Raw genomic sequence first — 144,179 nt, 5'->3', positions numbered from 1 at the left:
GCTCGAGGAAGAGCTGGCCTTGTGTCAAGCAGCCGTGGGGAAAGGAGTGACAAATGCAGCACTCAGTAACGAGAATGTCCCGAAGCTGAAAGAGTTTGTGGGGACAAGGTCTGCATGTGATGTGGACAATTTCTTATGGAGGATGGAAAACTACTTCCGTGCCAAAGGCATCATGGAGGATGCGGTTAAGGTAAATACTGCTTCAATGTTTCTTACTAACATTGCGCTTTTATGGTGGCGAGGTAGGACCACAGATAAAAGGCAAAGTGAGATTGGAACGTGGCAAGAGTTCCAATGCGAATTGAAGGGACAGTTTTACCCAGAGTTTACCAAGGAAGAAGCTCGGGCAAAGTTGCAAGGGATATTGCAACGGGGCACATTGGGGGAGTATGTTCGAGAGTTCAAGGAACTCATGCTCCAAGTTTCAAATGTGACCGATGAAGAAGCATTGCTTGCTTTTCAAAGGGGATTGAAGCCGTGGGTCAGACAGGAGGTGGAACAAAGAGGTGTCCAAAAGCTGTCGGAAGCCATGACGGTAGTTCAGTCCGTGATTAAGCTTGGTCTAGCGAAAGACAAGCTTGGGTCTTCCAAGTCCGATGGAAGGGGCGTATGTAAAATGGATCACAAAGAAGATAGAGTTAATGGCAATGGCAACGGCGACAATGCTGGTAATGGGAAACCACGAGTTGGGAAGAAGAAACCCAAGAGGAAAAGGGACAAGCTAAAATGCTTTCTCTGCGACGGTCCACACATGTTGAAGAAATGTCCGAGGAAATCCGTGCTTAAGGAGAAGCCGGTGGGTAAGGCCTTGGTACTTGGTTCGAGCGCAAGGAGTGTCGAAGCCAAGGAGGCTGAAAGCGAGAAGAAATTAGTGGAGTGCTTCTTATGTCATGGTCCGCATAGGTTGCGGAAGTGTCTGAGGAAGTCTGTCATCGAGGGGAACGACGGAGCAGACAAGGAGCCCAAGAAGCTTGGTTCGAGCAAGGGAAAAGCCGAAGCCAAGAGAGCAAAGAGGAGCAAAAAGAAGCGAGTTAAGTGCTTCTTGTGCTGTGGTCCGCATGAGTTGTGGAACTGTCCAAAGCAAGCCGGAGTCAAAAGAAAGGCAACGTCTGAGCTTGGTGAGTCGTCGAAGGGGCTTCCACCTAAGGAAGAGGTGAGTTTGTCATCGAACTTAGAGGAAAGAGTTGCGATGAAAACAGTGAAGCTGAGACCAATGAGGCTCAAGTTGAGTGAAGCATCGGAATTGGCCGAGTCATCGACAAGGCTTCCACCTATGGAAGAGGTGGGTGGTGCATCAGACTTCAAGAAAAAGGAAGCAATGCATGTGGGACAGTTGACCAGAGTAAATGCAGCGAGTAGGACGGCTCGAGTTAAGAAGCGACGTAAGTCGAGGCAAAAGTCCCGAAGGAAGGGAAAGGCTGAGGCGTCGAGACGAGACCGAGGCGAATCAAGTCAGTGCCATTCGGAAGTCGCAACGAGGCCGTTGCGAGAACGGGTGGGGGAGAATGTCACGGGCCGCAGTTCAAAGCCCGTGACCAGCGTACCAAATGCATCCAATGGAGGTCTGTTGCTCAGATAGGGATCATTTGGCCCACAAGAACTGGCCCGATTCAAAGAGATATTGGACAAGCCTGTCAGATTGAAGCCTGGTTGGCCCGATAATGAAGAGATGGCAACTTGGCTAATATGGTAACTAATCTTAGAAGATAGAGGGAATCATATCTTGTAAAGATTAGATTAGATTTGATAAGGCTTATCTTGTAACTCATCCGTCGATGTAATTGCATCTTGACCGTCGATTTTGGGGGAGCTCAACTATAAATAGAGAGCCTCCCCCTCATTTGTACTCTCTCCTGAATTGTTTCATTATTCTTTGTGAATAAGAATTGAGAGCATTTACTCAAACACTTTGCGAGCGCTCTTTCTTTTGTTCTTTTGTAGCTTCTTTTGGCACAATCGCTTTTGCTATACAAATTGGTGCCTTGGAGGAGTTCTAAAGAATCCTCACTTTTGGGTGTAAAGGCTGACTTAGGCGAGTTTGGAGCAAACGGATCGCTTAAGGCCGCACGGTTTGCGAGACGAAAGGTCTAGCCCCGTGACACTTTCACATTCAAGGATATGGTGGAATCAGCACTTAGCAACCACCAAAGAGTCGGGGAATCAACACTTAGCAACCCCCTTGTTATTCAATATAATCCGGCTTATTCCGAGTTTTCAACCAAAAACTGTATTTTTCAACACTTTACCACTTTTCCCAATTTAATCACATTTTTAGGATCTTTGCCAAATATTTATTCTATGTTCAAATAAATCTCAACAGATATAAAATAATATCAAAATAATACATTATTTCACATGTTTACTTACCTTGGTGCAAAATATCGTAATTTTACAATTTACTCCACTACTTTCTCTTTTCCCCGTTTGAGGTATTCTTCTCGTCTTTCTTGATCTATAATAACAAATTTAACTCATTTAATGTTCACATTTATTAAAATAATCCTCCACCCAAATTTTTGAAAAATTACAATTTTGCCCCCAAACTTTTGCATATTTACATTTTCGTCCCTAAGCTCGGAAATTAAACTTCATCTCTTATTCTTATGTTTTATGACATGCTGAACATTTTTCCCTTCTATGACAACATCAAATTCTCACTCTAACACACACTTTTGAACATTAGGTATTTTACCGATTATGTCTATTTACCCGTTTTCGTTTAAAATCGCTTAGCAAAAGTTGTTTAACATAATTTATAGCTTCATATTCCACCATAAAACAGCAAAATAAACACATTTCACCTATGGGTATTTTTCCAAATATGAACCCTAGCACAAATTATTGCTAGAATAAGCTAAATTAAGCTATCGAGACTCCAAAAACGTAAAGAACATTAAAAACAGGGCTTGGGATCACTTACTATGGAGCTTGGAAGCTTGAAAACCCTAACTATGGCTTCCCCCTTGCTGATTTCGTTCACCATGAAGAAGATGAGCATATTTTGCCATCTTTTTTCCCATTTAATTCCATTTAATTACCAAATGACTAAAATGCCCTTACTTCAAAAAAAATCTATTTCACTAATTCTATGCCCATTTTTGTCCATCAACTAACTAATGGTCTAATTACCACATAAAGACCTCCAATTTAAAATTTCATAACAATTAGATACCTCTAAGATGTAGAACTCAACTTTTGCACTTTTTTACAATTTAGTCCTTTTGACTAAATTGAGTGCCCAAATGTCGAAATTTTCGAACGAAATTTTTACAAAAATTTTCCGTGAAATTGTAGACCATGAAAATATAATAATAACAATATTTTCCCTCGTCGGATTTGTGGTCCCGAAACCACTGTTCCGACTAGGCCTAGAGTCGGGCTGTTACAATAATATTCAGGTCGATACCGATCCCACCCATAGTTGGTTGAATATCAACGTATGATATTGGAGCCACCATCCATGGTTCTTCAACCCCGTCTTCTTCATCAGATGCATTAACATCTTCATTTTGCTCCATACCGACTAACTCAGCAAATAAGTGAATCGGTGCGTTCTTCTCACTCCCATTCCCACAGTACAGATCGACCATTGTCTCCACGTCTTCGTCGTCTACAAGTTCCATTTCCACGAATTTGATCGGATTTGTCGAAACTAGAAACTTGTAGAAAATTTTTGATATCCTTCTCCCACAACGTCTATGAATTTTTGCATTAATCCTTGCCTTCATTTCATCAAACGATACATTTCTATTAAATCTCATTGCTATTTGTTACCGACATTCAAATACACATCCAACACTTGTTGTCAAGATCACTCCATCGAATTAAACGCATGCAAGAAACTTAGCATCCATCTTCAATATATAATCTGTAAAAAAAAATCTCATAAAAATTCTCGAACGGCAACGAAATTACTTAAATAAAATTTAATGTTTAAATATGCAATTTTGTACATGAAAAATGTTTAACCACTAATCCTTATAACTAACACACTAATAATATTAATAATTTTATACTCAAAATAATACACAATAAAATTATTAATTTTACTAAAAATAATAACTAACTAACTAACTATAATAATAATACTAGTTTTTTACTAACTAGTTTATTTTGGTAAATAAAAAAAATAAGTAACCATAATAATAATACTAGTTTTTTGCTAACAATAATATTATTAAGTTACATCTTAATACATTAATAACATCTTAATACTAACAACAACAACAACAACAACAACAACAACAACAACAATAATAATAATACTAACTATTACTATTATTTTGAGTTTTATTAATCTTAATAACTAAACTAAAACAAAAAATATTACAAAATTTACAAAATAATAACAACAATATAATCAATTATTTTTTTAAAAATACCTTCTTTTTCTCTCTTTTTCTCTTCTTTTCCGCAGCACATCTTCTTCTTCTTTTTTTTTCTTTTGATTTTTCTCCCTTCAGCTGGACAGAGCTAGATTATATAATACGAGTAGTGCCGCCACCAATGGTGCCACCAATGGCATTGGCACCATTGGTGCCGCTAATGGTTTTGGCACCTTTGGTGCTGCCAATGGCTTTGGCATGACCAAGGTGCCCCGTCACATCGGTCAGATTTTTTTTTGCAGGTTTTTTTGATATATTTTGATAAATAAAAAAATTTATATATATTTTGCTAAATAAAAAAAAGTTATAACATTTTGGTTATTTTTTATTTTTTTATAATATTATTGTAAAAAACCCATCATGATGGAGTGAAAGAGTGTAAATTTTTTAAACTTTAAATTTAAATTTATTCTTTTAATTTAAAAGTGTCATGTGACATAAAATGATTGGTTATGAGATTTTTTGTATGGTTGGGGTAATTTAGGTAATAAAGTATAATTTAGGTACCACTTGTGACAAAAAAATTTAAATATTGTTGATGCATGTGATCAACGAGGAGGAGATACAAGGCGGGAATTGTGGAGCTGATGAAGGTCGGTTCACCCTATTTGGGCGAAGAGTTGAAAAATACTGAGAGTGAAGGTGGTGGTGGTGAGGACAGATTGAGAGCAAGGTGGCAGAGTGTAGATTAGAATGTAGGAGAGTCAATCCCTTCATCATCATCTTGGGAGGTATTTACACGCGAGGTCCGTGTTAGGTAGCATTAACATGGCAAGTTCACCATCAGGCCATCATCATGGGTCACATAAAGAGAATATTTGCAGTGAGATGCATTCTGCCATTTCTTTTGAATCATGGTATGGAGTGATTGGACCTATATGGGGTTTGGTGGCCAAAAGAATCACATTCTCAACAACAAATCAGATGCCTGGAGGAACGAGCAGTGGCATCCTTCTGAGGGACGGGTGGCTAGCTTCTTTAAACAACTACTCCCTATCTGGTTAGATGGCCAAATCGAGAGGTAAAGCTTTTGACAAACACTTGGTATGTATTCTGTAACAAGTGAGAGAAGTTTCTTAGAAAGCATATTATGTTGCCATGTGCCTTAAGTTGGTGGGGTATAATAGATACGAGATTAAAAAAAATAGACATAATGTAAGTCCCATGTGTGGTTTAAGCCATAAATTTTAAGTATTTTTATTGCTTATTATTATTATGATTAAAAATTTAATTCATCTTCTGAAAAGTCAAAGTCAAATCATATGTCCTGGACAGAACGATAACAACAGAATTCAATAATGCCCATGTGCTTCTCAAAACGAAGCAACACATGCGCCCCAATAACTTCATTTATCACTAATGGGGATCAACTTAACAACTGAATTTGATTTTAAACTTTTAAGCCCACTAATCCCTTATTTTTGTTGTATTTACTATATTCTCTATCTTCAATATTTTATTTTAAATCTACTGATATGAATGAAATAAAAACAAAAATCGTATATACTATTTTGAGTTTTGACTTGTATACAGTCAAAATGACAAACACCTGTTTAATAAAGATTGAAACTGTATAATTTTCATCCCTTATTCCAATATATATATAAAAGCGTATCTATTCTATTTTATACATTTTTTGGTATACTTAATTTAAAAAAATGATAATTTTTTAAAAGAAAAATGTAGAAAAGAGTTTGCAAGCCATTATTCATAAGATTTGAGCAAGTAATGAAAGTTCTCTTTTTATATTCAATTTCAATTTAGCAGGATACTTATAATAGTTATTCAAATATAGTACATATGTATAATTACAAATAATTAAACTTAAATTCAATTATCAAATGGGTTTTCAAATATATCTTAATAGTTTTCTTTAAATATTTATGTTTGTTTATTGATGTTTTTGAGCATTCTTTATTTTAATTTTATATAAATGTATCCACTAAAAAATAGAGTTTTAAGGTACAATTATAGGTTAGCTTTTATTAGCAAAATTATTTTAGATAATATTAATAACAAAATATGTTGTGTTATGGACTAAGCTGGAACGTAAACATTGTAAAAGGATAAAATGATAACTTGGGAAGTGTCGTATTTTGTGCTTCGAGGTGCTCTTAAGTACAAAAATCAATAAATGATATATTGCCATTATGAAAGTAAAAACCCTAAGTTAATAGAGAAAGAAGAGATGAAGATAAATGAAGAACTTTTGTGTATTTATGGAGTTTTTTTATTTAAATAATAAAAAAGTTAATTGCAAAAATGCTATAGGTTATACATTAAAAAATGTTATTTAATAAAAATTAATAAATTAATAAATTAAAAAAATATCTTAATGTAAAAAGGGGTAAAGTCAAATGGTTTGGCGATGCCCATTTTTCCTCTCCCTGACTTTTAGATTTTTTTTATTTAGGGGTTGTGGTATAATTTTAAATTTCATACCTTTATTATACCACAACCCCTCAAATTAAAAAAAAAGTTAAAAATCAAAAGGAGAAAAAGGATACTGACAAATTCACATCACCCTTTTTTATATTAAAATATTATTATTTTTTAATTTATTGATTTTCATTAAAATATTATTTTTTATAGTTGGCACCACTTGACACATTGGCGGTACCCAATTTTACTATAGAAAATATACCATTCTCGTAATTATTCTTTTTTTTTGTATTATTTAGATAAAAAAACTTGTATTTATGCTTTATGTTTGTTCTAAGACTATAAGGAGGATTGTCTAATTATTTATTATTGGTATTCGTCATACTAAAGAGGAAAATTGTATATAGTTCATGGGCCAAATTGTTAAATAAGCCATAAAAACAACGCAATAAATGTTATATAATATATTTAAATGTTTTTTTACTTAGATATTGTGGTTTTTTATATTATTTATTATATTATGTATTTTGAAATTTTAATTTTAAAATATGGTCTTTAGGGCTACCTCAACACATATAGGAGTCGAGTTCAAGGAGGTTTATTGTGCCATAATTTCTTGTGCATAGTTGGAATTATTTTAAAATGATTACAGCACACTAACACTCTTTGGTGTATAGTTATTGTAAAACTATTTAAAATTCTAAAATTGTAACCATGTAATTTAATTATCTAATGGATGAAGATGAGATTTAAACAAAACTCAACATTGTTATATGTGAAAGATGATATGTGTATCAAGTTTGGTTACTTGTATATGATTTATAAGCATGGAATAGTTATATGTTTCAATTGTGAAGGAACTAACCTTATGAGATTTTTGATTTGCATAGGCTATCAACGAACACATATTCTTGATTGTATAATTGTATGTTCAATATTTAAGTTACATTAAACTTGATAAGTTAATTTTTGAATGAACTTACTAAGCACCATGGTGCTTATGTTCATTTTGTTTGGTTTCTTGTAGATTATCGGAAGTTGTTGTCAGTTGGAAGTCAAGTCGGAGCTCACTCTATCCATTTAATGAATTGGTAGATTTTTTTTTATCATTTTGTAATAGGTTATAAGTGGCATGTAAATAGGTATTTTGGTTACAATGTGTAAGTATAAGTTTGTATTTGAAATGGCATTTAATGTTAAGCTCTAGTTGTGTTATGTTTTGAGATGAATTGGTAACTATATTTAGGTCATGTGGTGAACTTTGCTTATTGATGTTTTGGTATTTGGTGGTGATTATATGGAAATGATTATGGTATGAGAATGGTGATATGATTGGTGATGAATGTTAGCTTGCAAATGTTTGAATTGAGGTGTCAATTGTGGCATATTGGTTAGGCACTTAGGATGAATGAGATAAGTTTCATTTTGAGTATGTTTTGATGATTTTTGAACAAGTTTGAGTGATGGCACCATGTTTCTTGTGGTTTAAGTGAGCCTAGGGCACTTTACTTGTTTGATAAGGTTTTTTTAGGTGCACACAGGCTGATACACGGCTTGACACATAGTCGTGTGCCATACATAGGTATATGGCATGGTCGTGCAGTCTGTGTGATTTAGGTGTCAATTGGTATACCCAACATCAGTGAGTTACATGGCCCAACCACACGGCTATGAAAGTTTGCATAGTTTTATAATTTCGTCCCCACACGACCACAGATTATTATACAATCTGGAGACACCATCGTGTGACTCCACCTACACAGTTTTAGCCCTCGCACTGTAACAACTCGTTTTCAGTGAAATCGAAACAGTGGTTTCAAGACCACAAATCCGAGTCTGTAAAAAATTATTTTATGGTCTACCATATGATAGGAATATCGTATAAAAAACTTTTTAACAAATTTTTACCGATTACATGTCCAATTTGATAAAGGACCAAATTGCATAAAATGTAAAAGTTGATTTCTAGTAGCTATAGGTATCAAATTGCTATGGAAATCAAAATTAGAGGTCCTTATATGACAAATAGACCATTACGAGGAGTTATTAGATAAGTATGTTTAGTCATCCACGGAAAATTAAATAAAGAAAATGATTAGATTGGAAAGTAAAAGATGAAAAGATGATAAATAATAAAATAACATAAAATATCATCATTTTCATCATCTTTCCCAAAATTAAATCCATGGTAATCCTAGCTAAGAGAAAAGAGTTCAAGCAAACTTTGTTGGCTTAATTAGGTATGTATCCTTGCCCGTTTTTAATGATTTTTACATTTCTGAGATCGTAATAGCTTAATCTAACTATCTCAGGGATTAATTTGTAAAGTTATCAAAGTACTAGGGTTTTTCCATGGATGAATATAGATGAATTATGAAATTTATGGTAGAAAATGAAAGGTTGTTGATAGATAAACAACTTTTGTAAAGAAAATTTTGATGAAATTGCGATTTAGGGACTAAAATGAAAATATGTAAAATTTATGGAAAAATTCTAAATTTTGTGAAATGCATGAGCTGTAAATGTTATATGTAAAAATTGGTTAGGCTTGGAACAATGATTAAATTGCATGAATTTCATTTTTCCGAGCCTAGGGTCAAAATCGTAATTAATTAAAAGTATAGGGGCAAAATGGTAATTTTGCCTAAGATGTGAAATGAATGGAATTGAATGTGAATTGCATTAAACTGATGTTAAATTTATTCGTATTGATTCGGATAACTCAAATACGAAGTTAGATCGAGGAAAACAAAAAGTGTCGGATTAGTAGATTAAAATTCAAGAACACTTGTCAAGATAAGTTCGTGTAACTAAATTAGGAATTTATGTGCTTGAATTGAATGCTCTGTATGTGAAATGTGTAATTGTCTTGTATGAAATTGACTACATATCCGACAAATCCCGATAAATGTCAAGTCTCATTTGAATAAATAAAATTCAATAGATACAGGGTTCCCGTATTAGTTGTGGTCCTGCATATGTTGCGGACACACCATAGTTAAAAAGAGTGTCTGGATATTAGCCCTCTCGAGCTTACTGTTATATGGTTCTTGCGAGCTTCCCGTTAATAGCTATTCGGAGTATCCCATCCTGTTATATGGCTCTTCGTGAGCTTCTCGATTAAAGGCTCTTTGTGAGCTTCCTATTAATGGCTCTTCAGAGCTACTCGATATGGCTTGCTTGAACTTCCCGATATATGGCTATCCAGAGCTTCCCGTTAGTGGTTCATATGAGCTTCCTGATTATGGCTCTTATGAGCTTCCCGTTACATAGCTCGGATAAGCTTCCCATTACATGGCTCACATGAGCTTCCCGCTATATGGCTCAAGAGAAGGCTCTCCGATTATATACTCTAATGAGCACTCCCAAATATGAATTGAAGGATTACAGTTTGTACACTTCAAGTGTACTACTTGTGTATCCATTGATATTTCTAATAAATTCAACGGGTAAAGTTCCGACATGGAATAATCTGAACTTTATATGAATTATTATGAAAATGTACATGTTATATGGATATATGATGTGGAAAGCTTATGTATATGAAAATTGTTACATGATGAGCTCATCATTTTTTCTTGATGTTCACATGAAATACATGACTAAAATGTTTCTTAAGGTTTTATGTGTTTAGGCAAATTGCCAAATTTCTTTGGATGAATTTTGCATGCTTACTTTAAAGTTAAATAAATGATAAGTTAATTTCCCGTTATAGGAACTTACTAAGCATAATATGCTTACTCTGTATTATTTATTTTTCTGATTTATAGTAATTCGAACTTGAAGTGGTTGGAAGTTGGTCGGAGCATCATCACACTATTCTTCGCCTCATTTCGGTATATGTAACGAAGTAAATTTTGATATAACAACATGTATAGGTTCAATTAGGCCATTGATGGAAAATATGTGTTTTGGTTTAAATAACCATTGGAATGGCTTAAGTTGGACATACTTTTGTTAAGTATATATATGTGACTCCTCATGTTTGTTGTGTTTGATGTGGTTGAGTGATGGATAAGTTATAGACATATTGATGTAAGAGATAAGGATATATGACATGTTTATGACTTGATTTTGGTTAGTTTAAATGTCTTGGATTAGATTTTGAATGTGTTAGAATGTTAGTGTAGGTGGAAGACCAAATGGCTAAGAAATATGGCTTGGAAATGACCTTGTTTCTAACGCATACATTGAGACTCGAGGGTCCATTTGATGGACAATATAATTGAATATGTTGATTTCGAATATGAATAGTAAATGATATGAATTAATTAAATTTGATCTATAAATTTCGGTAATGCTCTGTAACCTTGTTCCAGCAATGGATAGGGGTTAGGGGTGTTACATTTATTGGTATCAGAGTTACGATTCAGCCAATTCTCGAACTAACGTAGCATTTACGAGTCTAGCTATACATGCCATTATATAACCTGTGATAGTGTGATATCTTTTGACTATTTTAAAAATGTTTTTCATATAGTAATGTCATCCAACCGAGTTGAATCCGAAGAAGCCGAGAGCAATGCTCAAGCTTCAGTACAAAGAGCATCCTCGAGTAGTAAAAGACTCGTATCTAAGGGCCGAGGAGAAAAGGCTAAAGAAGCCTTCTTTCAAATGATGAATGAATGGTTTGTAGAATTTCTAAGAACAAATCCGGCAGTACAACGACCTCCACCCCCTCCTATTTCTCAACCATTTCCCGATATGCCACAAGGTACAAAACTTGTTAAAATTGGTAAGCCTCCTATAGATAAAATCTGTAAATATAAGGTAGAAGAATTTAGAGCAACAGCTGAAGATGATCCCGAAAGGGCTGAATTCTGGTTGGAAAACACTATCAAAGTTCTTGATGAACTATCCTATACACCAGCTGAATGCTTGAAATGTGTTGTATCACTGCTAAAGGACTCAACCTACTAGTGGTGGAACACCTTAAATTCTATTGTACCGAATGAGAGGGTCATATGGGAATTTTTCCAAACTGAGTTAAAAAAGAAATATATCAATTAGAGATTTCTTGATCAGAAAAGAAAAGAATTTCTAGAGCTTAAATAGGGTCGCATGACTGTATCTAAATACGAATGAGAATTTGTCAGATTGAGTAAATATGGCAGAGAATGTATTCCGACTGAAATTGCCATGTGTAAACGGTTTGAAGAAGGTCTGAATGAAGACATAAAATTATTGGTTGGGATTCTTGAATTAAAAATTTTTTTTGTGCTTGTTGACCGGGCCTATAAAGCTGAAGAGCTTAGCAAAGAGAAATGACAAGCTGAAATTGAATCCCGAACTTCAAGTAAAAGATTTACGGGAAAGTCACAACAGTCGGCCTCAAAGAAATCAAAGAAAAAATTTGATCATTCTACTACCTCAGGCTACATCTATAGCAAGTGCGGACAGTATTAGAAATATCAAACCTAAATGCAAGCATTGTAATAAACTACATTTTGGAGAGTGCCGCATGAAAGGCGGAGCTTGTTTTAGATATGGTTCTTATGACCACTATCTCAGAGATTGCCCGGAGAAAGTTGAAAGAAATATTGCTCAAACTTCATAGCCGAGCAATATAGTTACCAGAGGTAGACCACCTCAAAACCTCAACAATGTGAGTGGAAGCTGAGGTACGGTAAAAGATTTAATTGTCAAATCTAAAGCACGAGCACTGGCAAGGACATACGCTATTCGTGCACGTGAGGATGCCTTTGCACCCGATGTTATTATTGGTACTTTTTCTCTTCTTGATACTGATATTACTGCTTTGATTGACCCTAATTCAACACATTCATACATTTGCACGAATTTAGAGTTTATTAAAAATTTATATGTTGAATCACTAAATTTGTGGTTAAAGTTTCAAACCCTCTAGGCCAGTATGTGATGGTAGACAAAATTTGTAAAAATTGTCCGTTAATGGTATGGGGTTATTATTTCTCGGGTGATTCGATGTTGTTGCCATTTGATGAATTTGATGTAATATTGGGTATAGACTGGCTAACTCAGCATGATGCAGTGGTAAATTGTAAACAAAAGTATATTGTGTTAAAATGTCAGAATGGTGAGTTACTCCATATTGTTGAATCCACTAAATTTGTGGTTAAAGTTTCAAACCCTCTGGGCCAGTATGTGATGGTAGACAAAATTTGTAAAAATTGTCTGTTAATGGTACGGGGTTATTGTTTCTCGGTTGATTTGATGTTGTTGCCATTTGATGAATTTGATGTAATATTGGGTATAGACTGGCTAACTCAGCATGATGTAGTGGTAAATTGTAAACAAAAGTATATTGTGTTAAAATGTCAGAATGGTGAGTTACTCCATATTGAATCTGATGAACTAGATGGGTTATCTAATGTGATATCAGCCATGACAGCACAGAAGTATATCAGAAAGGGGTACAATACTTACCTTACTTATGTGTTGGACACTAAAGTATCCAAGTCTAAGATTAAGTCAGTGCCTATTGTTTGTGAGTATCCTGATGTGTTTCTAGAGGAATTACTCAGGTTACCGTTGGTCAGAGAGGTTGAATTCTCTATAGATCTTGTACCGGGAACAACAATGATATCTATAGCACCCTACAGAATGGCTCCTACTGAATTAAAAAAGTTAAAGGTGCAGATGTAAGAACTGACTGACAGAGGCTTTGCTCAACCTATTTTCTCACCTTGGGGTGCATCGATTCTATTTGTCAAGAAAAAGGATGGATCATTGAGATTATGTATTGACTACCATCAACTCATCAAAGTCACAATCAAGAATAAGTATCCACTGCCCCGTATTGATGACCTATTTGATTAGTTGAAAGGTGCCACTGTGTTTTCAAAGATTGATCTCCGTTCTGGTTATTATCAGTTACGAGTGAAAGACTGAGATGTACTAAAAATAGCCTTCAGAACTAGGTACGAACATTATGAATTTCTTGTGATGCCATTTGGTTTGACAAATGCACCTATAGTGTTTATGGAATTAATGAATAGAATTTTTAGACCGTATCTAGATAGATTTGTTGTAGTATTCATTGATGATATTCTGGTATACTCCTGAGATGAAAATGAACATGCTGATCATTTGAGAATTGTACTGCAAACTCTGCGTGAGAAACAACAGTATGCCAAATTCAATAAATGTGAATTTTGGCTTCGGAATGTTGGTTTTCTTGGACATATAGTATCTGCTAAAGGCATCAGAGTGGACCTGAACAAAATTTCAACAATTGTTAATTGGAAACCATCGAAAAATGTGTCTGAAATCAGAAGTTTTATGGGATTAGCCAGTTACTATCGGAGGTTTGTAAAAGGATTTTCGATGATAGCTTCTTCGGTGACACGATTATTACAGAAAGATGTGAAGTTTGAATATATTGATAAATGTCAGCAGAGTTTTGACAGATTGAAAACCTTGTTGACTGAAGCACCAGTACTAGTTCAGCCTGAATCGGGTAAGGAATTTTTAATTTATAGTGATGCGTCATTGAATGGTTTAGGTTGTGTCTTGACGCAACAAAGTAAAGTAATAGCCTATGCTTCTAGACAGCTAAAACCACATGAAAAGAATTACCCGATACATGATTTAGAATTGGCAGCCATTGTTTTTGCACTGAAAATTTGGCGACATTACTTGTTCAGTGAAAAGTGTCATATATTCACCGATCATAAATGCTTAAAGTATCTGATGTTGCAAAAGGATTTGAATCTGAAGCATCGCAAATGGCTTGAATTATTGAAAGATTATGATCTAATTATCGACTATCATCCGAGAAAAGCTAATGTGGTTACAGATTCTCTGAGCAGAAATCCCTATTTGCTTTGCGAGCAATACATACCCGATTGTATTTGTCTGATGATGGTTTAATCATAGCTGAGCTAAAAGCTAAACCGACATTTTTACAGCAGAGCTGCGAAGCTCAGAAAAATGATGATGAATTACAAGCTAAACGGGTACAGTATGAAACAATTTCTGATTCAGAATTTTAGATTGGACCTGATGATTGTCTGTTAATCAAAGGCAGAATATGTGTATCAAAGAATTTGGAGCTTGTATAGAAGATTTTGCACGAAGCTCATAGTGGTACTATGTCTGTTCATCTAGGGAGTAATAAAATGTACAATGATTTGAAACAAATGTACTAGTGACCGAGAATGAAACGTGACATTTTTGAATTTGTATCTAAATACTTAATATGTCAGTAAGCTAAAGTTGAACATCAGGTACCTTCAGGATTATTATAGCTAGTCACGATACCAGAATGGAAATGGGAAAGAGTTACCATGGATTTTGTGTCAGGATTACCCCTATCACCGAAAAAGAAAGATGCCATTTGGGTAATTGTCGACCGTTTAACAAAGTCTGCACACTTTATTCTGGTACATATGGATTTCTCCCTGGATAGATTAGCAGAGTTATATGTTTCTGAGATTGTAAGATTACATGAAATTTCGGTCTCCATTATTTTCGATAGAGATTCTCGGTTCACATCCTGATTCTGGGACAAGTTACAAGAGGCCCTAGGTACACAATTGCATTTTAGCACTACATTTCACCCACGGACTGATGGTCAGTCAGAACGAGTAATTCAGATTCTTGAAGATATGCTTCGGTGCTATATTTTGGAATTTGAAGGCAATTGGGAAAAAATACTTGCCTTTAGTTGAATTCGTATATAATAATAGCTATCAATCAAGCATTAAAATGGCACCATACGAGGCTCTGTACGGTCGTAAATGTAGAACTCTATTGTATTAAACTGAGCTTAGTGAGAAAAAGATACATTGAGTTGATTTGATTCGAGAAACTAAAGAAAAGGTGAAAGCAATCCAAAATGGCTTGAAAACAGCTTCTGATCGTCAAAAATCCTTTGCGGATCTTAAACGAAAAGAAATACAATTCCAAGTGGGCGATAAGGTATTCTTGAAAGTATTGCCTTGGAAGAAAGTTCTTCGATTTGGCCATAAAGGCAAATTGAATCCACGGTTTATTGGGCCATATAAGGTTGAAAGAATCGGACCCATTGCATACCAATTGGCACTACCACCAAAACTTGACAAGATTCATAATGTTTTTCGCGATATCAGTCAGATCCTTCACATGTTATCTCCCCGACAGAGGTTGAGATTCAGCCTAATATGACTTACAGGGAGGAACCGATCAGAATTCTAACACGTGAGACGAAAGAACTAATAAGTAAAAAGGTAGCTCTAGTAAAAGTTCTCTGGCAACGACATGGAATAGAAGAATATACTTGGGAACCGGAGGAAACAATGAGAAAACAATATCTAAATCTCTTTACTGGTAAGATTTTCGTGGACGAAAATTCTTTAAGGGGGAGAGTTGTAACAGCTCGTTTTCAGTGAAATCGGAATAGTGGTTTCGGGAGCACAAATTCGAGCTCGTAAAAAAATTTATTATAAAATTATTTTATGGTCTACCATATGATAGGAATATCATATAAAAATTTTGTTAACAAAATTTTACCGATTACATGTCCAATTTGATAAATGACCAAATTGCATAAAATGTAAAAGTTGAGTTCTAGTAGCTATAGGTATCAAATAGCTATAGAAATCAAAATTAGAGGTCCTTATATGAAAAATAATCCATTAACAGGATTTAGTAAATAACTATGCTTAGTCATCCATGGAAAATTAAATAAAGAAAAGGATTAAATTGGAAAGTAAAAGATGAAAAGATGATAAATAATATAATAACATAAAATATCACCATTTTCATCATCTTTCTCAAAATTAAATCCATGGAAACCCTAGGTAAGATAAAAGAGTTCAAGCAAACTTTGTTGGCTTAATTAGGTATGTATCCTTTCTAGTTTTTAATGATTTTCATATTTCCGAGATCGTAATAGCTTAATCTAACTATCTTGGGGATTAATTTGTAAATTTATCAAAGTAATAAGGTTTTTCCATGGATGAATATAGATGAATTATGAAATTTATGGTAGAAAATGAAAGGTTTTTTTTATAGATAAACAACTTTTGTAAAGGAAATTTTGATGAAATTGCGATTTAGAACTAAATTGAAAAGATGTAAAATTTATAGAAAAAATTCTAGATTTTGTGAAATGCATGAGCTGTAAATGTTATATGTAAAAATTGGTTAGGCTTGCAACAATGATTAAATTGCATGAATTTCATTTTTCCAAGCCTAGGGTCGAAATCGTAATTAATTAAAAGTATAGGGAAAAATTATAGTTTTTCCTACGATGTGAAATGAATTGAATTGAATGTGACTTGCATTAAATTTATGTTAAATTTATTCATATAGATTCGGATAACTCAAATACAAAGTTAGATCGAGGAAAAGAAAAAGTGTCGGATTAGTAGATTACAATTCACGAACACTTGTTAAGGTAAGTTCGTGTAACTAAATTGAGAATTTATATGTTTGAATTGAATGTTATGTATATGAAATGAGTAATTTTCTTGTATGAAATTGACTACATATCTGACAAAGCTCGATAAATGTGAAGTCCGATTTGAATAAATGAAATTCGATGAGTACATGGTTCCCGTATTAGTTATGGTCCTGCATATGTTGCAGACACATCATAGCTCAAACGAGCGTCTGGATATTAGCCCTCTCGAGCTTCTTGTTATATGGTTCTTGCGAGCTTCCCGTTAATAGCTCTTCGGAGTATCCTGATTGGTTGTGATTCTGCATGTATTGTAGACACACTACAGCTCTTATGAGCGTCCCGTTATATGGCTCTTCGTGAGCTTCCTGATTAAAGGCTCTTTGTGAGCTTCCTGTTAATGGTTCTCCAGAGCTACCCGATATGGCTATCTTGAACTTTCCGATATATGACTATTCGGAGTTTTCCGTTAATGGCTCTTCAGTGCTACCCGATATTGGCTCGCATGAGCTTTCCGATTATGGCTCTTTTGAGCTTCCCATTACATATCCCGGATAAGCTTCCTGTTACATAGCTCACATGAGCTTCCCGCTATATGGCTCGAGAGAAGGCTCCCCGATTATGTGCTCTAATGAGCACTCCCGAATATGAATTGACGGATAACAGTTTGTACACTTCAAGTGTACTACTTGTGTATAGATCGATATTTCTAATAAATTCAATGGGTAAAGTTCCGACATGGAATAATTTGAACTTGAGATGGATTACTATGAAAATGTACATGTTATATGGATATATGATGTGGAAAGCTTATATATATGAAAATTGTTACATGATGAGCTCATCCTTATTTCTTGATGCTCAAATGAAATACATGACTAATTTGTTTCTGAGGTTTTATGTGTTTAGGCAAATTTCCAAATTTCTTTGGATGAATTTTGCATGCTTACTTTAAATTTAAATAAATGGTAAGTTAATTTCCCCTTATACAACTTACTAAGCATAATATGCTTACTCTGTATTTTTTTCTATTTTATAGTAATTCGAAAACTCGAAGTGGTTAGGAGTTGGTCAGAGCATCCTTACACTATCCTTCGGCTCATTTCGGTATATGTAACGAACCAAATTTTGGTATAATGGCATGTATAGGTTCAATTGGGCCATTGATGGCAAATATGTGTTTCGGTTATAAATAGCTATCGGAATGGCTTAAGTTGGACATACTTTTGTTAAGTATATATATATGACTTCTCATGTTTGTTGTGTTTGATATGGTTGAGTAATGGATAAGTTATAGGCATATTGATGTATGAGATAAGGATATATGACATGTTTATGACTTGATTTTGGTTAGTTTAAATGTCTTGGATTAGCTTTTGAATATGTTAGAATGTTAGTGTAGGTGGAAGACCAAATGGGTGAGAAATATGGCTTGGGAATGGCCTTATTTTCATCCACACGGACAGAGACACGGATGTGTGTCTCGGCCATGTATGACACACGGCCATGCGCATGGGCGTGTGGTTTGGCCGTGTGTCCCTTGCATCTTAAAAATTAAGAAACAGAATGCTTCAAATTACTCACATGGGCAGAGACACGGGTGTGTGTCACACGGCCTAGCACACTGGCGTGTGGCTTGGGCGTGTGGTCAAGTTAGTATACCCCCTAAATTAGACACAGACAAGGACACGACCATGTGCCTCACATCGAATGCCTACACGGCCTGGCCACATGGGCGTGTGTCCCCTGCACCTAAGGAAAATTTTAAAATTTTGCGAAAAATTCTCTAAGTTTCTGATTTAGTCCCTACTTGTTTCTAACGCATACATTGGGCCTCGAGGGTCCATTTGAGGGACAATATGATTGAATGTGTTTTATTTCGGATATGAATAGTAAATTATATGAATTAATTAAATTTGATCTACAAATTTTGGTAATGCTTCGTAACCCTGTTCCTGCAACGGATAGGGGTTAGGGGTGTTACATGCACACAGTCGGACAACACAACCATGTCTCATAACTCCACTTGGCCTCAACCTATCTCATGGTCGTGTGACCCCTGTTTCGTATTTTTGCTTTCTTTTACTGAAATGGTTCAAATGAGTCTCTGTTTCGTTTTAAATTGTTTTAAAGCTTTTGTAAGTTTGATTTAAACCCGATAATATATGAATAATATGTTTTTGATTATAAGTTTGATGAATACTGATCATTTTGAGGAATTTTACATTTATATAGCATGATACTGTTCGATTACGCGTGGCAGCATCCTGTAACCCTAATCCGACGATGAAGACGGGTAAGAGGTGTTACAATTGTTACCCATATAAAAAAAACAAACCATCTAACTTCTTTGTTTACACTTAGTTGATCTAGTCATCCCCAAAATAGTAAAAACTGATACTTCTAAGATAGGGTATGGTGGGATTTTGAAACTAATCAATGGAGGAAATGAACAAATAGTCCAGTTTACATCTAGAGACTGGAATCCAACTCATTAAAATTATAGTACAATCAAAAAAGAAATTTTATCAATTAGAAAATTTCAAAGTGATTTACCTTTTACGAGCCGATTGCAAATCATCAAAAGAAATTTTACAAAAAGATGTTAAAAATATTGCTTCAAAATAAATTTTTTGAATGGAAAGCAATTTTAAGTATATTTGATTTTGAAATTAAATATATCAAAGAAGAAAATAATTCTTTATCTGATTTCTTCACCAGAGAATTCCTTCAAAAAATGCCCCCCAAACTCAAAGAAAAAGGAAAAGGAAAAATAGAAGAACCCTCTTTTTACAAAAGAAGTTGCATCTTCATGGACTACTACACAAAAATCCTCACAATATTTTTTAAACAAATATTTTGAAAAAAATTTTGTGATGGAGGAATAATTTTATTAAAAAACTCATCATATTGTTATCAAAGAACTTTTCCAAAAGATGACATTTTAAGCCATTAGATTCCCAAAAACCCCAATAATATTATGAAAACATATTGGTTCAGACTGGATCAGTATTGTTCAAACATTATATAGACCCAAATGATCCATATATGAAAATCCCATTGCTAGTTCGAAATTTCAAAACGAAATGGTAAGAAAATTTTAATGATGAAAAATATGATTCTAAGTATGTGGATGATTTCTTCAACAAAAACTCAAGATTATGCAAGTTTGTTGCCTCGGATCAAATTGCTACAAAATTCTTTTAAGCCAAGTCAAATACCAACGCATTGTTGGCTTAAGCCAAAAACCAAAAAGAAATGCCAGTGTATTATTGGCTCTAGCAGTCCTAAAGTTCGTCCTATGTGTTTTAGGATTTGATTCTTCTTTTAAATTTAGCCTTCTAAAGGTTGTATCGATACTTCCTATTTCAAAGGAATATCATGGGGGCATTCTAGGAGACCTATTGAATGTTAATTCAACTAAGCTATCTTGGTGTGAAGAAATTTCACTTAAAGAAGTGTTTCTAATTGGGGTTAGTGCAACAGGGTCTAAGCACCTTCTAGTTTTCATTTGGTAAGGAGATTGATTTCATGTTGTTGTATTGTTCTTGGGATGTCATGTTTTGGGTGGCCTATTGAATATTAATTCAATTAAGCTAACTTGGTGTGGAGAAATTTCACTTAAAGAAGTGTTTCTAATTGGGGTAGTGTAACATGGTCTATATCACATTCTAGTTTTCATTTGGTAGGGAGATTGATTTCATGTCATTGTATTGCTCTTGGAATTATGGTATGAGATCTTGAGGTGTCTATTTCTATTAAAAGAGTTTCTCCTTTTGGGCTTTGGAGTAAAGCCTTGGTGTTGACTATGGAATACATAGCTTTGAGATGAAATCGATAGACTAAAGTTAGTACTTCAGATCCAAGGTGCATTTTGTAATTATGAGTATGTATTTAAAGGGTTAATGATTTTAATATGTTTTTATCAGTTAATGAACCCATAAAATTTATGCAACACTTAAAATGTATTATGCCAATATATAGGCTTGTTTCTATTGTTCTTAGTAAAGAGTCATTAAACGTAATGTGTCTTTGGTTTCTTAAGATGATTAAAATTGAGGTATTTTTTGTGGCTTCAACACTAAGTGGTTTGACACTGACTTGAAGTAATCCAAAATGGATCTATTTATAATTTTGTTCTTTAAGCTTATTAATTACGAATCTATCTAATAACTGGATAGTTTCATATTCTTTTTGGATAGATAAACTTTTTTATTTTGTTTTTATAACATAACTACAAAAGGCATTTAAAGTTTCAAAAGTTGTTTTCTTATAAATTTGGTTTGTTGGAATTCTCAGAAGAGTCCAATTATCAAATCTTTAGGGAACGTTTGCATAATGTTCTTCTTGTTCATTAATAGTATTATTTGAGGTTTGGTCAAACTCTTGGGATTGGTTGGAAGTAAAGCTTGTAAAAGAATTGGTTCTTCTAAGGAAATGAAACATCTCTTTGTTTTTGTATTTCCTACAGGAGTTCTACCATTAGAATTTCTAGATTATTAAAATTGCTTACAGGGATACTTTGTCCTTAACATGCCTAACCCATGGCTAACCGGATTGTGTATCAATACTCAACAAAATAATAATATATTAATAAAGACAATTAAATCAGAATTGAGAAATAATGGAAAAAAAATTGAAAATTTCCAAAACTTAGATTTACTTGCTCCTCCTTAGCTCAGATACTAGACAAGTCTTGAGAATATGAGGATAGGATGGAAATGTATGGAAATAATAATTTGAAAATTAAATTTTTAATTGACCTCCAGCAAATGATTTATTCTTCAACATTGAGGCCAAAAAAAATCTAATAAGACGATGGAAAAAGTTAAAGAAAACCTTGAAATTAAGCCTAAAATGGAGGAAACTCTTGAATTATCATTGATGCTCAATCTCTAGCATGGAGATCGCCTAAAGATTATGATCATAAGCAGGATCAATATCCATATATATATATTTTATGGTTCTTTGACCTCCAGCAAATGATTTATTCTTCAACATTGAGACGAAAAACAATCTAATAAGAAGATGGAAAAAAGTTGAAGAAAACCTTAAAAGTAAGCCTAAAATGGAGGAAACTCATGAGATTATCATTGATGCTCAACCTCTAGCATGGAGACCACTTGAATATTATGATCATAAACGGGATCAGTACCCACTGTTTATGCCTTCATACAAAGATGGCCAATGTTATGGGTTGCCTATGGGATAGCTCGTGGAGCTAAGGCCTAGAACCAACCCTAAGTACTTCAGAAAAGTTGAAATTTTATAATTTTTATTTTTATTTTTTTACAATTTTTTTTATAATTTTTAGTAAATTTTAATAACTTTTATAATTGTTAAACTTTTGTACTCATCTTGAATGAATATGGACAATAATTTGTCTAGATTCAAACCAGGTTCATTATATGTATATATTTTTATTAATTTTAAAATATATTTTATGATTTTAATTTTTTTTAAATGCTGGCATGACATGGTTAACGCACTTAACGATCAAATAAGTCAACTAACAGTTTTCGTTAACGAAATGACATAATTAATTGTTTTTCTCATCATTGAGGGTTCAATAGAGTGAACTTTCAAGGGCTTAATTGATTTTTTATTTTTTATTAAGGACTTTTTTTTTACTATTAAACCTTAGATAAATTAATAACTTAACTCCCTACAAATAACTAAAATTTAATTTAATTTAAAAATAAATACTAATACTATTATTAAAAAAAGTTAAGTATTTTCAATCTTGATATTCTTTTGCAATCACCTGATTAATCAAAATTGTTTCTTGTTTGTTAATTTTTATCACATTTGTTTTATTTTTTATATAATCACATAGCAATTAGTAATATACTAATAAATTATTTTTAATGCTAATTTAGTAATATAATATGTAATAAAGGGTATTTTTTTCAATTTAATTTTTTTTCCAAATTTATATTTATTTATATAATAAATTAAAGATTAACGAAACCAAACATATTTTGAAATGTATTTACTAAATGACTGAATTTGATCTCTCGAGTAAATCAGACATCCAACCAATGAAATTACAATAAATCACAATCATAAAACAATATATATTATTATAAGCACATTTATATCTTTTATTAAAATTATTTCTTTAAAAAATTCCACCTTTATTCATTATAAAAATTAAATTTATGATAATTTTATAAATAAATAAAATTTTAAATTAACATCAATAATTTTAAATGCATCTATTAAATAATAAAATTAAAAATTAAAAAGAATTTATATAATACTAAATTTACTTGTGAGTAATCTACAAATAAACTCCTTTAATTAAATGCATCATTTGAAAAATTAAAAATAAAAATATGCACAACATTTTAAAATTGAACCACTATAATAAACATGTTTTGAATTAAGACACCATATAAATATAACACAAAAGGAAACATTTTAAAAGAAATTAAATTATGCTATTAAATAATAGAAATTAATATATCACATAAACATAAAAAAATTTTAAAATATGAAAAACACTACAAACATGAAAAGGATAAATTTTATATGAATTCTTTTTAAAGTTTAACTTGATGTAAATATATGAAAATTTCAAAGTATATCATAATAATAAAATTTTAATACCCCAATGAAATTTAAAAAAAAAAAATCAATTTCATTTTCTTCTCTTTCCTTCTATTCCATTTATTTCCCTTTCTCTTTTTTCCAGTCTTTTTCCTTTCCCTTTCCCTTTCCCTCTTTCTCTTCCACTCCTTTTCCATCCGTTCCCACTTTGAATAGGATCGAAATAACTAGTTAGATATAGAATCGGTTGGAGTATTGGTTTGGATAAAAATATTGAACTAGTTAAATCAAACAAAAAATCGGTTGAATTGATTTTTTTTAATAATGTTCTTATTTTTATAAATTTTTAATTATATATTTAATTGAAACAATCAGACCCATTAAAATTATCAAACCAGTTAAATCAACAAATCGATAACTTAATTTATTCCACATCAAATCTTGATTTCCACACAAAACATTGAAAAATAAATAAATAAAAAGCAAAAGCAGATGTCCATAAAAGAGCCAATAACATCTACATAGTTTGAGTGTGTTCCCTTTATATATGTTTAACAACCAATAATTTTTAGAATCTTTGTGTATTATTATAGTTTTTTAAATTTTTGTATTATCATTTATTTATATGAGAAGATTGTATGAAACTGTAATTTCACGTTATCCTTATCCCTTTTCAATAGGAGAATAACAAATCAGATTTTTCTACTTGAGTTTTAGCATTTTTAGTTGAATTTAAATTTGTTCAGGAAGAAAAATCTAATTTGTTATTCTCCTATTGGAAAAAGGATATGGATAAGGATGACGTGGAGTCGTTCATACAATCCCTTCTCTATTTATGTTGAAGTGAAAAAGTTAAAAGATTATAAGTAATTCGTATTTTATATGGGTGGAATAATTTTTTTTTTTTGACAATATCTTCATTCATGAATGAATTTGTAGAAAAAGAAGATAAAAGAAGATTGAAGAAAAGAAAAGAAAACTTAAGTTGGGATAAAATATATATGGAAAAGAAATTAAAGTTAGCAAGTAAATATATAAATATACATACACATTCAACTTTGCAATTATATTATTTTCTTTCCCTCAAAGAAAATCATCACATCACCAATCCTCTCAAAGTTTCTATTCCTGTCATGGGTGGCCTTGGCCTATAAATTAGGGGCCTTCCCATTTATTTTAAGCAACCCAAGTTTGAAGCTCTCATTAAAAAGACAGAATCAAATCAAACTGATTTTCATTGATTAGATTTCCTTTCCAAAAATCCTGTTATTGCTCTATATATAATCAACCTTTGTTTTCTCTCTTACTATGCAAAAACAGCACCCTTTTCGTTCATTATCAATGGCTCCAAGCTTAAGCAAAGTTAGTGTTTCAGGCCTTGGTGATGGCCATAACCAGTCTCTACTTTCCCTTGAAGGCTCAAACTTCATTGCCAATGGTCATGTTTTTCTCTCAGATGTCCCTCAAAACATCATAGTAACTCCTTCCCCTTATGGTTCATCCACTGACAAAAAAATACCAAGTAGTGTTGGATCCTTTGTCGGATTTGAAGCTGTTAAATCCAACAGCCGCCATGTTGTCCCCATTGGAAAGCTCAATAACATCAAGTTCATGAGCATTTTCAGGTTCAAAGTTTGGTGGACGACTCATTGGGTTGGTTCCAACGGAAAAGACCTAGAAAACGAAACTCAAATGGTTATTCTTGAGAAATCAGCTTCTGGGAGGCCTTATATTCTTCTCCTTCCCCTCCTCGAAGGCCCTTTCAGGGCATCCCTTCAGCCTGGAACCAACGACAACATCGATATTTGTGTCGAAAGCGGGTCGACGAAGGTCACCTCGGCCAGATTCCAGAGCGTTCTTTATATTCATGTAGGTGAAGATCCATTCAACTTGGTCAAGGAAGCCATGGAAGTGATGAGGGTTCACCTTGGAACCTTCAAGCTGTTAGATGAAAAGACCCCACCAGGAATCTTAGACAAATTTGGATGGTGCACTTGGGATGCATTTTACCTTACTGTGCACCCTCAAGGTGATTGGGAAGGTGTCAAGGGCCTAGCCGACGGTGGGTGCCCACCGGGGATGGTGTTAATCGATGATGGATGGCAATCCATCAGCCGTGATGAGGATCCCATCACTAAAGAAGGCATGAATTGTACTGTTGCCGGTGAGCAAATGCCATGCAGATTATTGAAGTTTCAAGAGAATTACAAGTTTAGAAACTATGAAAGTCCTAAAACTTTAGCCACTGGTGAACCTAATAAGGGCATGGGTGCCTTCATTAAAGATCTTAAGGATGAATTCAACACTGTGGAGTTTGTTTATGTATGGCATGCTTTATGTGGATACTGGGGTGGTTTAATGCCTAATGTACCCGGATTACCGGAATCCGAGGTTATCAAGCCAGAACTGTCGCCTGGATTGAAGAACACGATGGAAGATCTCGCTGTTGATAAGATTGTTAACACCGGCATCGGATTGGTACCACCGGAAAAGGCTGATCAACTTTATGAAGGAATTCATTCGCACTTGAAAAATGTTGGTATTGATGGAGTCAAGTTGGATGTTATCCATGTAAGCTATTAATCCCTATGCTTTCTTTCTTTTCGAGTTTTAGGATATAAACATGAATGCTCATTGGGTTCTTTTTGGTAACAGTTGCTGGAAATGTTGTGTGAAAACTATGGTGGAAGAGTTGATCTTGCCAAATGTTAAGAAATGGCTTAAAATTGGTAGTGGATTGTTGTTGTTGGTAGTGGGTTGTTGGTGGTAGTGGATTAGTGGATGGTTGTTGGTGTCCATTTTCAACCACAAATCTTTGCCAAAGTTTTGGACAATTATGTCCTTGAACTCTCTTATAAATAGAGAGGTTCATTAGCCATATTCATCATCCCAAACCAAGAGAGAGCAAAGCTTGTTCTTTGAAAGCTAGGATTTTAGCTTTCGGGTTTTCTATAGGGGTTGAGAGTTGTGAGGTTCTCGGGTTGTGTCTTGAGTGTAAAACACTTGTAATCTTCATCTTGTTATAGTGAAATTTCTTTTCGCCTCTGCCCGTGGACGTAGGCATTAAAGCCGAACCACGTAAATCCTTGTGTTCACTTTATTTTTCGTTCCGGTCAATTTACTTGTAGTCATATCGGAGTTCTCGAATCGATCCTTTCCGCAACAAATTGGTATCAGAGCGTAGTTGAAGGAGTGATAATATTTTCTGAATTGCCCTGTGACTGCAGCTTTGTCTGATCTTTCACATCAGGAAGAAAATATTATCATTCATTCAAAGGTTCCAAATTATGGCTACAAGTGTTTCATCGACTAAGTATGATGTCGAGAAATTTACCGGGAAAAATAGTTTCAGTTTATGGCGCATCAAGATGCGGGCAGTGCTGGTTCAACAAGGATTGCTAAAAGCATTGTCTGGTAAAGATAAATTACCAAGCACGCTTTCGGAAGAGCAAAAGGATGACATGCTAGAAAGAGCACATAGTGCTATTCTGCTATGTCTAGGAGATGAAGTGCTACGAGAAGTAGCGGATGAGAAAACCGCGTCCGGTTTGTGGCTCCGGTTAGAGAGCAAGTACATGACGAAGTCATTGACGAACCGGCTCTACCTCAAGCAAAGACTCTATGCCCTGAAGATGGAGGAAGGTACACCTGTTTCCCAGCACCTGGATAAATTCAATTCCATTATCATGGATTTGAATAATATCGATAACAAAATCGATGATGAGGACCAAGCAATAATTGTTTTGTGTTCTTTGCCTCCCTCGTATGAGAATTTTGTTGATACAATGATGTACGGTCGTGATGACCTGACTCTAGAGGAGGTGAAAAATGCCTTAAGTTCCAGTGAGTTGAGGAAGAAAAATCACTGGTAAGGTGGTCGAAAACAATGAAGGCGAAGGCTTGGTTGCTCGAGGAAGATCCAAGGCAAAGGGTGGAAGTTCAAGTAAAAGCCATCCTAGATCGCAGTCCAAGAAGAGAATACAGTGCTACTACTGTAAGAAGTACGGGCACATGAAGGTAGATTGTCCGAAAAGGAAGGAGAAATCAGAATCACAGGAGCAACAAAATGATCGTGCGAATGTAGCTGATGCAGATTCTTCAAGTGATGCCGAGATCGTTCTTGCAGTATCCGACTCTTACGCTGGTGGGAGATGGATTCTTGATACGGGAGCTACATTTCATATAAGTACTTCGAAAGATGCATTCTCAACATACGAGAAGCATTCTGGTTCAGTACTAATGGGAAATGACCACGCATGTCAAGTCATGGGGATTGGCACAGTTCGTATAAAGATGTTTGACGGTATTGTTAGAACTCTAACTGATGTTCGGCACATTCCAGAAATGAAGAAAAATTTGATCTCTTTGAGTACGTTGGACAAGAAAGGCTTTCGGTACTCTGCTGAAGGTGGAGTTCTCAAGGTATTCTCGGGTGCTTTGACTGTGATACGTGGTAATTTGGAGCGGGGCCTTTACTTCCTCGATGGTTCCTCGGTTACAGGTGTTGCGGGAGTGTCATCATCAGATGATCTAGATTCTGACACCACGAAGTTATGGCATATGCGGCTCGGGCATATGAGCGAGAGAGGCTTATCGGTGCTAAGCAAACGATGATTATTGTCTGGGCAGTGTACAGGAAAGTTGAATTTCTGTGAGCACTGCGTCTTCGGTAAGCAGACTCGGGTAAAGTTCAGCACTGGGATTCACAAGACAAAAGGCACAGTGGATTACTTCCATTCTGACCTTTGGGGGCCTTCTCCGACAATTTCTAAAGGTGGTTACAGATATCTGCTTACCTTTATCGATGATTACTCGAGAAAGGTTTGGGTGTATTTTCTGAAGAGCAAGTATGAGGTTCTCATCAACTTCAAGCAATTTAAAGCTTTGATCGAAAATCAAACAGGAAAGAAGATCAAGCGATTCCGGACGGATAATGGCTTGGAGTTTTGCTCAGGTGAATTCAATGAGTTCTGCAAAAATGAAGGAATAGTGAGACACCGCACTGTTCGTCGAACACCACAACAAAATGGAGTTGCAGAACGCATGAATAGAACTCTCTTGGAGCGAGCTCGTTGCATGCGATCAAATGCTGGGCTCGGTGAAGAATTTTGGGCTGAAGCTGTTAATACTGCTTGTTATTTGGTTAACAGATCTCCGTCAACAGCTATTGAGCTGAAGACTCCTGAGGAAGTATGGTCTGGTTCTCCTGCTGATTACTCTGGTTTAAGAGTGTTTGGCTGCCCTGCGTATGCTCATGTAAATGAGGGAAAACTCAAACCGAGGGCGAAGAAATGCATATTTCTTGGATACGGCCAAGGGGTGAAAGGATACAGGTTGTGGTGTCCTGATCCGGTTTCGTCCAAGTTCATCATCAGCAGAGATGTGACTTTTGATGAGTCATCCATGCTTCGATCCACCACAAATTCCCGGGAAAAGGAGGAGTCAGATAGAATGGGAGATCACGGTGTTGAGAAGCAGGTGGAGTGTCAGGTGGACGCTCCAATTCCTACGGAAGGTACTTCAGTCCAGGATGATCAAGTTGAGGTGCAAGATTCCGATGAAGATGAGTCACCTCAAGAAAAACCATATAGCATTGCCACTGGAAGAACGAAGAGACAAATCAAACCAAATCCGCGTTACGCTAATCTGGTGTCTTTCGCGCTCAGTGTGGCGGAGTCCATTGGTATAGAACCTTCCAGTTATAATGAGGCTGTCACGTGTGATGAGTCGGCACAGTGGGCAATTGCTATGAGTGAGGAGATAGAATCTCTTCACAAGAACCATACTTGGGAGTTGGTTAAGCCGCCAAGTAACCAGAAGATAGTTGGTTGCAAATGGGTCTTCAAGAAAAAGGAAGGCATCCTAGGGGTTGAAGCAACTAGATTCAAGGCACGATTGGTTGCTAAAGGCTTCACTCAGAAAGAGGGGATTGACTACAATGAAGTTTTCTCCCCAGTCGTAAAGCATTCTTCCATTCGTGTATTACTTGCCATGGTGGCCAAGTCTGATCTAGAACTTGAGCAGCTTGACGTAAAAACGGCGTTCTTGCATGGTGAGCTCGAGGAAACAATCTACATGCGTCAACCAGAGGGTTTTACAGTTCCTGGTAAAGAAGACCATGTCTGTCTATTAAAGAAGTCTTTATATGGATTGAAACAATCCCCAAGGCAGTGGTACAAGCGGTTTGATAGCTTCATGATTCAGCATGGTTACACAAGATGTGACTATGATGCTTGTGTCTATCATCGGAAGCTCTCAGATGGTTCGCACATTTATTTGTTGCTGTATGTTGATGACATGTTAATTGCTTCCAAAAACATGTCGGAAATCAACAAGTTAAAGTCGCAGTTGAGTGGTGAGTTCGAGATGAAGGATCTGGGTGCTGCCAAGAAAATTTTGGGCATGGATATTCACAGAGATCGCAAGGCGGGCAAGCTTCGTGTGTCGCAGAAGAACTACATTGAAAAGGTTCTTCAACGCTTCGGCATGGATAAAGCGAAAACTGTGAGTACTCCGTTGGCACCACATTTCAAACTCTCTGCAGAGTTGTCACCACAATCTGATGAAGAAAAGCAGCAAATGTCTCACATTCCATACTCGAGTGCAGTTGGAAGCGTGATGTATGCAATGGTTTGCACTCGTCCAGACATTTCACATGCAGTTAGTGTGGTCAGCAGATACATGAGTTGTCCTGGCAAGGAACACTGGCAGGCCGTGAAATGGATTCTCAGGTACTTGAGAGGTTCTGCAGATTTATGCTTGGTATATGATCAGAGTGACTGCACTAGCAGTGTCACGGGCTATGTGGACTCTGATTATGCTGGAGATCTGGACAAAAGAAGATCTCTGACGGGTTATGTTTTCACTTATTCTGGAGGAGCCATTAGTTGGAAAGCTGTGTTACAGTCTACCGTAGCCTTATCTACGACTGAGGCGGAATATATGGCGTTAGCAGAAGCAGTGAAAGAAGCATTGTGGATGAAAGGTCTAGTAAGCAGTTTGGGTTTACAACAGGATTTCACTGTTGTATTTTGCGATAGCCAGAGTGCCATACATCTGACTAAAAATCAGATGTTTCATGAACGGACCAAACACATTGATGTCAGATATCATTTTGTTCGGGAACATGTTACGCAAGGTGACATTGTTATCAGCAAGGTTGCTACCGAGAAGAATCCTGCAGATATGTTAACTAAGGTGATCCCTGCATATAAGTTCAAGCATTGCTTGGACTTGATAGGTATTCGGGATTGATTAGCGCCAGAGAGGCGTTTGGAAGAGGTGATCCAGTTCGAGGAATTCACTATGATGTTCAGCTTGGTAAATTTCAAGCCAAGGTGGAGATTTGTTAAGAAATGGCTTAAAATTGGTAGTGGATTGTTGTTGTTGGTAGTGGGTTGTTGGTGGTAGTGGATTAGTGGATGGTTGTTGGTGTCCATTTTCAACCACAAATCTTTGCCAAAGTTTTGGACAATTATGTCCTTGAACTCTCTTATAAATAGAGAGGTTCATTAGCCATATTCATCATCCCAAACCAAGAGAGAGCAAAGCTTGTTCTTTGAAAGCTAGGATTTTAGCTTTCGGGTTTTCTATAGGGGTTGAGAGTTGTGAGGTTCTCGGGTTGTGTCTTGAGTGTAAAACACTTGTAATCTTCATCTTGTTATAGTGAAATTTCTTTTCGCCTCTGCCCGTGGACGTAGGCATTAAAGCCGAACCACGTAAATCCTTGTGTTCACTTTATTTTTCGTTCCGGTCAATTTACTTGTAGTCATATCGGAGTTCTCGAATCGATCCTTTCCGCAACACCAAAGCTTATTACAGAGCACTAACAGATTCAATAAGGAAGCATTTCAATGGCAATGGTGTTATTGCTAGCATGGAGCACTGCAATGATTTCATGTTTCTTGGAACAGAAGCCATTTGCCTTGGCCGTGTTGGTATGCTATTTTATCTATTAAAAGTATATATATATATATATGATGATGATGATGATGATGATGATGATGATGTGAAATATATTTTCAATTATGGTTTTGGTCCTGTCTAACAGGTGATGATTTTTGGGGTACTGATCCATCTGGTGACCCTAGTGGCACATTTTGGCTCCAAGGCTGTCACATGGTTCATTGTGCCTACAACAGTTTGCGGATGGGAAACTTTATCCACCCTGATTGGGACATGTTCCAATCAACTCATCCTTGTGCCGAGTTCCATGCCGCTTCTTGGGCAATCTCTGGTGGTCCGATTTACATCAGTGATACCGTTGGAAACCACAACTTCCCTTTGCTCAAACGACTTGTATTGCCCGACGGTTCGATCCTCTGATGCGAATACCATGCACTTCCAACGAAGGATTGCCTCTTTGAAGATCCTCTCCATGATGGCAAGACCATGCTCAAAATCTGGAACTTAAACAAGGTTAGTCATTGTACAAGGTTCATTTTATAAATGCTTTTTCCAATTATTCTCAAAATATCTAACATTTTCGACTACGGATTTAAACAGTTTAATGGTGTGATTGGGGCATTCAATTGCCAAGGTGGTGGATGGTGCCCTGAAACCAGAAGAAACCAATGTGCATCTCAGTTTTCTCACATGGTGACAGCTAAAACCAACCCCAAAGACATTGAATGGAACAATGGCAAAAACCCATTCTGTATTGAACATGTTCAAGTTTTTGCACTCTACTTGTCTCAATCCAAGAAACTGGTCCTCAAAAAACCAGATGAAAACATTGAAATCTCATTGCAACCATTCGATTTCGAGCTCGTGATCGTCTCACCAGTGACTGTCTTGGCTGGAAAATCAGTCCATTTTGCTCCTATTGGGCTAGTGAACATGCTGAATGCTGGTGGTGCAATACTTACATTAACATATGATGAATTAAAGAGGTCAGCGAAGATGGAAGTGAAAGGAAGTGGTGAAATGAGAGTGTTTGCCTCAGAGGAACCAAAAGCTTGCAATATTAATGGAAATGATGTTGGGTTTTTGTAGGAAGAACAGATGGTCAGTGTTCAAGTTCCTTGGGTTGGTCCTTCAGGTTTATCTACCATAGAATATCTGTTTTAAGTAGCTTCATTGTTCATGGATTATGGTAGGAAATTTTGAGTTTTAAGTTATAAGAATATAATTGTTGAAATGTAAGTTTTCATGATTCAAGAGTTGGAGTTAGAGTCGAATATATATTTAAGGAATGATAAAATCATAGTCATGCAAATCAGAATACAAGATTCAAACCAAACTGCTTCAGACATTTTGCGATGAGAAAGCACAGTGATTAAGAACCCAAAGCTAATTTACTTGAACCATAATAATCCAGAGATATTTCTTTCATAATCATATATAACTACAGCAAAGATTGATCAACTTGCTCTTCATTTCTGGGTTCTAGAATAAAAGTCCCAAAGAAACAAAATTATTTCAATTACTGCGAGAAGCCGTTTGAAGAAACATTTGAAACGTGTACCCAACATTTTAGCTCTAAGCCTGAGCCGTTTCAGGAAATGGTACAGTTGATCGTTTTTCTTCGCATGCATCCCAGAATTTTTGTCGTATGAAATCAGGCCATAGAGATGGTACAGCCTATTGATGAACAGGTTCAGGCAAAGCCACATCGTGATCAGGCGTTTAGAATTCACGAACTAACCATCGCATACAACTGTGCACTACAACAGGTAGATGACACGAAAGGAAAAGGCAAGCAGATTGTATCCCAATCCAAATTTGATTCATGTTCTTCTAACTGAAAGAGGAAACGTGTAACACAATATGATATTGATGAGCGAGCCACCCGTGCAGCGATTCATGCTCGCATCCCAAATTAAGTGTCAAAATAGAAGGTCAGAAAAGAGAAAAAAAAAATAGAACACATATGTCTTTACATGAAAAAAAGTTAAAACACCTTATTTAAATTAATATCAAACAAAAAAAGTAAACTTTTATACGGACTTTTCTTATATATTCTGTACCGTATCACGGAGGCCTCGACCCCTGCACCTCCGATTGTGACCGCAGTCCAATATCTTGTTTATTGGGAATCCACGATGCGTGACCTTTACTCTCATGGATCTTCTATCTTGTCACTTGTATTTTTTTAATAAGAATTTAGGTCACAACTGTAACACTAAGCATGCATGATTCCCTTTCAATCCCTCATCCTGATGTTCCCTCTTTGTCCAATTTCCAGTAGAACATCCAGCTAACAACAATGACATACACTATATATTGTGAGATCTATACCAACAATAACCACGATCAACCACCATCCACCTCCGCTCAAGGGCTCGGGCAGGCTGGCCCACTACAGCCTGCCAAGGATGAATGAAAGCACTTTGCTGGAATATCCACGACATGAGTCAGGCTCGGATATTCTCCTAATGTATGAAGCTGACCCGAATCTATAGCTTAGATCTATGCTTTTTGTTGGAAACTCAGACTAGTTTTGAAAGATGTAAGGCTTTTGCCAGTAAACTATGTTTTGACAATTGTGATGATGTAGATAGTATTAGGAAAGGAGGGGGCTTAGCAATAATGTGGGGCTTTCTGTAAACCTTCATATCGAAATAAAAGAAAGCATCAGATCTTTGCTTATATCGTCGACTCTAATAATAATTTCTGGCCATCACTAATCTACGGGCATCTATCATTATCATTGAGGGCAAAAGTAAGGGAGTCGATTTTCCATTGTACTTGAGGTATTGGATGCATGGATACTGTTGGGAGACTTCAATCAGGTACCATACCTGGCTGACAAGATTTCCTATCGGAACCAGGACATACCCAGCGCCACAACTGTCCAACATTACCTTGATGGAGGTGGTTTAATTGAAATCTCACATAAATGGAAACAATTAACGTGGACTAGTAACCGTGATGGCAATGAAGCTGCTTCGGAATGACACGATCGGGGCTTCGCTAATCATGAAGCTATACGTCGTCTAGAAAATTTAGCCTTGTTAAACTTGCTTATCACAATCTCTGACCACGGCCCAATGATATTCTTCTCTAAATTTAAGTTGTCGTTTGGTCGACGGCCATACAGATTCGAAATTAAGTGGAACCCTCATCCCCAATGTTGACCCGTTATTCAGCAAGCGTGGAACTCCCGAATCAATGGCTCTCCGGCCTTCGCAATGCAAAAAGTAAAACTTACGCAAACTCAACTATGACGATTGAACAAATCAGTTTTTGGCAATCTACGTGCTAAACGAGCTTAGCTGGAAATGGAACTACATCAATTACAAGACAACCCCAACACATTGCACCAATCCAGCGGCAGAAACAAATCAGATCAGAGCTTCTGCGGCTTGATGAATAAGAACACATTCACTGGGCACAGAAAGCGAGAACTGACTGGATCCTATCTGGAGACCGCAATACAAAGTTCTTCCATGCAATGCAATGGCAACAAAGCGTCGATCCATCAACCATATCCTGAAGCTATTCAAAGAACATCGACAATGGATTGAGGACCAAAATGAATTACGGTGCTTGGCATTCAGATACTTGTCTAACATCTACGACCAACCACTTCTCTCTTCACCTGATAAACTTTGGCACTTCCTTCAGTCTCTATCTCTACCCTCCATTCCATCTACACTTCAAGCACTTCGCAAAAGACGAAATTGCGAAAGCTGTATTCCAGATTCACCCACCTAAAGCCCTTGGAGTTGATGGAAAACCCAGATTTTTCTACCAACAGTACTGAGATTGTAGGTCCCCTTACTATCCAAGCAACTCGGGATTCTTAGAGAATTCAATAAAACCCTCATAGCTCTCGTACCTAAACGTCAACAACAACGATGCTTCAATGACTATCGGTGTATCAGCCTTTGCAATGTCATATACAAGATATGTTCCAAAGTATTAGTTAATTGCTTGAAACCGATCATGCCCAAGGTGATATCGCTTTACCAAAATGCTTTCATTTAGGATCAGAATTATAATTAAAAAAATTATAATTTTTCATATTTTTATTAGATTTTATTTTTATTTTTTAAAATTATTGTTAAACAAAAATCTAAAAAGACCAAAATATTTTAGCTGTAATCCAGAGACAAATTAATTATTAATCGTTCCGTTAATGTGCTCCATCATTATTTGGTTAAGGGTAACCCAGGATTAAAATGTAATCATTGAATAATGTGAATCACCATAATGAAACTTTTGATTATTGAGTGATCAAAATATATACTTAATCTTATTTTAAGGATCATTTGTGTGTTTAAACCATCATAAAAATATAAATACAACATAAACTTATTAAATACATCAAAATTTTAAATAATAAATACAAAACATGTATTTATTAAAAAAAACCCAAACTTGATTTGATTTTAAAAAAATTGAAAAAGAAATCAAATTTTGAGTTAACTAAATCAAGTTATTTGAGTTATTCGACTTTTTTCGAGTTAAAGTAATTCAAATAATAAATTGATGTAAATACCCATTTAATCCCTATCAATTTTGCAAATGAGTAAATTGGTTACTCTCAACAAAAATTACAAAAAAATTCAACATTTCAAAATAATTTTTAAAATTCAAAATATTTATAAAAATTCAAAAATTTATATTTTTTAAAAAAATTAAAAATAATATACAAAGAAAGATAAAAAAATTTCTAAAATAATAATTTTGGATTCAAGTTTTATCATACTAAATATTTTTTTTTCTTATTTTGCTTTGAAACTTTTTTTCAAATATATATAATTTCAAAGTTATGTGATCTAATATAAAATGAGCTATACTATAACAAGATTTTAATTTGACATATATAATTTTTTAATTTAACTCAAACAATTTACTCGATTCGATTCGACTCGATTTAAATTTTATTTTACTTTATTCGAAAAAAATTTAAATTGAGTTAGGATGATAAAATATGATTAATTAACTCAATTAACTAAATTTTTTTCACTTGATTCGATCAAACCCTAACCCCTATTGAAAAATAAAATAAATGGGGCTAAGTGCAAATAGATAAAACTATAGGGGCATAAAACGAAAATACCCTTTCTTAACTTCGTCCTCAAATAAGTTTTCTCCCATATCTTCTTCCTCATAATCTCCCTTCCTCGGGACAACCTCCGAATTAAAATTACCCCCTCGATTATAACTTTATTACGATCATGCCCTTCCCTGCCTTCATTTCTCTCCGGCTTAGTTTTTTTTCTTTCTTCCCGAAATAACCCTCCATCGTATTCTAATTTACCTTCTCTCATTTGCAAGTCGGGTCGGATTGAATCCAGAATTAAATGATAGCTCCGAACGCATTGTTCCTTTCATCCTTCTAGAATATTCTGTAAGTTCTTTTATATCTTTTTTTTTGCCTGCAAAACCTAGATGATTAATTTTGTTTTCTTTAATTATGCGAATTTTGTTAAGCTGATTGGATTTACACGGAATTTCTTTACTTCGAGCTCAATTTTTAATATATTTGTAATAATTTTCGGATTAGGGTTTTTTCCTCTATTTTTTTCCTTGGTTTTCGACTAAAATTGTTATAAGGTTTCGTCTTTTTCAGCCTTAATGTAGTTTAAGTGAAAAAAAAATTGTTGTTATTGAACTTGTTTTCGGTAGTTTAATAACGAGAAATCAGAATTCATGGTCAAAGAACAAAGAACGAGTTATCTAAAAATTTTGCGTAAATTCGATAAGTTTGAAGCATTTTGGAGTGAAAAAAGTTCCGTAGAGGTATTCAATTATTTCCTGTAACCTTTAGTTATGATATGAGTTTTAAGGATCATGAAAACCATATGAACGTCCTATAGTGTTTTTATCGTAGGCATTTGGTTTAGCCTGTATGTTCTTTGGTATTTATGTTAGTATGGGTTTTAGGCCTTTCAATGAAGGTTTTATTGAGCATATGGTCTTCGTTTTAGACGTACTGATTTTAATTATAGTGACAAAGCTGTGTATCTGTTTGATTTGTGTCTAAATTTTGTAGATGGATTAGAATTGGAGACATCTAATGTTGGATATGAGCCTATGGATAAAGCTACAGAGATATAGTTTTTCTTGCTTTGAACGTAATATTACTTAATGGTCTCTTGGGGTCAAAATATTGTAGAAATATCAAGGGCACAAAGGCGCACTTTATGTGCTAAAAGTAGATTAGTCTGCTTAAGGAACAAATGCAATATCAAGCAAAGCAATAGATTAATAAGTTGATGGAGTTTTGTTTATGGATATAATATCTGTACTTAACTGTCTTCATATTGAACCTGCATTTGGTGCAATGCATGTTTGGTTGCATACATAGTCTCTTTAGCTTTACCACATAATCTCTTGCTATGGATATCTATGGTTCTAATAGTTGTATTATACTTAATGTTCTGTTGTCTGTGATGCTATGGATCACTACATTTTATTTGTCTTGAATGTTATCTTTTACCACTGGCATTCTGTTGACGTAAATGTCCTTAAAATATGCAACTTAATTTGCTTTTTGCGTAGAGTGTTTTCTTCTATACTGCTTATTGTTGCCAGTACCATAGTATGTACTCTAATGCTTTCCCTTGTTTTTAGGTTTTACTTCAAATTTCTTGTCAAGGTGTTTGACTGCTGCATTTGGTTGTCTAGGGCTTTGCATGCTGTAAAAATACACAGATTTATTATTTATTTCAAAACAATCCATGGAGCTGAAAGTCTCATCGCCTAAGCCCGGTGGTACTTCTGCTCCTGATTGCATAAGTGATCCGGAGGAGAAAGAAGTCAGTGATGAGGAAGATGATGATCGCAACCATAAGCATCGTAGGCGGGATACATGTTCTCAATCATTAGAGAGAGATTCTACAGATCCTGTATTTACAAGGCCATACAGAAAGCGCAGTAAACCTTTAGAAAATGGGCATAATGAATCTCAAGCAGGTGAAACCTGCAAAAATTCTAACAGTTTGCTTCTAGAAAAAGACTTGACATCTAAGTTTGACAGAAGATACCCTGGATTAGCATCACTTCCTCGAGGACATTTGGATCTGAACCAGAGAATTAGGTCAAACCAAACATTCAGTGGAGATTCTGGTCCTGGTCGGGGAAGAGGAAGGGATAACTCTTCTTGGAATCACCGTGATTCAAGGTTCAACTCTGTTGATATTGCTTATCAATTGGTTCAGCCAGGATCTGTTGCTCCAAGTCTCTTTGCCGGAAGGGGATTGCCTAATCTTTCAAACACACAAGCCCCATCATGGAGTGCCTTTGGCCTTATGCCAGGAATACCAAATGGCAGCCTTGATACACTCCACTCTATTGGTTTACAAGGGGTGCTTAGGCCACCAATGAATTCTTCATTAAATATGGGCATTCCTCGCCAACGCTGTAGAGACTTTGAGGAGCGGGGATTTTGTCTAAGAGGAGACATGTGTCCAATGGAGCATGGTGTCAATCGTATCGTTGTTGAAGATGTTCAGGTTTGCATCTTGCTAATGTCTACTTTAATTTTGAGATGTGGTGTCTTATGCAGTCCTCCATGAACCTTTACAAAATTGATATAACTTTTTTTTATAAAAAAAATGTCATGTGGAAATGTAATTTCACTAAGGACCAACCAGGGACCATGTGTTAAGCATGTCCTTTATGTTAAATGATTCCTTTTTTAACACCTTTTAAATGCTTGTTGGCAATGTCTTTGCATTAAATGCTGCATTACCACCAGAGGCAGCGCTGTAACCTGAGCCTTGCTGTTACGGTTTAATCTATATATTCTAATTCTGCAAAATATTGTCATGTTTACACTGTTCTGAAATCTAAATTACCTTGGTAGTAAAGTTCCTTCCTCGGCCTTAATTATTTATTTTCACCTTGAAGTATTTAGCAGTCTGTGTATTTGAGTCAACGCTAATTTCTTTTCTGATTTGCAGAGTCTGTCACAGTTTAACCTTCCTGTTTCAGTTCCAAGTGCACAAATATTGGCAACATCAGCTGGACCTGGGCCGCTACCTTCTGTTCTTCCTCCTTCAATCACATTGGTGAACGGCAAGGGTATACATAGCAAAAGTAGCAAGTCTGGAATGACTGAGGATGCTACAGGTTTGAATTGTGCATATACTGCTACTACTAGTGCAGGTGGTGATTTGTATGATCCTGATCAACCCTTGTGGAATAACAACGGCCCAGAAGTATCGGCAGCACTCACAGGACAGTGTTCGCCCAAGATTAATGAAACGGAACCATTGCGAAATGATGATATCTCTGATCTTCATCATGGCATGTTATGTGAGAGTGCTGATAATGAATTGCCAATTAGAAGCAGCAGGTCACAGGGCATGAATTTATCAGTTTGGGGTAGAATTGGTAGCTCCAGAAGTAGAATAGAAGCAAAAGATAAAATTGATCATTTACCCTCAGACCATCTTGAGAATGAAACCAAGAAGGAAAAAGAACCATTTCCTAGCTCACAAGACACTTCCTGTCAAGTTAAGCGGATCAGCAGTGAGGACGATGGCTCCAAAGTTATGGATTCGTCATTGAAGTCACAGATTGATTTGCATAGTCGCAGAAAACCTACTCAAAAGGCACTCCGTACACTGTTTGTCAATGGGATTCCCCAGAAATGTAACAAAAGAGAGGCTCTTCTGTCTCATTTTCGCAAGTTCGGAGAGGTTATTGACATTTATATTCCACAAAATAGTGAACGGGCATTCATCCAATTTTCAAGGAGGGAAGAGGCAGAAGCTGCTCTTAAGGCACCTGATGCCGTAATGGGTAACCGCTTTATTAAGCTCTGGTGGGCTAATAGGGATAGCATAACTGATGATGGCGTGAACAGTGGCAGTGGCAGTGGCATGCCAGTAACTCCAAGTGGTCTAACAGCTTCTGGTGTTCCACCTCAACCTGTTGCTAATAAAGGAAAGGATAATCTTCAACTTATTGCTCAGAAGAGTAATGTTGTCCAAGACACTGATGTGCCTTCTTTGAAATCCCCTAAATCTGTTAGTACGAATGGTCCCCAGGCTCCACCTCTGTTGCAGAAAAAGTTAGAGACTCTGGAGCGAATGAAAGAGGAACTACGCAAGAAGCAGGAAATGCTGGAGCAGAAGCGGAATGACTTCCGGCGCCAGTTGAACAAACTTGAGAAACAAGTACTGTGAACTTTCTTTACTTTCCTAAATATGCCCTTCTTGTGTAATTTTATATGTCAAAAAGACTGTTATTTGTAGCAATCAGGTTCGGAAATTGCATGTTTTCATGATATTTTTGAATGATATAGAATGTGATGTGAAAACCTCATTGTTGGCTCTTTGCCTATTGCACATTTTCAAACATGCATGCCTTTTGTTTTCCAATAGTTTGATTACATGCACGTGCCGATGAGTTGAGGGAATGATGAAACAGAAAATGAGGGTTTTAAAGTGTGAACGTGGTTATTATCCCCATATTTTAGGCAGGTTTAACATGATTCTATTTCAACCTTTTGCAGTCAAGTATTGTCCAGGATGATCCACTGTCTGAGCCAGCGGCTAAGAGGCACAAGGTTGGAAGTGCAGCTGATCCTGCAAAAGCTTTGATTCCTAGTTCCTCTGAACCCAGTGCTTCTACAGCAAAAACATGCACTAAAGAGATGACAGATAAAAACAAATCAATGGAAAATGTTGTTTCTCGAAGTCCAAAATCAAGTACCACCATGGCATTGCAGGAATCTATGGGCTCAAAGCAGCAGTACTGTAAGCCTCGTCAGTCTGCACCCATGAGGCATCCATTCCTGATGAATAAATACAGATTGGACAACCGACCTACTGCTTTTAGAGTTATTCCGCCGTTGCCTTCTGGTTTTGCAGATGTAAGTCTTCCTCTCTCCTTTTCCTCATCTGAGAAAAATTGTATTTAATTCATCGTTTATGAGGAAAGAAGCACATTTCACAAACAACTGGCCTTTGATAATGAATAGAGAGCTTTATGTTCTTGCACAACACAATATGAGTATAATCTTTGTGTGCTGTTTGAAGAAATCTCTTAATATTTTGATGCCTTGGGTATATTGTAGCCATCTTGCTTCAGTTTTTCATTTTTCTTGAAATATCCGTGTCGGACACATTCAAACATGGGTATAGGAATAAATCCTATCAATAATACCTATGTCAGACTCGTATCTGTATCCGAGCTTTTATGCTTTTTGTTGTTGGCAATGAGAGGTAGCTGATCTGATTGTCAATCAGGTTGATGTTTTGAAGGAGCACTTCTTACAATATGGAGATCTTTTCTCTGTGGAGCTACAAGATGTGGAAAATGAAGATAATGGTGATATTGGATCTGAGGCATTGAAGAAATGCTCAGCTCTTATAACATACAGCACACACCAATCGGCAGAAAGGGCTTATGTAAATGGTAAATGCTGGCAAGGCAACAATTTGCAGTTTAAATGGTTGATATATAACACTAACCCTAGTGGCAAAGAAACTTCATCTTCCGCACCAAAGGAGCCTTTAGAAGCCGATGTCACAAAAGAAGAGAAAACAGCACACAGCGTTGCCCAAGAAGTCATTGGTTCAGGCAATGGGGAGTCCGAGAATTCGGATAGAGAGAGTTTCGTTGAGCATATGGAATTGGCTGAAGTTTCAGAGCAGAGTCCATCCCCAACATCTAGCATGAAAGAGTCACCAAAAGGCGACATGAGTTGAGGATGGGGGCTTGTTTTACGGATTTGTACAGTGAGGTAAATAAATTCTTCCAATTTGAAACTCCAATTTTCATGAGTCCTTTATTCTCAATAACTGAAATTTCAAATTTTTTTTTTTAATTTTTGCTGTTTTATCTTCGTTTCATGGTTGGGATATATGTAAAAAATGGAAATTTCTAAATCATTAATTTGCCATGGTAAGGTTTAACAGTTACTTGGGATGGCAAATTGTATGGTCTTTTTAGATTAGTTAAATGTAGGACGAAAGGCCCTTTATATATAACGAATGAAAAATCATTCCCATTTCAGTTTTACATTGGCTTGCACTTCTACTCTTTTTTCCCTTTTCTTTACCCTGCATTCTTTGCGGATTTAAGCTATGGTCGGATTTTATTTTAGAAATTTATTAATATTATAATTTTTATATAAATATTTTTTAATTGACAAATAGTAATTCAAGTCAAACTTTGGATCTGCGTAGTTCTGATGAGATTAAGATTAAGATTAATGATAAAAATGTGTTTAAATAGAGTGAACATTAAAGATGGTAAATAAAATATTTAAATTAAATAATAAAATATAAATTATGTTTCTGTTTCTGTTAAATTATAATTAAAAGATACATTATATTTATATTTCATATGAGAATTGCACTATGAATGGGAGGTCAAGCACTAGTGGAAAGAGATAGTCTAGTGTGGTGGAAAAGGTTATCCAAATAGCCTTCTCACCGGGACTTCTCATGGGCTCCTGCTAATATTTAACGGGAAAAGGAAACAGTGATAGGATAATTTACTAATATTTACTAAATTATTTAACAATTTATCAAAATTTCTAAAATAAATTTGTGTCTACAGTCCATCAACTCAACATTTTTAAACATATCAAAATTTTTAAAAATTTACTAATATTTTTAAAGATTTACTAAAGTTATACCAAAATATCTATGGATTTATCAAAATTTGTAAGGTTAAAATTTTTGATAAATCCTTGAACTTTTTGATAGGTCAAAATGTTGTGTTCATCAAGTCTAGACTAGGGAAATCTTTAGAAATATTGGTTAACTTTTAGAAATATTGTTAAATCCTTCATAAATTTTGGTAAAGCCTTAGAAATATTGATAAATCTTTTACAAGTATTGAAATTTTGGTTAAGGCTTAGAAATCTTGATAAATACCAATATGCCAAAATGCTGCGTTGATTGAAACCGGGACATTAAGGAAATCTTTAGAATTTTTGGAATAAAAACACGCTTAGAGTGTGTTTGAGTAAAAAATTTTAAAATTTTTGAGTTTTTAAAAATGCTAGTATTTTCAAATTCATTAATTCAAAATATTAATATTTGTAATTGCTTTATTTGGATAAATAATCGAACCACCTATTCAGGTGGAATTTGAAATTCCCTCTTGAATTTACTAACAAATTTTAAAATTCTCCAATATGTTCTGCCAAGCAAGTAAATTCATTTTTAGAATTTTAAAAATCTTAGATACAAATATCTCTTACAAATTCCTTACCCAAACACACCTTTAGAATTTTTGGTAAAGCCTTAAAATTTTTGATATATCCTTAAGAAATTCTATAAACCTTTAGATATGTTGGTACTTAATTTTTTTTAAAAAAAATAGATGGTACTTAAATTTTTTTTTGGACCTAATTAATACTTGAACTTGGATTTTTGTTACACTTTGATATCTCTGTAGTAACTCCATAAGAAAGTGATGTTGTGACACTATCGCTCAATAATACGACATAGAATAGAATCATATCATGACACATGACAAATGGTTATTTAGATTCAATTGAACTTAGATAACAATTTGTCCAAAATCATTCTACACATGCCTTTTTTAGTAATTTTATATATACTTTTTTATTTTTATGTAATATCAGGTTTTATATTATTATTAGTTTGAAATTTAAAATATAAAAAAAAACTATAACCACAAAAAATTATAAAAATTATTTCACGTTAGAAGTGCACCTGGACAATTGATTGTCCAGATTTAGATGACTTGGATGACAATTTGTAAAGATCATTCCGGATGTGTTTTTTTTTACTACTTTTATATATTTTTAATTTTTTTATAAATTCAAATTATTATTAGTTTGGAATTAAAATATAAAAAATTATAAATTTATACATTTATAAAAGGAATTATAAAAGTTATTTCTCGTTCAAAAAGAACACGGACAAGTAAAGTTCTAAATTTAGATGATTCTGAACATTGTTTTGTTTAAATTCATTTCAGATGTGCTTTTTAGCAATTTTATAATTTTTCACTTGTGATTATTTATATATTATTATGTCATGATTTTTTAAGTATTTTATTTTATATATTTCAATATTTGTGCAATCAATTTTTTTATATAAAAAATAAATGATATATAAACTTAATAAAAAGAAGACACATTCGAAATGAATACGAACAAATTATTGTTTAGATTTATTTTGGACATGAAATAATTTTTATAATATATTTTATAAATTTATATATATATTTAGAATAAATATATTTTATTATTTTTTAATTTAAAAATATGATATTTTATAAAAAAAAATTAAAAAATTATAAAATTACTAAAATAGTACATCCAAAAAATTGGAAAAGCTGTCCTCCAGGTTCATTTGAATCTGGACAATAATCTGTCTACATTCAATCTCGATATTAAATAATTCTATAATTTCTTTTTATAATACTTGACACATGTCACGTGCTATTGCAAAGTGTACGACAAAATCCAAGTTCAAGGATGGTTAAATAAAAAAAATTTAAATAATAAATATAAATTTAAGGTTAGAATATGTATTAATTTTATTTCTTTTATTTAAATTTAATTCAAGCGGAATGAACCAGTCAAATATAAATCTCATTGACCGGATAGAGCCCAATATTTTGCACTAAGTGGTTATAGTTCACGAATTTGATCCACCGGAATAAGGTTCAATTATAGTCCATAAGAAATTCCAAGGTGGGAATAGATATGGCATGGTTGCTTTGAATGAAATGTTAATTTGGTGTTTTTGTTTTTTACAGTAATGTATTGGAGTTTCAAAAGTGAATTATATGGAGGGGTCGGCTCAACTCAATTGTTTAGTGCGTTATTTTGGATTTCCAGTGGAAAATATAATGCACAACTTTTGGTGTCTCCCTCTAAAGTTATTAAAAATGTGAATAAACAACTGTGTAATTCCTTTCATTGGAAAGGGCATGGTGTCAAAGTTATGCTATCCTAAGGCGGAAGGTGATCTCCATCTATGTTTGTGGTCTGAAGTATATGTTTTCATTTGGCAAGTGCAGTCTGGGCTTGGAAGAAGCTTTTAAAGTTTAGGGATGTGATGTTGAATGTAGAGAATCTAGGAAGGAACTAGATAGAAGCTCGACAAAACTTCAGGGCATTGGCATTGAGTGGTCCGAGAAGTCCTACAAGTTTCAAAACATGCATTCATCACCCAAGACAGGTTGTCTACAAAAATCAATTTCTTGAAATAGGGTGGACAAATTGATATTTTATGTTGTGTGTGACATTGAGGACGAGTCTGGGGAACATGTATTTGCTTCTTCTTTGTTTTCTAATTAGTAATGTGAGGCGTAAGGTCCAACGGTGTACCTATTATAGCTAACTTCGTCCATTTTTTTTTTATAATTAGTTTATCCAAAAAAATTAAATTAAATATTACCATCGAATTTTAAATTAGTTAAATTATTAGTTATATTTGTTAAATATGTAAATTTTGTGGGTTCAATTTTTTTCTTAAAAAGAACTTTTAACAAGTGTACAGAATATATTTGGATATGTAATTGTTTTTACATAAATTACCTGCTGTCATCCTAGGAATACATACTAGATTTTGGCTACGTGAAAGATTAATTAAAAATAATGAAAAAAGATGAGAGAGTATAGTTATACAGAAGATCAAATTAAGCTTTGATCTGAAATTGATTTTATGGGTGTTAGCTTAATATCCTCAGCCTCCAGTTTTACCTTACATAATGAACAACCATGTTTGCAAGTCTAAGTTGCTTCTCCAAAGGCAAATAATGTTTCAAACAAACACATGCATGATGCATAACAGGCAATAGAATCTGAGCCATTCCCTTTTCACTCTCATCGATACCTTCTGAACTTGGTGATCTATTATCACCACTCTCTGATGATAATTTCGTAGCCCAACTGTAAATCCTTTCTGTCGACGACAAAAGATAAGAAGTACAGCTTTCTGCAATCACTTCCCAGTTTGGATCCGACAATAGAGATGTAAGGGTAACTGGTATATCGTTCAGAACATATGACCGATCTGCAATGAGGAGAGGCATATATTTGCAGCAAGAACCAGATAGAAGACCAATAAACTGCAGTGCCTGTGGACCCATGGATGCGGACTTGAATTAGTTCAATTATGAAGAAGGCGGCATAATGATAAATTAAGCTCTCAATGTTTATATTTTCTATCATTTAGTTCAATACGTGATATCAAAATTTCAGTTCCTCCTTTCTACCCATTAGCCTAAATGGCAAGCCACCTAAATCAAACAACTACGGTTTAACTATCATGAATAATTTAAAAACATAAATTAATAATAATTAAATAAATTTCAAAAAAATTCAAAAAAATAGAAATATATATATATTAAAAAACAAATATGAAAATGAACCAAGACAATAAGAAAAAGCCCAAATTTTTTGTTAACAAAATCCAAAATTTAAAATTTAAAAAAAGATCCAGTTATCCGGGATTTTGACCACTGAACCAACCAATTCCGATTCAACCGGTTTAGCCATCCAGTCTAGTCCGGTTTTAAAATCCATACAAATACTCATATGCCAAATTCACAGTATTGGAGGTATGATTTACTGAGTGTGTATGTGCATGGTGGAGGAAGAGGAAAATCGGGTTAACTTTATTGGGAGATCAGTGCCTACCGTGGAAGGATAACTTGAAACACAGCTGATTTCGATTGCATCAACCAACCATTGTCTTTTTACACTTCCCTCCACATGTTGTAGAGTTGCTACAACTTCAAGAAGCACACCCCAAGTACCTGAATTCAAAATGTTGGAAGTTTGTCAGAATAAGCAAATCTTGTGGCCACAAGCAAATATTTACAACTTTCTTATGGTGACTTGTTCACATTTTCCCGAACTTCAGATTCGTAGGAAAGAACACTAACCAAGTGGTTCTGAATTCAATAAATAAGACTTCGATTTTCCCAGTTCAGTCGGTGGGATGGAACCAATCCGAACTAGCTTGGCTTTAGCTTGAATCTTTTTCAGCACTTTGACGAACTGGAAATCTCTTGTTACTGAATCCAGATGTGAAACCTGTGATGAACAACTGGTTAACAGATCAAATGAGGGCATATTAGGAAGATATTAGAAACTAATTTGCAAGGAAAAAGTTCATACATGCAGAAAATCCAATAACCAGCCTGGGCGAGCCTTTGCCAAGCACCTAACCGCCTCGGACCACTCAACTGAGTTCAACTGATTCACTTGCACAATAACAGGAGCTTGAGGTAATGGTAATAAAGAAAAAAGCACTTCCATGCACCTTTCAATATTTTTAATGTATTCTAGAGAGTCGAGAGATGCTTCATCCAGACACTGATTGAGACCCTTCCAACAAGAACTCCGTAATGAACTTCTCTCCTCCGACTTTAGCACCTGGTCTGTTGTAAGTGAAGAAAAGTAATTACTCACATCATCCAATAATTTCTCCAGCCTTGAACCTGAGAATAGTTTTATCAGGTCTGCCAAATGATTGAGCAGACAAGATTGGAGACTTATCTCCAGTGTCCTGAACCGGGAAAGGTCAGACAGTTCATCTAGGAATGTTAGGAGACCATCAAATTGCTTTGCATGAACTAAGGCAAACTGCAAGCATTCCTCCCTGAGGGTTCCTCCCTTAAGAGTGATATTTGGTGCCGGCAACTGAGTAACTTGAGCATATCTCATACAGCGTCTAACAATTGCACCCCAATCCATGGTTGGTAACCTAGGAGCTAGTGATAGACACCTTAAAATAGCAGTTACTGTGCATACATGTGTATTGGTACCTGTCTGAACTCATTCGAGCAAAAAATTATAAAACATAAATTAACAAACTAGAAGTGGGGCTGTAGATCGGGCAATAAATAAAAAGTTTACACCATAAATAAGGTATAGGATGGCTTTCCTAGCTATTTGGTCTAATGTAACATCAAAAGTATCATAAGTTTCATTTTTCCTGAAACATGATTGAATGAAGGCGCAAGAGTATGCAAAACAGAGGCATCCATACACATCTTAGCCTAGAAAAAGAAAATCCAATTATCATCAGCCAATACGAATATTATAAGGGAACTCACCCTGGAATGATTAAAAGATTTAAGCCACAGACCAAGTTTCATGACTGCACTGTCCTCAGGAACACCTTGCGAAATAGATTTTGAGCCAGCAGACTCAGTTTGTGTACCACCAGCACTATTCGAAATTTCTCTAGACCACAGTCGCTGTCGAAGAAATGAAATTGCCCACGCTGCATATTGTTGCAATTGATTATCATCAGGATTTTGAGCAACAAGAAAAATCTCTTGCATCAGTGATGTTGAGTGGTCTTCACAAACAGGATTCACAAGTATTGGACCTGAAATATGGGAAGGTTCCTGTTGACCAAGTATGTGAGTATTTGGGTACACAATAACTGACATAAAGTAGAGTAACTTAAATCACATAAAACAAAATAATACAACTACCTTTTGATCATAACCAGTTTGCACAGAGGAGTTAAAAGGGTGAAAATCAACTAAATTTCCAGCACCTGCCCCAAAAGCATTAACAATGCCAAGCATCCCACCTAAATGGACGATAGGAGGGTAAGGACTAGAATAACATTTTCTAAACAGTTCAAGTAAACACTTCACACGTTCCACTTCAATAAAGTGCAAGCCTTCAGATAATATGCATGATAATAGGCTTCCAGCTCCAGCAGTTGATGCCATCAACAAACTCTTGTGAAAAGCACCGGTTTTATGGACTGACAGCAAGTCAGAAATAAGTTCCATGTAGCCATTGACTAGATGGTCTAGTTCATTACCATCCATCATTTCCACTCTTTGGCAAAAAGCCACCACGAGGGGAAGTGCAAGACAGGATCCCACAGATAAAAGCATCTTAGACCTTTCACTGCTAGAACCATAGCTTGGAACCGAGGAACTCATAGGAGGAATCCAAGATATAATCAAGTCTTTCACCGTGAGCACAGCATCATATACACCAGCTCTATATATTGCACCAATAGAGCTCCCTAAGCCAATAACGAGGCCAGCTATGCCCCATATATCATCCTCCAAATAATCACAATCATCATCTAACAAGTCAGAAGTTATGCTAGTATCTATATCATCTGTGCTTGCTGGAAAATGTGCACAGAGAGTTTCAAGATTATTGGCTGAAGAAGCAGCAACTGGATGTAATATCATAGAGAATGTTCTAACTATTCTTCCCAACAATCTCTCTTCCAGCATCTTGTGGCTTTCTCCATTAGCATTAGAGTCATCTGGAGTTTCAACTCTTGAAAGAAGATCTTGGCAGGAAAATCCTAAGCCAATTCCACAGGCTCCTTTTACAATGGAGCTTCTGCTACAGCACAAAACCTGAACCAAGCAATTCCCCCGAAAAAATAAGCTATTATAAATCTATAAATATTTCTAGACACACAGGTTATCCCCTTAGCCAATGTTTACAGCTACAAAGTTAATACTGAAGTTCTTTGCTCTAATGCATACACTAAGAAATTAATAACTCCTTCATTGAACAGCTTATTCCTCTGAACTCTTTCTAAAACAAGGAATGGTCATAATAGCATGATCAATAGAAAAAAAAACTCGGCCAATGAGGAATCCACGTAACCAAAATTTTATTTATTGCGGTTTTCATGCTCTTGCATGTGTTGGTGACTAGGTGTCTGTGTGTGAGTGTGTGCAACTACAAGAGTGAAACAAATATCTCTCTTAGCATGTGTGAATAAACAGCATCCTGTAAGGAAAGAAAAAAGGAATAAAAGGGCCACATCCCAGTTCCCAAGATCATAGTCAACTATTAATAATTGAAGCAGATAAGAGGCCATTGTTATTGAACCAACTAATAATGACTAGTTTTCTGTGGTATCTACCCTCCTTTAGCAAGTACCAGAAACTTCGAACTTGTATTTAGCAGTCAGCACCCAGGTGAGTTACAAATTTGCTCAGACAAGAAAACCCTCAATACTAGGATTAGAACACCGGTATACTATGCTCACACAAAATTTCGACATTCAAAAAAGAAAGAACTTGTATTTTAGCTTCCAACTGTTTCCTGACTTTCTAGAATAACTTGAGTGCACTATATGGTAAGAACACGATTTTTCATTCTTAATATGTCTGTAGCAGTTTCAATGCCTGACCTAGGGAAGAGGGGGACAAGGCCAAACCAGCATCAAAGAGACTACCTCAAGAAGTCCAGTAATGCTCTGAAATTTCTGCTCATGATCTGTCACATGTAAGGAGCTTGAGATCAATCCAAGAGAGATGGCAGCTGACCATTGGCGATGTTCATGTTCATACTGAAACAACCAACCCAAAAGAAACTTTGAAGCAGTTGATTTAATGGTATGGGCAGATGGTGGCAAGACCTAATAACAGCAAGAAAAAATGAAGATCAGGAAGAATAATTATTGTAGGGAGCTCCTTAAACCTTGTCATATATCTCCATAGTAGAGGCAGAGGCAGATTTTAGGAAGCTATTGAATTATGAAGTTTACAGATGAAGTTATTATCATTTGAGATCTCACCGCACAAAGCGCACCAATTGCCAAAGCAAGATTTTCAGCAGATCTAGGGATAGATTCTTCAGCAATTCGCATCATGCTCTGTATGATAAAATTAGAGAAAGATGAGTATCATTTTTACTGAATACAGTCTATTGAAATAGGTACAATAAAATGACTTGAATACAGCAAAGAATGTCAAACCATCAGAATACTATTAGCAGCTTTAGAAGTTTTATCTGAAACAACAACCGAGGCTTTAGCATCGATAGACAAGATATTAGCCCTCATCCAACGTCTCACAAAGGCTTTCCATGATTCAAGTGAAAGAAGTGCAACAAAAATATTTCTTGAGAGTTGAAGAGATGCAGCTATTTGCACCATTATATCTTCATATCCAGAATGAGAATCTTGCAACCCCTAAAGGCTTAAGCATGTAAGACCTAGCAAGCATGGTATATTCTAATGAAAAGACGATGATAATTCAGATTATCCTACTTTTGTTGTGCCTTGGTTTTTCGAAGTGCTAGAAATAAAGGAACCACATAATAAGGCAGCACCAGGTAGTTCTCCAGAATTACTTCTTTTTCCTGCCAATGGAATGACCATAAGAACAGCTAGCTCAGTGAATAAGAAGCACCTTAGAATTAAGAACCTAAAAACTATCCATATATAATGCCTACCTATTTTCTCTGCTAAATATTATAGAATGAAAAAAAATCACTTCTAGTTATACTTGGTGCGGTTTTAAAGAATATTTTACCAAATTTCTAAGCAAAAGTCAAAATATTTTTAACCGTACTGCAGAGGAAGTAACTTCTAAACTTATAATGCACCAACTTGTCCTAAGGACATAAGAGTGAGGTAGCAAATAGTAAAATTTCAGTTTGCATCCAATCCATTTCCTAATAACCAAAACTCTTTTAAGAAGGCAAAGAAAAATAATCTTATCATACCTGATGAGAAGATCACCTGCGGAAATACATCCAGCAACTTCTCAATCTTACTAGCAGGGACCTTTTTCTCCTTTACAAATCTTCGCCGATTGCTAGAGAAAGTTGACAGAACTTATGAGAACAGGGAACAAAACTACTTGGGAATGTTCAACTATAGATATTTCACTACCTATGTTCATGTCCTATAATTTTCACTTGAAGTCTTTCCAAGGCCTTAAGTACATCTGGATTTGTCTCAGAAAGAAGTAGATCCATGATCATTTGCTTGAAATTTGAAATATTCTTCACAATACTTGGTATCTGGAAAGATGGTGATTAACTTAGGGGAGACCCTTGTGTTTGTATCCCGAAAGTATAATAGACAACACAAAACTAGCACAAATAATTTTTTGTGGAAAAAAAAACAAATGTAAAATGAAAAAAAAAATGTCAGGTTCCTCAAACCTCATATTGATTTAAGGCCTCAAATGCAGAGGCCCTGGCCTTTGCCCATTGTAATTCATGACCCATATGTAAGGAGCAGCCAACATCCCATATAATCTTCATTACTTCCCTAGAGGCATCTGGATATGCATCAGCATCCATTGCACCCCATCTTAGGAGAAAGCAGACACTGCCAATAAGCGGAGATTAGTGGAATAGACTTTAGAATATTTTAATTTGAAAGATGGTATTCTGATTTATCTAATGGGTATGTAAATCTAGCATCTGTATTGTACAAAGTGAATATCATAAAGCAAAAAATATATTGATCAGAAGTGACTGTTACATTCAAATATAACAACAGAACATATTGCCCTAGCAGCCTAGGACCCAAGATAACAACTTCAGAATTTCAGGACAGGAGTCTCATATTTCCATGGTAGAAACCCGGAATTATGGGCATCATTATGCAAATCGTCATCACAACAAAGCAGGAATGGTCTAAATAGATTTTTCTGTTTTAACAAATTTGACATGAACAGACATCACGTGGAACCGCATTTTTGCAATCTTAGCCCTAGACTTATGCTACAGCACCATGGAACTACTGGCAATGTGGTTGAAAGTGAGAAACACTAAGCCTACACTATTCCCAGCTGGAAAACAAAGAGCAGACATCATATGACTAGGCTGCACTTGTCATGTAAGTTCAACCCAGCCTTACCACCCATACCATTGTTCAGGAATCAGTAAATATCAAGAAACTTTTACCTATAGGCAAGAACTGGGTCCTCATTATAGCCTTGCATATATTTTGCAATAACATCCCATGCAGTATAAAAATCTGAATGGATAATATAAATAGAACATAGAATCAGAATACCTTGCATATTTAAAGTCAGCAAGACTAATTCATAAGATTGAAAGAAAGAAATAAATTAATTAATTGGACAGCATAACATTGCAAATGAGGCAGACTGATAAGAAATAAAACAAGACACTATGAAATATGGTTTGCTAGCATCATTGAATGAAGGACATCCAATAGAAATTACTCAGGCTACAATAATCTCATTAGTCTCACAAATAATTCTAGCTCTAGCATATTATGACAGTAACGTTAGGCCAGGGATGGGGAGAGGTTAAGACTAAATGCAGACATATGCATACATATATTATAATATAATGGACATAAGCATTAGTGTCAAATTTTCAAAACAGAATAAAGAAATTAAAAGTATAATCCTTTAAGAAATGACGAGAAGTAAAAAATTCAAGTCTAAAAATTAAGATTACCAATCACATCAGCTTCACAAAGGTGCGCAAGACTTTGAAAACCAAGAGCTTGAATTGTGGGATCGGGAGTCTCAATGCAAGCCTGTTTATTTGAGGGAAAAATTGGAGGGGTTGAATGAAAGATGAGTAAAAGAATAAGAAAATAGAAAACAGCTGAGAGTGCTTCATACCGAGACAGACAAGATAAGGTCCACACCCCTATCAGGGTTCTTTCTGCAAACATCCCGAATGGAAACAGCCATACTTATACAGATATTTCTCTCGCGCATGAATTCAGTGAAACCTTTTGGAGCTAATACTCCCTTATGTCGAGGAAAAGAAAATAAAAATTAAAACAGAATAAAAACCAGCCACATGAACTAGAGGCAAACATCAGAGAGTACCAGTCAATCACCCTAATGAGGTTTTCAATAATTAACAGAGAGCATAAAAATGAACATGTAAAGAAGTCTATTTTTGGCAGATAAACATGCTTAAAACATTTTTCAATTGAACTTAAATGAAGTGAATGAGAAAAGTCTTCTAATATGACAAATATAAGATGTGTACACCTAGACAGCCCTAGATGAAGACTAGAATAGAGCCTCTGATCTCCGGTAGTTAAATTTGAACATAGCAGCAAAAGTTTTGCTTGCCTTAAGTTCGTATTATTAGTTCGGATTGATTCTCTTAAAATCAAGAATTAAAACAAGAAGTTTAATTTTGGAATATATGTAAACATGATAACAAAGCTCAAATACTAGATCATACTGGCAGAACTAATCCAACTTGAAACCACCTTACTCAGAAAGCAAGAGGACTAGTGCCCAACCCAAGGCCTGGTTTGATAAATACTTGGAGAAGTGCAACCTCAAACTATAAGATCAAAAGTGATACAGGACTTCCATAAAAAAAAGTGATACATGACTCTTTAAACTGAGAAGCTATTAGGTAAGCCCTTCCTATCACATCAAGCATGGTCCCCGTCCAACAATATAATGCCACATAAGAATATTTTTTACATGTCACTAAAAATTGCCAGCTCACTCTTAGTCTCCATTCCAACTCACCTTCCCCTCATTCTTTCATCCCTTTTCGCCTATGCCACTTTTCTCTTCCAACCATCCACTCCTTCCCTAATGCCATTCTTTTTTCCAATTTTTGAACCCCCCCCCCAAAAAAAAAGGTTATTGTTTGACAACTTAAATCCAAATTGAAAAACAAAATACAGATGGATGACTGCCTCAGTGTTGACAAGTGCTGGAACGTGTCTCAGATCCCCACAGAAGTAGATGTTGAGGCATATAATTTAGTGAAGGCAGAGATTAATAGATCTTCCCAAGTTTTGACTGTGTTTTTATGATGCTTGGAATCTTAGGTTTTACAGCTGACCAGGTTTCTTATTGGGTTCTGGTGATTCCATTAGTTTCAGTATCACCCTGTGCAGGACTCCCTATCCATGTTATTCCTCTAGAGGTTCTATGAATGAATGAACATTACTCTTCAAATAATTTATGAACTGCAGAAGGTTAATAAAAAAGTTGTTTTAGATTGATTTTATTTTATTTTTAATTCTAGAGGGAAAAAAAACCATAACTTTTTCTTCCACAGTCAACCCAATTTCTTTTTTTTTTCTCTAACCGTGAAATAATTTGATTTCTTTCTTCCCCCCCCCCCAAAAAAAATACAAGTTTTGCAACTATGAAAACAATGAAAATACAGAGGTAGAAAACATGTTTTTGCATCACATTTGGTAAGGAAAGAGTAAAAGGATGGTTGGAAGGAATTCATGCTTTTGTATAGTAAAAAGAATATTTTTTGATTAAATTTTTAGTAAGAAATGACATGTAAAAGAATATTCAATGTTGCATTATATTATAGGATAGGGATCACGGCTGATCTGGTAGGAAGGTCCTACCTAATAATTTCTCCTTTCAACATCATCATCCAAGATTGGTTTGAAAATGCTAAAAACACAAATGAGCAGGGTCCTCCAGATAGAGCTGATTTTGAAATTTGAGAAGTTTAAAAAATCTATGCGGTAAATTACAGCTAAGTCTTCTCTTATTTTCACAACATAATAATAATAGACAAGCTAATATACCTGTACACATATAAACAAACATAGATATATGGGGAAAATAAAAGGCATAACATCAAATTTAGCCTTGCCAATTTGGCCATTATTCTTTTTTTGAGATAAATTTGGCCCTCAACCTTTTTAAAAAAAGTCAAATTTGACCAACCTTTTGAAAAAGAGTTGAAATGATGTTTTTTTAACGAGAATACTAACTTAAATGTTAGATTTTTAAACACGGAAGCCTGCATGACAATCCACATGTACTCCATGATATTTCTTTTTGACTTCTTATTAACTTTTTATATTTTTTAATTTTAATTTTGATTTAGTTTTATAATTTTTAAAATATTTGTTGATGTGACATATAAGACAAATGATGTTATGTTAGCATTATATGCACATGGACTGCCATGCAGGTTGTCACGCCAACAACATTAAAAATTAATGTTTTAACCATCATTTTCGTTAAAAAAAGCGATATGACTCTTTCTTGAAAGGTTAAGGACCAAATTTAGCTAAAAAAAAAAGTAAAGGCCAAATTGATAGAAAATGTAAACGATGAGGACTACATTTATCATTATGCCAAAATAAAATATACATAGAAACACTAAAGAGCTGAATTAACACAGGTCTTAAGTTGGGTAACTAGCAAGAGCCAATAAGGGAAGAAATGCTATAGTGCTTACTTGCAAACTACTAAAGGTACGATCATTGATCTCCCAGGTTTGACAAAGCAAGCGAGTAGCTGTTGCGTACAACACTCTGAATATGAAATAAGCATATACTGGAACAAGTTAAAAGAAGATTCTTCATAGGTCATAGCAGCAGAACATTATGACTCATCAAAAAACAGCTTTGAAGCACAAAATTAGAGTTCAATTCTTCAGGAAGCAATCAAATGAGTGTTTGAAAGTCCTTGATTAAAATGTCGATCTTATCCTTCCCAGGATACAACTTAAGCATACAAACAAATACCTCTTAAGGACAACTAATAACAATAAAAAAAAGTTGGAAAGAGGATGCAGTTTCCATGCAATTAATAATATCATGTAACAATGTGTTCTAAACATGGCGTACTAATATGACCCTCAAGTCATTGCAAAAAAACTAATAATGTAACCTTAGGACTTGAAATATTCAAATAAAGTTTTTATTTTTTATCCTAGTTTTGAATTGTTTTAAATTATTGTTTTATCTTATTTCTATTTTAAATGTAACTGTCCATCTTTAACTCTATAAATAGATGTTTCAATCAATAAATCAAGTGGAGCTATTTCATAAGCCTCCTTTACTTCAATATGGTATCCGAGCCTTTCGTCCAACTACATGGTTTTCGATCTTTAGCCTATATGCCTTTTTTTAACCTTTTGCTCAAACAAGCATATTCTTGGATCTTCATATGGCTCCAATTATTTACCTTTTTAGCTGAAACAAAGCCAACTCTTAAAAACCATTGCCAACCAATCGGTTTTCTTTATTGCTAGCCAATTATCGGCTTCTATCTATCCGTTCAAAGTGGCAAGATTCGGGCCCGATTATTTCAGTAGTCGGTTGAGGGGCCTTGCCTAATGGATGTCAAACCACAACTTGGATTCAGTTCTATGCTACCGTAACTCACAACAAGAGTTCGTCATTACAACATCCTCAGTTGGAAACACCACCTTTTGTTATCATCAACTGTTCGCACTTTTTTCGTCATCGTCAATCCAAGATTGTTGCTCTACTGACCATCAATCTTGCGAGAGCATAATAACGTAATCTTAGGATTTTTTGTCACCATCAATTCAAGATTGCTGCTTTGATGACCATCATTCTTGCGGGGCATAATAACGTAATCTTAGGATTTGAAATATTCAAATAAAGTTCTTATTATCTTTTATCCTAGTTTAGAATTGTTTTAAATTATTGTTTTATCTTATTTCTATTTTAAATGTGATTGTCTATCTTTACCTCAATAAATAGAGGCTTCTATCAATAAATCAAGAGGAGCCATTTCATAAGCCTCCTTTTACTTCAATAAAAACAACACAAGATAGATGAAAGAGTGAGAAAAAAATTATCTAAGGAGTACATACGGTTTTGCATCCTTGTGCAGCATTGGCAAGATAGTTTGAACTACAAGCGGAATCATCCCAGTCTGTGATGCAAGTGATGGAAGCATTCCCAAAAGCTTAGGCTGCAAAATTTTATTATGAAAAAGAGAAACAAATGAAAGAAATCATAGATGAAGAGGCTTAATAGCACAAAACAAGAGTTGAGACAATGTTTAGAGAAGTGATAGGAACTCTCACCAACATACTCTGGTAGACAACATCTTTTCTGGTGAATATGTTATTATAAAATAGAATGCTTAGCAACAAAGAAACACCTAGTTTTGGATCCATATTGCCAATGGAAGCTAAAGCATCTATAGCAGTACTTCCAAGTGATGGATGCATCACCAAAACTGCAGCAATTGCCCCAAATAGCAAGGGCATTTCTACAAGGAAAAATGATACAAAGATGAGGTAAAGATTTTATCCTCTAAAACAAATACATTGGGTACTTCATACTTTCATCGGTACAAACCAAAGACAAAGACTATTTATTAGCATTTTACCTGTTAGAAGAATTTCTTGAGATCGTGGGACAGGAAGACCTGATTTTCTTCTCTCAACAATCCATAGAGCAAGCTCTTTTAGTTGATAAGCCCAAGATCTTGGTCTGCCATGCATTTCTTGGACATCAGTTCGACAAACAGAAGAGAAACTTAGAAAGAAAGAACTGGACAATGAATTTTGATCCTGTAAAACAGAACATAAACAGTGTGATTCTTCGATCACCACTTTTTGCTTTAAATACAAACAATATTATTTTGATAAAGTATCTTCCTTCTCAAAATAATCGTAAAAGCAAATAAATAAGTGATTTCAGTAATTGGTGATTATGATCTTCAACACCTGTGACAAATATTAATATTTAATCGAGAAAATAGACCCCAAACAAAAACAGTAGTTTTTATATCCAACATGATCGCCAAAAACGAAAAATACAGAACCTTAAACTTTAGATAGCAAGAACACACCTCAAACCATAGATGTTGCAAAAGCCTGTAAGCTATCAGTTCAGGTCTGCTAATAGATGGAGAGCCGACCTTCTTGGCTAGCTTAATCTTTGGCATTGTCAATAATTTTACTAAAAGCCTTTCTAAAAGGACAAGCAAATCATTTGCAGCTCCTTTAACTGATTTAGAGGGGGATGATATGAGGCTGATGACAGGAAAAATAACTAAAAGCTCTTCACTAAGGAAATATTCAGCTCCATTAACAGCATACTCTACAAAAGTGAGCGCAAGAGAATATTGTAAGAAATATAGAGTTTTGGAATTCAACCCAAACAAAATAATGATAAAGGATCATCAATCATCATTCATCCATTCCAGAAATATTCACACTGTCCACATGCACAAATTAGAGAGAGGGCCTACATGTTGATTTACAGCAGCACAAACCAGGATATATAATTGATGGTCAATATCAACAAAAAATAGCAAACTATTATAAACCAATGGTCTAAATTAAATAGAGACTTCCAAGATAGTTTAGAAAACTAAACATGTATATAGGAAAGTATTAATATTTTACAAACTTCTTTGACATGGATTCATAAAAAATAAAATTAAGTCGGAAACTTAGAAATAGAGGTTAGACTACAATAAAAATTCAGTATACAGCAAAAAAATTTCTGAAGATACAATTTAAAGGGCATCAAGAGAATAGAATATACATAGAAATGCTGAAAATACCTATTTCGCTTTTCCACTTCAAAAGAAAGTGAAGGAATTTTAATATTGAGAGCTGTTGATGTTCAAGATCGGATTCGATGAGCAAAACAGATAAGGATAATATTACTGATGCTAGTTCCGGCATATAATGCAGTGCAAGATCTTTCTGGGCCACCAACATGTGTTTTAATAGCTCAACTATAGGCTCAACCTCATCAGACTGCTTGCAAGGGGACGTATAGAGTGAAAGCACATTCTCTATTAGTTCCACCCCATGTAGTTGAGCTTCAGTAATCAACTGTTAACATGGACCAAGAACAAACAATATGGAATGATAAGAAGGCAACAAAGGCATGAGTGAAAATCATAAGAAAGTCCAGACTAAGAAAAATTCTAAGTTGAAACAAAATGGTCTAAGTGAAAACTGAAGTTTCTAGAACGTACCACTCCTTTTCCAACCAATTGCCTCAAAACAACAGTAAACGAGTCAACCAAACATTCAACCACATAGCAAAAGTTCCTGGTTTCCTGAAAGTTCACAAGATTATAGAACCTAAATACCTAATAAAAATGCACCTTCAAAGATACCGCAAGTTCCAAACAAAAAAGAACAATAAGTTAAGAAATTAGAAGAAACTTACCTCCAAGCTTTTGAGAGGGAAATATTTCAGGCAATGTATAAGTGTTCTGAAAATTGGCAATGCCTGGTTAGGAATTGAACAGCAAAACGATGCCATTGACGTAATCAACTGTCTAGCAAACAAAAACAATGAAGAATCCGAGACATTCATTCTTAAAATTGAAAAAATCAGAAAATGTCTCAAGAACTCGCAGACTTCCACCATTCCCAATCCCTTGTTTTTCGCCATAAATAACAAAACTTGATTCACAAGCTCCCGTTCAACCTCTCTCCGACTGGAAAGAATCTAAAAATTTTCAAATGAATGAATAATTAAAAATTATAACGCAATGATGATTGCTATGAAGATAACTCAATTTTTTAACTTAATTCAAACCTTGACAAACGGGTGATCTTCATGGGACTCGGGTTTCCAAGACCCGTTACTACGTTCGTACCCGACACAAACGAGAAACCCCAAGGATTTCACGAAGAGAGGAACCAATTTGGGATCGGATCCTTCCAATGCTGATTGGAGCTCCAACAAGGCCCGAGATAGGTTCATGTTGGAATTCAAAACGAGGCGGCAAACCTCGCGAACTGATTGGTCGACTACGGCGGGAGAAGAGGACTGGAGGCATTGAGAGATAGCTTGTGCTCCGGGATCCGAATCGGGTCCTAGGTGAACCGGAGCGGTTTGGAGCTTGGAGAAGATGGAGATTACTGCGAATTTTTGGAGGGAAGGTTGAGGGAGGCGGGTTTTCTCGAGTAATGAAGTGTAAGAGTCCATTTTTTCGTTTGCTGGAGAAAGAAAAACTCGTTGCTGGCTTTAATATTGGAACATGAGATAGTCCTCCTTAGTTTTATAAAGGCTTAATAAGCAAATCAGTCCTTAAATTATACCTTTATTTTTATGTTGGTACCTAAGCTTTCTATTAAAAATTAAAAATTTGTCTCATTTTACTTATTAAGGGTATGGTTCAACATCCTACTTGTTATGTTCTTATTAGTTAATATTGACTTTTTGAAATAAATTGAGATAAAATTAATAGCTAATTGTCTATTTGTTTGGTGTAAAAATATTTACGAAAACTTTTTTGAAAAATATATCAATTTTTTTAAAAAAAAAATTGATATTTCGAATATTTGTATGAATTTGTGTGAAATACTTTTCACTATTTGGTAATTTTTTTAAATTATTTTATAAAAGTTGTTTTCAGTAAAACAAATACAATATTAACAAGAATTGTTTTCATAATTGATCTAAAGAACAAAGTTTGATTATTAATTAATTTAATTAATAAAAATATTTATTTGAAATGATATTTTCTATAATAATATAAATGTCACACCCGTAAATGTTAAAGGTTTGACTTAACAGAAATTCTGAGTACTTAATTAGAAAATTTTTTATTTAAGTGAGTTCTTGTGTGAATATTAGAATCTTATGCACTGAATGGTAAATAGTTAGAATATAAGTTTAGTCTCGTTACATTAGAACTAGGAGTTTTCTTTTAGTAAAAAACATTATGATTAAGGATATTAGTAATACTGGCCGACTTGGGATTAAGGGAAACGGTAGAGGAAAGATAATATAAGGGGGAGGATTCTTTATTCATTTTCTTTCTTCCATCTTCTCCTCTAGTTCATTCTGTAAAAAAAAATTTAAAAAGCGGTTTGCATGAAAGGAAGAATCTAGGGTGTTAGTATAAATATTTGAGAACTTAGCAATCTGGTAATCTTTCTAACTCTTACAGACCTTACAATTTTAAAAAAAGAAGAAGGAAAGTCTGAATATTTCAGCATAATTCATTTTGAACTATGATTATTTAAGTCGTAGTTAACATTTATAACTCTTCTGCATGCATATGAATTAAGGTTTTCTTATCTATATAATGTCTTCATTTTGATCTTTATATTGTTGTTATGCTTAGCTAACCAAGAAAGAGGAGGCCTAAGTGATAAATGGAAGACTAAGCAAGTGCAAGCTATGTCAACACCAGATATTTTGTTGGTGAGTTTCTAAGCTCAAACTCTTTGTTCTTGTTATATATATCAATATTGTATTATTGTGTTATGTTTGACTTCATGTTTTGCTGATGATGAGTTGAATTATTATGGGTTGTTTGTTGTATAGTTGAAGTAAGCAATGTGATGATTTACAGACGCATGTTTGATTGTATGTTTCAGTTCATTATTTTGTTAAACTTTTATTGATAAAATAATTATTGAAGAAGTTAACATTGAAATGATTCGCTAGATGATATATTTGGCAGGATCTATGTTGTGTTATTAATAGAATGATCAGTTGAATGCTTGCTATATGTCTGTCGTAAATATGAATGATATGCAAAGTATGGAGGGATGTTTTGTGGATATAAGATGAAGAAATGTCAAGTTGTGCACTCTGTGCTACATGTTATTTGGCTTTGCAGAGGTTCGGCCAGATTGTACGAAGAATGTATATGCATGGTATTCGGCTTTGTGAAGGTTCGGTTGGACTGCACGCAGATATATGTGCACAAGTATATGAGAACCATTCAAGAGTTCTATGTAAGTAAAATACTTTGTAGAGTCTAAGGCTTTAATCCTTATGTGTATAAGCAAGTCCATAGTCATACATATGTAAGTTATGAAAGTCCGCTAGACTTGTTCTTTAAGCTTTTCGTCAAAGTTATATGTGAGATTTTACCATACGAAGTCCGCGACCAATTCTACATGTATGAATCCGCTATGATCATGAAGTTCTTTTATGAATCCGCATGAATGAATTTGCTATGATCATAAAGTTTCTTCTATGAATTCGTATGTTTGAATTTGCTTTATCCATGAAGTTTCTTCTATGAATTTGCATAGATGAGTCTGCCATATCTATGAACCATCTCCTATGAATCCATGTGTATGAGTTCGTTATATCCATGAATCTTCTACAAGTTCGCATGTATGAATCCGCATATAAGAGTCTGCATCTAGCAATCCTTATTAAAGAGTCCATAGGATTGTTCGCCAAATTAATCAGAAATTACTCTCTCTATTCAATGGGTTTTATATCAAGGTTATATGCAACAAGTCTGTACGAAGAGACTAATGCTACATGATCTTTCACAGGAGAAAGTCTCATGTATTATGTACTATGCCTCTATAATGTTCAAGCCCAAACATAAGTCGTGGAATATGAATGCACAAGTTTGTTTAAACGAGATTTGTGTCGAATTCTTAACTGAAGTAACTTATTTTTTTAGAACTCACTAAGTTCCTCATGAACATACCATGTTTCTATTCCTCGTTTTAAGTATTTCTAAACTACTGTTCGTGGGAAATAGGGAACTAAGCCAGAATCTTCAAAGTTTTATGTGAGCATGTCACCCCTAGTTTGTAACATTTGTAGATATCAGGGCAACTTGTAGTTTAATTTTCTATTTCGTACTTGTACAATAACTCTTCAAATCTAGTTCAAATTGTAATTAGACTCATGAAGCTAGATGAACAGACTATTATTATAACAACCTATTTTTCAGTGGTGTCGAAAAGACTGGTTTTGTGGCCACAAATCTGACGAGTGAGTCCGTAGATATTATTATTTAATATTATGAGTCAAATATAGTATTATATAAATTTTAATTTGACAATTTTTTTATTTGAATGAATAGTTAAGTTTAAGTGGTTTGTCCCTAAAGTCAAGTGGTTTTGGAAAACAAGGTATTGATACCTCGTTTCTATAAATCGAGCCTGTAAATATTTTTATTAAATATTTACAGAGTGTTTATATAGGTGTAATGAAGTTTGGTTTGGAAATTTTAATGTTTAGATAGTTAATTAAGAGAAAATGACTAAATCGTAAAAGCTACAAAAGTCAATCGCTATTAGTTTATTTGTACTAAATAGCTAAGAACCATGAATTAAAGGGATTAAAAGGTAAATATACCTTGTTTATTATAGTGGGCGGTTTAAAGGTGTAAATTTAAGCAAATTTTAGTTAAATTACAAAGGTAATAATGGTAAATTAATAAATAAATTAAAATAAACAAAAGATGACAAATAAGTTATCATTTTCATTTCAACACCCCATAGAATGTTAGGTGAAAAACACCATTGTTGAAATTTCTAAGCTTCTGTCAAGGCTATTACACTTGTATGGTATGTATTTTTAATTCGTTTCTAGTAATTTTTATGTTTTTAAGATCATTGTAGCTTAATCTAGCTAACTCGGGGACTAATTCGTAAAATTGTTAAATGTCTAGAATTTTACCATGAATGAGCTTGTGATGTTCTTGAATTTTTATGATAGGTTATGTAACACCCCAAAAATATGAGTGTTGTTTGCTAAATTTAATTATAACTAAGTATCTGCTTTAGTGGTTAAATGTTTTATGCTTGTGTTCAAGATCAGTGGTTCAAGTCTCACTTTTGGAAAATTTTATTATTTTCTTTGATTCAATCCGTATCTCTAAGTTTTCAACTTAAGTTTAATTCTGAGTGAACTTATGTTACAAATTAACTTGCTGGTTTAATGGTTAAGCATTTGGGTACTCATTGGTCTTGTGTTTGAGTCTTTCTGTATGCAATAGGGAAAATATTTTGTATATTTTTAGAAATAAATAGATTTTAATTTAAATTATTTAATTAAGTTTATTTCCCCAAAATTTCCCTCTTTTTCACGTTTGTTTTATTTTTTCTTTCTTCAACTTTTACTGTCGTTTCTTTTTGTTTCTTTATTCTTCATTCCTTTGTTTTTCCTTCTCTTTTTGTCTGACAATTTTGTTGCTGACTCCGTTGAGGAATTTGTATTGTGCTTTATTTTTTTATTTAAAGGCTAAAAATGTAAGTCTTACTATTGATTTTTTTTATTTTGTTTGCTTTTGTTGCTTTGTCTCATGGTTTAACGCTACTGTCGATTCGTTATGAATTTCCTCTTAAGTTTCCAATTGATTTTATCTTTTAGGCGTAGGAGTTGTGAATCAAGGTCCTTCAACGATTTAAGTTCTTGTACCGATATTTCACGCAAGAGTAAGTGCTTAATTTTGTGAATTGGGGTTTTATCTCAAAGTTATTCGATGTCACTTTGGTTTGGATGTTAATTTAGCATTTTGATGCGATTAAATTGTTTAATTGGTCATTGAAATGTTTTTTATAGGTTCAAGAATCATCGTTTTTGCTTTTATGTCGAAATGGTATCAAGTGTGTAACGAAAACCTGATTTTTTGCAAATTCTGTATGTTGAAAAACATGGTTGTCGACACCACATGACCGTGTGCCAGGCTGTGTAACTCACTATTTGTGAATTACTGTCACATGGGCCAGGGGCACGAGCGTGTGTCCAGGTCGTGTAACTCACTGTTTGTGAATTAAGGTTACACGGGCCAAGGACATGGCCGTGTGACTAGGCCGTGTAACTCACTGTGTATGAATTAGTATCACATGAGCTAGAGGCATAGGCATGTGTCCAGGCCATGTGAGAGATATTTTGAGATTGGAGTTACATGGGCGTACACTTGACCATGTGTTAGACTGTGTAACTCACTATTTTGAGCTACATGGCCATGTGAGACATTAAAAAGGTCACACGAGCATGTGCCAAGCCGTGTGGACCACACGGGCCAGACCTCCAAGTTGTGTAAATCCACACAGGTATGTGTGCCAAAATACTAAAATTTTTTCTAGGGCCGTAAACGTCATTCGAATTGAACGTAGGCCTTTCGTAGAGTTCGTATGATCTGAATTAGACTGTATAACTTGATACCCAATGTTCAGAGGCTGAATAATTGATTATCTGTACGTATAATTGATGTGATAACTGTTAAATGATAATAATCTGTATTATTTGATTATGAATTGCATCTAGGTAACTGTATGTACATCCTTTATATCTGTTATCTGTAATCTTCATCTGCATTGGATGGGAATGGTATAGAAAAAGAAGTGCTGGTAGTTTAATGATTTACCGAATTGAGTGGCTAAGCCACAAATTTGTATATGATTTTGGCTATTTATCACATACTGGTCTGACAGCTAATCTGTAATTACTTAAAAATGTGTCATACCAACACTAATTGGTGTGTAGGGTTGGATGGGTACTTGATACCCTATATAGTGTGTTGGGATGGTCAGAGATGGTGTGTAGCAGATGAGAGTAAGAAACTGCATCTAATTCTGATCTATTTTGCATTTATATTTGATTTGTTTTGTATCTTACCTGAACTGCTACGATCATACTGAGTATCATCTGTTTCTGATTTTGTATTTGGATCTAAATTTGGGAAATTATTGTTATATTTATATTGATGTCTTGCTTTTATGTTTGTTACACACACTGAGTTATAAACTCATTCTGTTTGTTGATTGAATTGTAGGTAACCCACAAACTTAGAGACTCGGCATGTTAGGAGCTCGATCATCTCTCTTTTCTAGATATTTCTCTGTTTGTTTAAATTTGAACTATCGTATGTTTTATTTCATACTATAATTTGTAAATTTGAATTTCCATGTTGGTTTAACTGTTGAAGTGCTTTCGGTATGACAAATTTTAAAATCCTTAAAGGTTGGTTTTTCCCTGAAACGTTTTGATGTAGCCTTAAAACATGGTCTTAACTTCTAGGCCGGGTATGGGGTGTTACAGATTATTAAGCTTGATAGTTAAATAAGACTATTTTGTAAAGTGATTTTAGTTAATTTTAAAGTTTAAGGACTAAGTTGTTAAAATAGTAAAATTATATGGAATTCTTGTGAAAATTTGTTAAATATGGGCTGTATAGGGACTATATAAAATTTAGATAACATTGTTTGGGTTAAATTGTGATAGATTTGGAAGTTTCAGGTTTAGGAGCTAAATTGAATGAAAGGTAAAAGTTTAGGGTAAAGTGTAAAATGTTGATAAAGGATTATATATGTGAATTTAAGTATTTTAAAGTAATTGAATTGGTTAATTGAATGGAAATATTATATTTAAATCAAGAAGCGGATCAGTCAGTTGATAATCGCGAGAAAGGAAAATGCGTCGAGTAATCATTGTTGAAGTGTTCGTAGCTATTGTGTTTAGCTAAGTTCATAAATTGGTTAAATTAACTAGTTGTTGTTTTGGTAATTTAATAGTTATCTATGTATGTGGTGATCGAGTTTATTGGTTTGATAAACAAATAAGATCATAGTTGAAAGACACTATGGCACTATATCAGAAATGAATACGACCATAGTTGAAAGACACTATGGCACTATACCAGAAATGAATAAGACCATGGTTGAAAGACACTATAGCATTGTGTCGGAGATAAATAAGATTGTGGCTGAAAGACGCTGTGGCATCCCTAAACAATTGTTTATTAGGTAATAAGTATTAAATGATAAATGTGTAATATGAAATGGTTATATGAGATGGTTATTCGAAATGGTTATATAAAATGAATATATGAAATGATTATATGAATCAGTTATATGGAAATAATTATATAAAGCGCTTATAAGAAATGTTTATATGGATAGATATGTAAAAAGGGACATTTGAAATGAACACTTGAAATGGAAATGTTAATTGAATTGATGATGAATGAATGATATATCTATTATGTTTACTTGTATTTGTTTTATAACATGATACAATTATAAGTTTCGTATATGTGAACTCACTAACTTTGTGAGACTTGTGATATGTACAGGTTAATAATGAACTCATGACATTGCTTATGAATTTAATTGCAAATTGTTTAAGTTGCAACCTTTATGGTAAGTTAAAGTTTAAATTTAATACGAACTTACTAAGCAAAGATTTGCTTACATCCTTTGTGTTTGATTTCTTGTAGATCATTGGAAGTTTATGTTAGTTGAAAGTTCAAGTCAGAGCTCACACTATTTGTTCAATGACTCGGTATAAATTGTGATTCTCTTGATTTAGGTTATAAGTGGCATGTACTAGGAGTTTAAGTTCACTTGTTATTAGACATATTGGTTCATACTTTGTTATGTGATGTTATGGTTGTGTTTATTTGGCTCTTTTGGTATTTTTTGACCATATGTATATAAGTGGTATGATTCATGCCTTAGCAAGTTTTTTTATTGTGGTTTAAGGTTATGAAATGTTTGATAGATACATGTTCTGTGATTTGGGAAACGATGTATGTGAATTGGATTTTAAATGTTTGCATTGTGGTACCAATGAAGGTGCATTGGTTAGGCACTTAAGTTAAATGTGAATTGGATTTTAAATGTTTTTATTGTGTTTTGATGTAAACCATGATGGTTAGTTTGGTTGATTTTGGTACTTAATGCATTTTGGTTTGTTAAGTTAGCATTTATGTTTTACGTCACAAGGAGAACTTTTCTTGGTGACATATTAGTAATGGAAATGGTGATTGTATGTGAATATTTTAGACATGAATATTATGGCTTGAATGGTGAAGAATGATTGATGTTTAATGATTGAATTGGGGTGCCAATTGTGGCATATTTGTTAGGCATTTAGTATAGATGTTATTTGGTATATTTTCTCACGTTTTTAATGCTTTTGAATAGGTTAAATGGTTGGTGTATTGCATGACTTGTGGCTTAAGTGAACCTAGGTTATGACTGCTTGTTTTGGAAGGTATTATAGGCACACAAGGTTTGCCACAGATCGTGTGCCATACATAGGCCGTGTGATCCCTATTTTTACTTTTTACCTATCTTTTCATAAAAGTTTCAAATTAGTCTTGATTTGTTTCTGGGTTGGTTTAAGAGCTTCGTAAGCTTGAATAAAACTCGATTTTGATTGTAAAGCATATAATACTTGTATTAATAATGTTTTATTGTTTGGTTGATTATTTATGTTGAATTTATGAATGATAATGATGGTTAACTGTTGTAATACCTTATAGCTCAAGTTTGACGACCGAACTGGGTATACGGTGTTACAACCACATTTGGTGGCAAGTTAGTAACCTGTTTAGCTATAGCTGTAGTATATGAATAACCGAATTGATAATGAAATGGTTGAGTTAGATGTTGCAATTGATTGGTATCAAATGTTTGAACAGTTGATGATTTTATAGGTTGTTAAGTTTTAGCAAAGTGTTCAGTTGATGTGTAATGGCTTGAATGATCTTATGAAAGGTTAAATGGATGTTTTGATACATGTTTTGATTGGTCTTATAGAGGTTTTGGTGTGCAATTATGCACTAAGTGAGTAAAAGCTTTGGTTTAGCATGAAATTGGTACCTAATGGCCAAATGTTACCAAAATAGGTTCTTCGTCCCAACGTCGACCAACAGTTAGTGACGTCTCAATGTCAAGTGGTCTGACATCGTGACGTGACATATTGTTTGGTGACGTCACAATTTGGAGAAATTCTTGTCACGATGTTAGCCTTGTACTTTTCAAACTTTACAATTTGATCCTTTTTCAATCTCGGGTCTACTTAAGAGCTTTCGTAAGCTTGATTGAAGTTCAATTTTTATTGTATACCCTATTATGCATGAAATTTTGTCACGAATTGGTAATAGAATGAATTGATTGCTATGATTTGTATGTGGTTTGCTTCAGTAATTGTGGTAGCATCCCGTAGCTCATGTTTGACAATCAAACTAGGTACAGGGTGTTACATTTAATAGTATCAAAGTGAACGTTTAGTCGATTTTAGGACTAAACGTAGCATGTATCGAGTATAGAAATACATGCCACAATAATCTATGTTAGTGTGATGCCTTTTTTACTCTGTTTTCATATAGATAAACAATGTTGGCCAAGTTTAATTGTGTCGTTGATAACTCTTGAAAAGAATTCTATTTCATGCCTTTAGTTCTAGCTAATTTCCTGTACTTAGGTGCATTTAGTTGCATTTTAGAATATTCCATTAAGATTTTTATTGTTTTAGCATTACATTAGAAGCTTGGACTGTACTTAAATGTTAGTAATTTGAAATTGTTTCTGGAAGGGTTGTGTGAGGTGGTGGATTGGCAAGTGTAGGATGAAGAACAAGAAGTAAAGAAGTGAAGGTTTACCGGGGCAAAGGGTTGGATAGTTTGTCAACACGAATGCCATGGCAATGCCAGGAAGATATCCAGTCAGCACTCAAAGTGTATCGACTTTAGGCTAAATTGAAATTGTACCATATATATCTACTTGAAAAAAGGGAAAAAAATCATGGGCTGTTGGATTTACCCTAGGGAAAACGATTATAAAATCCAAAGGAGGAAACCCTAAAGAGGGCAGAAAAACAAAAAGAGAAAAAAAGCAAGGTCCTTAGGCAAAAAAATAGAGGGTAGAGACGGGAAAAGGAAGACAAAGGCAGTCCCTCTCAGCCACCATAGGACACTGTATCGCTGAAGTGTGGGCTGGATAAGTGGAAGCTATCTTCTAGAAGTTCTTCCATTATTTCTTGATTACTCTTCATGAATTAATTTGATGAAAATGATGTTGAATGATACTTTGGATTTGAATTTTAATTGCCAACCCATGAGCTAAATCTCATAGGGTTGAAATTGCTTGATGAAACTCTTATTTTCTTTAATGAATGAAGCGTAGATATGCTTTAATACACTGTTTCATTCAATGGTTTTTTTACAAAATTGCATGTTTGCAAACTCTAGACATAGATAGATGTATAGCATGTTCATTAAATTAATCTAACTCTGACAAGGTCAGGTTAATGAGATTAAAATTGAATGATATGAGTAAGAGTTTGACTGGATACTTGTAGCAGCCTCTAGACATAGAGCAGCATTTATACAGAAAGAAAAAAAAACAGTGCAGGGTACCATACCAAAGGCCTATAGACATATATCGCTTAAGGCAACATAACTTGAGGTTTTGTTCTCAAAAGAAGAAAACTTTTTCAGAACTCTTCTGAGCAGTAGATTAAGTATGGTTTTGTCGAGGCATTACTGTCAGGAAAGGAAAACTCTTAGTAATCCCGACCTTCCAAATCAACATCGTAGACCCTCTATCCTTTACCGTAGTATCTTCACCATAGCATTATTAGTTGTTCACTTATTCATTTGCATATTATTCACGTAATTATTCTTGAATTTGCCATTGCATTCTTACTCTTGTCTTGTCATAGCATTTTCCATTATTTATCAGTTACACATATTGCACACATCATTATTCCTTCAACTTACCACTGCATACTTATCATTTTTTTTTGTCATAACATTAATCATGCTCATTATAATAACTCGACCATTTTATACCTAATCGATCCCTATGGAGATGATCTCACTTATCACTTTATTAGTTGATTTGACGTGTTTACTTGCACAATTCGCATATTATTTCACATGCGACAAGTTTTTGGCGCCATTACCGGGGATTGATAAATTTTTGAAATTTGGTTTTGTTATTTTCTTTTATTTTCTTAGTTTTAGCTAACTTAGTTGTATTTAATTTCTTCAGGTTTGCTGTTAGTGTATGAGAAGAGGCATTCCTCTAAATGAAGAGTACCCTTTTGAACCAGAGATCGAGAGAACTTTGTAGATGAGGCGAAATGAGTTATATAATATGGCTAAGGAAGGGAATGATCTTGGTCTCAATGATCATGGTCTCAATGATGATTCAATTGATCAATATGTTAATCCTCCTATTCATCATGTGGTAGATGATCAAGATAGACCAATTCGAGAACATGTTGTTCCAATTTTGAATAATTTGAATCCAGGGATAGGTAGACCACACATACAAGCTTAGCAATTTGAGCTGAAACCGATAATATTTCAAATGTTGCAAACAGTATGACAGTTTGGTGGGTTACCCACTGAAGATCCAAAACTACATTTAAGACTTCTTCTAGAATTTTATGACTCGTTTGGACACCAAGATGTTCTTAAAGACACTTTGTAGCTTAAATTATTCCCATACTCTTTGAAAGATTGTGCAAAAGCGTGGCTGAATTCTTTGCCGTTGGGAATAGTGACATCATGGAATGACTTGTGACAAATATTTTTGCTATGGTATAATCCACCAAATATGAATGTCATGCTTAGAAATCACATCAAATCTTTTTGGTAACCGAAAGATGAAACACTATATAAAACTTGGGAACGATTTAAAGAATTACTTTAGAAATGCCCGATGCATGGATTCCAACATTGGATGCAGATGGAGATATTTTATAATTGGTTGAATGCGCATATGAGGATGGTAGTTGATGCTTCTACCAATGGTACATTGTTGGATAAATCTTATAGTGAAGCATATGAGATTTTAGAAAAGATTGCCAACAATGATTATCAATATCCTACAACGAGAGTTTGGACGGGTAAAAAAGCTGTTGGTACTATGGAGCTTGATGTAACCATTTTGTTGACAGCCTAGGTATCTTCTTTAGCTAATATGATTAAAACAGGGAAGATGCCTGCTAAAGTCCAGGAGGTGAAATCAGTCGAACTATCGTGTGCTTATTGTAGTTAAGACCATGTGTTTGATAAATGCCCATCAAACTCAGCATTTGTATAATACATAGGTAATTTTAACCAGAATAATAACCTCTATTCCAACACCTAAAAACCAGGATTGAAGCACTATTCGACTTTTAGTTGGAATTATCAAGGTATGAGGAATTTAAACAATGTTGTGAGACATAATGCTAATAGTGCACCATCTAGTTATTATCATTCTATGCCGAGGCAAAATGTTAAATAGGGTCAAGCATCATCTTCTACCTCCATTAAAGCCTTGCTGATGGAATATATGGCTAAGAATGATGTTGTAATTCAAAGCTAGGCTGCGTCCCTCAGAGCTATTGAGAATCAAGTGGGGCATATAACGAATGTTTTAACTTCGAGGCCACAAGGAACATTGCGAACAATACCGAGAACTCGAGAACACAAGAGAAGGAACAGACAAGGCCACCACTCTCAGAAGTGGGACACTGTTGGATGATGTTTTTCAAGACACTATTGTAGAAGAGGACAACTATAGACTCAACCATGGAAATAATTCAAAATCAACTAAAAAGCATACTGCACCTGAAAAGGGCAAACAGAAGAATGTTGCAGTAGAATCAGATCATGTTGCCAACAAAAAATGCCATAGCAAAACAATATCAACAACCTGAAGGATGACCACCTCTGAATTTTCCTTAACGATTCCATAATTCTAAATAGGATGTTTAGTTCAAAAGATTTTTGGATGTTTTAAGGCAACTCCATATCAACATACAACTAGTAGAAGCTTTGGAATAGATGCCTAATTATGTGAAATTCATGAAAGATATATTGTCAAAGAAGCGTAGATTAGGAGAATTTTAGACCGTTTCTCTCATTGAAGGGTGCACAACAATGTTAATGAATAACTCACCTCCAAAGTTGAAAGACCCAGAGAGTTTCGCTATCCGATGTTCAATTAGAAATCATTATGTTGGTAAGGAATTATGTGATTTAAGAACGAGTGTAAATCTAATGCTTATGTCTATTTTCAAGAAGCTGGAAATTGGGAAAGCAAGATCTACTACGGTTACATTGCAATTGGCTGATCGATCTTACGTACATCCGAAAAGTAAAATTGAACATGTGCTGGTAATAGTAGATAAATTTCTTTTTTATGCAGATTTCCTTATTTTAGAATGTGAAGCTGACCAAGATGTGCCAATTATTTTGTAAGACCTTTTCTTGCTACTAATAGGACTTTAATTGATGTGCAGAAGATGAACTAACCATAAGGGTAAATGATCAGCATATTACTTTTAATCTATTTGATGCCTTGAATTGTGTTGATTAGAATGAGAAATGCCACATCATTGGGTTGATAGAAAAAACAATAGAGGAAGATTTTGCAAAATTTTGCCACAAAAATTCCGATAGTTATAAAGACTCACTTGAGCAGAGTGACATAGTTTTTGAGGACATTGGTGAACTTATGAAAGCCAAGCAGTTTATGGATAGACTAGGGAAGAAGTTTGAATCCTTAGATTATTATATCGCTATTTTAATCCTTCTAAACCTTCTATAGAGGAACCTCTCACACTGGAGTTGAAACCTTTGCTGCAACATTTAAAATATGCATATTTGGGAGACAACATCACTTTGTCGATAGTAATTTTTGCGGAGTTGACACCCGATCAAGAGATCAAGTTGTTAGAAGTCCTTCGGTGATCTAAGAAGGCATTAGCATGGACACTTGCTGATATAAAAGGAATTAGCCCACTCTATACATGCCTAAAATTTTGTTGGAGGATTTCCATAACAATTCTATTGAATAGTAGATCAGACTAATCCGATCATGAAAGAAGTTGTCAAGAAAGAGATTATAAAGTGGTTTGATGCTGACATTATTTACTTGATTTTAGGCAGCTCATGGGTGAGTCTTGTACAATATGTACCCAAGAAAGGAGGTGTCACAATAGTGAGCAATGATAACAATGAGCTCATTCCGACTCGCACTATCACGGGATGGAGAGTATGCATGGACTATCGCAAGCTTAACAAGGCAACTAGGAAGGACTATTTTCCCCTACCATTTATTGATTAGATGTTAGATTAGCTAGGAAAGCTTTTTACTATTTTTTGAATGGTTATTCAAGGTATAATCAGATTGCTATAACTCCTAATGACCAAGAGAAGACCATCATCACGTGTCCATATGGAACTTTTTCATTTAGACGGATGTCGTTCAGGTTATGTAATGCCCTGGAAACCTTTCAGCATTGTATGATGGTCATATTCTCGGACATGGTGAAAAACTTCCTTGAAGTCTTCATGAATGATTTCTCTGTGTTTGGCAATGATTTTGCGGATTGCTTCAAAAATCTTGAATTAGTTTTGTGTCGCTGTGAAGAAACAAATCTTGTTTTAAACTGGGAAAAATGCCATTTTGATCTTTATTAGGCTCATTTCGATCTGAGCAATCCCTTTAAAGTGATCAGGGGATCTACATATAAAGCATGTTTCGTCATTAACCCTGCATACTCCAAAATGATAACGACCACATTGTTTGCACTCTGTCCTGTTGGTATTTCACACACTACCCGTACTAGCCACTGAAGGAGTTGGAGCTTTCTTGCTCCTCTGCGTCGAACGATCCCTTCTTTGAAACTCTGATGGTTTAGAGAATCTATCATTGGATTCCCTTGGCTTCTTTTGTGGAGAACCAGAGAAAGTTTTTGATCCATTGCGTTTTCCCAAATCGTGGGTTTTCGCCTTATTTTGTCTTTTGCTAGCATAAATTTCTTCCATCTTTTAGGCTCGATCAGTGTAACAGCACGGTTTTCATTGGTGACAGAACAATGGTTTTGGGACCACAAATTTTCGTCATACCGGCTCGTAAATATTATTTTTAGAATATATATAGAGAGCACTAAAGTCGTATTAAAATTTGGTTCGAAAATATTAATGTTTAGATAGTTAATTTAAGAAAAATGACTAAACTGAAAAATGTGTAAAATTTAGTGAATCTTGAATTTCTATTGATTTGAGAGTTAATTTTGTACTAAAAAGGGCTTTAAATAATAATGATCCCATTTGTATATTAATGGACCATAATGGGGTTTTAAATTTTGGTTTTAAAAGGTTTTAATTAAGGGTAATTAGGTAATTTAGTAAATAAATTAAAGTTTAATAAATCAGAAGTCAATCGTCATCTTTTTCACGTTCTTGCCAAAAAACTATCTTTTCATGTTCTTGCCAAAAAACTAAGGCATTTTCACCATTTTTTGAAGCTTCACATTCAGCTAGCATAGGAAGCTTGCATGTAAGTCCATTTTAATTTCGTTTCTTGTAATTTTTATGTTTTTGAAATCGTTGCAACTAGGTTTAGCTAGCCCGTACCTTTGTTTTTATTTTTTAAAAAATTTTGGAAGCTGTAATTGATGAATATTGATTTTTTTTATGAATATCATGTATTTGGAGCTTTGATTATGTTATTTGATGAATTTGTATAGTGATTTTTGTTAGATTTTGATTTTAGGATTAAATTGTGAAAATGTCAAAATTTTAGGGATTAATAGTGAAATTAAGGTTCATTGGGGGCTGTTTAAGGGCCTAGTGTACTTGGATAGATTTTTTATTTGAGAAAAATAGTTAATTTGATGAATTTCGGGTTAAGGGACTAAATTACAAAAATTATAAAAGTTTAAGGTAATTGTGTAAATTAAAAATAAAAGGGTATTAATTGTAAAATGAATTGGAATGTGAAATGTAAGCTGATAATTGAGGATTTCTATATTTTAGATCAAGATCTTGTGGATACTCGTGGAAGAGGAAAAATAGCAGATTAGTCCCTGAACTTCTTCAACTACTACAATTCAGTCCAGTTTAGTTCGTACGGTTTAGAATTTAATATCAATATGAATTGTTGAGTAGATTATCATGGAAAAAATTATATATTTATTTTTAATTTTTGATAATGAATGGTAAATTGAGATATTTTTATTGAATTTGATGCTCGGTTTGAATTGAACATGAGATAGAGTACAATCATGATTTGGTGTGTTACGGGAGTTGGACTAGAGATGATATTGGAGGGAGATATCTGTATATTACCTGAGTAAATCGAGGTTCAACATTTGCTGTGAACTCTCATGTTATACTCTCTGTCTGGCGTGTTTCGGGTGTATTAGTTATTATGAGCTTCTGTCTGGCGTGTATCGATTGGATTAGCTCTTATGAGCTTTTGTCTGGTATATTTCGGGTGGATTAGCTCTTACGAGCTCCTGTCTAGTGTGTTCGGTTGAGCTGACAATGTACTCTTATCCATAATTCGTTTTCGAATTGAAAATCTCAGTAAAGTAATTTGTTTAATAAATTCTGAAAGATTTGTTATTTATTGAATATTGATCTGAATATAGATGAATTCATCGGTTGAAATTGTGGATAACAGGGAATTCTCATTTTTTTTATTATTGTTTGAACTGTTGTATTTACTTTTGTAAGATTTATCATTTAATGCGTCGAACTTACTAAGCTTCATTAAGCTTACTTGTGTTGTTTAATGTCATCGTAGATTCTCGAAAGATTGGACGATCGGATCGACACTCAAGTCACGCTATCCAGCTCAATTCGGTAGTTTTTGGAACGTTAAATTCAGATAATATGGTATGTATAGGCTATTGTGTGACTATCGTTAAAGTTTTAGTTTATGTAAATATTATGGATGACCTTTTGTGCAAATGGCTAGCTTTTATGATATATGTGAATGAGGCATAATTTCAATGCTAATATGTATGATATGTGTTAAAGGAATATTGTGACTGAAGTACCTAAGATAATTTTATTGGATAGGTATTAGATTGGATGATTTGATAATTTGTTTTGATGTTTTATTTGGATGTGTAATTGTTTATACATCTGGTACCAATGAGGGTACATTGGTTAGGCATTGAATAGGTTGATCTTAGTGTGTTTTAGGTTTGATTAATGTAATTTTTGAATAGGTAATTTGGTTGGTATTTTGAGTTTCTTAAGGTTCAAGCAAACTTGGAATGATAAACTTGTGTTTTAAGGCTCATTTTGGGTCCACACGGCCTGAGACACGGGCATGTGTCTCGACCGTGTGACCCCTGCAGTCCAAAATTTTCAACTTTTTCATAAATATTTTCCAAATGTTTCCTATTTAGTCCCGATCTGTTTCAATATTATTTTTATGGCCTTAAGGGCTCGATTAATTTTTCATATCTAAGCTTAAAATCTAACCAAATAACACCAAAAGCTTCAAGATTCAAAAATGGAAATATTTATAAACTTTAACAATTTCAAAAATTAACACACGGGTCAGCTAGGTTAAGCTCTCGGGATTTCAAAAACATAAAAATTACAAGAAAATGATTAAATTGTACTAACCAATTGAAGACTTGAGCTTTAGAAATCTTGGTCGATTCTATGGCTTCTTCACCATGCTAGAATCGATGCTTGAAGAAATGAGGAAGACAATACCTTTCTCTTTCTTTCCATTACCAAATTTATTTCCATAAAATTTACATATTTTATTTAATTTAATTATTTTTATAATGTTTAAACAATGTAATCCACTAACCGTCCACTCTAATCCATAATGGTTTAATTGCCATTTTAACTTTGGTTGTTACATTGCACAAGTATACATATTTACATATAAAAACACACGCTCCATCACACCTATATACATGCCAGAATTTATACTAAATATGACCAAATAACTACCGAATCGGTGTTAGGATAGTGTGAGCTTTGAATGATCCAGCTTGACGTGTTCTATAAGGTAATAATCTACAAGGAGGGGGAAAAACAACGGGGTAAGCTTATAAAATGTTTAGTAAGTTCATATGAAATTTACATTACTTACCTTAATAATTCAATAAGCTAGATTACTAAACACATTAGCATTCGATATGGCATTCCTTGGCAAACTTTGATATAATTAATGCATATAAACACATACAAATAAATAGGTTAGTTAATTTGCATACCAAGATCAATAGATAAGAAATCATATACCACAACTGAATTTGAACGCATATGCAATCCAATCTATATCCAAACATTTCCATTTCCATTAGGTTAAAGTTTCGCCTGAGGGAACTATAGTAAAATAAACTTGGATACTTAGGGATGTTTTGCTCACACAAGCTAACATTGTATTGATATTACCAGTCCTGGCTAAACCAACGATACGCATAACTTGATAATATGCAACAAATTCTAGATCTCGTATCATCATGTAAATCCCTAACCAATTACATTTATAACCCTAATAGCATGCCATACGTGTCCTACTCATTTACTAAGCTCACAAGGGCATCATTGTCATATTTGTATCATTACAAACCCTGTATCGATACTTATTTCATAAAAGTCTTGTAACATTCAAAATTCATAACTGGTACTCCGTACCTATCTGTAATAACCAACATGTTCATGTTTATCAATTTGGTCCATTTGAAGCCAATCATGCTAAATTCACGAATTTCACCTTAATCTAAACATATAAGTGAAATAAAAAAAATTCAACCTAGCATCAAACAAAAATAGTAAGTTCCATATGAACTTACCTAGCAAAAACAACAAATGAGTTGAAACTTTAAGGACTATTCTACAATTTTCGCTTATCCCCAATTATCTTCGGTTTGATCTGATTCTAACCTATACAATTATTCAATTCAATTTATGAATACCAAACATTCATATAATATTCCATGACATGAATGATCCTATGAAGTTTCATTTTTCAATACCCTTAAAGTTTTACATTTTATTCAATTTAGTCCTAAAATTGAAATAACTATAACATTCAATTTTAAGCCTCGGTTCGAAAATCGATCTCAATTATATACCTTAGGGACTCTCTACTTCCTATTATTATTGAAATTTCACAAAAAAAATACATTTTATTCTCTTTGGTCCTTTTGAACTAAACTAAAAATTAAACTTTACAATCTAGTTCTTTTTCACATCTAAGCTTAAAATCTACCAATTTGACATCAATTTCTTCAAGACTTCATCAATGGAAACTTGCAAAAACTTTAATAGTTTTGCAAATTGATAGATGGGCTAACTAAACCAAGCTTTCATTACCTTAGAAACATAACAATTATAAGAAAATGACTAGATTGAACTTACCAATTACGGGTTGAATAGTTTTGAGCTTCAAAAATGGCTTATTAGGTTTTCAGTAGTTTCATTCGGTGGAGTAGAAAGAAACTAAAGATGACATGCTTTTTTTTGTTATTTATACTTATATTAAGTTTTAATTAAGTAAATTTAATTAATTTAAACTTAATTAGCTTAAATTAATTATAAATACATCATATTCCACTAAGTCATTCTAAAAAATGGTTTAATTTCCATTTTGGACTTTTGACTAATTGCAATTTAAGTCCCTAAGTCTTTACCCAATTAAAAGCTATAGCGAAAAACGTTTACAATTTAGTCTTTAAACCCTAATTAAATAATTAATAGACAAAATTGAAGGACCAAACTTTAATAAACTTTTATACTAACCCTGTAAACATTACCTGCATCATTGAAAATTGGGTTGTTATAATTGGAGGCATTACTAGGGGAGGAGGGGGAATTTGTTGTTGAGGACCTGAAGGGGTAACTCTAATATATTGCGTGAACCACTGGTTCACCATTTTCTAAAAGACATCTCTTGCCTCATTCCCTAGCCCTTGCAAAATTGGTAACCTCTAGGCTGCTACTTGATCGAATGCAGGAGTATTACTTTCAACTTCATCAAATACGACTCAATTGGAATCGACCGACATGGTTTATCTATATCGAAAAAAGAAAGTCAAATCGGATAAAAAAGCATGAAACTATCACAGACTTTTGTGGCATGTATTTCTAGACTCAACACACATTATGATTTAATCCTAGAATCAACTAAATTGTAGCTTTGATAGCACTAAATGTAACGCTTACCTGCCCCGATCACTGAGTCTGAGATACAGGATGTCACATCTGTTGCTGGATGTAACTACAGTAAAATATACACCACACAATCTGTTATACAAGTAATTAAGTGTATTGCACCTTCATTATATGCTAAACAATAAATTTTAGGTCCCATACGAGCTTATGAAAGCTCTTTTGCTAATCCAAGCAAGAATTAGGACCAAATTGTAAAGTTTTAAAAATATTGGACTAAATTCACGACTTCACAATTTCTAGATCGTGACGTCACAAACACAATAATTCACGTCGCAACTTTAGACATATTGGTATTGCGGCGTAAGTGACTGTTAGCCGATGTTGCAACGTGGGAAGTTGGTCATCGAGACAAGGCCCCTATTTTTGGGAAAAACGCCATTTTGGTTACAATTCAAGATGTACAAATCTACCTAATTGAATTATACCACTGAATACCATCAAAACCAATTCAATTTCATATAATTTATTGCCAAATCAAACAACTACTCAATTCCAAAATGAAACCAATTCAAACATGTACGTTACTTATTTAATATCAATTCATTTCTATGCATTCAATCATATATCAATTTTACCCATGCTAAAACATGTTAGAACATGCCATTCAATTTCCACAACTCGTCCATCCATTTCATATTGTGCATCATGAGACTATATGACCTTTACTTGAGACTAAAACATGCATACTTCAAACATACTTCCAGAAAAAATCTTCAATTAGGTAAATCCCAGCCATACATTAACTTAACAATCTCTTCTACCTCATTTTTATAACATTCCACGTACTAAAACTTATAAGCATATAACACCACTCATTCCAACAAGAAACATGACTAGCACTATGCATTTACAAAGTCACAAAGACAACAATTACACAAAATAAGCTATGTCACATTTTTCAAGTATTAAAAACTTTCAAATACTAAGCTTTGCACCAAGACACTTGTATACATGCCATAAACCTAAACTAAAAATGATCGCATAACTAAGATTTAGTGGTAGTGTGAGCTTTGAGACAATCAATAACAACCTTCGCCTGGTCGTTGGGCCTGAGCTATGGGACGCTGCCACAGTTACCAGAGCAAAAAAAAAAATACAATTCATGGCAATCAATTCATTCTATTATCAATCCGGGACAAAATTTCATGCATAATAGGATATACAATCAAAACCAAGCCTTAATCAAGCTTATGAAAGATTTTAAGTTGATCCGGGATCAAATAAAGGTCAAATTGCAAAGTTTGAAAAATACAAGGCCAACATCCTGACGTTGCCAAATAGTATGTCACATCACAACATTGGACCATTTGATGTCAAGTTGTCACAAACTATTGGCCAACATTATGATGAAGGAAGATTGACATCGGGGAAATGAATCTATTTTTGGTAACATTTGGCCATTAGTACCAATTTCATGCTAAACGAAAGCTTGTACTCACTTAGTGCATAATTGAACACAAAAACCTTTATAAGACCAATCAAAAAATGTATCAAAACATCTATTTAACCTTTTACAAGATCATTCAAGCCATTACACATCAATTGAACACTTTGCTAAAGCTTAACAACCTATTAAATCATCAACTATTCAAAAATTTAATACCACTCAATTGCATAATCTAACTCAACCATTTCATTCTCAATTCAGTTATTCATATACTTCAACTATAGCTAAACATGTTATCAATATGCACTTTTATATACATAACCTATAAACATTGTTTAAGGTCAAAAATCAAGCATCATTCAAGGTTCAAACTCATGAATATTCAAAATAAGAACATACACAACACAAATCCTCTATACATGCCACATAATCGAGTCTAGATCGTTTAAAAGTCTACCGAATCAAAAGTTGGATAGTGTGAGTTTCGTAGTGGTCCAACTGGCACGTTCCACGAAACCAAAGATCTACAAGGAAAGGGAGACAATGAGTAAGCATTTTGAATGCTTAGTAAGTCCATACAAAATTTACTTACCTTAATATTTCAAAAAATTTATAAAATTGTAATAGATTCATATCTAACATGGCATCTTTGGCAACCTTACACTTTCATAAGCATTTCAACAAATATATCAAATGGGTTAGTCCAAATACATATCATGAACTTATAACCCAAATATATTTATAACATTCCATCATATCAACTTATAACATATATAAATTTCATTCATATTGTAGGATCGTCGGAATGCCCCGTGGCACAACGAAAAAATTATTCAGGCGACGTTAACCAAGGATGCATGTACGAGTAACGAATTAGGTTGAAATAAGGGTCGAAAATATATCTTTCAAAACCGAAAAGCGATGAATGAAGTTGTTGATAGGATCCCTTTCAAAGATGTCGATTCCAAGTCGCAACAATAACATTTCGGCCTATACGTAATCCACCCAGTCAAAGAATGAACAACAAAATTCTCTTGAACTTCTCAGAGAAAATTTTCGTGAACGGATGCTAGAACTTTTTATTTTCATTTTCTTGGTAATCCTAACACACTAAGGGATTCATTTCATTTTATTTAATTTGATATCATGTATCAGGAAATAAAAACGAGGTTATTCCATTATTATTAGAGAAACAAATGGAAAGTTAGGAAAAATATTATATTCTTTCCAAAAGAATATCACTTTCCATGTCCTTTTACATTTTGACCGAAATTATTATAACTGTTTATATTAATAATTTCGATAATATATATAATTAATATTTTGTATGAATCAAATTCATATATTAGTTTTATCTATGTTCTTTATTTGTGTATAACCAGTTTTTCAAAAATAAAATAGGGTTGATATCGCGTTATCCAATGTTTGGTATCGCGATAACAAAAAAAACTATTAAGTCCCTATTTTTGGCAAAATGCACAATTTTGGTACCTATTCTATAGTTTCCATTTCAACCAAATCTATCAACATGTTCATCCAAAACCAATTTTTCCTTGAATCAAAACAACACCGAAAACATGCCAAATAGTTCAAGCATACATCATGAGAATAATATTCAAATTCATTTTCATTTCAATCCACTTATTAACCAAGATATCATTTCAATTTTCCTATCTCAATTATGCCATTACAAACACCATACATTTCGCAAACATGTCAACCTAAATATGCCATTTCAACTAGGCATCAACCATTACCAAAACATGCATTTCAAACCATTTAACAAGACAACATTCACAATCCAATTCAAACATACTAGGGAATTGTAAAAACCATATCCTGTTTTCGTTGCCAGAATAGGATAATGGATATTACCAGTCAAGTTGGAACAGTTAATAAGATTTACATTCAATAATCAATTCAATTCCATAATTACAAGTAATATTCAATAAGAAAGAGATCATTCAAATCGGGTCTTAGATCGAGCCTTCGAAGCTCTAAAAATAAGTTATGAACATTTAGGGACCAAGTCGGAACAAATCAAAACTTTTAGAAAAAATTCAAAAAATTTCAAGTCAGGGGTCACACGGCCGTATGTCCAGCCGTGTGGCTCCAAACATGGCTGTGTGGTTAACCTACACGCCTGTGTGCATGGACTGTGTAACTCTCTGATTTGGATTACATGGTTGTGTCACAGGTCGTGTGCCAGCCCGTGTAACATTCGAAATACCCTTACATGGTCGTGTCGTAGGTCGTGTTTCTGCCCATGTGAGAACTGCACCTATACTATTTTTAAACACGTTTTGGGCACATGCTCGTGTAGGTTGTCCATGTACTTCACACGGCCGTGAGACATCTCATGTGAGCCAAAAAAAAGAGACCAATTCCAAGCTAAATTTTCACCCATTTGCTTAGGTGCTTAAACACATTCAAATACACACTTCCATAGGCTAAAAACTATCTTAAAACACATTGAAAACATGTCAATAAATTCAACCTATATATCAAACCAATGTGCCCTCATAAAACATTTCATAACATTTTATCTTCAAGGTTGCATATAAAAACATATATTTATACATAAAACATCAATTCATTTTAAACTATAATCTCATATATTGTTACTGTTTTCTACCATCATGCTTAACACTTAACTTAGATAAAACATGCATAATTTCATTTGTCACAACACAAAACACAAACTTAAGTAAACTTGCTCAAATTAGGATTCAATATCATACATACAAAGAGCTCCTAGTACACACCATATATACCAAACTAAAACAAAGTCTACCAAAGATCTCCTGAATAGTGTGATTTCTTGTGTTGATCTGATCTTCTATCCTTCAAAACATAGTCTACAAAATGAGACAAATACAGGTAAGCTGGAATAAAGCTTAGTAAGTTTGTATATATTGATAAACCTTTCCAATTAAACATAGTAATCAATTAGAATTAAATGTTGAAATTCCATAAAACACAACATTTATCAATAATTAATAATCAGTATCATAGTTCAATATATTCAGTGGATAATGCTCGTTTGAGCTTTACTTAGTATATTAGTAGATTTCTCTCGATTTAGCTTCTTTAGTATATCAATGAATAACGTTCCCTGAGATTTATTCAGTATATCAGTAGATTCTTTTACCCGATATAGAATTCTTTTCAATAGATTCAGTAGGTATGGCTTGAGAGCGCATATGTTTCAATAGATTCAGTAGGTATTGTTCGTCCGAGCACCAATCAGTATATCAGTGGGTAACGCTCACTGATCCCATTTGGTCTATAATATAAAATTCAATAACAATATATTAACAAAGAGTACAAGGATTATTAGAAGCATAAATAAATGTATGAACTTACATGATTGATTTACCTTAGCGATTCATAGTATCTCTATCACTGATCAATGTCATTCCAATTCATTATTTCCATTTCCAATTACACATCAATATAATCCATTATTATGCAATTAAGTTTCTATAATACATTTAAAAATGTACTAAAATTAAACCGTACGAACTTACTAGACTAAACTGTAGCAATGACAAAGTACATGAGCTATTTGGTAATTTCCTCTTTTCCTCGATTTTCCACTCATATAGGATCTAAAATAATAATCCATCCAATTCACTAATTTCAACAGTAAAATTAACTCATTTTATGCAATTAAGTTCTTTTTGACATTTTTACAAAATTACCCCCAACATTTCACTTTTATGCAATTTAGTCCCTAGGTCCAAATCATGCAATTTAACCATTTTCTATTAATTTAAAACTTATCCAATCTATTAACCACTTCATTACAGCCCATACTTGCTGTTATTTATCATCAAATCCTTGTAATTTTATTACTTATACATTTTAGCCCTTGAACATTAAAATTAACAAAAACTACTTTACAAAATAGTCATATTTAGCAACCAAGCTTAATATTCTACCCTAAAATTTCAAGAACAACTGAAATTCATCAATGGCACAATCCATAACATTTGACAGTGTTACAAATTAGTCCTCAAAACAGCTAGATTAAACTAATACGAGCTTAAAAACATAAAAATTACCAAAACTGGGTGAGTTTTCACTTACCTATCATGCAATCAAAGCTTGGTTGAAGATTCCCATGCCCTAGCCATGGTGTTTCGGCTTTCTACCCATGAAGAAGAAAGGAAAAATGAAATAATATCTTTTAGTTTCCTTAGTTTTAACTTTAATTTTTAACTTTTTTACTAAATTACCCTATTAATATAACTTGTAAAACTATTAAATCATGTTCATAATTTAAGTATATGGTATAATTACCAACCAAGGAAGGTTTAATTGCAGAATTGGTCCTTCAATTATTTTAAAATTTAACTAAACAAGCTTAAATTTGAATTTAATCCTAAACTAATTAGGAGTAAATGAGAAATTAGCCCAAAAGTTAGTGGATTATAATCATGTCACCACCGCTTGGAATTTTTGACCATGGTTTAAATCATCATTTTGGTCCCTCACTATTTTAAATTTGTAGCAATTAACTTTTACTTCTTTTACAATTTAATCCTTTTTACCGTAATTAAGCAATAAATCATTGAAATTACCGAACCAAACTTTAATTCACATATAATACAACTCTGTAAATATTTAATAAAAATATTTATGACCTTAAATTACAGGAACGAGGTCCTAATACCTTGTTTTCAATAACCACTTGACTTTTTAAGCGAACCACTTATACAAACTTTTAATTTAATTGGTTAAAATTCCACAAATCAAAATTCAATATAAAATTATTATCGACCCAGATAATTTAAATATTAATTATATGAACTTACTCGTCGAATTTGTGGCCCCAAAACCACAATTTTTGACACCACTGAAAAATGGTACCTGTTTATTCCGTTTATTCTGAAATTAGCCTTACGAATTGAAATCATCACTGGTTCATCCGAATATGAAAGATAACAATCCGAAATCCATCTCGAATAAGGCGAAATTTATATTCAGTTTCACTACTCATATCTGTCTCATATTTAGTTTCCGTTCAGTTCAACCAGTAGAATAGGGTTCTACATTTCCCAGTTATCTTTAAACTCGAATATGCAGCACCATAACTTCTCTTCAAAAACCCATATTACCACTTTGTTTGCCCATCTGTTTGTGAATGAAATGTTGTACTAAATTAATTTTTAATGTTCAAAGCCTCACAAAGTTTACCCCAAAAAAATAGAAATAAATCTCGAATTAGTATCAGAAATAATAAACATTGGCACTCCATAAAATCTAACAATCTCTGTCACAAATGATTCAGTTCCTTCTCCAGCTAATAATTTGTTCTGATTGGAGTAAATGAGCTGACTTTGTCAATCTATCAATCATAACTCAGTTCAAATATTTCTTTCTCGGTGATTCAAGAATACCAGATACAAAATTTCTCGTGACTCACTCCCATTTCCACTTAGGAATCACGTCAGGTTGTAATAATTCCAACGGCACTTGATGTTCAATTTTTATCCGAAAGAACAAAATAAGTGTTGTTGCAAGCCTTACATAAAATGTTTAGTTTCTCTCTAGATTATTCAAAACACACAATCTATTACGATAATACCTCAGGTTATCAGTATCCACTGTAACTTCTGTAAACGTATCACTCTGGATCGGTTTAACTATTTTAAATTATTTTAACTATTTCAAATATAAAATATTTATTTTTATATCATAAAAATTAAAATTAATTATATATTAAATAAAAAATTAGAATTTGGTTCGATTTCGAGTAACCGCGATTTTTTAACTTGCATTCCATAAACTGTCCAAATACTTCAGGCCGGATTGGTTTTTGATTTGGTTAGTTTTTTCTCTGCCCTAACTAATAAAAGTAACAAGAAAATAAATATCATATGCAATTTTATCTAATTGCTCTAGCATTCCATATGTTAGGTTATTCCATATTTAATATATAAATGTCTTAAATTAAAGAGTTTACGAGCCATCTCTGGTGTTTGTTTCTGACTCCATTCTCTCAAATGGTATCGTACCCCACAATATGGTGTAAATAAATCTTTTTATATTTGCATAGCTAGCATCTATCACATAATATTTGGTGATACTGTGCAAAGATCTGTAACTTTGATTACAAAAACTTATATAAACTTAATTTAGAGAAAAACTTATATGCTAGGTTATAACCATTTTTATAATACGTAAATTAGGTTAAAAATAATATAAAATTTATAGTGTATAAGCTTTCTAAAAAAAATTAAAAAGTGTCCAATAACTTTTATAACACTTTTTATAAATAATATAATTTTTGGCTAAAGTTATTTTTTTATAAATAAGTTATGGTAAAAAAAAATATAACAATTTTATTTTATAAATAAGTATATTATTTTATATAATACATAGCATAGCATGATATGTAAATAAGTTATGTCCATATTTTTCTATAACTTTTTATAATAAGTATATTATAACATTTTTTATAAGATTTTTATAACACGCAAATTACTTTTATAATATACTTTTTAGACAAAACTTTAAAAAAAATTATGATTTAAATAATATGTAGCAATTGAGAACTTTAAACAAATAGTATGCAACTTTTGTATTTTACGCAATTAAGTCCTTTTATCAAATTAACTAACCAATTGGTAAAATTAAATCACGAAATTTTCACAAATATTAAATAACATACTGTAAATACCAAAAATAATATTTAAAATAATTTTACGACCTCGAATTTGTAGTTACGAAACCACTATTCCGATTTAACTAAAATCGGGTTGTTACAAGCAATATAGAAATAGGAAAAAAAAAAAAGAGCCAAGGAAACTTCTACAAAACCGAAAATTACCATGAAATTGCAAAGCTTTGGAAAATATGTGTTTAATTCAAGTATGAAGACAAGGAAGCTGGCAAATCCAATTTATAAAGGGTTAAATTACTTAGGAGGTCCTTGTGTTATAAGGACTAGATCAAATTAGTCTCTCTATTATTAAATGGATTGATTTACTTCTTATACTAATAAAAAAGAATCAAAGAAGTCCAAATTATAACAAGGTTAGCATTTACTATATAAAAAAAATGTCTTAAAATTTAAAATTTTCAATCACAGTTTAATTCTAAAAATTTCATTTAAATAGAACTATTTAACTCTATTAAGCAATAAATGATATTCTTTTAAACAGTTGGCCTTAATTGATTCTTTTTAGGCATAATGACTTATTTGACCCTCTAATTTTACAAAAAAAGTTATTTTAGTCATTTATTTAATTTTTTGCCTCTTTTAGCCCTTTAGCTTTCATTTTATCAAAACACACCAAAATGAATGGAAAAGTTAACATTTGTTAATGTTGATGGCATGACATATGTGTGGATTACCATGTGAATGACATGTCAACATGTAATTAATTTTTTAAATTTAAAAATATTTAAAATATATATTTTTATACTTTTTAAATTTTTAAATTTTTAAAATTTCAAAAAATAAATTAAATGCTGACGTATCATCCATGTGATAATCCAAATACATGTCATGTCAGCAAAGTTAAAAAACGTTAACATTTTCATCCATTTTAGGTAATTTGACAAAAAATGCAAGTTTAAAGGTTAATAAATGCGAAAAATTAAATCAAGGACTGAAATAACTTTTTTTATAAAGTTGTAGAGCTAAATAAATTATTATGCCTTCAATTTAATAATACAATCACTAAATTCATCCATTTATATAGAAAGACTAATTTGAACAAATCCTTAAAACCACATTTGCGATTTATAAAGTGAGCTTTACTCAAATTGATTAGTCACCGAATAACTGTCTAAAGTCATTGAATTCACCCATAATAAATAAATTGGATATGAATTGAAATTTAGCACATTCATTACAAAAAAACCTTTAAGAAATTTATTTGATTAATTTCTCAATTGAATGGCTAACGAAAAAGAGAAGATTAATCCCCCTAATTATATTATAAAAGTAGAGTGGTCAAATTATATCTAAATTTAAAGTATATAGATTAAATTTCAAATTTTAGTATAGTTTAGGGGTTAAAATTAAAATTTGGCCATTGTCTTATAATGTCAAAAAAAAAAATGAAAACCCAAAAGAGAAACCAAGTGTCAGTCTCTAAAACTTTTAAAATATTCAAATTATATATAACCATGTAATATTTTAATCGAAAAGTTAATAATATTAATTATTTAATTAAATAATAATATTGTAAAATATAGAGACCAAATTATGATAAAAATTAAAAATAAAATGATTAAAAAAAAACTCACATTACCTTCCCTTTTTTTCTTCTCTTCTATTCTACTGATAAGAAAAAAAAGTTAGACTTTGATGATTAGATTTAACAACAAATATATATATAATAAAAATTATTTAAAGGTGAGATGAAATTTAAAGGTCTCCATGAGTCTTAGGGGTGTTCATTCGGTTAACCGATCGGTTGACCGACCCGAATTAGCTATAACCGAATTAACCGACCTTCCAAAATTTTTAACCATTAACCGAACCGAATTTTTTTTAAAAAAAATTAACTGAGCCGAAATTTTTTCGGTTAATTAGGTCAGTTAACCGAATTAACCAAAAATTATATATATTTTATTTTTGGTTAAAAATTAACCGAAAATTACTCGAATTAACCGAATTATTTTTTTATTATACTTTCTCTTTTTAGCTTTTTATTTTATTGTTTGGTTTTGGGAATATAACTTTTAAGGTTAAAAAAACCAAGAGTTCAGCTCTTGACCTTTCGACCTTTCTAATGTTGCCAATCATGAAAACAAACCATGGTTACATAGCTTTTAATCCTAGTTCTAACATTGAACCAAATGAATAGTAAGGAATTAGAACATATCATTAATTGCTTAACACCAGAACATTAAGAGAAGTTCAACATGCATTAAGATTCGCTACTGATTTTTTTTTAACATAATAATATAAGCAAAATTTTCACAGCAGAAACCATGATCAATGATTGAATTGACCTCAACGGGATTGAATTAACAAAAGCAACAATTGGATTGTAGTTGTTACAGTTAAAGAATCAGGGTTTTAGTTCTATTTTAGTTTTAAGGTTTTAGTAATTTACAGCCGAATGGCAGGCTATTAGTTCTGTTTTAGTTTTAGGGTTTTAGTAATTTACAGTTGTTAGTGTTAGAGACTTTAGTTTTAGACTTTAGTTTTATTAGGTTGATAATTGGGTAGACTTTAATTTTAGTTTTATTTGGTTGAGTTGAATAATTTTATTTATTAATTTTTTCGGTTAAACCGAAAAAATTCAGTTAACCGACCGGTTTCGAATCGAATTAACCGTTAATCGAAAAATAAAAAAAATTAACTGACCCCCGACCGAAAAAATTCGGTTAACTGACCGATTAACCAAATTCGGTCGGTTAACCGAATTTTTTCGGTTTTACCCGAATTATGAACACCTCCAATGAGTCTGGTCTGTTCGGGTTCAAGTCGGGTCCAATCAAAATTTTAGGTCCGCTTGTTAAGTTTGGACTCGGCCTAAATAAAAAAATTAAAACACGGGCTCGGCCTAGCCCGCCCGTATTAATATCTTTATATTATTTTTTTATATAATTTTAAAAAATATATATAATACATCAAAAATACTAAAAATATTAAAATAAATGTCTCCTAACAAATTGAAAATAAATAAAAAAAATGTATACTTAAATAATACTAAGATAGGTGCAACTTGACAAGCAAATGTCTCTAAAATAGTAACAAAATTAACAATAAAATAATAGTTATACAATATCCAAACAATAACAAAAAAAATAATAGCAATATAATAGTGAAATAATAGTAAAATAGTGACAAAACAATAAGAAAATAGTGGAAAAGCTGGAAAAAAAAAAAGAGTAAGAAAACAATAGTTTTTTTTTTGCAAATTTTGGCCAGACTCGGGCCAAAAAAATCTTACTTAAGGCCCATTATTTTTTTGCCCAAACTTATTTTTTGAGCTTATATTTTTACTCAAATCCTCTCACTTTTTGAATTGTCTACGGGTAGGGCCAAATGGCTCCAACCATCCCCAGTTCTAGATGAAATTCAAAGTATAACACCAAAACCATTCCAAAATATTCAAAGTTAGAATATTCTAAAATATTCTAAGTTAAACACACAATATTATTTTACATAGTCTCTTCAGCTCAGTTTCAAACCATTAGTAACCCTTTGAGAACCCAAGCCAGTGATAGCGGTAACGGGAAGTTCCCCCTCAACGTCACTAAGTTGAGAAACACCGTGAACATCACCTCGAGGCTGAGCAACACTAGTGTTTTTGCCGATTAATTTCTGGTCAGACTGCCTATTTTCTCATCGTTCATCACCTTCACATTTCCCTTTCCATTCCCACCTAAATGACAGCAATTCAGTTTCTTCTTGTTTTGGCCTCTCAATCTCTCGTTAAACGCTTCCATTCTCGTAGAGGAAGAAGCGGCAGCAACAGACCCTTTCAAATTTCTGCAATTTTCGACCGTTTCATAGAACAACCCCGATGGTTTTCTAGGGTCGAACTTAAACATTGATAATTCGAATATAAAAATTATTAATTCAAATATTCAATTTAAACTTTTTTTATAAATTTGGATATATATAAATTATTAATAAATATTAAAAATAATAAGATTTAATTTTTTACAATTTTTTAAATAATAAATAATAATCTTTTATAAATTCCAAATCTTTTTATAGTTTTGAATTCATCTAAAACGAATCTAGACAAATGATTGTCCAAATTTAAAAAATAAACCTAGACAACCATATGTCCAGGTTCATTCAAGATATAATTTTTATTAATTATTTTTAAATTATTTTATAATTTTATTAAAAAAAATTCTCGTCAACATCCTTTCATGTAGCATGCCATGTGTCATCTTTTGGTGGCTACGTTAGTCACATCAATGCCTTTAACAATCTAATCGATCAACTAACGGTTTTTCATTAAAGACTCAATAGGGTACAGTTTTTTAAAAGATTCAATTGTTTTTTTTATTAAGAGATTTTTTTCCCTTAAAACGAATTTAATAACAAATAATATTTTAATACTTCGACCCTTAATTAAAACCATTGCTACGCCTTGGCATAAAACATGAAAACTTAGTAACAATAATATTTTTGGTTAGCGATTCGATCGAATTAAGGTAGGATTCAACAACACAGGCTAATTGAATAAAAGTTTAATTTTATAGGTAGTAATTGTGTTCTTTTGTAATTACAAGTAACTATAATTTCTTGAATGTGTTTGGCTGACAGATTGTAATTATATCGTAATTTCCTATGTCATGTATGGTAGTAAAAATTGTTAATACATAGTGTTTCTGCAAAAGAAAAAATTTCCTCCAAAATAGGACTTGACCCTAGACCTGTCCATGGGCCGGGCCGGGCCCGAAAAAAATTTCGGCCCGACTCTTAGGCCCGGCCCAAAATATGGGCTTAAAATTTTGCCCAGGCCCGGCCCGGGAAAAAAATAATAAGCCCGAGCCCTGCCCGGCCAAGCCCGATTTTTAATAAACACAAAAAAATATTTTAAAAATAAAAAAATAAAAAAAATATATTTAAAGTATTTTAAAATTTAAAAATAAAAAAAATATATATATATTTATTATATTCGGCCCGGCCCGGGCCCGGGCCAAAAAAGTTGAGCCCGAGCCCGGCCCATTTTTTAAACGGGCCTCGTTTTTTTGCCCAAGCCCATATTTCGGGCCTCTATTTTTACCCGAACCCTCTCATATTTCGGGCGGGCCATCGGGCCGGGCCGCCCGGCCCATGGACAGGTCTACTTGACCCTCATGGATTGCACAATTCAACAATTTAATCCTAGCACATTAACATCTCAAATAACCTAGCCTAAGAAGTAAGTAAATATATTTCAGAATTTATGAGAGCTTGATAGGCTTACCTTTCATTTTATTATTTTTGTACTTAGGGCATTTTCAGATTTTTTGACGCGAGACATGATGACAACCCAAGCACCATGTTCCGGTTACTCAATTCGGACGTCTCTAAGCAGGTTATTTCGCCCTACTCATGATAACTTGTTAGCGAAGTGAGTGTAAAGAAATTGGGCAGCCACACGAACTTTTTTACGCAAGATGTAATGACAATCCAAGCACCACGTTCCGGTTACTCAGCCTGATGTACAACCCCAATTTTTCACTCTTAACATTCGTATCAGAAGAGTATTTTTTTTACATTCAAAAATTTGACATATGATAAAAAGTAGGCAGTCAAGCAAACTCATAATTCCCAAAAATTTCTTACCCACGAAGTTTAGGTTATTGAAAAGTTTGTGTAAAGAACTAAATAGCTAAATAGGTCAAACCATAAGTGTACCATCCCAATTTATTAATAGTAAAATTTTACCTTTTACTGAAAACATGCAAAAATAGCGATGACAGATAAGCAAATTAGAACCAATTTATATTTCCCTCCCCCTACTTATTTTACATTGTCCCAATGTAATTTAAAAAATAAAAGTAAAGATAAGTAGGAGAAAGAAAGAAAAAGAAACTCCCCATGTATTTTAACGTCGTGGAGGGTGGTCTCGTAGATAGAGTGGGCCTTGGCTGAAATAAAAAGAATTTTGTGGGTTGACATGTGAAAATATTCCATAATATCAAAAATATCCCAAAATAATCTCCCACTAAGTCAACAATTTCATCTAATTAATCTTGGAAAAATTCTTCTTTGGCCTCCTTATTTGCTTCTTTCTTCAATCTAGCCTAATTGTTTCCTTTTTCTTCTTTTTAGCCCCAAATTGCATTCCTGCACAAAATTCAATAAATATGGCAAAATTAGTGGTGCATTCTCATAAATTAACCAATTTAATTACATAAAATATGTAACTTTAGCATTTAATCACATAGCTACGTATTTCATCGTTTAAAAAAGTTACCATTATGATAAAAAAAATTTAAACGAGCGACAAAAATTAAAATCAAGTAATCATAAATAATATGTTATTCTGAGAATGTAATTGACAATGTTGTTTGAATCGAACCAAATTGGCCAATCGGACTGATTGGACCGGGAATTGATCGAGGGACTGGTCCAGAGAGTGACTTTAAATCAATTAGGTCAGAAATCGATACGAACTGGTTGAATAGGGGTTTTTTTTAAATTAGTTTTTTTTGAATTTTTAATAACTTTTTAATTGAACCAGTAGACTGATCAGTTCGACCATTGGTCTGGTTTAAAAACATTGATAATAAGATTACTAATAGCAGGGGTGATATCGAATCGATCGGGTATTTTTAGAATTTTTGAACCATCCATCATAATTCAATTCGATTCTCGGTTTTTCCATATTAAAATTTTTTTATTTATTAAACTTATTTTGATAAAATGAGCTTTGTTTTATGACTTTTGATTATTGCTTGACAAAATTTTAAGGGTTTTTTCATAAATATTGTTGGAAAAATTGCATTTTATGGTAACTTTGAGGCATATTCTCAATAGGTAAAGGTGGAGAGTTGAATCATAATTTTATGGTTTCATATTCTAATCCATGAGACCTTTACAACAATATATCATATGCTCAAAATGGTTGAGTGATGAATGAAAAATTGATGCTCAAAGTAAGCTACTTGGAAATATTGTTGAGGAAAAAATAAAAAGCTTAAATCCCACATTGGTTAAATACCAAGTGTGAGATGTGTATATATGTGAACTCTCTTAAAGGGTAATTGAATGATTAAGCTTAATTCTGCCTTACACATAAGGGTAGTGTAGGTCCAAACTTGATAGGGTTGGAGTGCACCCGCACGACATGGGCGACGCGAAATGTTAGGATGGATTGAGCCCAAATGGTCTTACGATTATTTTAACCCAGCACGAATTATCTATATATGGAAACTTATCTTATTGATTTGATTCTAATAAATCTGTTTAAATTTTTGATTTAATGGCAACACTCTCCATGCCTATAAACGACCATGATTCTAAAGGGCTTTTGTAACACCCCTTACCCTTATTCAACTCCGGAATAGGGTATGATGCATTACTAGAACACTTACACATGTAAACGTATTAAACTGAGTTACAAAATTTCATTCAAATTTAAGCTCTTCAAATTTTTAACATGCTTTTATAATTCTTTATAACATATCCTCAAAATATTATATTCATAACAAATAGGGCCTACGAGACCCGATTCTTACTTATGTAATTCAAAACTCCATTTCCATTTTATTCAATTCACAATATTTTGTGTTCACAATTCAAATTAATTTCTCAATCCAATATATATATTTCAATATCACACTCTCATACTATGAAACTTTATTTTCCCATATGAGCTTAAACCATGATCATCACATAGCAAAGACAAATGTTCTTGACATTTCCATCACATAAACCGAATTAATCAATGCAACTCAATGATATAATCATCCATATATCATTATTATCATATATATATATCAAGACTAAATTTCTTATATATTTGATCAATTGCTTTTCAACACCGCAATAGTTCCTTCGGTACCAATACGTATTTACCATTCAATTTAACATTTACCGATTATAATCGGGCATATGACCATTATAAAAAATTCTTTCATACATTTTATTGTCCTCCTCATCCTCTCCATTCCACATCATTTATGTATAAAACATGCTTAAATAGCATTATACATAATTTCGCTATTCACTTATATTTAAATTCAAAGCTGTCTATTTGAGTTAGCGTCACCAAATCATTTTTATCTGAAGCTACAGAGCTGCAAATTAAGATCCGTTAATTTTCCCTGAAACTAGACTCACATGTCTTCTTGTCATAAAATTTTCAGAATTTTTGGCTTGGCCAATTAGTACAGTTTATTCTTTAAATTCACCCCTATTTCACTGCTCAACATCACTGACCTCTCTTCCCTAAAAATGAATTATATCACTATACAGAATTTGGATGATAATTTCGTTTATTTAATTTGAAAATAGACTCACCAAGGATTCTAAGCATATAAATTATAACTCATAATTATTCTTTTAAAATTTTTAGTGATTTTCCAAAGTCAGAACAGGGGATTCCAAAATCATTTCGATCCTGTCTCACTAAAATTCAAATATCTCAAAATATACAACTCTTTTACTTGCTCTGTTTCTTTTATATGAAAGTAGACTCAATAAGCTTTAATTTCATATCTCATTCAACCACTAAATCAATTTATAAAATTTTTGGTGATTTTTCAAACTAATGTCACTGTCACTGTCCAAATCTATTCTATTCCAATATCTCTCATTCACATAGCACTATAACCATTTATTTTATAACACAATGCAAGACTTCATCACTTCAGTCACTCTTTCGTAACTTATCACATTTCAATCATATTCTCATATCTCGTTAAACATGTCGATATAACAACAAATATTTGGGGTTTTCACATAGTACCACCCATGTTACTATTATCATTCGATACACGTAGTAGCCTTCACATAGTACTACACACGTGATCAATTTTTACGGTTCACGTAATAGCCTTCACATAGTACTATACACGTGATCAAGTTTTACGATTCACGTAGTAGCCTTCACATAGTACTACATATGTGACTAAAGCTTTTCGGTACACATAGTAGCCTTCACTGAGTACTACACATGTGACCATCATTTATCAATTCACGTAGTAGTCTTCACACAGTACTACACACGTGACCAAAGCTTCTCGGTACATATTGTAGCCTTCACTTAGTACTATACATGTGACCATTATTTATCGATTCACGTAGTAGCCTTCAGACAGTACTACACACGTGACCAACACTTTCACTTTCATATAGTGGCCCACACACAGTCCATGCCACATATGTGATCATTTCTGTCACTTCATTCGTATCCCTTTTTATTCCGAATGTTCAATCAGGAAATTTCTCACTTTTTCTCATTTTTTTTCACTTATCAAAGTCAATTCCTTGTCTTTATTGACTTATAATAACACATTTAACTTATTTAACACTCACATTATTCAATCCAGTCCAAAAATCACATTTTGGCAAAATTACATTTTTGCCCCTAAATTTTAACAAAATTACAATTTTGCCCCTAGGCTCGGAAATTAAACTTTATCCCTTATTCTTATGTATTATGACATGCTGAACATTTTTCCCTTCTATGACAACACCAAATTCCCATTCTAACACTTACTTATGAACATTTAGTATTTTTATCGATTATGTCGTTTTACTCGTTTTCACTCAAAATCGCTTAGCAAAAGTTGCTTAACATAATTTATAGCTTCATATTCTACCATAAAATATCAAAATAAACACATTTCGCATATGGGTATTTTTCCAAATATAAACCCTAGATTAAATTATTGCTAGAATAAGAAAAATCAAGTTACCGAGACTCCAAAAACGTAAAGAACATTAAAAACGGGACTTAGAATCACTTACTATGGAGCTTGGAAGCTTGAAAACCCTAACAATGGCTCCCCCTTGCTGATTTCGTCCCAATGAAGAAGATGAGCTCAATTTGCCATCTTTTTCCCTTTTAATTCATTTTAATTACTAGATTACCAAATTGCCCCTAACTTAAAAATTTCCTATTTCACTTATCTCATGCCCATTTTTGTCTACCAACTTAACCAATGGTCTAATTACCATATAAGGACCTCCAATTTAAAGTTTCATAACAATTGAACACCTCTAACACGTAGAACTCAACTTTTTCACTTTTTACAATTTAGTCCTTTTGACTAAATTGAGTGCCCAAACGTCGAAATTTTCGAACGAAATTTTCACAAAATCATTCCGTGAAATCGTAGACCATAAAAATATGAGAAAAATAAATTTTATTCGAACGGATTCGTGGTCCCGAAACCACTGTTCCGACTAGGCCCAAAATCGAGTTGTTACAACTCTCCCCCCTTTAGGGATTTTCGTCCCCGAAAATCTTACCAGAAGAAGTTACTTCCAACTCTCATGAGACACTTTCACTAACTTTCCAAAATCACTAATCAATTTAATCTCGTATATCTCTATATCAATAAATATTTCTCTATATCATATTTTCTGAAATATAGATTTTTCATTTCGACTATCCGTGTTCATACTCGTGAATACACATGCTTAAATACATACAACTCAAATCACATATATATAAATCAGTTCACTCTAGTAAAACAATTGAGTTGATTTCAACTATCGAACATTAACATATCAAAGTACTATTTTCTTCACGTTGAGAATACAGCTTAAACACGCAATCTTTCAACATTCGTTTAGCATGCAAATCACCAGAATCACCACATTTTAGCTCTGGAATTTCATCGTAGCAAAACAATACACTTTCTAAATATGCATGCAAAACAGAATAATAATCGGTCGTAAACCAACTAGACCAACAGGACTTCCGTCTAACATCATAGTTAGCTAACATTCTCACAACATAAGAACTCTATCAGAACTGAACAATTATACACATGTTTCTGAAGATAAAAGAATATATAGAATATCCAGAAAAGATCATCGTGTTCATTTCGATTGTAATCGTCACACACAGGCATCTTTACCACTTAATTGTCATTTCTCTCACTAATTCTGTTATCACGAACCTCACATTATTCCATTCACTAACAATCTGATATTTCTTTTAAAACTGAGTTCATTTATTACACTAGGCTCAACTCTGTTTGCATTACTAATTATTTGACCACTAAACTTTTTAGTTCACATTTATGAGTTTATTCAACATGATTCTCATAAAAATTTCATCATAAAACAATATTGATAAGGGGGTGAGGTCGTAAAGCCTCTAACTTACTCTCATAAATACATATATATAAGACTTAACATTCATCATCAATGTAATACCATCATAACCACTTAGTTCATTCATATATTTTCTCACATATAGGGGTCACATGCCTGTGTGTCTACCCTTATGGACAAAAATCGGGCTATTTTTCCATTCTTTATTTCTCACCCATTTGATCTTTTAACTTCACCACTTGTTCACTTTATAGCCATATCAATAATCATCATTTTCTTGTATTTCAGATAAATACATATAACCATACATAAGCATGCAAATCACTATTTTTTCTTGTCAATCACAATTTCAAATGACAGATTCATGTAAATGAGCTCAATATCATTATCTATTTAATTTTTGTCACTTAAATTCACATACACATAATTTATTAACATAACCTGACAAACATAATCTCCGAATGGTGAGATCACATAATTGAGCTCAATTTCAATGTTCAATATGTTTTATCACATAAAATTTGCCTAACATTTACCACAATTTGTCAAATTACAGAACGTCTTACGGAATTGAGTACTTTGTTTTCACATTGCCATAGTCTAACTACCGTCTTACATGTAATCACATATCACATACCGATGCCATAGCCCAGCTATAGTTTTACACGGAATCACATATCATAATGATGCCATATTCCAGATATGGTCTTACACGGAAATTTCATAATCACATTTTCACATGTTGCATGGCCAAACCATGGTATTTTCCGTCAATTCATCACATATCACTGAACGAAAGTACTCATTCCTGCGTTCTACTCAATTTGATCTTCCAATTCAATTTTCATACTATTATAATATTCATGATTCAATAATAAATACACATAACAAAATATCATATTACCTCTAATTTAACAATTATACATAAGATTCTATCATATAAACGTAACGATTTCACTTATTCAAGCAAATATACATAAACACACATTCCATCTATTTAAGTAAATTTCGTTTCCATATTCACTTAATCAAATATGTTGAGCACATAGCATCATATGATCACTAACATACTTGGATGAGTTTATCACAACATAAACTTTCATTTCGTTTTTTTATACATGAACACATACATATCACAAATTTCTATTCTTACCTTTCCAAATTCTAACATAACGTGAGCATATTTCATTTATCTCAATATCATTTTTAGCATTCTCAAAAATAGCTCGATTGAAAATCATCTCTGTCTTAACAAAACAATTTCGTTAGAGCCCGGAGATATCACACCATTACGAGTAATAACATGGCATGTATAGCTAGACTCACATATGCTATGTTCAGTCCGAGAACCGACTAAACCGTAGCTCTGATACCACTAATGTAACACCCCTTACCCTTATTCAACTCCGAAATAGGGTATGAGGCATTACTAGAACACTTACACATGTAAACGTATTAAACCGAGTTACAAAATTTCATTCAAATTTAAACTCTTCAAAATTTTAACATGCTTTTATAATTCTTTATAACATATCCTCAAAATATTATATTCATAACAAATATGGCCTACGAGACCCGATTCTTACTTATGTAATTCAAAGCTCCATTTCCATTTTATTCAATTCACAATATTTCGTGTTCACAATTCAAATTAATTTCTCAATCCAATATATATATTTCAATACCACACTCTCATACTATGAAACTTTATTTTCCCATATGAGCTTAAACCATGATCATCACATAGCAAAGACAAATGTTCTTGACATTTCCATCACATAAACCGAATTAATCAATGCAACTCAATGATATAATCATCCATATATCATTATTATCATATATATATATCAAGACTAAATTTCTTATATATTTGATCAATTGCTTTTCAACACCGCAATAGTTCCTTCGGTACCAATACGTATTTACCATTCAATTTAACATTTACCGATTATAATCGGGCATATGACCATTATACACAATTCTTTCATACATTTTATTGTCCTCCTCATCCTCTCCATTCCACATCCTTTATATATAAAACATGCTTAAATAGCATTATACATAATTTCACTATTCACTTATATTTAAATTCAAAGCTGTCTATTTGAGTCAGCGTCACCAAATCACTTTTATCTGAAGATACAGAGCTTCAAATTAAGATCTGTTAATTTTCCCTGAAACTAGACTCACATGTCTTCTTGCCATAAAATTTTCAGAATTTTTGGCTTGGCCAATTAGTACATTTTATTCTTTAAATTCACCCCTATTTCATTGCTCAACATCACTGACCTCTCTTCATTAAAAATGAATTATCTCACTGTATAGAATTTGGATGATAATTTCATTTATTTAATTTGAAAATAGACTCATCAAGAATTCTAAGCATATAAATTATAACTCATAATTATTCTTTTAAGATTTTTAGTGATTTTCTAAAGTCAGAACAGGGGATTCCGAAATCATTTCGATCCTGTCTCACTAAAATTCAAATATCTCAAAATATACAACTCTTTTGCTTGCTCTGTTTCTTTTATATGAAAGTAGACTCAATAAGCTTTAATTTCATATCTCATTCAACCACTAAATCAATTTATAAAATTTTTGGTGATTTTTCAAACTAACATCACCGTCACTGTCTAAATCTATTCTATTCCAATATCTCTCATTCACATAGCACTATAACCATTTATTTTATAACACAATGCAAGACTTCATCACTTCAGTCACTCTTTCGTAACTTATCACATTTCAATCACATTCTCATATCTCGTTAAACATGTCGATATAACAACAAATATTTGGGGTTTTCACATGGTACCACCCATGTTACTATTATCATTCGATACACGTAGTAGCCTTCACATAGTACTACACACGTGATCAATTTTTACGGTTCACGTAATAGCCTTCACATAGTACTATACACGTGATCAAGTTTTACGATTCACGTAGTAGCCTTCACATAGTACTACATATGTGACTAAAGCTTTTCGGTACACATAGTAGCCTTCACTTAGTACTACACATGTGACCATCATTTATCAATTCACGTAGTAGCCTTCACACAGTACTACACACGTGACCAAAGCTTATCGGTACATATTGTAGCCTTCACTTAGTACTACACATGTGACCATTATTTATCGATTCACGTAGTAGTCTTCACACAATACTACACACGTGACCAAAGCTTCTCGGTACACATTGTAGCCTTCACTTAGTACTATACATGTGACCATTATTTATCGATTCACGTAGTAGCCTTCACACAGTACTACACACGTGACCAACACTTTTACTTTCATATAGTGGCCTACACACAGTCCATGACACATATGTGATCATTTCTGTCACTTCATTCGTATCCCTTTTTATTCCGAATGGTCAATCGGGAAATTTCTCACTTTTTCTCATTTTTTTTCACTAATCAAAGTCAATTCCTTGTCTTTCTTGACTTATAATAACACATTTAAATTATTTAACACTCACATTATTCAATCCAGTCCAAAAATCACATTTTGGCAAAATTACATTTTTGCCCCTAAATTTTCACAAAATTGCAATTTTGCCCCTAGGCTCGGAAATTAAACTTTATCCCTTATTCTTATGTATTATGACATGCTGAACATTTTTCCCTTCTATGACAACACCAAATTCTCATTCTAACACTTACTTATGAACATTTAGTATTTTTATCGATTATGTCGTTTTACTCGTTTTCACTCAAAATCGCTTAGCAAAAGTTGCTTAACATAATTTCTAGCTTCATATTCTACCATAAAACATAAAAATAAATACATTTCGCATATGGGTATTTTTCCAAATATAAACCCTAGATTAAATTATTGCTAGAATAAGTAAAATCAAGTTACCGGGACTCCAAAAACGTAAAGAACATTAAAAACGGGACTTAGAATCACTTACTATGGAGCTTGGAAGCTTGAAAACCCTAACAATGACTCCCCCCTTGCTGATTTCCTCCCAATGAAGAAGATGAGCCCAATTTGCCGTCTGTTTCCCTTTTAATTCATTTTAATTACTAGATTACCAAATTGCCCCTAACTTAAAAATTTCCTATTTCACTTATCTCATGCCCATTTTTGTCTACCAACTTAACCAATGGTCTAATTACCATATAAGGACCTCCAATTTAAAGTTTCATAACAATTGAACACCTCTAACACGTAGAACTCAACTTTTGCACTTTTTACAATTTAGTCCTTTTGACTAAATTGAGTGCCCAAACGTCGAAATTTTCGAACGAAATTTTCACAAAATCATTCTGTGAAATCTTAGACCATAAAAATATAAGAAAAATAAATTTTCTTCGACGGATTCGTGGTCCCGAAACCACTGTTCCGACTGGGCCCAATATCGGGCTGTTACAGGTTTTACACACTCTCATACTCTCTAAGAATTTCTCTTGCCGGTATTTTGTTGTTTCAAAAATCTCATTTTTCATATTTCGTGTTTTCTAAATATTCTGGTGGTAGAAAAAGGCATTGATCGTGGTAAAGGTGCTTCTACTTCGACCACTGCTGTGCTACTACTTCGATCACTACTGTTGTTGTATCCTGGGAGACTTTCGACCAACGTTACTCCAAGTACTGTAGGAGCGGCCGAATCTGTCTTAAAAAAACTGTTTTTCACGGGCCTCAACGTTTCGTAAAATCTTAATTCTCTTTTATTTCAATTGTTTATTATGGTTTTATTTGATTTTCATATTTGATAAATTAACTATAAATAATTTTGTTCATATTCGCTAACATGTTTTCTCCAACAAATATTTCTAAAAAAAAATTCAAATTATTTTCACTATTTTAAATATAAAATATTTATTTTTATATTTAAAATAGTGAAAATAATTTGAATTTTTTTTAGAATTATTTTTATATCATAAAAATTTAAAATTAATTATATATTAAATAAAAAACAGAATTTGGTTCAGTTTCGTGTAATCATGATTTTTGAACTTGCATTCCAAAAACCATCCAAATACTTCGGGCTTGGTCAGTTTTTGAGTTGGTTAGTTTTTTTTTGCTTAGCCCTAACTAATAAAAATAAAGAAAAAATAAACATCATATGCAATTTTATTTAATTGCTCTAGCATTCCATATGTTAGGCTATTCCCTCTTTAACATATGAATTTCTTAAATTAAAGAATTCATGAGGCATTGCTAGTGTTTGTTTTTTACTCCATTCTCTTGTTACGGGCCGCAGTTCAAAGCCCACGACCATCGCACCAAATGCATCCAATGGAGGTCTATTGCTCAGATGGGGATCATTTGGCCCACGAGAACTGGCCTGATTCAAAGAGCTATTAGAGAAGCCTGTCAGATTGAAGCCTGGTTGGCCCGATGATGAAGACATGGCAACTTAGGCTGATATGGTAACTAATCTTAGAAGATATAGGGAATCATATCTTGTAAAGATTAGGTTAGATTTGATATGACATATCTTGTAAATCCCTAAAATAAAGGGATATGGCTAATCTCGTCCGTCGATGTAAATGTATCTTGACCGTTGGTTTTGGGGGAGCTCAACTATAAATAGCGAGCCTCCCACTCAGTTGTACTCACTCCATTCATTGTTTCATTATTCTTTGTGAATAAGAGAATTGAGAGCATTTACTCAAACACTTTGCGAGTGCTCTTTCTGTTGTTCTTTGGTTTAGCTTCTTTTGGCATAAATCGCTTCCGCTCTTCAATTTGGTGCCTTGGAGGAGTTCTTAAGGAATCCTCACTTGAGTTAAGGCTGACTTAGGCGAGTTTGGACGAACGGATCGCCTAAGGCCGCACGAATCGTAAGAGAAAACTCTAGCCCCGTGACACTCTCACATGGTATCATACCACGATATGGTAAAAAAATTATAACATATTTTTAATAAGTAAGTATATTATTTTATATAATATATAACATGGATAGGTAAATAAGTTATGTCCATATTTTTTTGTCATAATTTTTTATATAAGTATATTATAACACTTTTTATAATATTTTTATAACAAACAAATTACTTTTATAATATACTTTTTAGATATAATTGTAGAAATTTTTAAGATTTAAATAATATAATTTTTTGTTATAATTTTATAAAATATACATAAATTCCTTTTTTAATATTTATGATATAACTTTAAAAGAAATAAATTATAATCATTAAAAACACTCATACATGTTTATGCTTATAATATAATTTTTATAACTTAAACTTGTATAAAAAGAAATTAAAGTTAAACTATTATCAAGTGTTTGAAAATCCCTATATAGTTAAATTTAAGTATAATTACGTTAATTCTTATCCATTCTTAGAAGTGTAATTGAACCCTAATGGTATAAATTTTGCTATAAAATTTAAAGCCATTTAAAATTCTTTAGAAGTAGATTTAAAATAAAAAAAAAACAAAAAATTCCTTATAAATATTTGTTTTTCTCTCCATTAATGCATTCAACTCCCGCCCAACTCCCACCCAACTCCCACCCTACATATTTAAAACAGCTCAGGTGGTTGGAACGGTGAGTAATTAATGTTGGAAAAATTGCAATATCAATTATTTTAACTATTTTAAATATAAAATATTTATTTTTATATCATAAAATTAAAATTAATTATATATTAAATAAAAAATTAGAATTTAGTTCGGTTTCGAGTAACCGCAATTTTTTAACTTACATTCCATAAACTGTCCAAATACTTCAGGTCGGATTGGTTTTTGATTTGGTTAATTTTTTTCTCTGCCCTAACTAATAAAAGTAACAAGAAAATAAATATCATATGCAACTTTATCTAATTGCTCTAGCATTCCGTATGTTAGGTTATTCCCTCTTTAACATATAAATGTCTTGAATTAAAGAGTTCACGAGCCACCTCTGGTGTTTGTTTCTGACTTCAATCTCTCAGATGGTATCGTACCCCACAATATGGTGTAAAAAAATCTTTTTATATTTGCATAGCTAGCATTTATCACATAATATTTGGTGCTACTATGCAAAGATCTGTAACTTTGATTACAAAAACTTATATAAACTTAATTTAGAGAAAAATTATATGCTAGGTTATAACCATTTTTATAATACGTAAATTAGGTTAAAAATAATATAAAATTTATAGTGTATAAGCTTTCTAAAAAAAAGTAAAAAAGTGTCCAATAACTTTTATAACACTTTTTATAAATAATATAATTTTTGACTAAAATTATTTTTTATAAATAAGTTATGGCAAAAAAAATATAACAATTTTATTTTATAAATAAGTATATTATTTTATATAAGACAGCATAGATATGTAAATAAGTTACCATAGTCTCTTACCATAAAAATGGCTGCACAGCGGCACCCACTATAGAAATCCACCAATCCACATGTCATGTGTGAACCATGACAGTTGTGTATCATTAGCTAGATATGGATACGGGGATAACTTTTTATAATAAGAGATGACATGGTTGGGACGGTGAGTATTGAATGTTGGAAAACTTCACTTAATAAATCGAATTAACAATAACAAGGAATTTGCCTGAACTTGGCAATATCAATTTCAAGGCATTACAGAGTTTTCTTCAAGTTTTCTTCTTGGCTCTCATTTCCTTTCTCTTTCTATACTGTTTGATGAGAAATAAAAATGGGTGTCCAAAGAGTTCTCCTGGCATTGTCGAGCTTCTCCTCAACGTTCATCGGATCCACGACTGGTGTACTGAGAGACTAGAAAGCTGCAAGGGCACTTTTGTTTTGGAAGGCCCTTGGTTTGCTAAGATGAACTGGGTGATGACATGTGACCCTGCCAATGCTCACTACGTTATGAGTTCCAACTTTGACAACTTCCCCAAAGGGCCTGAATTCAAGCAGATGTTTGATGGCTTAGGAGACGGGATTTTCAACTCCGACATGGATTTGTGGAAAAACCAGCGGATAGCAGCTCAAGGATTCATGAGACATCACCTTTTCCACCAATTCTTGTTGAGGACTATCCGAGACAAGGTGGAAATGGGGCTGATGCCCATCATTGACCATGCTGCTAAACATGGCTTGGTCATCAACTTAGAAGACATTTTCCAAAGGTTCACGTTTGATTCTGCATGCATCTTTGTTACCGGCTATGATCCAAGTTGCCTCTCCCTTGAACTCCCTCAAGTTCTTTTATCCAAGGCCGTGCAGGATGGCGAGCAAGCAATATTTCATCGGCATGTTAGACCACGAAGCTTTACTAAGTTGCAGAAGTGGTTGAACATAGGACAAGAAGGGAAATACAAGAAGGCGTGGAAAGTTGTTGATGATGTATTAGCTGAATATATATGTCAGAAAAGAAAAGAAGTGAACAAGCTGAACCAGGAGTTGGTATCGGTAGATGGTGGGGATCTCTTAACATCATACATAACTGAAAAGGAATCAACAGGTTTGAAATGTGATGATAAGTTCTTGAGAGACACCGCTCTGAATATGATAATTGCTGCGACGGACACGACGAGCACTGCTCTTACTTGGTTCACTTGGCTGGTTTCCAAGCATCCAATAGTGGAAAACAAGATCATAGAAGAACTTGATTCAAAAATACCTATAGGTGAAATTAAAGGAGGCGGCTATTCCATGTCGATGAGGTAAAGAATTTGGTTTATCTCCATGGAGCATTGTGTGAGGCATTAAGGTTGTATCCACCAGCCCCTTTCAATCATAAGGAACCTGTCAAACCAGACATACTTCCAAGCGGGCATCCAGTTCATCCAAAGACAAAAATCTTGTTTAGTGTGTATTCAATGGGAAGAATGAAGTCAATCTGGGGAGAAGATTGCTATGAATTCAAGCCTGAGAGATGGATTAATGAGAGAGGAGAGATCAAACATGAGTCATCGTACAAGTTCTTATCTTTTGGTGCAGGGCCAAGGATATGTTTGGGGAAGGAAACATCATTTATTCAGATGAAAGCCGTGGCATCTGCTCTAATTTACAATTATCGTATTCATGTAATGGAAGAAACTCCGGTTGTTCCGGCCTTATCGGTTGTCCTGCGCACCGAAAATGGACTGATGACTAGGATCTCCAAGCGATGGGAATAAATGTCTGATATGACTAGTGCAATATGATTAAAAATAAGTTCAAAGAGATGGCATTGAATTTATGACAGCTTACTACAAAGTTGAATGCCAAGTGCAATAAGATTAAAAATAACTAAACTTGTTTGGTGAATGTAATTGAAACTTTTTAAGGGGAGAATGACAAATCATATTTTATTTTTTGATTTTTAGTTTTTTTTTTTCTTGAAAAAAATTTAAATTCAACTAAAAATTAAGAGGAAAAATCTAAAATTTAAAATTTAGTCTTTATATTTTATTTTTAATATATTTAGTCCCTATGCTTTTTTATTTAAACATTTTGGTCCTTCTATCTAGTTTTGCCGTTAAAGTTAACGATGTCAAAGGTAAAATATCTTTTTTAACTCTCAACATTTATAATTTTTTGTCAATTTAATCATTACCCTTTAAAAGTACTTATAAGATTTTAAAATATTTAAAAATTAAAATTTTTTCTTTGGAATAAGAACATAAAAATGGAAATTTTAAATTTTTTAAAAATTAAATAAAATAAAAGCCCTCAAATTAAAATTAATAAAAATGATTTAAAAAATTTAACAAAAATCTCAAAATTTAATGTTATCTAAGCTAGATTGGACTAGCCAGTCGGAATGAGAACAGATTGGGGCATCGATTCAGCACAAGCTAAAAAATCGACTGACCTGCGAACTGGTATGAACTTGTTAAATTGAGATAAAAAATTGATTGAACTGATTTTAAACTGGTCTAACCAATTGGTTCTTAGAACGAATTTGTTACCTCTAATCAGTTGGTCTAACCAGTCCGTACGGTTCGTGAGGTCTAACCAATTTGCTACCTCTCACTAGACTAATACCCCAACTAGTTCTTGAAATGTCTTGGTCTGGTTTAGATAAAATTGAATTTTGGAATTTTTTCATATTTTGAAAATCTTTTTTTTTATTTAAAATAAAAAAATACTTTTTAATTTATTTTAAAAAAAATTTATGTACTTTAAAAGTATTGACCACATTGACAAGAAAGCTATAAAAGTTCAGTTATAAAATTTTAACAATAGGTAGACCCGCGAACCGATACAAACTAGTTGAACTGGGCAAAAAAAAGTTGAATTGGAAATTAAACCAATTTTTATAAATTTTTAAAATATTTTTTATTTTTAATAATTTATTTGCTTTGAACAAGTTAGAGCAATTGTTTTGGGAACCAATTAGTCAAACCAGTTCGAAATCAATTCAGTTGTTGGTTCAACCGATTTTTTACCTTAGTTCAACAAATCCGTACAAATTTGTGGGTCATTTGGTTTTTTTACCTCTCATTAGACCGATACCCCAATTGGTTTCCAATCTGATTAGTCGATCTGATCTGATTTAGTCAACATGGAATTTTAAAATTTTTGTTTATATTTGTAAAATCATTTTTTATTTTTTTAATTTTAAAGACTTTTTATTTTTGTTTTCATTTAAAAAAATATTTTTCTAATATTTAAAAATTATAATTTTTTAATTATAACCTTCTATTTAAAAAATAAATTTTTTTGCTTTTTTTATTTTTATATAATTTTAAAAGGTAATAACCAAATTAACCAAAAATATTGTAAATGTCAAGAACTAAAATTATTATTTTATAAGGTTGCATATCAGCGACATCTTAATCCTAGCAAACCAAGGGCCACGAAAAAGAATAGTGTCATTACATCTTTGTAGAGTCTCAGTAATTCAGCCATGGAGCCTATGAATGTCGAGGAGAAGCTGAGGCATCATCCCGACAATAGGAAATAAGAGGTGTTCATGGGGCGAGTCTGGTCAGGTACGGGTCAAGTTTAAGTATAATATTAATATATTTTATACTTACCAAAATCCGACCCGATTCAGAATATGAGCCTAAAATTTTGCCGTAGCCACCCATATTTGTAAAAGATTAATCCAAACTCATTTTAGGCCCGCCCATATTAATTTTAAATTTCTTTAAAAATATTATATTATTTTAATTTTATTCAATAAGTTTATATACTTTTTATTTATTGAAATTTTTTATAGCCATCTTAACATTATTTTAATGTTTGCATTAAAGTAGTTTTATATATTTAGTATAAATTTATTATGTGTTATAAATTATATAATATATAAAATTAACATATTATGAAATATTATAAATTTAAAATCGAGTCTAATTTGGCCAGACTCGAGCCTTAAATGTTCAAACTCAAGCCCGGTTCATATTTTAAACGAGTTTAAATTTTTTATCCAAGCCCATTTTTAAGCCTAATATTTTTGTCTAAATCCTTTCAAATTTCGAACAAACCTTCAAATCAGTAACTCAATTCAAGTTTAATGAAAACCCGTTAGAGATTAATTCTTATTTCCCAAGCAATATAGAAATAGGAAAAAATATGATAGCCAAATTGCCATGGAATTGCAAATATTTGTTTAAGTATGAATATAAGGAATCTGGCAAGTTCAATTTATAAAAGGTTAAAATACTTTGGAAATCCTTATATTATAGAGGTTAGATCAAATTAGTCTCTATATTATTAAATAGATCAAATTAATCCCTATACTATTTAAAAAATCAAATAAGCCTAAATTGTAACAAGGTTAACATTCATCGTATAAAAAGTCTTGAAATTTTTTTTTTAATTGCAATTCAATTCTAAACAAAAAGCTTTCATTTACAGAAGTAAAAAAACTTTAAATGATATTTTTAAAACAATTGGCCTTATTTGATTCTTTTTAAGCATAATGACTTTTTTGCCCTCCAACTTACAAAAAAAAGAGTTATTTTAGCCTTTTGTTTAATTTTTCACCTTTTTTTACCATTGAACTTGCATTTTTTTCTCAAATGACCCCAAAATTGATGGAAAAGTTAACATTGGTTAACTTTGCTAGCATGACATACACATGGATTGTCATGTGAATAACATGTCAACATTTAATTAATTTTTTAAAATTTAAAAATATTTAAAAATTTATATTTTTATATTTTTTAAAATTAATTAAATGTTGATGTGTCATCCGTGTGATAATCCACATGTATGCCACATTGAAAGAGTTAAAAAACATTAACATTTACATCTATTTTGGGATGATTTGACAAAAAAAAATTTTAAGAGTTAAGAAAGACTAAAAATTAAATTGAAAATTAAAATGATTTTTTCAATAAAATTGGAGGTTAAATAAATTATTTTATATATTTTTTTAATAAAACAAAGACTAAACTAAATTATCTAATAATGGAGGGAATAAATTAATTAGGTCGTACATTCACCGTCATAACTTTACCCTTGGACACCCATCATCTGCCTAACGGTCCACTGAATTCGACCACTATAAATAAATTGGATATAAATTGGAATTTAAAACATTCATTAAAAAAAAACCTTTAACTGTTATAAAATAAAATATAGAGAATAAAAAACAAAGAGAATGAGAGAGCAAAAAGAGAGTGTATTTTATTGATCAATAGGGTATTTACAAAACTTCTCCAAAGTCTCTATGAAGAGGTATAAGAAGTATAAATGAAGTAGAGATCTACTTCTAATAACTATTAGAATTTAAAGTACATCAAAACTTATCTTGATTTTGATGGATATCCATTTAATAAAATATTTATAATACCCCCCCTTTGATGTCCATTTGTACATAAGGTGTCTCGTTAAAACTCATGGGAAAAAAAATCCTAGTGAATGAAAAAGAGTACACATATCTATAATACGTATAATATGCTATGTCATTAAAAATCTTATTAGGAAAACCCAATGGGACAAAACCTCGATTAAGGAAAAAAGAGTACAACGGGTATTTACGACAAAACCTCGATTAAGGGAAAAAGAGTACAGCGCATATTTACTCCCTCTCATGAAAACATCACATACTTTCTCATATTCTATGTATTAAATCTTGAATACTAGTTTTTCAAATGACTATTTGAATGTATTTGCTAAGAATTTATATTGCCATTTTTTTGAAAGTCATGAGTGAGGGAAATTTTGGGGGAAATATATTTTGATCTCTTCAGGAGTTTCAACAATAATCATAGCAAACTTTAATCATGATTCTTCTATGAAAACACAAATAGGTATTTTAGATCATTTTATAATTCTCCTTCAACTACTATTTACCTCATATGTTCAAATCATTTCAATTCATATAAATGAACAATTTCCCGAGAATTTCAATATGCTTCTAGCATCCTAAATCCTTTAAGGATTTTAATATAAACTTTACCATATAGTGGTTCATAAAAGGATGTAACAACAACCATTAGACACAAGTTAAATCTTTTATGAACTATCAGTTTAATAATATATTGAAAGGTTATTGCATCCACCACAAAAGAATATTATATCTTTTCATAATTAATGCAATAACTTAGTGAAAAACTTCATATTTTTTCTGCTTTTGCAAAACTACTTCATTTGCACCCTCACTAACTTTATACTTTTAGATATTTGGACTACTGGTCCAAAAACTCCACGAATTTATTTGTACTTGAGTTGTGTTTTTCTATTTTGAACAATCTATTCCATAGATTTATTAAACATTCTCCTTTTATTTCATTATTTCAACAATAATATTCCATGCAAAATCATAGTCGACCACTTTTATTATGCGGTTCCACATTTTCTCGAATTGATATAACTTATCGAGATCTCTTATTTTTATTATTTTAATCTTCAGTTTCAGGTACCTGAATATCTTCTAGAGTTTTACTTATTAGTTATGTCTTGGGTCTCTTCTGGAGCATCTGCTTCTACTATATAATCATCTAGAAGAATTTTCATCTTTGGAACTAATCAATCTATTATTTATTCTAATTGATTGTCCTACTAGGGGACTTTGATTCAAATTAAAATATTAGATGTTATATAACACTTGATTATTCTCATTAAGTTTGTAAATACATCCGGCAATTAACTTGTAATGAGTTATCCTTGTTGAACATCTGATTCAAATTACTCTCCCCTTAACTCATTACAAGTTATTATTTCTCTCCCCCTAATGTCGAGAAAACTACCGAATCAAAATGGAAATCACAAATCATGTCATAATTAAATCTCCAATACATTCAAAACATCTAATAATACAAAGAGACTTGTAATTAATATATATTCTCAACTTTTTTTGATGATTCACTCATCTTTGTGCGTTGTGGTGGAGCAATTGGAACATATATACACATACAAAAAATTAAAGATGAGAAATATTTAGCTTTTAAGTAAAAACCAATTGTAATGGGAAGTATTTATAACTTCTTGGCTTGATGAGTACAACACGTAAATCAACATAATATCATGTTGAAATAGGAAGTTTAGTTCTCATAAGTAATGGTTTAGATATTAATCAGATGTGCTCAGTCAATAATTTCTCTAAACCATTATGCGCATAAATAACAAGTTTTTACAAAAGTTTTTCAAACTCAATCGATAAAATACAGAGATATAAACTCGTCTGTTTTAGTAAGATGAATTGTCTTAATTGCATAATCTGAAATTAATTATTTAAACAAGTAATATTGCAAACTACAGGTTGCAAGTTGATAACACATATGTGATTACTTTGTACATGCATCTTCTGGGAATCATATAATATCAAAATCATCCACATGATGGATGAATGAACCCATATTCATTTAAAAAAATGCAAGACATTAAATCTCAACTTTAGCCAGTGAGTTTCTAAGAATAAATTTTCATTGAGAACAAGCAACAAATGAGAATTCTTTAAATTAAAGAATTTTCTGGTTCTTTAATGAATGTCCATATGAATTCTCAATTAATTTTCGCATCATATATGATCTAGGATGGTCTAACTAGTCACGCCAAGTACTCAATGCATTTGTATCAACAAACTTTTAGTTTATTTTAACACACGTTTCAATTGTATTAAATTGTAACAAATTGATAATTTTACTATCATTTCTTTTACTTTGTATCCACATATAAGTACTATTGTAACATTTACTATTGGAAATGTCTAAATAAATGTGAAGTCTATGATGACTCTACGTTAATAAGTATAATTTTTAAATAATTATATGCAATATTCACTTTAGGGAATATGCCAAAATCTTCAAATGTAGGGCATTTGGTCTAGCAGTATGATTCTTGCTTCGGATGCGAGAAGTCCCGAGTTCGATTCAAAATACTTTTAAAACCCTTTTAACAAGAGTTTTGCATAATCAGTTAACTATCAAGAATAACTGCTCAGGTCATATATAGAAACAAGTCTATACTAAATATATCAATAAGCATCACATCTCAAACAAAAAAAATGACATAATGAAAAACTAGCAACTTTTTTCATAACCATCATCATAAACATGCATGAAATTTAATTCAAAATCCAACCATTCAAGCTCATAGAACTTTTCATTTGCAATTACTCATGTGATTTCTCTAAATAATTAACAAATGGAATAATATAAAACATATGAACTACTACCTTTAACAATTCTTTGAACTAAATCAAATCTGAATAACCATAAAATTCATTGGTTTGTTAACATAAATTTTCATACTAGATATGTTTTAATTAGATATATTATTTAACTATAAAACCTACTATAGCGACATAAATAAATCAATTAATATTCATTTTCATAAACAAATGAGATGCTTAAAACAATATGTAACACAGGTAATCAAAACTTAAAAAGAAGCCCATCTCAAACATTTAAACCATATATCAAGTCGATTTAATATTTAAAGACGTACCTTTGTTTTTTTTGTTCTACGTTGAGTCTTGAAAATAAGAAGTAAACAAATTAAACTTTAGTAGTAGACTTTGAATCCAATCAAAATCTATTAATAGCAAACTTTGAGATTGGATCTTATTTCTCAGGTGTACAATAGGTACATAGTCAATGGCACTTCATAAATAAATTGCCTCTCTTCTTAAAAAGTTCTTGAAAATTCTTGTACTTTTCTTGCTTTCTTCAATTTTTTGCTTCTAGTGGTGAGAAAATTCATTACGACCATCCCTTATGACTATTATTATAGACCAATTTACTACATCCATATCAAAGATTATATCTTTCGAATTTATTACATATTGTTACATTCTCTTCAAAGAATGGTTAGGTTTTGTGGTTAAAAACTTTTGTTCAATCATAAGTAAACTTTTTTTTATGATATTGCTACTGTAGGAGCACATTTGGATTATGAAAAGTTGAATAAGTTCTCTCTTACTAGGTTCTCATCAGTAATATTTTTCCACGTAATTTCAATTGAGAACTTATTCTGAATACTGTAGAGTTATACTCATAGTTTTCAAAAACTTGCAATTTCAGGTGTATCAAATCATAACAAGCTTTAAATAGATTTACCATATTCTATTGCTCATAAGTAGATATTTCACAGTAAAATATTTTTCTTTCAACCCCTTAATGGGGATGATGACAAAAGAAAATCACAAAGATAGTAACAGTCAATTCAATTTAATAACAAGAGTAATCAATAACTCAATCCTCCCATTTTTTCATCCTTTCAAAATAAATATTTATAGCAATAGTGATTCATATGAAATATAATCTTTTCTTCATTCACAATCTCAATATGATATCCATTATAATGAATATATTTTAAAACTAATGTATTAACCATCACAAATTTTGTGCTTTTTAGATATTGATATATTAGCTCTTTTAGAGTTTTCAACTAATTTTGTACTATCAAATATTGGAATAATATTTGTTTGTTTCAGTACCAAATAAGATAAATATTTTCTATTTGTAATGACAGGATTCATTACTATATTCTCATATCCTTCCTAAAAAAATATTAACAGAAATAAAATATTTAGGCATACGCCACATATGTGGCCAATAATATTTCATATCACATTGATAACATTGGTTATCTTTACCTTTTGAAGAGTTATATTGAAAACTCTCATTGTTCTCTTATTTATTACTATGTTCCCACATTTAGTGGTCCATGATTATATTTTTTATTTTCTTTATGTTTGCATTCACTTTGGGGAATGCAACAAATCTAGCAGGACAAGCTTCTAAACGCCTCTATTGATTCATTATTTTATAATCACCATCACAAAACATGGGTGGATTTCAAATCAAAATCTATCTATTCATGTTGTCATGATTAGTCTCCAATTATAATAAACATGATATAATAAATAAATCATAGTAAAATATACTTGAGATTCTTTAACATCATTGTTATCACCCTGAGTATTATCACAAGCACTATTACAAGTAAGAAAACAACTTTATTTTCGTAATAACATTTATAATCTAATAGTAAAAAAATCATTTAATAAACACAATCAAAATTTTTGTGTACAATGCTTGAAAGTTATCCGATACACATTGTACCAAATTTCAATACCACATAAATGTTATAAAATCTTATGATGCTCTAATCAAATATTTATAAATTCAATTTAAAAGATATAATACAATAATTTCAAGCATATTTAATAAAAATAATTTAATCATAAAAAATTTTAATTATCCAAATATCATACATGTTATAATTTAATAAAAGAATCTTAGTTTAAAAGAAACCTTAAAGTAATAATATTTTTCATAAAATAATTTTACCAAAAATCAATTAACAAAGGAGAAAAAACATACCACGTAAGGATTATATAAATTTCTTTGCGTAATGATTACTTGTAATGTGCAGGCTCAATTAAAGACTGAAATAATAGTAAATCTAGAAGAGAATTGACAATAGCTTGAGTAGCAAATTTGAGTGATCGGCTATTGCATTAGTTGTTGCTTGAAAAGGGTAAGGCTTGGTGAAGGGAAAAATTTTTGTGACTTATGGAGAAAAATAATTAAAAGAGAATCGTGCTGATAACGTGTTATAAAATAAAAGACAAAGAATAAAAAAAAAGAGAATGAGAGAGAAAAGAGAAAGCGTATTTTATTGATTAATGGGGATATTTACAAAACTTCTCCAAAGTCTCTATTTATAGACATAAGAAGTATAAATGAAGTAGACCATTAGAATTTAAAGGAAATCAAAACTTATCTTGATCTTAATAGACATCCACTTAATAAAATATTCATAACATTAACAAATTTATTTGATTAATTTCCCAATTGAATGGCTAACAAAAAGGAAAAGATTAATCTCACTACATTTTTCATATATGGTTCAACCTTTCAATAAATTTTAAATATAAATGAATTATGTAATGTTATATGATTTAAAATGAACTTTTTTGTATTTTTAATTTTTTATAAAATAATATCATTTAATTTATTAAAAAATATATAAATTTTGCACCATCAAATACTAAAACCAAAGTTATGTAGATATGTATAGTTTTTTTGACATAAGTTTTGTTTTTTCAAATCCCTAAATTCTTTTCTATATTAAAAACTAGTAAGGCTTCTCGCCAACATTTCAATTGGATTGATTATTTGTTTTAAAATATTCTAAAATAAAAAATTGAACATTAAAATATGCTCTAGGTCCAGATATGTTGGTGATGGGGATAAAAATAAATTTACGAGAAATTAATGAAGACTTCAAAAAGTGTATCAACGCCACTTTCTTTAAGGTTCTATTCACCCCACCTATATTATGGTGTGCAAAATAGTTCCTAACAAATTAACCTCGAGGATACAATGAAGCCTAATGATTGTTTATGTTTTGCACTCACGGAAACAGTTCACTGAGCATTAAGTGAAGCATAGCAAAAATATTAATTTTTAGAGAAAAATTCTACAATAATTCTTTATAAAACAATCTAGAAATATAAAAGATGGTGAGAGAATAGAAAGAAACTTTATTTTTACTTTTTTTACTGTGTCATACAAATGAAATTTATCTCCTATTTATATGAGGTTTCATGTGTCTTCATAGAAAGAAAATTTGTTTCTACATTTTTGGGTGTGTCACACAAACTTACCTAACCAAGAACAACAACAAATACAACACTAAAGACTATTATGCAAGTTTTCCTTCTTCACGTTTATCTTTTGATTATTTTAATTCTTAATCTATATAATAATCCATTTCAAAAATTCAAATCCAAAAACTAAAACCCCCTTATTTTATGCATATGACAACTTAATTCCATTTTTCATAATTGAAACAACTACAATTCTCACATTTAAGCTTCATTTTTCAATCCATTTTTCAATTATACCCTTATACAACCCTCCAAATTCAATAATTACAAAAATTTCAAGTCAAGTTCAATGAATTCATTTTAGTCCCTAAACTCAAAACTAACGAATATCACTTTACAAATGAACCCTATTTCATAACTAAGCTTCAATTTCTACCTTTTAACATCCAAAAAGCTTCAAACACAATAATGACAACTTTTAAAATCTTTAACAGTTTTATGATTTAATACCCGGGCTAGCTAGATTAAGTTACAATGGTTTCAAGAACATAAAATTTACAAAAACTGGGCTTGAATGAGACTTACATGCAAGGGCCGGTTGTTGAGTTTCAAAAATGGCTTCCTATGGCTATTTTTTGTTATTGTTGAAGAAACGGGTAGAAAACAAAGAAGAAAGATGATGCCACTTCCTTTTTATATTTTATTACATTTTAGCTTTATTTTAACATTATAAATTAACATATAATTTTTTTATTTTTAAGCATTAACCGACCCACCAATATAAAAGTGGCTAATTGCCACATAAAGCCTCAAACATTCACCTTTTAAACATTTTCAACAAATAAAAATCAATAGCGATCAACTTTAATTAACCATTGAATCAATCAAATTACCCGACCAAAATTTAATATATCGCTATAGTAGACTCATAAATGTTAATAAATAATATTTACTGACTCGATCGTTGGAAAACGGGTTCCAGAACCACTGGTTCTAGTATAGCTGGAAAACAGGCTATTACACCGTGTTGATACATAGTATCAACGGTAAGGTTGAAGAATGAAGGGAAGAGTCCTTTTTTCTCCCGCAGTCTAAAGCCCCCCTAACTCATTAATATGGATTCCTTTTTTAGTACTTGGATCATGGGCATTTGGGTTAGGTCCCAGGTTAGATTATTATTTTTATAATTATATATAACAATTTGTCCCTTACCTTGTCAAAGAAAAGTTATAAAGTGACTCTTTTGAGATAATCTCACACGTGTGAAACGTGTAATTTGGGGCGTACTATATAAGCTATAACTTAAAACTTTACTGAGCAAATTTTATTATCCAATAGTGTAGTACACGATTTAATACTGTATTCAAAATAACGAGAATTGCATTTACTGTAAATAAATATTTGATCCCTTTCTTGTCAAAGATATTAGCGAGCTTTAAAAATGACAGTCATGATCATGAATCAACGAGCTGTTAGAAAATCGAGGGTTGTAATCTTAAATCAACGGACCATAATAATATTAGCTGTGAGCATAGGTCAGCGAATTGTTCAGAGTTGCGATCTTAAATTAACTAACTCAAATAAACTTAGTTTGCAATCTTAAATTAACCAACCTTAACAATATCAGCTATAAACATAGGTTAGCAAGTTGTTCAGAGTTGCGATCTTAAATCAGCTAACTCAAATAAACTTAGGTTGCAGTCTTAAATCAGCTAACTTAATTAAACTTAGGTTGCGATTGTTGCGTGTAAATAACTAATGCAATTGTACAGGTGTACACGTAATTCAAGTAATAAAGTGATACATCAGTATCGTCTCTACAAGGATCGAAAATTGGTCAGAAATTGAGTAAGTTATTATAATCCTATTTAGTATACTAAATAACAAGAAATATTTTCAAGTTGAATAGGATGTTTGTACAATGAATTAATGAAATCAAATGCTAACAACAAAGAATTGATATGACAAATAAAATGTAGTGGCAAATTATAGAGAAAAGCAAGAGTAATTCTGTTGTTGAATGAATAGTGCTGGAATTATTCATATCAAAGCAATGTCATACCACTGTAACCTGCCTCTTCCGATAGCTAGATCTTAAGCTAAAAATCTGAGTTACTGTATGTCTATAGAACTCCGGTTTAATAACTACAATAAACGTTCTTCTTTGTACAACTTGCAACATCTATGTCTAGAGTGCTACGAATATTCTGTCGAATATTTGCTTGCATCAAATGATTCAAGATCCAATATATTTAACCTTTTCAAAATATAAAATACATCAAAGAACACAATACACAATCAACTATGTCTAAAGCTTGCATGTATGTATTTAGAAAAAGCAAAAATTGAATGAAACAGTGGCATAAACAATCTCAATTCATGAACATTAAAAATGATAAAACATTCAACTAAATAACTCCAACCCATAAAAGATTTAGTTCATAGGTGGAAAAGTTAACACCAAATTAAAATCATTCATCAACATTTAAACAAGTTTGAATTACAGAAATCAGGAAAACAAAGGCAAAAATTGCAAGATTTCTCGCCATACTTCAGCTTCTCTTTTATCTTCCAATTGTATGTGAACCCAGGTTAGATGCCTCTTCCCCTTCTTCATGTATGTATTCTGCTCTCTGTAGCTAGTACCCTTTCTTTCTCTAGAATTCTCCTATGGAGTTCTTCTCTGCACAGAGGGAGGATTGTTGTCACTAGTCTCCTTCTCACACTAATTTCTCATTTCTTTTTTCTTCTTCTCTTTCCTTCTTTCATTAGGTAGATCCATCCCACCTCAGCACAATTTTTTCATTCCTCTTTTCAGGTTGGTTTTTCTGGTACACGCACAGCTGGCTGAGAATGATGTGGATAAAGTCATGAGTCATATTCCCAGAATTACTATGGCAATTCTATTGGCAATCAATCTCACCATTTGCCGCGATAATGCTTTATTTCCTTTATTTTCCCTCTTCATCTTCTTCCTTTTCCTACACCTGTGTTCATACAAAACCACACCTTTCCTCCCCAAGTGATAAATGTAACAAATAATGCCTATTATATAGCAATCCAAGCTTTGTTATGCAATGTTCTAAAAATATCCTAAAACTGTAAATGTATTCACTTAATTACAAACAATTAATTCCATTTAGAGCCCTTAAATATAACTCTTTTCAAGAGTTCTCACACCCCAAACCTGAATTATTACTTGTCCTCAAGAAAATGATGTTTGAATATGCATGAATGCATGGAATTGCAAAAATAACCAGTCACCAATTGTACTACCAAATCATAATAAGCATACGGTGTACCTCTATTCTCAACAAGCTTCTACTGAAATAAAGTAAAATTGCTTACATTTGTTGTAAACCTGTTTAGCAAATGCAGTGCAAAAAATGGTTCCTAAAGGTAAAATTTTCTAAATATTTCAGCAATTAAAACTATAGTAGATTTCTCTGAATATACTTAGGTTATCTCTCTCCTAATCTCAAATTTTTTGGACACTTATTCAATTTTCTACACAAAATTTTCCTAGGTAATTCATATTGTCATATGATTGTATACTTGACAACCTTAATGGAGCATGTTGACACCATTTTTTGATAAAATAGGGTCGACTGGGATTTTGAAAACAAAAACGAACATGGAAGTCGCCAGCAATCTTTTCTGATGAGGTGTGATCATGTCACCTCGAAAAATAGTTATTTTTAATAAATAGTTTAGATTTATTAAAACAATGCTTTTGGTCTGTGAAAATTCAAAAAAACAGGTTCGGGAGTCGGTTACGTACGAGGAAGGATTAGCACGCTCGTAACGCCCAAAAGTTGGTACCTAGTTGATTAATTAGTGTCATAGTGTCAAAGATTGAAATCTTTGAAGAGTTTTTAAAAATACGATCCTTAAAAAAAACTTGTATAAATCAAATTATATATTAAGACCCTCTCATTTTGGAGAGAGAAAATGTCACACCCAATATGTTAGGGCATGATATTTCACCTCCTCAAAAATAAAATTGTCCAAAAAACTCATGCAATAAAATTTAAAAGGAAATTCAATTGTTTAAGACAGATGAAGAAATCATAGCCCAATACGTTAGGGCACAATTTCTCAAAATTCTAAACATTGAATATTACCTTTATTATTTTTTAGAAAAATCCTCATCTCGAGAAAGCAACGTGTCATATCCAATGCATTAGGACACAACGTATTAAATTCCCGATAATGAGCTTTTTATTTATGTTTTTTTATTAAAGAGCATTCTCGATTATTTAGATTCAACGAAGAAAATTGGAACTCAATGCGTTAAGGCTCAATCCTCTCGAAGATCCCAAATATCAAGTATTGCCTTTATTTAGAAAAATTTTCCTTTTCAATTTGGATAAAAATTATATATAACGAAATACGTATTATGATAATGCAAGTAAAAATAATACGAGCAGACAAAAAATATAAATAAATAAGATGACAAATATATAATAAAAAAATTAATCATGTATACACAATAGCAAGTAATAAACAGATAAAAACTAAAGCATAAAAAATAATAATAACGGACATGTAAACAAATAAATAAATGAACGAAATGATCAAAAATTATGAAAGTATAAAAGATATATATATATGTATAAAATTATGAAAATATAAAAAACATATGTATGTACACATATTTTAAAGTTATTTTACCTGAAATTATGTGTAAGTATGTATGTACATATAAATATATATATATACTTATAAAAATTTAGAAAATATGTATATAGATATGAATATATGTATATATATAAATTATAAAATATATATAAATATCAATAAATATATATATAAATCAAAGATATGTATGTATATATGTATATATATAGCAAAATTTGAAGTAAAAATATAAATAAGGATAATAAAAATATTATTAATGTTACTAATAGAATAACATTATATATATGCGTATATATATAAGTAATAATAATAATAATAATAATAATATAAGGCAAATATATTTAAAATTTTCATAAATAAGTATAAATGGAAATATAACAATAACAACAACAACAACAACAACAACAACAATAATATATTAGTTTTAATAATATATGATAATAAAAATAATAGCACATATTAAAATAACGTATACATATATATAAAGATAAACGAAAATATAAATAAAACAAAAAATTAATAAAAAATAAAAAATGTGAAAGGGATTTAATCAAAATCAGAACTAAATTTAAGGGTGAGAAAATGAAACTAAATATTGTTTGGGGATCAAATTAGGAAACACACAGAAAAGGAAGGATCAAAATAGTAAATATCCCAGTCCATTCTATATATAGCGTTTCAGTAAGGACCGAATTGAAAACACAAAGAAAAATAGGGTGAAATTGCAAAAGTGAAAGATATTCAATTGAAAACGCAAAGAAAAGCGGAAGGACTAGGGTAGCAATTATACCCTAGTCACAAAACACGCGGATCCTCCTAGTAAATGGGTCGGGTCGCGTAGGGTCGCGCAGAACGGCGCCGTTTTAGCGCTAAAAACCCCTGAACGAAACGGTGCCGTTTTGTAATAGTATAAAACTAAAAATGTTTTAAAGAATCCTCATTTCTCCTTTTATTTCAAAAAAAAAAAAACAGAGAAAGAGAGATTTTCTCTCAGCCTTCCCCCAAAATTCGGCTTAGGTTTCCGGCCATGGGCTACCGTGGCGCCGTCGTGGCCGGTGGCCGGTGTTGCACAAAAGGGTGTTTCAGCCCTCGTTTTACGACGCGTTCAAAGGCCAAGCCCTTTCAACCCTAGACGCGAAAGAAAAAGGAAAAGAAAAAGCTTTAGCCCTCTCTTGAGCTCGAATCCGACGACGGCGAAAGGGCCACCGACGGCGATGTTGCGGGGTGATTCAGGTACCTTTTATTTTTCTTATCCTTTTTAATTCATTTTCGTTTATAGATGTAGAGAAGAAAAATAGAAAAATAAAAAAAAAGATCTGAAATAGAAGAATAAAAATCACCTTAAATGTTTTTTTTTACTTTTATTTTTCTAAAATGTTCGTCCCCCCCAAAAAAGAAGAAGGGAAACTACATTTTCATTCGGCCTTTATAGCCTGACTTTACATATTATTTTATATATTTCTACTGTTTGCTATTGCGTATTTGTTTCTCACTTTGCAGGTCTATCAGCGGGTGGCAGAGAGTAGGTGGGGGCGGTGCAAGTGACGCAGCAGAGGCGGTGATAGGACTGGCGGCACACCTGTAGAACCCTAGTTTTTTTCATGGGTTTGGGCACGTTTTTATGTTTGGGCCACTGGTTTATTTATTGGGCCCGGGAAAATGGGCTTGTACTGCTGCCCCTCTTTGCTCATTGTCGTGTAACGATAACAGAGCAAAGACCAAGAAAGACCAGTTTTGCCCAGTCTCGCCGATTCTTGACTTCATTTGACGCTTCTCTTCTTCAAGTAGCCTCATTTTGTCCACTATGTCTTGTTGCTTCAATCTGCTCTACTGCAAATATCTATGAGATAAGACTTGTAGCTTCAATCTTCTTTGCAGTAACTTTAAAGGGATAAGGTTCGTGGTTTTAGTCTGTTCCACTGCAACTTCAGGGAGATAAGACTTGTTGTGATAGATTTAATCCGACCTACTGCAACTTTAGAGGTATAGGATTTGTGGTTTTAATCCGTTCCACTATAACTTCAGGGAAATAAGACTTGCTATATTTAGTCTACTCTACTGCAACCTCAACGAGATAGGACTTGTGGCTTCAATAAAGTCTGATGGGATCTGTTCTACTGCAACTTCAGAGAGATAAGATCCATCCTTTTGACCCATTCCACTGCAACTTCAGGGAGATGGACTCATATCTTCAACTTGCCCCATTGCAACTTCAGGGGGATAAGACTTGTAATTTTAACCTGCCCCGCTGCAATTTCAGGGGGGCAAGGTTTGTTATTTCAACCTGCTCTACTGCAACTTCAGAGAGATAAGATCTGTAACTTATAGCTTTAATTTGTTCCACCGCAACTTCAGGGAAATAAGATTCGCTATCTTCAGTCTGCTCCACTACAACTTCAGGGAGATAAGACTCATCGTGATCTGCTCTACTGTAACTTTAGAGAGATAAGATCTACTAACTTCAGTGCATTCTACTGCAACCTCAGTGAGATAAGACTTGTAGCTTCAATAAAGTCTGATGCGATCTGCTCGACTATAACTTTGGAGAGATAAGATCCATCTTTTTAATCCGCTTCAACGCAACTTCAGGAAGATAGGACTAGTAACTTCAATCTGCTCCACTACAACTTCAGGGAGATAAGGTTTGATATGATCTGCTTTCTACAATCTAATCCACTACAACTTTAGGGAGATAAGACTTGTTATGGTGTGATACGCTCTACTGCAACTTCAGAAAGATAAGATCTGTTATCTTTAGTATGCTACACTACAACATTAAGAAAATAAATTCTGATGCGATCTGCTCTACTGCGACTTCAGAGAGATAAGATCCATCATTTTAATCCGCTCCACTGTAACTTCAGGGAGATAAGATTTGCTATCTTTAGCCTGCCCCACTGCAACTTCAGGAGGATGAAATTTGTTTTCGATCTGCTTCACTGCCAGTACAAGAAGACAAGATCTACAATCTTCAACCTACTCCACTACTACTCAGAGAGATAAGACTAGTTTTTAATCTGCTTCACTGCTAGTACAGGAAGAAAAGATCTGTAATCTTTAACCTACTCCACTGCTGCTTAGGGAGATAGGATTAGTGGCTTAAATCTGCTTCCTACTATCTCAAGAAGATAAGATTTGCCATCTTCGATCTGCTCCACTACTGCTTAGGGAGATAAGATCTACCATCTTCGATCTACTCCACTACTGCTTAGGGAGATAAGATCTACCATCTTCAACCTACTCCACTGCTGCTCAGAGAGATAGGACTGGTGGCTTAAATCTGCTTCCTACTATCTCGGGAAGATAAGATTTGCCGTCTTCGGTCTGCTCCACTATTGCTTAGGGAGATAAGATCTACAATCTTTGATGTACTCCACTGCCGGTACAGGAAGACAAGATCTATTGCTTCTAGTCTACTCTACTGCAAACTCAGGAAGGTCAGGCTTGTGTCTTCGATCTGCTTCATTACCGGTACAGGAAGACAAGATCTGCTGCTTTTAGTCTGCTCCGTTACAAACTCAAGGAAGCAAGGCTAGTGTTTTTGATCTGCTTCATTGCCAGTACAAGAAGACAAGATCTATTGTTTTTAGTCTGCTCCGCTACAAACTCAGGGAGGTCAGGCTTGTGTCTTCGATCTGCTTCACTGCCAGTACAGGAAGACAAAATCTGTTGCTTCTAGTCTGCTTCTCTGTAATTTCTGGGAGATAGGACTTGATATGAAGACTTCAATCCATCCCACTACAACTTCAGGGGTATGGGTAACTTCATTGATCTGTTCTCTAGGGAACATGACCTGTAAAGTCCATTTTATGAACCTATTTTTGCCTAGTGATTAGGATGTTATGATCAGAACGAATCAAATGCTATTAACTAGGTGTGTGTGAATTATATTTGCATGAATGCAGAATGTCATGAGAATAATCCCTTTTTAATATTAGGGTTGTCATTGCTCGTTGTTCAATAAGGTTTTATTACCAACACGTCAGAATGCTATCTTGCTCGGCTGGTAACACTCATCTCTTACTTAGCTGGATTGCCCCTACTGTAATCTTCAAAGTTCAATCCGTTGTAATCTTTAAGGTTAAGTCCAAGGTAATTTTTTGACATAAAATTCGAGCCATCTTCCTCCCACTGAGTATAAGATCTGACTCTTTCTCAATCCTCTCCCACTGTAATTTAGGGATACAGGATCTGAATCTCTTTGTCTCCTACACCATTCCCAAGGTGTCATACCAAATATTTATGCACAATTGTAGAACTTTCTCTTCCAAGAAACCTCTTTTTATCACTCGGTGATTATTGCTCATTTGTTCATTGAAGCTTTGTCACCAACACGACATTTTTTCGTTTTGTTCAATCCATGCTTGGACAACAAAATCCGAAAGGATAGTCTTAATTTAGAATTTTTCTTCTTAGACATTTCACCCTTTAAACTTGGTGTGCTCTAAATAATAGTCCTGTTTCAGGTTCCTGTATTATTTAGAAACTTTTAGAGTAATATGTAAAGGCCATAGCTTCCATTGATTCTGTGTAAGGGAAAATCTTATTCTCCCGTCTTTAACAAATCAGGAGATAAGCTACAGTCTCAGTTATCTCCAAAATCCTGAGGTTTAATCTAGACACATATCATTGATATCTGAAGACCTGTTATAGGGACGAAAGTAGATCCGGAGAATAAAATAATCTAAGAATATTTATCTGTATAGTATGATTATGAATGGAATGGAAACAATAAAAGAATATTTGCTCAAAGTAAGAAACAAAGATGCATTTTATTGAAATAAAGATATTGAACATAAGCCTATCTCACAAAAGGATTCTTGTTGCCCCTAGGCTTAGAGCAATAAGCATGTTTTGGACATTAATCCGAATTAGGTCTAAAAAGTACAGGGATCTCTTCCACAGTCCCATTGTTCAAAATACTTCCAAGTGTGTAAGGGCAAATGCCTGATAAATTCTTTTCCTCGGCTCCTTCTTTAGATGCACCATTAACGTTCAAATTCCCTAACATTTTTTCTAGGCCTTTGACTTTTCAAAGAATTCCAACTCCTTATTATCCATTAGGCTTTGCACCAAAGTTTTGAATTCAGCGCACTCTTGGATTTCATGTCCTTCTGCGTGGAACTCACAGTAGCTCCTCATCCTTTTTGGTTTCTTCTCTAAATTCTGAATGATTAATCCCATGTCTATCATTTGTTTCAAAACCCATTTCAGTGGGTTTTTTACTTTTGCAACATTGGTTTTGGTTCTTTTTCCTCCATTCTCAACTATCACGTTTACTCCTGGGTCTGGATGACTGGGCAACGGATTTCCTGCCACATTAGGTCCTGATTGATCGTCAAACTTTATGATACCCATCTTGATGAACCTTTCAACTAACTTTTTAAATGTAGTACAGTTTTCAATTGAGTGCCCTGTTATTCCCGTGTAATATTCACATTGGGCATTCACATTATACCATTTCGGGAACGAAGGTTGCATGGGTTCTGAGTAGAACGGAGCTACTACATGCGCATCAAACAGATTCTGATATAACTCTTTATACTTCACCGGGATGGGTGCGAACTGGAGCTTTTCTGTGTTTGGCCTGGAGTTGGATTCTTGCATTGAGGTACTTTGATAGCCAGTGGTTACGACCCTCGACTGGCCTACAGTGATTGATTTGGAGTACCCTTTACTATGCATGCTCAGGTTATTCACTTAATTTTCGTTGATCTTTAAGGTTGATCTTTTGATGCTTTCCCCTATATCTATCCTCTCACTTCTTATTGCATTTTCAATCATCTCGCCAGATATTACTATATCTGAGAAGCTCACGGTAGCGCTTCCCAACATATGGTTAATGAATGGGGCTTTCAGAATGTTGATGAAAAGCATCATGGTTTCTTTCTCCAAAAGAGGTGGCTGGACTTGTGTCGCTACTTCCCTCCATCTTTGGGCGTATTGCCTGAAGCTCTCACTTTGCTTCTTTTCCATATTTTGCAGTGTAATTCTATCAGGTGTCATGTTTGTCACGTGACCATATTGTTTCATGAAAGCCTGTGCCAAGTCCTTTCATGAGTGGATATTGGCACGGCTCAACTAGTTGTACCATTTGGCAGCCGACTTGATCAGACTATCTTGGAAGCAATGAATTAACAGTTGATCGTGATCAATGTATCCTGTCATTCTTCGACAGAACATCGTGATGTGAGCTTCAGGACAACTAGTCCCATTATATTTTTTGAATTTTGGAGCCTTGAACTTTGGCGGGAGTACTAGATCTGGGACCAAACTTAGATCCTTGGCGTTAACCCCGCAATGGTAAGCAGCATTCTGCATTGCTTTGAGTTTTCCTTCCAACCACCTATACCAATCTTCGAGTTTCTTTGATAGTTCTACCCTTGCTTCTAACATTTCATCTAAATCAGGAACTACAAGATTGGTTAGATCGTTCATTGGATTGGAACCTGAGCCTGTCGGGTAGTTCATTGGCACCGAGGTACCTGTCTGATATTGTTGGGGTCTGTTAGTAGTGGGCGCCCCTTGTAGATGCGCGTCGGGTTGAGCTTGGACGCCTATTGGGGTGAAACCTGGGGGATAGGTAGGGTATTCATATTCAACCCCAGAATTGACTACATGGTTTTTCTTTTTATCTCTAGCCAATAGCTGTGCTAACTGGCTTATTAAGCTCCTTTAGGATTCTTACATGTTTTGTTGGGTCTTTTCTAGTTGTTCTTGCATCTGAGCTTGCATCTGTTCTTGCAATTTCTCTAATTTCTCTAGTCTCTGATCCATTTCTTTGGTTTTGTAGCGAGTACCGTAATGATATCTAGTTGGTAGATTTTTATTGGTTTCCAGGGTAACTGAAATAATTTTACCGAATTAGGGTCCTTTTGTGAAAATCTAATGCATATGATGCAATGTAATGCAAATGAATGAATGCAAAAAGAAAAATAGGTATTGATTCTAAACCCCAATTACATTAGAACAACTTTTCTAGAAGACAAATTTCTTTACATAAAACATATTACATATGCGGCTTTGCCATCATATTCCAGGTGAAGACATTGATCTCCTTCTTCATATACGAATGCTAGGATCAAATCTTGTAAATTTTCCAAAATCTGTCTCTACATCTCCTCTTTGTTTGATCTGAGCCACGACCCATTGTTCCCCGTGATGCTCTTTAGTTTCGTGACATCTCTCAAATAATCTTTGTCGGTTTGAATCCTCAGGCAGCGAAGCATAGTCGTATATTCCTCCAAAAACTTCTAGCCTTCCCTCGTTGTGTTTGATCAGTCCATATTCAGGTAGTCCCATTATATTCCATTTTATCAAGAAATTCATTTTCCATGACAAGTTTTCCAATTTAGCAATCAAATTTGAATCAACACCTCTTTTCTTTGATGAAAATGCAAAACAATCATAAAAAAACAAAACAAAACGGGTTAGTATAAAACAAAAGTAAGCAAGAAAGAATAGAACACCTATTTGGGTGACCACTAATGGTTCAGAGTGGTTCTATCTAGTGTAGGCTCTTAGGTCTCACTACATGCGGTTCAGCTCTAAACTAAAGGGTACCTGAACCAGCAGATTCCTCGATCCTCACCCATTATAGGTTCATATGGACCAAGTTTAGTTCAGGGGAATACATTTCCCTATGGTTGCACGGAGATGAAAATCTCACGAAGACATAGGTATGAATGTATCTCGAAAGTGATCCACTATCCTGCACGGAGGCGAAAACCTCATGAAGGACTAGTTTCTCACTCCCACTTAAAAGGGTATAATGAAGCGGTTATGTAGTGCAATATGCAGAAACATATCAAAAATTCAAACCAATAGAGTAATTAAAAATCGAAATAATGATAATCGTAACAAAAATGAACAAAACACCACAAAATGATCGTAAATTTAAACCAAGTTTTCAGGTGACCTCTAGGCATTCGATGTGATTCTACTTAGGGTAGGCTCCTAAGGTTCATTATATGCGGTTCAGTTCTAAAGTAAGGTACCTGAACCGGTAGATTCCTTGATCCTCACTCATTATAGGCTCATATGAATTGAGTTCAGTTCAGGGGAACACATTTCCCTATGGCCATGCGGAGATGAAAATCTCACGAAGACATAGGTACAGATGTATCCCGAAAGCGATTCACTATCCCGTGCGGAGGTGAAAAGCTCATAAAGGCGTAGTTTCTCACTCCCACTTAGAAGGGTATGACCGAACGATCATGTAGATGCAATATGCAAAAACTATATCGAGACTTAAATAAATAAAGCAAATATAACAACGATGCAGACTATGTGCAATAAAAGGATCGTGAATTTGAACCAAATTATCCATTTTCGACAAAAAGACAAGAAATAATCAACTTGTGACTTGACTCTCTTATTTTGGGTCCCCAGTGGAGTCGCCAAGCTGTTGACACCATTTTTTTGATAAAATGAGGTCGACTGGGATTTTGAAAACAAAAACGAACATGGAAGTTGCCACCAATCTTTTTTGATGAGGTGTGATTAGGTCACCTCGAAAAATAGTTATTTTTAATAAATATTTTAGATTTATTAAAACAATGCTTTTGGTCTGCGAAATTCAAAAAAATAGGTTCGGGAGTTGGTTACGTACGAGGAGGATTAGCACCCTCGTAACGCCCAAAAGTTGGTACCTAGTTGATTAATTAGTGTCTTAGTGTCGAAGATTGAAATCTTTGAAGAGTTTTTAAAAATACGATCCTTAAAAAAAACTTGTATAAATCAAATTATATATTAAAACCCTCTCATTTTGGAGAGAGAAAATGTCACACCCAATAAGTTAGGGCATGATAGTTCACCTCTTCAAAAATAAAATTGTCCAAAAAACTCATGTAATAAAATTTAAAAGGAAATTCAATTGTTTAAGACAGATGAAGAAATCATAGCCCAATACGTTAGGGCACAATTTCTCAAAATTCTAAACATTGAATATTGCCTTTATTATTTTTTAGAAAAATCCTCATCTCGAGAAAGCAACGTGTCATATCCAATGCATTAGGACACAACGTATTAAATTCCCGATAATGAGCTTTTTATTTATGTTTTTTTTATTAAAGAGCATTCTCGATTATTTAGATTCAACGAAGAAAATTGGAACCCAATGCGTTAAGGCTCAATCCTCTCGAAGATCCCAAATATCGAGTATTGCCTTTATTTAGAAAAATTTTCCTTTTGAATTTGGATAAAAATTATATATAACGAAATACATATTATGATAATGCAAGTAAAAATAATACGAGCAAACAAAAAAGATAATAAATAAGATGACAGATATATAATAAAAAAATCAATCATGTATACACAATATCAAGTAATAAACAGATAAAAACAAAAGCATAAAAAATAATAATAACGGAAATGTAAATAAATAAATAAATGAACGAAATGATCAAAAATTATGAAAGTAAAAAAGATATATATATGTATAAAATTATGAAAATATAAAAAACATATGTATGTACACATATTTTAAAGTTATTTTACGTGAAAATATGTGTAAGTATGTATGTATATATATACTTATAAAAATTTAGAAAATATGTATATAGATATGAATATATGTATATATATAAATTATAAAATATATATAAATATCAATAAGTATATATATAAATCAAAGATATGTATGTATATATGTAAATATATATAGCAAAATTTGAAGTAAAAATATAAATAAGGATAATAAAAATATTATTAATGTTACTAATAGAATAACATTATATATATGCATATATATAAGTAATTATAATAATAATAATAATAATAATAATAATAATAATAATAATAATAATAATAATAATAATAATATAAGACTAGTATATTTAAAATTTTCATAAATAAGTATAAATGGAAATATAACAATAACAACAATAATATTGATAATAATACTACTACTACTAATAATATATTAGTTTTAATAATAATATATGATAATAAAAATAATAGCACATATTAAAATAACGTATACATATATATAAAGATAAATGAAAATATAAATAAAACAAAAAATTAATAAAAATAAAAAAATGCGAAAGGGATTCAATCAAAATCAGAACTAAATTTAAGGGTGAGAAAACGAAACTAAATATTGTTTGGGGATCAAATCAGGAAACACACAGAAAAGAAAGGATCAAAATAGTAAATATCCCAATCCATTCTATACGTAGCATTTCAGTAAGGACCGAATTGAAAACACAAAGAAAAACAGGGTGAAATTGCAAAAATGAAAGATATTCAATTGAAATCGCAAAGAAAAGCAGAAGGACTAGGGTAGCAATTATACCCTAGTCACAAAACACGCGGATCCTCCTGGTAAATGGATCGGGTCGCGCAAAATAGCACCGTTTTAGCGCTAAAACCCCCTGAATGAAACGGTGCCATTTTGTAATAGTATAAAACTAAAAATGTTTTAAAGAATCGTCATTTCTCCTTTAATTTCAAAAAAAAAAAAACAAACAGAGTGAGAGATTATCTCTCAGCCTTCCCCCAAAATTTAGCTTAGGTTTTTGGCCATGGGCCGCCGTGGCCGGTGGCCGGAGTTGCACAAGAGGGTGTTTCAACCCTCGTTTTACGGCGCGTTCAAAGGCCAAGCCCTTTCAACCCTAGTCGCCAAAAGAAAAACGAAAAGAAAAAAGCTTTAGCCCTCTTTTGAGCCCGAATCTGACGACGGCAAAAGGGCCACCGACGGCGATGCTGCAGGGCGATTCAGGTACCTTTTCTTTTTCTTATCCTTTTTAATTTGTTTTCGTTTATAGATGTAGAGAATAAAAATAGAAAAAAAAACAGATCTGAAACAGAAGAATAAAAATCACCTTAAATTTTTTTCTTTTGCTTTTTATTTTCTAAAATGTTCATCCCCCCAAAAAAAAGAAGAAGGAAAACTACATTTTCATCCGGCCTTTATAGCCTAATTTTACATATTATTAGGTGGGGGCGGTGCAAGTGGCGCAGTAGAGGCGGTGATGGGACTGGCAGCGCACCTGCAGCAAAGACTAGGGTTCTGAAACCCTAGTTTTTTTCATCGAGTTTGGGCCACATTTCTATGTTTGGGCCATTGGTTTATTTATTAGGCCCAGGCAAATGGGCTTGTACTGAGCATACACTAGACTGTCATGTATTATATCATGTCACAATTTGAATATAAATCACTCATGAAACAAAATCTTTTAACTAAAAAGATGGATAGAGCAAACAACTACCTTCTTAGCAATCTAGCCTCAAGATTCAATAGAGTGCCCATAAAATATGTACATTTGTTTTAGATAAATACTCATATCTGAACTCATTTTTTCTGGTCAACAATATAATGGAGCAAACAAAATATTACTAACCTACTCAACAGGTTCAAACATTATAGTATTCATATTATTTTACCATGACATAAATTATACCCTATTACTATACTAAAATTAAGTAAAGAAGTCCTAAATTTATTCAAAGAATGCTACTATAGCCTAATTGCATTTATATTTCAATTATTATACTTTTAGAAATTCATTTCAACAACTGCCCTAGGTTAAACATGCCTAAACAACTATCACCATATTTTCTAATTTTACAATGAGGAGTTATTATCCTCATTGAACATCATTGATCACCATATACTCACATAATCAAGTAGTTGAATGAAAATTGAATGTTATGGAAAAAATGATTGTATGAACAATTAACAATGCAGTATCTATGCACAACACACCTCCAAACCTAAAGGATGCATTGTCCTCAATGCATAAACATGACAAAGTAAAGTGAATAAAAGCTACATGAATGCATGAAACAGATAAAAACCAAAATGAATGATCAAGAAAATATAAAAAATTTAAAGCTTGAAGGGGAAGAAAATTACTTCACTTGGGTTGTATAGATTTCCTTACAGCTCTCTTGTAACGTTGCGGCTTGTCCTAGTCATCACTATCAGCGTGAAAGGTTTTACCAGCAGCCTTCTTAAATCTTTTTCTCTTAAGCTGGTTGATGGGCACTTCTTCGTCATCATCCTCGGTATTAAAATTTATGGTTTCATCAACCAGTTGATGAACTGCACATTCCCTGGCAGTCATAGAGGCCTTGGATTGTGGTACAGGTGCAGTAGTCTAAGTGGTATCCCTTCCACCATCATCATCAGATTCAATGTGGATAGATTATGTCCTGACTTCATCTTTTTATGGGTCTTAGTTGTGCGTGGGGGCAATAGTAGGTTTTTTATCTTCTGCTTTAGGATTCAATAATAGTTCCTTAGAAAAAAAGGAAATGGTGGCATTGGGCGCTAGAAATTCTTTTGCAGGGATTTACGAATAACAATATCACGTTAGCAGATATATCCCTAAAAGATGGCAATTTCCTCTTGAGCTTTGCCAAAGTTAGTGACAAGCATTTTCTAAAATACATATAAACGAACATATGTATAATCATTATATGATTATAATCAAGTTACATACATAATCATTAATTGCATATACAAATTCCGAATATACTTATCATTTGCATTTCATCGAATGCATATCTATGATCTTTCAAATACATATGTCAAAAGCTTATATTTTTACTTATCAACTACATGAATCAAATGCACATTTATACTTCTAATTCACATGTGCCGATTGCATACATGTATATTCAACAATTTTCATATCAACCAATATATGCGCCTATTTACTAAACACATAGATCCAAACATTTATAAGCTCATCGAATACATATAAATAAATATTCTTATACTTATTCATTATATATAACCCAAAATCATTTATTTATTTATATATATCAAATGCATATAATCACTTAATTTAACATATTCACCGGCACTTAGCCTGCTAGGCTTATAGCCTGATTCAGATCACCGGCACGTAGCCTGCTAGGTTTATAACCTGATTCAGATCACCCGCACTTAGCCTGCTAGGTTTATAACCTGATTCAGATAACTGGGTTGTTACAACTCTCCCCCCTTAGAGATTTTCGTCACCGAAAATCTTACCGGTGAATAGGTTTGGATAACGCTCTTTCATTGTATCTTCTGACTCCCAAGTTGCTTCTTCAACTCCATGTTTATGCCACAATACTTTAACTAACGGAATTTTCTTACTTCGTAATTCTTTGATCTCACGAGCCAGAATGCTAATCGGTCCTTCTTCATATGACATATCAGAGTTAATTTCAATCTTCGTCGGACTAATCACATGTGAAGGATCAGATCGGTATCTACGGAGCATCGAAACATGAAATACATTGTGAATATTTTCTAGTTCAGGTGGTAACATCAATCTATAAGCAACCGGTCCAACACGTTCTATAATCTCATATGGTCCAATGAATCCCAAACTCAATTTGCCTTTACGACCGAATCTGAGTACTTTCTTCCACGGTGATACTTTCAAAAACACTTTGTCCCCGATCTGAAATTCTATATCTTTTCTTTTCAAATCCGCATAAGATTTCTGACGATCCGATGCAGATTTCAGACTATCCCGATCACTTTCACTTTCTGTTCCGTCTTTTTAATCAAATCAACCCCGTATATCTTATTTTCACTGAGCTCTGTCCAATACAATGGTGTACGACATTTACGACCGTACAAAGCCTCGTAAGGTGCCATTTTAATACTAGATTGAAAGCTATTATTATAAGCAAATCCAATCAAAGGTAAGTATCATTCCCACGTACCTTCAAACTCGAGAATGCAACATCTCAACATATCCTCAAGTATCTGAATGATTCGCTCGGATTGACCATCTGTTTGTAGATGAGAAGCTGTGCTAAAATGTAGTTTCGTACCTAAAGCATCTTGTAGTTTCTTCCAAAATCGCGATGTGAATCTCGGGTCTCTATCTGAAACAATAGAAATAGGCACACCATGCAATCTCACAATTTGAGAAAAATACAATTCAACAAGTTTATCGAGCGGGAAATCTGTGCGAATCAGCATAAAATGTGTCAATTTTGTCAACCTATCAACAATAACCCAGATTGCATCTTTCTTGCTCGGTGTCAACGGTAAACCGGATACAAAATCTATCATAACTCTATCCCATTTCCATTCAGGTATCATAATCGGCTGAAGTAATCCAGAAGGTACCTGATGCTCGGCTTTTACTTGCTGACATATTAAACATTTCGAAACAAAGTCAGAAATGTCTCGTTTCATACCATGCCACCAATAGTGTTGTTTCAGATCATTATACATTTTCGTGCTACCCAGATGAATAGAAAATCGACTATTATGGGCTTCATTCAAAATCATCTGATTAACTTTGGATTTTTTGGAACACATAATCGGTTTCTGAATCTCAAACAATCCTCAGCATCAACAAGAAACTCTGAAACAACATTTAAGTCACACTGAGTTCGTTTTGCAATTAAATCATCATCGGCTTTCTGAGCTTCACAAATCTGTTGAACAAATAACAGTTTTGCTTTCAACTCAGCTACTATCTCTCCATCATCAGACATAGCTATAGTCAATCACAAGCTCGTAATCTTTTAGCAACTCTAACCATCGGCGCTGTCTCAAATTCAAATCTTTCTGAGTCATAAAATACTTCTGGCTTTTGTGATCTGAATAAACATGACATTTTTCGCCAAACAGATAGTGTTGCCATATTTTCAACGTAAATACGATAGCGGCCAATTCCAGATCGTGAGTCGGATAGTTCTTTTCATGTGGCTTTAACTGTCTCGAGGCATAGGCTATAACTTTGCCTTCCTGCATCAAAACATAGCCCAAACCATTTAAGGATGCATCACTATAAATAACAAACTCTTTACCCGATTCTGGCTGAACTAAGACTGGAGCTTCGGTCAAAAGAACTTTCAACTGATCAAAACTTTTCTGACACTTTTCTGACCACTCGAACTTAACGTCTTTTTGTAGTAACTTTGTCATCGGGGTCGCAATCATAGAGAACCCTTTCACAAACAGTCTATAATAACCAGCGAGCTCCAGAAAGCTTCGAACTTCTGGGACATTTTTCTGAGGTTTCCAATCAAGTATAGCTAAAATTTTACTCGGATCAACCCGAATACCCAATGCTGATACAACATGGCCCAGAAAACTAACTTCACGTAACCAGAACTCACATTTACTAAACTTTGCATACAACTGTTTATCTCGCAAAGTTTGTAACACAAGTCTAAGATGTTCGGCATGCTCAGTTTCGTCACGAGAGTAGATCAAAATGTCATCTATAAATACTACCACAAACCAATCCAGATACTGTCTAAAGATCCGATTCATCAAATCCATGAAAACAACAGGTGCATTAGTAAGTCTGAAAGGCATAACCAGAAACTCGTAATATCCGTACCTCGTTCGGGAAGCTATTTTTGGCACATCAGAGTCTTTAACTTGCAACTGATAGTAACCCGATCTCAAATCTATCTTCGAAAACACTGAAGTCCCTTTTAGCTGACCGAACAAATCATCAATACGTGGCAACGTATATTTATTCTTTATAGTCACCTTATTGAGTTACCGGTAATCAATACACATTCTCATCGTTCCGTCTTTCTTTTTCACAAATAGATCTGGTGCACCCTAGGGAGAAAAACTTGGTCGTGCGAAACCTCTATCTGTCAATTCTTGCAACTGTGTCTTCAACTCTTTTAATTCAGTCGGTGCCATACGGTACGGAGCTATTGAAATCGGAGTTGTCCCTGGTACTAGCTCAATTCCAAATTCTACCTCTCGAATAGGTGGCAAACCCGGCAATTCTTTGGGAAACACATCTGAATACTCACACACAACCGACAGAGATTCAATCTTCTTTTCGGCCACTTTACTATCAAAAACATATGCAAGATAAGCTTTACACCCTTTCTTCACATACTTTTGAATCAACATCGAGCATATCACTGCTGGTAAACCATTCAGATCATTAGATTCAATCCGAATAATCTCATCATTCAGGCACCTTAAATTGATAGTCTTCCTTTTGCAGTTAACCACAGCATCGTGTAAAGTCAACCAGTCCATACCCAGAATTATATCGAACTCGTCAAATGGTAACAACATCAAATCAGCCGAAATGCGCAAATCTTGAATCACTAAGGGATAATTCTTACAAACTTTGTCGACCAAAACACACCGGCCCAGGGGGTTTGATACTTTAATACAAACTCAGTAGACTCAACAGGTAGAGTCTTACTGAATACTAAGGTCTCACACACATAAGAATGAGTCGAACCAGGATCAATCAATGCAATAACATTATTATCATAAAGAGTGAAAGTACCAGTAATAACATCTGGAGAAGAAGCCTCCTCTCGAGCACGAATGGCATATGCTCTGGCAGGTGCACGAGCCTCAGATCAAACTGCCATGTCCTTTGTCCCTCTCTGACTACTACTTACATTACCCAATTGCCTTGGCGGTCTACCTCGTACTGACACATTACACGGTCTGGTATTCTGCATAATGTTTTGCTCAGCTACCATCGGACACTCTCGAATGAAATGATCCTATGAACCACACTTAAAGCAAGACCGATCATGTAATCTGCAATCTCCAGGATGCCATTTACCACAATGCTTGCACTTTGATCTATTTTGTCGCACACTACTAATGCTAGCAACCGAAGTAGCTCGTGAACTCACAGGGGGTCGATCTCGATCATACTTAGGAAACCCTGCAGTAGCTTTAGATCGGCTATGATCCTCTCTGGATTTCCTTGAGGCCGACTGGAACGATTTACTAAATGATCGTTTACGGGAATCTCGAGCTTCGTAGTCAGCTTTTCTCTTCTCTTTCCCGAGCTCCTCAGCTTTACAAGCTCGTTCAACAAGTACTACGAGCTCTTTTATCTCAAGTATGCCAACTAACAATTTAATATCTTCATTCAGCCCATCTTCAAATCTTTTACACATAATAGCTTCAGTCGAAACACACTCTCGAGCATATCTACAGAGTCTCACAAATTCCCGCTCATATTCTATCACTGTCATCTGACCCTGTTTCAATTCAAGAAATTCCTTGCGTTTCTGATCAATGAATCTCTAACTGATGTATTTCTTACGGAATTCAGTTTGAAAGAATTCCCAAGTCACTCGCTCTTTCGGAACCACCGATACTAATGTATTCCACTAGTGATATGCAGTGTCCCGTAGCAAAGATATGGCACATTTCAAGCACTCATCAGGGGTGCAAGATAACTCATTAAATACTCGAATAGTATTATCGAGCCAGAATTCAGCTCGCTCAGCATCATCATCATCAGTAGCTCTGAACTCTTCGGCCCCGTGTTTTCGAATTTTATCAACAGGAGGCTTAAGTAATCTCATCGGATCACTTACTTGAGGTAGAACAGGAACCAAAGATGGATTAGTCGGGGGTGGAGGTTGTTGTGCAACCGGATTAGTTCGGACATATTGAGTAAACCAGTCATTCATCATTTGGTAAAAGACTTTTTTAGCCTCTCCCTCCTGGTTACTCGAGGTCGGTCAAGAGTCCACCGGTTCTGTCCCTTGCACGGGAGTAGACGCTATACTCTCAACATCATCAGCTACGGCTCGATCGGAATCCATTACTATACGAAAACACATTTTTAGATGTCAGCAGTCATCACACTATCTCAGTATAAAAATATGGCATGTATAGCTAGACCCATACACGCTACGTTAGTCCGAGAATCGACTAAACCGTAGCTCTGATAGCAATCAAATGTAACACCCTTAACCCGTATCTGTCGCCGAATTAGGGTTATGAGGCATTACCAAACAAACACAACCATTTTTAAAACCGAACTGATCACAAACATGGAAATTAAACCATTTTCGCATGGTTATTTATATTTTACGATCCAAAACTAACCAAAAACATACTCAAACCTATACATGCCATAAGATCAAGTTCAAATTTTTAACAAAATACCAAAAGAAGTCGACAGTGTGATAGACTATGCTGATGATCCCCGAGCTCGTAACGCGTCTCCAAAATCTATAAAACAAATGGACAAAAACAATAAAAGTAAGCTTAGCTTAGTAAGTTTATAGCATATCTAAAATGCATATAAACGAACATATGTATAATCATTATATGCTTATAATCAAGTTACATACATAATCATTAATTGCATATACAAATTCCAAATAAACTTATCATTTGAATTTCATCGAATGCATATCTATGATTTTTCAAATACATATGTCAAAAGCTTATATTTTTACTTATCAACTACATGAATCAAATGCACATTTATACTTCTAATCCACATGTGCCGATTGCATACATGTATATTCAACAATTTTCATATCAACCAATATATGTGCCTATTTACTAAACACATAGATCCAAACACTTATAAGCTCAAATACATATAAATAAATATTCATATACTTATTCATTATATATAACCCAAAATCATTTATATATTTATATATATCAAATGCATATAATCACTTAATTTAACATATTCACCAGCACTTAGCCTGCTAGGCTTATAGCCTGATTCAGATCACCGGCATGTAGCCTGCTAGGTTCATAACCTGGTTCAGATCACCGGCACTTAGCCTGCTAGGTTTGTAACCTGGTTCAGATCACCGGCACTTAGCCTGCTAGGTTCATAACCTGGTTCAGATCACCGGCACTTAGCCTGCTAGACTTAAAGTCCGAATTAATTCACCGGTATTACATCTGCTAGGTATTGAGCCTGAATACCACGGATATGAAATTGGTCTTTCACCAAATTCTTTATAAGAAAATCTAGATATTCTTTATATCTCATATAAATCTTTTCAATAATCGTATCTCAGCAAGAATAGAATTTTTATTCCAATCTTCGTAGCAAACATACATTTGAATAACATCTCTATAGTTCATATCATTAAATTCATCTCATAGAACTCAATACCTGTATTCGGTTATTATATATATTTTCTTTTATACTATAAGCTTCAAATTACAAAACTCAAAGCATACATTGGCTAACATACATATAATTCATGTGATTAATTTCAACCTATCAATTCAATACATGCATTCGGCTAACATATATGAGATCTATTAAATTTCATTCATCTTACAAAACTCAGCATATATATTTGGCAAAATACATATATAAAATTTATGCAAATTATTTTAACTTATAAAACTCTAATATACATTGACTAACACATATATATATGCGATTCATACATTTTATTTTTAACTTATAAATTCAAATCATATGTATACATTCGACTAACATATTTATACAATTCATACTATTATATTTTTTTGCTTATAGAACATATATATACTAATGTAATGATGTTTATTTGCTATCAGACTTACCTCGGAATCAGCGGACACGATCGACTATTCGATTACTTTCGTTTTTCCCCGATCCAAATCCGTTTTCTTCGTTTCTTGATCTAAACATAATCAAATATAATTTTTTTATTCATCAAAACATTCAATTAAGTCCAAAAATACATAAATTGGAAAATTACCATTTTGCCCCTAACATTTTACACTTTTTGCAATTTAGTCCTTTTGCACAAAACACAAAATACACAAAATTTGCCCACACTAAGCTAGGGCCGAATGTTCCTTGTCTTCATAAAAGTCCACATATTTCATTTATTTCACATTTTAGTCTCTAAAAATATTATTTTTGCAATTTAACCCTAATTACTCAATTTCACCAAAAATTCCAATACAAAACATATTAATCTAAAACATATTTTTCATTATTCATTATCAAACATCACAAAACACAATTATTCATCATGGCATAGCATCAAAATATTCATCAAAATCAAAAATTCAAGCATGGGTCGGATAGTACTCGAAGCAACGATCTTAAAAACATAAAAATCATCAAAAACCGAACAAAATCCATACCTTAATCAAACTTGAAAGTGCCGAATGAAACAAAGCTTTAAACCCCTTTATTTTCTTTCAAATTCGGCCAAAAGATGAAGAACATAGCTTTTTAATTTGTTATATTAAACATATATTAACCTTATTATTAATGTACTATATTAACCTTTACATATATATATTAAACATATATAATAAGGTTACATTAGTCCTTTGTGACCCACTAACTTACATAGTGGGCTAATTGCATCATAAAACCTCTAAATTATAAAGACAACAACAATTAGGCACTTTCATATTTAACCATTAAATTTTTATTTTACGCGATTTAATCCTTTTATTTAATCGGACACTCAAACGGCGAAATTAAAGCACGCAATTTTCACACTAGTAAATTCACACATAATAAACACAGAAAATAATATTAAAATATTTTTCTAATTCAGATTTGTGGTCCCGAAACCACTATTCTGATTAGAGTCAAACCGGGTTATTACACCCTTGTTAGGAAGGTGGTCTTCATTTTGTAACAAGGAAACCTTGACTCTTTGGCAGAGTGCAGTGATCAGTGAGGGGAAATTTAATGTGCGAACATTCTTTTGTGCACAACTATGAATCTTAGGAAAGATGATTTTTCCAGCATTAATATTTCAGCCCACCATTATGGAGTGGAAAATCAATAAACGGTCCTTAGAGATTGTAGTATTATGTGTAAAAGGAATGGGACTCGTTTCCAAGAAATAGTACCAAATCTTGCATTAAAGCTTTAATGAGACTTTATTGATGGTATAACAATCATTTCTTGATATTTACCATTGTGTACCTTCCACACAAACATCAGTGAGAACCTGGACTAAACACTCTGGGACATTGTCTTCACAAAGTCATCATGCTCGTTAGGACCTTCAGATAATCCATATTGAGCACTGATGGAGTCCTTATTAAATAAAAATAATGCACCATGTACGTATATAAAGGCATTGTCAGGAGAAGTAATATGGAATCTTTCACTACCTTTAGGAAGACATCACTAGGATGGAGACAGAAGATTCCTTACCCATGCTTTTCAACAACTGATGATATGACCCCTGTATACCCTATGAAGGGAGCATCCTAAAAAATAAATCCTTTTTCCATGCAGAATAGTTGATTGGAAATATTTTTGTGGTATTTTTCTTCAGCAAGTTTACTGAAGAAGCTGCATAGAGAGGCCGAGGTCGAAGTAGTTGAGTTGGACGCCATTGGAGAAAATATAAAA

At 33.2% G+C, this 144,179-nt stretch overlaps 3 protein-coding genes, 1 non-coding gene and 2 pseudogenes across 5 annotated transcripts; 4 read left to right on the top strand and 2 right to left on the bottom strand.

The window, feature by feature from the left end:
- Nucleotides 1-24,810: 24,810 nt before the first annotated feature.
- LOC107892261 (probable galactinol--sucrose galactosyltransferase 5) lies at nt 24,811-32,931 on the top strand (annotated as a pseudogene).
- Nucleotides 32,932-36,731: 3,800 nt separating this feature from the next.
- On the top strand, nt 36,732-42,609 carry LOC107892262 (zinc finger CCCH domain-containing protein 41). 2 transcript variants are annotated; one of them, XM_016817293.2, is made up of 5 exons: nt 36,732-36,982; nt 38,263-39,089; nt 39,540-40,760; nt 41,099-41,458; nt 41,835-42,609. In XM_016817293.2, the coding sequence occupies exons 2-5, from the start codon at nt 38,316-38,318 to the stop codon at nt 42,294-42,296; spliced, it is 2,817 nt and encodes a 938-aa protein (XP_016672782.2). In that variant the 5' UTR covers nt 36,732-36,982; nt 38,263-38,315; the 3' UTR covers nt 42,297-42,609. The 2 variants fall into 2 exon arrangements, with proteins under 2 accessions (XP_016672782.2, XP_016672781.2); XM_016817292.2 differs by having other exon boundaries at nt 38,209-39,089.
- Nucleotides 42,610-46,153: 3,544 nt separating this feature from the next.
- On the bottom strand, nt 46,154-61,036 carry LOC107892264 (protein RST1). Its single transcript, XM_016817294.2, has 25 exons — nt 60,597-61,036; nt 60,222-60,506; nt 60,025-60,108; nt 59,602-59,878; nt 58,882-59,132; nt 58,417-58,600; nt 58,109-58,296; nt 57,893-57,993; nt 56,504-56,579; nt 53,929-54,060; nt 53,759-53,840; nt 53,234-53,306; nt 52,484-52,652; nt 52,209-52,339; nt 52,040-52,131; nt 51,582-51,673; nt 51,288-51,503; nt 51,108-51,185; nt 50,766-50,948; nt 49,033-49,932; nt 48,646-48,942; nt 47,705-48,358; nt 47,470-47,620; nt 47,222-47,340; nt 46,154-46,659 (listed from the first exon to the last, which is right to left on the bottom strand). Exons 1-25 carry the CDS (start codon nt 60,987-60,989, stop codon nt 46,279-46,281), a joined length of 5,589 nt encoding a protein of 1,862 aa, XP_016672783.2. The 5' UTR covers nt 60,990-61,036; the 3' UTR covers nt 46,154-46,278.
- A 10,626-nt stretch (nt 61,037-71,662) lies between these two features.
- On the top strand, nt 71,663-74,985 carry LOC107892753 (uncharacterized). Its single transcript, XM_016817807.1, has 3 exons — nt 71,663-71,825; nt 74,448-74,587; nt 74,692-74,985. The coding sequence occupies exons 1-3, from the start codon at nt 71,663-71,665 to the stop codon at nt 74,983-74,985; spliced, it is 597 nt and encodes a 198-aa protein (XP_016673296.1).
- On the bottom strand, nt 72,137-72,243 carry LOC121221540 (small nucleolar RNA R71). Its single transcript, XR_005918930.1, has one exon. It is a non-coding gene; the product is annotated as a small nucleolar RNA R71 (small nucleolar RNA).
- A 32,001-nt stretch (nt 74,986-106,986) lies between the features above and the next one.
- LOC107892754 (alkane hydroxylase MAH1-like) lies at nt 106,987-108,837 on the top strand (annotated as a pseudogene).
- Nucleotides 108,838-144,179: the final 35,342 nt, after the last annotated feature.

This window comes from Gossypium hirsutum, chromosome D09, assembly GCF_007990345.1.
Source record: "Gossypium hirsutum isolate 1008001.06 chromosome D09, Gossypium_hirsutum_v2.1, whole genome shotgun sequence".
Lineage (NCBI taxonomy): Eukaryota > Viridiplantae > Streptophyta > Magnoliopsida > Malvales > Malvaceae > Gossypium > Gossypium hirsutum.
Note: the sequence above shows the minus strand (reverse complement) of the source record. Positions and strands in the feature narration are given on the sequence as shown.

Coding starts and splice junctions, on each gene's coding strand:
- LOC107892262 (XM_016817293.2), top strand. CDS start 38,316: ATGGAGCTGAAAGTCTCATCGCCTAAGCCCGGTGGTACTTCTGCTCCT. Junction 39,090..39,539: donor TCGTTGTTGAAGATGTTCAG/GTTTGCATCTTG, acceptor TCTGATTTGCAG/AGTCTGTCACAGTTTAACCT. Junction 41,459..41,834: donor TGCCTTCTGGTTTTGCAGAT/GTAAGTCTTCCT, acceptor ATTGTCAATCAG/GTTGATGTTTTGAAGGAGCA.
- LOC107892264 (XM_016817294.2), bottom strand. CDS start 60,989: ATGGACTCTTACACTTCATTACTCGAGAAAACCCGCCTCCCTCAACCT. Junction 48,943..49,032: donor AAACTGGTTATGATCAAAAG/GTAGTTGTATTA, acceptor CTTGGTCAACAG/GAACCTTCCCATATTTCAGG. Junction 48,359..48,645: donor AATCTTTTAATCATTCCAGG/GTGAGTTCCCTT, acceptor GAATGAGTTCAG/ACAGGTACCAATACACATGT.
- LOC107892753 (XM_016817807.1), top strand. CDS start 71,663: ATGGCTAAGGAAGGGAATGATCTTGGTCTCAATGATCATGGTCTCAAT. Junction 71,826..74,447: donor TAATTTGAATCCAGGGATAG/GTAGACCACACA, acceptor ACTTGATTTTAG/GCAGCTCATGGGTGAGTCTT. Junction 74,588..74,691: donor ACTATCGCAAGCTTAACAAG/GCAACTAGGAAG, acceptor AGGTATAATCAG/ATTGCTATAACTCCTAATGA.